Raw genomic sequence first — 144,179 nt, forward strand, 5'->3', positions numbered from 1 at the left:
TTGGTTGTGCTTTAGTGGGCCAGAGCTTAAAAAAAAAAAAAACAAAACAAAAAAAAACAAAAAACAGCAGGTCTGCCAGGCAGAGAAGAAAACGTCCTTCCTAGCTATTTTTTTCCAAAAGCCTTGCCTCTCTGAGAAATGTTACAGTAGGTTATACTATACAGACAGAAGGGAAAGTTAGATGCTTGGGCTTTTTCAGGAAACTTGATTTGAAGACAGGTAAATATTTATTCAGCAAGACAACAAGCACAAAGTCCTTTGCAGTTCCCACATGAGCTGGTCCACGCCTGGTGGCTGTTGGTGGCTGGGGTCGTGACTGAACAGTGGAAGCTTTAGTCCCAAGAACCTCAGAGCCATGCCCAAGCTTGGCATGGAAACCTCAGGGTTTTCCCTTCAAGTGAACTTCAAGGCTGGAAAAATGAACCTGTAAGTGGTGACCCGTGTAGGCCAAGGCAAGTGGACCCTTCCTTGGAAATGCTGCCCTGCAAAGACTTTCTGAGCCTCTGCTGGACTGTATGAGGTAGGAAGTAGAAGAATCTCAGGTAAGGACAAAGATTGAATTTTCTGCTACTGCAGATTAAACTTGATTTACACAACTACGGGAATGTGCCATGTCTTGCCCCATGGTGTTGGGGAATAAAATGCATCCTTGCCACATAGATAAGGAGCAAATTCCTGAGAGAGGGGACTAGAGTTGACCTTTGTAAGAAAGCAGTGGAGTGAAGGTCTTGGGGAGGTGAAGGAGGTGATGAAACAAATTAGGCCTCCACACAGATAACATTCCTGAACAAGGCAAGATAAGGGAACAAAGGCATATCCTTGGCTGACTAGAGATAGGGAAACAAAGAAGAGACCACTGTGGGTGGCCAGAGACACTGTCCAGAGACAGTGATGGGCAGGGAGAGAGGAGGAGAGCTGAATGATGGGAAGGAGGGAAGGGGAAACTTGGAGGAAAAGTGCTTAAGCTTGTATAATCAGTGTGCTGCTTTAAATCGGCCTGCTTGATGTGGCTTTTTCCCCCCAGCTGGTGGACTGATGGAAGAGACAGGACTGAATGCAAATGGGGAGTTTAGTTTCATGAGTGTGTTCAATGCTAAGGTGGCCTTATCTCTCAGGGGACTACTATAGTAGTGTCTATGAGATATAATTGGTGTCATAATATGTATGATGCATGAGGGGACAGGAGGACAACAGAGAGATTGATAGAGAGGGTGAGTGAGGGAGAGCTGGTTGGCCAGGTAGCCAATAGGTTCAAGGGAACCAGCACCCCAAGGACAGATACAAAACTCAATAAGCACAGCACATCCTGCCGTGGTTTGATCAGGATTCAGCAGGGGATGCCAGTTTTGAGGTCAGAGGAGCATGGAGACACTAGGCTGAGTCCCAGTCCTCAGGTTAACTGGAAGGAGAAATAAGCAAACCACACTGGATGGAAGAGGTGAGAGGGGAACAGAGCTCAGAGCTTCCATGAAATCAATAAAGAAGGAAACAAAAAAAGATCTGGACCTCAGAAGGCTCCCAGGGCCCAGCGCTGATGCAGGGTCTACTGAAAACTGGGTCTTGTAGGTAACATCATCTAATTCTAACCTTCCCAAGGTGTGTTGACAGTAGTGATGGTGACAAGTGCCAATCAGCCTGGGCTCAGGAGCAGTGTTCTTGGGTTCAAATCCCTGCTACACCACTTACAACTTGCCTGTGGAATCTGAGTTAACATCTACCCACCTCACGTTACCTCATGGGTGGATGAAGCTAACTGCTATCACCTATTCCAAAGAGTTACTGTTTAAACTAATTGAATTAATTCAGGTTAGGTACTTTATACATACAGAGTAACCACACATCCCAGTTTGTCTGAGACAGTCCAGTTTATGCCTACTACCAGATATATTTGTTAGTATAGCTTCCTTTAACTGAATAGTATCTTGGTTTGATTTCTGTTTCTGGCCAAGATGGAGTACCATGGGAGGCATATGGGTGGCTCAGTCGGTTAAGCATCTGACTCTGGATATTGGCTCAGGTCATGATCTCACAGTTAGTGTGTTCGAGCCCTGTGTGGGGCTCAGCATTGATGGTGGGGAGCGTGCTTGGGATTCTGATTCACCCTGTCTCTGCCCCTCCCCCCACTTGTGCTCTCTCTTTCTCAAAATAAATAAATAAACTTAAAAAAAAAATGGATGGGCTCATGACATTTGAGAAAACATGGATGGGCCTAGAGGGTATTACACTAAGTGAAACGAATGAGTGTGGGAAAGACAAATACTATATTATGTCACCTATATAAGGAATCTAAAAAAAAAAATGAATAGACAAATAAAAATGAGAATCACATCTGTAAATACAGAGAACAAACTGATAACTGCCAGAGGGAAGGGGGTTACGAGGATGGGCAAAATGAGTAAAGAGGAGAAGGAGATACAGGCTTCCAGCTATGGGATGAATCAGTCACAGATATAAAAGGCACAGCATAAGAAATATCGTCAATGATATGATAATAGCATTGTATGGTAACAGATGGTGGCTACACTTGTGGTGAGCATAGCATCGTGTATAAACCTGATGAATCACTATGTTGTACATATGAAACTAATGTAACATTGTGTGACAACCACAATCAAATAAAAAAAAAAATTTAAGCCAAATACTTTTTCAGACACACCACAACGTGAAAGAATTTATAACGGCAGACTTGTAACTCAAAAATTATTAAAAGGTCATTTATGAAGAAAAAAAATTATTCCAGATATAAACCTGGATTCAGAAATTTTAACTGCCTCTATAAATACAATAATTTTTTTCTCACCACTTAATTTTATCACTTAAATATTTATTAAAACAACTGCTTAAAGTATTCACACACATACATATACATACATATATAAGCACATATATGTAAAGTTTTAAACCCTGAAGCAACCACTAAAATAACACAATGAAAAGTTATAGCTAATAAACCAACAAAGGACAAAAAATGGAATCAGGAAAATTAATCCAAAAACAAAGTGGAAAAATAGTAAAAAAGGATTTAAAAGGAGACAACAGAAAACAAAGAAAAGGATGTAGCCCAAATATATGTATGTAAGCCCAAGCACAATACTCAAATTAAATGTAAATAACCTAAATCCCTCAATTAAAAATCAAATTGTCAAGTTGGATACAAAAAAAGTAATACCCTTACATGCTGCCTGTAAGAAACTCATATTAAATATAAAAATTAAAGGTAAATTGATGAAAAGATATATATCATGCTAATACTGTTTGAGATTAAAAGGAAGAGGCTAGGGGCACCTGGCTCTCAGTCAGAAAAGCATGTGACTCTTGATCTCAAGGTTTTGAATCTAAGCCCCATGTTGGGTGTAGAGATTACTTAAAAATAAAATCTTTTTTAAAAATGAGGAGGCTATATTAATATCAGACAAAGTTTAAAAAAAACTTCACCAAAATTAAATATAGCCACTTCAGATGATAGAAGTCAATTCATCAGGAATATATAACAATTTTAAATATTCACGTACCTAAACCAAGTAAATCCAGAAGTGATGGAAACTTCCATGAGAAATATATAAAGTGTCATTTTTCTCAAAGATTTCAATACTCCTCTTTTAATTATCGATAAACCACAGAAAATCAGTAAAAAGAAAAAAGAAAAAAAGCTTAGACAACACTCAACCAACTTAATAATAAATTTTTTTTTAAACGTTTATTTATTTTTGGGACAGAGAGAGACAGAGCATGAACGGGGGAGGGGCAGAGAGAGAGGGAGACACAGAATCGGAAACAGGCTCCAGGCTCTGAGCCATCAGCCCAGAGCCTGACGCGGGGCTCGAACTCACGGACCGCGAGATCGTGACCTGGCTGAAGTCGGACGCTTAACCGACTGCGCCACCCAGGCGCCCCTCAACCAACTTAATCTAAGTGACATTACTTTAACACTTATCAACAGTAAACATTCTTTTCAGATGTACATGTAATATATATCAAAACAGCTCATATTAAAGGCCAAAAAATAAGTCTCAACAAATTTACAAGGATTCAAGTCATATAATGTGTGCTCTCTGCCCACAGTGGGATTATATTACAAATTAAGAATGGAAAGAGATGTCGAAAATCTTCTAGATATTTGGAAACTAAGTAACATACTGCTAAATAACCCAAGAGTCAGGGCGCCCGGGTGGGTCCATCAGTTAAGGGTTCATCTCTTGATTTCAGCTCTAGTCATGATCTCACAGTTCATGGGTTTTAGCCCCCCGTTGCTTGGGATTTTCTCTCTCCCTTTCTGCCCCTCCCCGCCTCAAAATAAAAAAACTTAAAAAAAAATCTAAATAATGAGTCAAGAAGAAACCAAGAGTATTTTCAATTCAATGAAAATGAAAACACAATTTATTCAAAATTTGCTAAATGTAGCTAGAGCAGTACTTATAGGAAAATTTATAACACTAAAATGCTTATATGAGAAAAACAGAAAGGTCTCAAATCAACGACTTCAACTTCCACCACAAAAACTAGAAAAAGAGGAGCAAATAAAACCCAAAGTAAGCAAAAGGAAGGAAATAAACATCAGCATGGAAATCAGTGAATTAGAAAACAACACAGAAAACCAATAAGACCAAAACTTGGTTCCTTGAAAAGCTCAATAACATTGAAAAAAAAAAAATTCTAGCCATCAGGAAAAAAAGAAAGACACAAATTTCCAATATTAGAAATAAAACAGGTGACATCACTAAAGATTCTACATATAGCCAAAGGATAATAAGAAAATATTGTAAACAATTTATGCCAATAGATTTGACAACTTAGACGAAATGGACCAATGACTCAAAAGGTACAAACTTTCCAAGTTTACTCAAGAAGAGCTAGATTACCTAAATAGCAAAACAACAAACAGATTAGTTGTTAAAAACTCCCACAAAGAAAACTCCAGGTTCAGGTGGTTGCAAAGGAACTGCTACCAAACATTTAAGGGAATAATAATCCCAATTCTAGGCAAACTTTTCCAGAGAATTGAAGAGAAGGGAATACTTCTGAACGAATTCTATGAGGCCCTTTACTCTGCTTCAAAAGAGAAAGAGAAGCATTACAAAAGAAAAAGGAAAAAAAAAAAAAGAAAACCACAGGCCAGTGTCACTCATGAATATAGATGAAAAAAATAGTAACAACATATGAGCACATTGAATCCAACAATGTATAAAATAATAATACATCATTACCAAGTGAGATTATCCCAGGAATAGAAGTTTGATTTAACATTTGAAAATCAAAGTAATTAATGACAGAAAATTTTAAAACTTAGCCATTTAATAATTTCAATTGATTCACAAAAAGCGTTCAACAAAATCCACCATTTAATTCTGATTTTTTTTTTAATTTTTTTTTTCAACGTTTATTTATTTTTGGGACAGAGAGAGACAGAGCATGAACGGGGGAGGGGCAGAGAGAGAGGGAGACACAGAATCGGAAACAGGCTCCAGGCTCCGAGCCATCAGCCCAGAGCCCGACGCGGGGCTCGAACTCACGGACCGCGAGATCGTGACCTGGCTGAAGTCGGACGCTTAACCGACTGCGCCACCCAGGAGCCCCTTAATTCTGATTTTTAAAAAAATCTCAACAAACTAAGAACAGAACTCCTCAATCAGATAAGGATATCTACAAAAATAATGTAGCTAACATAATTCTTAATGGTGAAGAGCTAAATATTTTACCTCTAAAATCAGGAATAAGCAAGAATATACAATCTCACCATTTCTATTAAACATTGTCCTGGGGTTACAGCCAGTGAAATAAGGCCAAAAAAATAATAATAATAATAATAAATAAATAAAAACATTGAGACTGAAGTAATGCTACCCTTATTCACCAGTGACACGATCAACTATGTAAAAAGAAAAATTCTCATATGATATACAAAAAAATTTCTGAAACTAATCCAAGAGTTTGGGAATGATTAAGGATATAAGATCAATATATTTAAAAACTATATTACATACTAGTAACAAATAATCAGAATTTAAAATTAAACAACAATACTATTTACAATACCATCAAAATTATGAAATACATAGAGATAAACTGACCAAAACGTGCAGGACATGTATGCTGAAAACTACAAAACATTGTTCAGAAATATTAAAAGCCTACGTAAATGGAGAGATACCATGCTTATGTATCAAAAGACGCAACATTGTTAATATGTAAAATCTTCTTCTCAAATGGATATGTAGATTCAAACCATTCTTAATAAAAATCCCAGCAGATATTTTTTTTTAGAAATTCACCATCTGGTTCTAAAATTTATTTAGAAATGCAGAAGACTCAGAATAACCAAAATAACTGTGAATGGGAAGAAAAACTTGGGAAGATTCACACTACAACTGTGAGACTACTTGTAGAAAACAATCAAGACAGTATGGTACCAGTGAACAGGTAGACAAAAAGACAAATGTAAAAGAATAGAGAGCCCAGAAATTCAAAGGTGATTTAATGGAGAATAGTCTTCGTGTTTGTTTGTTGAGAAAGAATTGTCTTTTCAACAAACTGATGCTAGAAAAATCATACAAATATACATGTATTTGTATATACATACACATGTACATATATATACACACACATTGTACACACACACACACACACACACCTCAACCCCTACCTAGCTCCATACACAAAAATTAAAGCAAAATGAAAAGAAAGCATCAAGCCCAAATGGGTTTACTAGTGACTTCTAACAAAATCTAAAGAAGAAATTATACAAAGTGTCTATAATCTCTTTCAGAATATATATGCAGAAGGATTATCTCCTAACACATTCTATGAGGCCAGCTTTACCCTGATACTAAAACCAGGCAAAGGAATAAATTATAAGAAAAAATAAACAGACCATTATGTCTCATAAACACAGATGCAAAAATCCTCAACAAAATGTGAGTAAATCAAATCCAACAACGTATAAAAAGGATAATGCATCATGACCAAGTGGTATTTATCTCAGGTATGCAAGGCTGATTCAACATTTGGAAGTCAATTAATGTAATCTATTACACCAAGAGACTAAAAAAGAAAAATCACATCATCATATCAATACACAGAAAAAAGCATTTAACTAAATTTGATACTCTTTCATGATAAAAACTCTCCGCACACTAGAAAGAGGGGAACTTCCTCAACTTGATAAAGGATAGTTATAAAAATATAACTAATGTCATATCCAATGGTGAGAAACTCAAAGCTTTGCCACTAAGATCAGTTACAAAGCAAGTATGTCCTCTCTCAACATTCCTTTTCAACATTATTGTGGAAGTTCTACCTAGTCCAATAGGACAAGAAAAAGAAATTAAAAGTATATGGATTGAGAAGGAAGAAATAAAACTGTCTTTGTTCTCAGATGACATGATCACCTTTATGGGAAATCCAAAATAATTCACAAGAAAAGTTAAAACTAATCAGTGATTACAGTGAGGTTGTGTGACACAAGGTTAATATACAAATGTCAACTCCTTTCCTATACACTAACAATGAACAAGTAGAATCTGAAACTAAAAACAGTATCATTTACATTAGCACCCAGAAATGAAATACTTAGGTATAAATTGAATGAAATATGTATAAGGTCTATATGAGGAAAACTACAAACCCCTGATGAAAGAAGTCAAAAAAGAACTAAATAAATAAGGAGATATCCCATATTCATGGATAGGAAGCATCAAAATTGGCAAGATGACCGTTCCTCCCAACTTGATCCATATTCAATGCAATCCAAGTTGAAATCTTAGCAGGTAATTTTGCAGATGTTTATATGCAGAGGCAAGAGACTCAGAATAGCCAACATGATATTGTAGAAGAACATGTTGCAGGACTGACACTATCTGGCTTCAAGACTTATTTTAAAGCTACAGTCATCAAGACAGTGTGGCACTGGTAAAAGAACAGACAAATAGATCAGTGGAACAGAATACAGGAGCCAAGGAGCAAAAGCAATTCAATGGAAAAAAGATAGTCTCTTCAACAAATCATGCTGGAACAACTGAGCATCCACAGGTAGAAAAATGAATCTAGACACAGACCTTATACCCTTCACAAACATTAGCCCAAAATGGACCACAGACCTAAATGTAATAGAAAAAAATAAACTCCTAGAAGATAACATAGGAGAAAATATAGAGGACTTTAGTATAGTGATGACTTTTTATGTATAACATCAAATGCTCAATCCATAAAATAAATAATAAGGTGGACTTCACTAAAATTAAAAACTTCTGCTCTGTAAAAAAAAACAAAACCAAAAACCAGTGTCAAGGGAATGAGAAGATAAGATACAGACTGGGGAAAAAAATATTTTAAAAACACACATCTGGGGCCATCTGGGTGGCTCAGTCAGTTAAGTGTCCAACTGTTTCATGGGATGGAGCCCTTCATCGAACTCTGCACTGGCAGCATGGAGCTGCTTGGGATTCTCTCTCTCCCTCTCCCTCTGCCCCTCACTTCTCAAAATAAATAAATAAATAAATAAACATTTTAAAAATATAAATAAATAAAAAGAAAAACACCTATCTGGTAAATGACTCATCCAAAGTATACAAAGAACTCTGAAAGTTACACAGTAAAAAAAGAAACAACCCAATCTAAAAATGGACGAAGGACCTTAACAGACACCACTCCAAAGAAGATATGTAGATGCTAATAATTACATGAAAAGATGCTCCATGTGATATGCCATCAGGGAAACACAAGTTAAAACAACAACAAGATATCCCTATAGACCTATTAGGATGGCTCAAATCCAGAACACTGACAACACCAAATGCTGGCAAGATGGGAAGCAACAGGAATTCTCATTCACTGCTGGTGGGAACATAACATGGCACAGCCACTTCAGAAGACAGTCTGGTGGATTCTTACAAAACTAAACACACTCTTACCGTGCAATCCAGCCAGTGTAGTCCTTGGTATTTACCCAAAGAAGTTGAAAACTTATGCCCACACAAAAACCTGCACATGGATATTTGCAGTAGCTATCTTCCTATTTCCCAAAATTTGGAAGCAAGCAAAATGTCCTTTAGTAGGTGAATGGATAAATAAACTGTGGTACATCCAAACAATGGAATATTATTCATCACTAAAAAGAAACTCAGGGCCATCTGTCTGGCTCAGTTGGAAGAGTGTGCACTCCTGATCTCAGAGTCGTGGGTCCAAGCCCCACACGGGGTGCAGACATTACTTCCATAAACAAAACATAAAAACAAAAAAAGAAATGCATTATTAAGCCATAAGAAGACAGAGAAGAACCTTAAATACATATTACTAAGTGAAAGAAGCCAATCTGATAAGGCTACATGCTTATGATTCCAACTATATCACATTATGAAAAAGATAAAATTGTGGAGACAGTAAAAATATCAGTAGTTTCCAGAGATTAGAGGAGAGGGAGGGATGATTAGGGCAGTAAAACTACTCTTGTATGATATCATAATGATAGATACATGTCATTATACATTTGTCCAGACCCACAAAATGTACAACACTGAGAGTGAACTATGATGTAACTATGGACTTTGGGTGATTATGATGGATCACTGTAGGTTCATCAATTGTAATCAGTCCAATCTGGTGGGTGATATTGATAATAGGAAATGCTATGCATGTTTGGGGGCAGGGAGTATATGAAAAACCTCTGTAATTTTCCTTTGATTTTGCTGTGAACCTAAAACTATAAAAAAAACAACAACTAAAGTATTGATTTTTAAAAAAGAAAAAGAAGAAATAAATTTTAGTATTAGCATAATCTTATCTGTCATCATCATAAAGGCCCAAGAATGAAACTAGGTCTGATCTAAGGACATGCCCAGGCAGCTGATCTAGGAGAGGGAAGTTGGGGAGACCATACAATACAGACTAAGGGCTTGAGTTTTGGGGGTAGACAGAACTAGATCAAAACCCTAGCTCTACCATTTACTGGCCATGTGACCTTGAGCAAGTTACTAGCCTTTTCTGAATTCTCAGATCTCTCTCTTATAAACAGTGGTAGACAGCAGCAGGTGCAAGGTAGTGGTAACACAAACAGTGGTAGCCTCGTAGGGTAGCTGGGACGGCTGTGGCAGGGGGGAATCAAATGAGATGCTGCGGGGAAAGAGTGGAGAAGCACATCCTGTATTCAGTAACCACAAAACAGCTTATTAAAAAGGGGAAAAAAAAAACATGGCAAAGCTCTGGGCAAGAAGGGGATGTTGAGCATAGATGCTTGGTCACTGGAGGTGACAGTGAACCCCTAAGGCAGTATGCTGCAGTGTAACCCTTGAATACAAGGCTCTCTGCCAAACCCTAAGGGTATTAACAGGCTTGGTTCTGTTTTCAGGATGAAATTGGAACAGGAAAAAGTGTGAAGACTTTTTTTTTAATAATCTAGCTAAATGTGTTACTCTTCCTAAGCGAGTTGCTAATGGAACTATCCCACCAGCCACAGCATGTACTTAGCAGAACTGTCACAAATGTTTAGAAACAAGACTATCCCTCTGTCGATGAGGATGACCTGTCCTCAAAAAGTGGAGCTTCTTAGGGACAAAAGGTGAGGCCACAGGGACAGTAAGTAATCTGGTCACAGCAAGGGAGAGACAAACAGAAAGCCAGACAGATCTGTTGGCAGAAAACAGCAGATGCAAGGTTGAGCTGACCTTTGAAGGTCGTGCTGCTTACAAAGTCCTTTTTCTTAAGGGCTGTCAGGCTGTCGAAGTACAATTTTCAAAAAGTTAATAACATGATTCCCATATAAACAATGGGCATATGCCAAAGTTTTATTTAACTTATCAGTGAGAGAACCAGCAGGATGACAAAGCTGGATACAGAAATCGATGCACAGAGGAGGGGGACTGCTGGGTGAAGTTTGCTAAATCAGATTCTAAACTAGCTAGTGTCCTACAAGGCAATAAAAGCATAACCACTGGGGTTATTTCTTTCTATTGCACATAAATCGTTTGCATCTCTACCAGACAAAAACAGTTTGTACCTTGTCAGTTATTAGTAAATAGTAAGTCAAACAAAATTACATTCCCCAGGAGCAGGGACACATCAAACTAAGGCATATGGTGGGGCGCCTGGGTGGCGCAGTCGGTTAAGCGTCCGACTTCAGCCAGGTCACGATCTCGCGGTCCGGGAGTTCGAGCCCCGCGTCAGGCTCTGGGCTGATGGCTCGGAGCCTGGAGCCTGTTTCCGATTCTGTGTCTCCCTCTCTCTCTGCCCCTCCCCTGTTCATGCTCTGTCTCTCTCTGTCCCAAAAATAAATAAACGTTGAAAAAAAAAAATTAAAAAAAATAATAATAAATAAATAAATAAATAAACGTTGGAAAAAAAATTAAAAAAAAAAAAAAAACTAAGGCATATGGGCCATTCTGGTCTGTCTCATGTTTTTGTAAATAAAGTTTTATTGAAATATAGTCACATTTGCTTATGTACTGTCTGTGACTGCTTCCAATACAACAGCAAAATTGATTAATTGTGACAAAGACCATATGGCTTGCAGAGCCTAAAATATTTGTCACCTGGTTTTCTATAGAAAAAGTTTGCCGACCCCTGCCTTAAATAGTCAAATAAACTTTAGGTGGGCTTGCTACTGAGTATTCTAGCATGACATTGAAAGGATATGCAAATGTCAAATCATCACAGTGATTTAAATATCTTACAGTATGAGGGCGCCTGGGTGGCTCAGTCGGTTAAGCGTCAGACCTCGGCTCAGGTCATGATCTCGCGGTTCCTGAGTTTGAGCCCCACATCAGTCTCTGTGCTGACAGCTGAGAGCCCGGAGCCTGCTTCAGATTCTAACTCCCTCTCTCTCTGCCCCTCCCCTACTCACGCTCTGTCTCTCTCAGTCTCAAAAATAAAAATAAACATGTAAAATAAATAAACATCTTATAATTTTATATGTCAATTATATCTCAATAAAGCTGAAAAAAATAAAATTCTGCACCAAGAAAAAGAAGAAAGGACATGGTGGGTTCTTTTGGCTTTATTTACAAATTTCAGCTAGACAGACATACAGATAGATTGATAAAATAGGTGATAGATAGTTGGATGATAGATAGATAGATAGATAGATAGATAGATAGATAGTTTTGTTTTTTAACAAGGTCAACTGCCCTTCAGGGTAAATGTAATGTCCACTCCAATAACTATGGCTGAGGAAATCCATGACTTTCTTAGGGAAAGGATTATGTAGATGGCCACCATTATTAATACAGAATTAACAGAAGGAGAAGATGTTCAGCAGAAAGAGTAAAATAGGATGAAGACTCTCCTTGGCCCACAGCTTCATCCTTCTGGTTCACTTTTTCCTTTGGTCAGACCCTGCCCACACAGCACTAAGAATTGGATTTGACTCTATTTCTGTCTGGGATGGCAGTTACTCCCTGACAGACCTGGATGTCTGAGAGTGTCTTAAATGAATGCAGAGGGGGGAATGGGAAGAACTATAAGGATGTCCATCACAGAATTCTTTAATGGCAACAGAGTAGAAATTTTCTGAATTTTCAATGATAGGGCATGCTTAAAGAACAATGGCTTAAATAGTCATTAGAAACAGAGATAAAGCTGCGTGTTTGTCAATAAGGGAAGACATCCATTATATAGTGTTGAAAGAACAAAGCTTGTCCCAAAGAGCTTGTACAGTATGATTCACTGTTTTAAAAGATGTAAGTGCATGAAAAAATTTTAGAAGGCCAAACACAACTTGATAATAGTTATTATCACTGGATAGTGAATTTTCATTTTCTTCTTTGTGATCATCTGGTTTTCTTTATCCTAACTGTTCTATGGTGAGTATGAATGACCTCTATCATAAGCAAACATTAAAGAGTATTTTTAAAGGCTTTCCTCATAGAGAGCTGTGTTATATCAATTGTTAAAGAGGGTAACATGGGGTGCCTGGGTGGCTCAGCTGGTTAAGCGTCCAACTTCAGCTCAGGTCATGATCTCACAGTTTGTGGGTTCGAGCCCCGTGTTGGGCTCTGGGACAGCTCAGAACCTGGAGCCTGCTTTGCATTCTGTGTCTCCCTCTCTCTCTGCCCCCTCCCCTGCTCGTGCTCTGTCTCTCTCTGTCTCAAAAATAAATAAAACATTAAAAAAAATTTTTTAAAGAGGGTAACATAATTTTTATCTCAAAATATATGCATCTATACAATGGAGTATTACTCAGCAATCAAAAAGAATGAAATCTTGCCATTTGCAACTACATGGATGGAACTGGAGGGTATTATGCTAAGCGAAATCAGTCAGTCAGAGAAAGACAAATATCATACGACTTCACTCATATAAGGACTTTAGGATACAAAACTGATGAACAGAAAGGAAGAGAAGCAAAAATAATATAAAAACAGGGAGGGGAACAAAACATAAGAGGCTCTTAAATATGCAGAACAGAGGGTTGCTGGAGAGGTTGTGGGAGGGGGGATAGGCTAAATGGGTAAGGGGCATTAAGGAATCTACTCCCGAAATCTTTGTTGCACTATATGCTAACCAATTTGGATGTAAATCAAAAAAATATATGTGTATATGCATCTCTGTCAATAGAGGACTTTTTATAAAAAGGCGGTAGTATAAAGTCTTATCCCCAAGTAATCTAATGCATCCACATCATTATAAACCATTATATGAAAAGTAACTTTCCCAAAGAGTACAGGTTATCATGGAAGAGACAAAGGGAACAGGAAAGAGTAAGAGCATATGTGCAGGTTATGGTACATACTGAGGAGTCAAATTAGCTCTCTTTTTCAAAAGAATATTAACCCAATTAAGCTTCTAATAATTTGATACAAATAAAACTAATCTAAACCAGTATTTCACAAGATAGCATGTAAACTAACCCATATGACCTTCTACCTAAAGAATATGCCCTGGGGCGCCTGGGTGGCTCAGCCGGTTGAGTGTCTGACTTCAGCTCAGGTCATGATCTCACGGTCTGTGGGTTCGAGCCTTGCGTCAGGCTCTGCGCTGACAGCCCAGAGCCTGGAGCCTGCTTCTGATTCTGTGTCTCCCTCTCTCTCTGCCCCTCTCCTGTTCATGCTCTCTCTGTCTCTCAAAAATAAATAAACATTAAAAAAAAATTTTTTTTAAAGAATATGTCCTATAAAATGGTGACTTTTTGAGCCAACAAATATTAAGAATGCAGTAGTATTCTTTCTTTTCTCCCTCCCTCATTTTCCATGTGACATCCTTGGCCGTCTCCCGACATTTGTTGTCTCCTGGCAATATGCCAGGTACTCTAAGGGTAAAAAAAAGATCATGGACATCAATGCAACAACTCATTCCAGTATGTTTGGATCTGTTGGCCACATGCACTCTGTTCCTGAGGTCAAACTGTTCCGCTGATATCCTAACAACTATTTTTACTAAGAGTTTTCTGCTTTTACAAAACAACAAAACATAAAGTGACATGACTACCACAAGATATGTGTCTTAGCGTCTAGGTTCTAAGTGAATGGTACTCAAATTCCCTTCTATGTCTAGAATAATAAAGAAGCACAGAGTGACAGTGTCCACTCTGTCTTTTTTCTTCTCAGGGTAAATGTACATGCAATGAAGAAGAAAGGATTGTAGAAAGAAGAGGCGTGGAAGAGGACTTACAAATTTTATTAAGAAATTAATACTAACACTCTTCTCATTTTTCATATGAGATGTGGCACTGGATAGGACAGATAGAACAAAAAAGGCTTGGGTTGGACAAAAGTTCACAGGGAAGAATTTTACTAGATTCTGATATCTTAGATTTGTATGGAGTTGCATCTAAATCAAGAGATTGTAGTATTTAGATAGACAAAGAAGAAAAAGCTAAATGCGTGCACAATTAAAGGAAGTTTAGACAATTTATATTTTTAAATGCTAGTTGATTTATTCATGTTGCTATGTTAATGCATTTAAAATAAGCCTTGACAAGGAAATTGGGAATATGCCCTAAGGAATCATTCCACAGTGGAAATTTGTGACCAAAGAGGCCTTTTTTTCAAACTGACATTAGTTTTTCAATGAATTAATTGCAAATTTCAAGAATTATGAGATTTCCTAAGTTATTTGTATTAGGAAATGAACAGGAAAATGTAATTATTTTTCCCCTCAAATAATATTTGAGGTCTGAAAAGAAGCTATGAACTATGTCATATTTCTTGTATCTTTCTGACAGTTTGTAATTACTTTTAATGCTGCTGTTCTCTAAATTATTAATGCTAATCTGTCATGACAGGGGCTGAAGAGAACCAGTGATTATATGCCTTTTTACTAGCAAGCCTGGTTTTAAATAAATGTCTTAATCACAAGAAAATAGAAGAGTAGTTACTTTAAAGGAAATAGACTTGTACCTTCTACCAGGTTCCTCCCATCCCTTAAAATAAAGTAAATGCACAGTGACAACAGTTCAAGCAGGATGACAATCTATGCAATGATTTCTGAAAGTGACATCGTGCGATGACACCCAGTGATTCACAGACCCACAGAGTTGTAAGGTGTCTTAAAAGCTCATCAACTGCAACTTGCCTTCTAACACTCAAACTATCTCTATTAATCATGGCCAATGGCTACCTGTTCTCTGTTTGAATATCTTCAGAATGACAGGCGACTCCCTCCTTCCAACGGCACCCATTACTCACTTATTTTGAGTCAAGATCTTGCTTCCTATAAATTGTACCTACTGGTCTTAGATCTGTTTTGGTAACACATAGAACAGGCAGGACTTCTTCCCAATACATGCTTGGCACCTCTGCAAACATATGGATATATCTTTGGCATTCTCTCTGGTCTTTGCATTTTCAGGCTAAACATACCAGTTTCCTTTAACAAGCTCCATGAGATCAGGGACCCTCTGTTTTATTCACGGCTTTATCTCTAGCTCCCAGCATAACATAAATAATAAATAATAGTTAGAAGAATAAATTTAAGACTCTATTCATCATCTCTAGTTTCCCACATTTTTGTTTCTTTGTTTGTTTCCAATGACTAACAAACTTGGCTGCCCTTTTCCAATCCTTGGCCAATCACATCCAAATTCTCACCTCAATTCATCCAGGAATGGGACATCCATTCCCCAATTTCCTCCTTCTGCACGTTTACACCATCCTTACTTTCTCTACTTTTGTTTCAAAGAAGAAAAGCCTCTTATTTCTCTTCAAGGCTAATGCCACCATCTCACTTGTTCTCGCTTCCACTCTTCCATCAATCCTATTTCTAGCCTATCCTTAATCTCTTTCTTGAGAGACACTCCTTCAGGTATCCGCATACTCGGTTGCCGCCTTCCTAAAAACTAAGCTTTCTCTCTTCAAAAACTGCCACCTTTTTCATCACTGCCAACATGTGTAATCATTTTCTACAGACATATTTTAGTCTCCATTCTAAAGCTATCAATACTTCATTGCTAATATAAAAACATACACGGGTGAGAAGTGGTTAAGTGCCACCCAAAGCCTGCAGATTCTTTATGTGGTGAAAATGATTTCTGACAGTGGATTACTAATAATGAGGTGTCAATCAACTGAATTCAGAGACAAACTGAAGGACAGGACCAAGTTCTGTTGTTTAATAAACAAATGTTAGCCCTTTGTAGAAACCTTTTATTGTTCAACATCAACTCATATTTATGCAGACATTGGAATAAAGCTTATCTATCCATAAATATATTTTTTACAAAGGCACACACAGGCAGAATTTTGATAGTCTAAATTCCGTTTCAAAAACAATTTGAAAGTATGCCTTTGAAACGTCTCCCTATTTTAAAATCCACTGTCAAAATCAAATAATGTCACATCCATATCTACCTTTAATTTCCAGAGTGGGTTAATAAGATCAAAAATTAAACCTCTAAAATACACTCTTCTGTTTGCTTATTATTAACTTCTCTTAACACCGCTTTATGCTTCACATTTTTCCACAGCTCACTATTTCTTCATGGTCAATAAATCAAGATCATGATGTGTGTGTGTGTGTGTGTGTGTGTGTGTGTGTGTGTGTGTGTGTGTAAAGCAAGTGGCTGTATTAGGGAATCAGAGCCATGTAAAACATTTGACAATAATTAAAACCAAGAGGCTTTTAGCAAGCACTAGGCTAATTACTTGATGTGCATTGTTCCTCTGAGTGCTAGAAAGCGTAATATTGCCTCCATTTTATACATGAGGAAACTGAGGTTCACAAGGGTTATGTAACATGCCTAAGGCTACACAGCCAGTCAGGGGTGAGGCTGTGATTCAAATACTGTAAAATTGATGCTCTGACCCAGGGCGACATGCCACCCCTTGATTCCACTCTTTTCCTTGAGTTAAGAATTAGGGCATGGAAGTGCAGAGAGGTGAGGGGCTTATACAAGCTCACACACTGTTAATTCCAAGAACCTGTATCACCCATCAGGTCACACAACACTGGGAGGGGGAAGATGATTTCCCATGATCTCAGCTCCTTTCTCAGGATTCACTTTTCCCTGGACACCATTGGAGTTCTGACTTGGAACGCTGTGGTCAGGTAGGTGACGATCAAAAACCAGAGTTTGACAGGCAGGAGAGAGAAGGAATGAGAGCTTGAATCCCCAGTTCTTTATTTGCTAGACCCTTCAGCTCTATCCCCCACAGTGTGACCCCATATTTAAGGAGCAGAGAAGAACTAAACAAAAACCTCTGTGGCCTCAGCATTTTTTTCTACAAATAGAGCTTTAAGAGCAGCCTCTGTACTTGAGGAATACAGCAATGGCAGACACAGCCCAAAACCCTCTTAGTAATGGAGAAGAATTATCCAGGCAGCCCCTAGTCTGACAACACTGAATCCTTTCCCCACTTGGAGCAAAAAATAAAATTAAATTAAAAATAAAATCCTCAAAACCCACACCACCACCAAAGTCACAGAGAACTTTTGCTGAGTTGTACAAGCAAAGGACATTTTTGTAGAACACATTTGCATTTGAAAGTACCAACACATTCTAAATGTGCAGTGTATGCACAGATCTGTGCAGTAGCAATTAGGAACAGAAATAACCAGCGCAACTGAATTAGAGTTGATGAGATTCTGGTGTTCAAGGCAGCCGCTTCCTTTATATGACTAATCCCTATGCATTCTTGGGGTTTCAGATTAGATGTTGCTTTTTCTACAAAGTTTCCCAGACTCCCAAAGTCTAGGCTATGTGCCCATCTGATGAGTTTCACCTTGTATTTCTCCTTCTGGTCGAACCTGTTGCCTGAGATCAGTATTGCCAGTTTACTTCTCAGTTTCTCCCCCTAGACTATAGGCTTTGTGAGAGCTGCCTTATATATTGTATCACTAGTATGTCTCACAGTGCCTGGCACAAAGTAGTTGCTCAGTAAATGTTTTTGAGTGGATCACAATAAATAAGCAGTGGGGCGCCTGGGTGGCTCAGTCGGTTAAGCATCCAACTCTTGATTTTGGCTCAGGTTATGATCTCACAGTTTATGAGTTCGAGTCCCACACTGGGCTCTATGCTGACAGTGTGGAACCTGCTTGGGATTCTCTGTCTCCCTCTCTCTCTCTGCCCCTCCCAAACTCATGCTCTCTTTCTGTGTTTGTCTCAAAAAATAAGTAAGCAAACATTTTTTAAAAAAGAATAAATAAGCAGAGATGGAAAATAGGATAATTACTTACAAACACTAAAAAATCTATCCAACTCTGATATCAGCTTCAATTATAAAGTGTCACAAGACCAGGATGTGGAAAGTGGTGGCCATATAAGTAAGTCGTAAATATAGGATCATGAAAAAGGAAATATCAGATCCAGACCTTGATGGCATCATCATGCTCACTCCTGGATAAGAACTCTACCCAAACTCTATTTGTGGAAGCATTGGTAATTATATAACAGACATGAACTGGTATTTACCTAACTTATCAATGTTATACTTCCATCTGTTCACATATCTACCTATCCATTTTCTAGCTAGCTACCCATCCATTTATTACCTATCAATAGCCTGCTTATCTAGCTATGTATTTATCCATGCAGTCACGCATCCATCCAACTGTCATAGGCAAAATTATAAAGATGTCCCCCAAGATTCCTACAGCCTAGTTATAGGACAAACACAAACCTAGTTACTGCTGTAAAGGGAATTTGAAGATATAATTAAGGTTCTAATCAGCTGCCTTTAAAATAGGGAGGTTATTCTGGATCATCCTGGTGGGCCTGACGTAATCAGGTGTGCCTTTAAAGCAGAAGAGGAAGTAGAAGAAATGAGACAGAAGTGGGAAGCAGGAGACATTCCAAGAGTAAGAGAGACTTGCTCTCTTACTTGTTCCCTTGCTCCCTGGGAACCTTGGTCTCATAACTAGGAGGAACTGAATTCGAGCAACAATCTGAATGAGCTTGGAAGGAGATTCATCTCAGAGCCTCCAGAAAGGGACAACAGGCCTGGCTGATGCCTTGACTTTGGACACATGAAACTGAGATCAGAGAAACCAATCTAGCTGCCCAGATTTCTGACCTATAGAACTATGAGATGAAAAACTGTGCTGTTTTAAGCCACTAGGTTTGTGGTAACATGTTACAGCAACAACAGAAAACCCATGCACCATCCATCACTCTATTACCTGTCACTTACATATCATTGCTTATTGTATCACCTTACCTATTTTACTTACCTATTGCCTAAATAGTATATATTTATTATGTGTATTTCCATCTATTCATCTGTCTATCTTTGCTGCCTGAAGTGACTCAGTTCCCTTAACAGCAGCCTTCTCTCCCTGACTTCCCACCTCTACCCCCAAACACACATGCTTTCCTCCTGGGAAGGGCCAACAACAACAACCAAACAGTGACAACTTGGATAGCAACCCCACAGGCCATAGGAAGCTCTGTGACCTGCACCTTCCCTGGAATCCCTGTCTCTTCCCAAAGCCTCACATCTGGCTTCTGCTTTCTCCTTGGCCCTCATTCAAATAGCCTGCTCAGCTCTGGATCCTGACTCCACCCTGGGATGCTCAGCTCCTCCCAACAGGTAAGTAATTACCTAACTGCCCCATCCTTAACAAGCCTAGGCTCAGTCCCTCCCACCACTAGGACCAATATGGCCACGGCTGTCCAAGAAAGACCCCAGATAGTCATCAGGACATAGTTCATTTTCTTCTATGAATAGTATCTGTTTTGTTCCATTTCTGTTTAACATTTACTTATTATTGAGAGACAGAGAGAGACAGAGCATGAGCATGGGAGGGGCCAAGAGACAGGACACAGAATCGGAAGCAGGCTCCAGGCTCCGAGCTGTCAGCACAGAGCCCGACGCGGGGCTCGAACTCACGGACCGCGAGATCATGACCCGAGCCGAAGTCAGACACTTAACCAACTGAGCCACCCAGGCACCCCATATCTGTTTTGTTCTAAATGAAGCTTTCTTTTCTCTTTATAAAGACCTGATTTCAAATACCTTTCAACTATTATTAAAAGATACCCAGGGGCGCCTGGGTGGCGCAGTCGGTTAAGCGTCCGACTTCAGCCAGGTCACGATCTCGCGGTCCGTGAGTTCGAGCCCCGCGTCGGGCTCTGGGCTGATGGCTCGGAGCCTGGAGCCTGTTTCCGATTCTGTGTCTCCCTCTCTCTCTGCCCCTCCCCCGTTCATGCTCTGTCTCTCTCTGTCCCAAAAATAAATAAACGTTGAAAAAAAAAAATTTAAAAGATACCCAATGCAGGAAAACTGTCACTTATATTCGCCATTCTGATACTAAGAAGCATTATGTCTTAGACAACGGTGCCAGCACAGGGCCAAGGGGCCTCTCACAGCAACACTTACACAATATTTCCTTATAAAAGATACAGTGCTGTCCTTCTACGATCACATGCCAGAACTGAAATGGCCATATAAATCCAACCTCATAAAGTAAGAGTCAATTTTAACTATTGAAGCCCTTAGAAATACAGGTCTTACAGCATATTACCTGCCAGAATATTAGATGTGAGGGTTTTATGTAAATATATAAATGTGTATACATGTGTATATCCTTTGATATCCTTTGAGTCCTTGCTTCACACCAGGCATCACACATACATACTTTCACCTGCATTTCTTCCTATAATCCCTACAGCTCTATAAAATATGTCCTGCTATTATGTGCATCTTATAGACGACAGGTTAAGAAACCAAAGTCACACAGCTAGAATGTAACAGAGTCAGGATGTAAACTCAAGACTAGTTCTCTTAACGACTGCTCTCCATTTTGTTCTTATCATGGCGAGAGTGGCCAGGCGTGAAGGAAAGAGCATCCTTGCTCCTTGGATGAATCACATTACACCCCTGGCCCTCATTTGTGAAATGAGGGTGGTGGGCCATGTGTTCCCTCAGGCTCCACCAGAACCCAGTGGTCTGCAGTTTCTCGGAGCAGCCCCTGTGGTTGGGTCAGTCTCTAACCAGGATACAGGAGATGGATGTATCATTATCACCTTTCTCCTTTCCGCACTAACCTGATGTCACGTACATCATTGTCCTTCCCTTTTTCTAAAGATCATTTAACACCCCATTTAGTCACCTTTGATAATGCTCTTCTTTCAAAGTACAGTGAGAGGAGCAGATTTCAAGGTGATTTCTCTGCACTGAGGACATGTCAGTCTCTGGAGAGCCCATAGCCAGCATCCTGGTTCTGGAGCAGATGCGATGGGACCAATGTCAACAGCAGGAAAAATAATCCAGGTCCGTGAGAGAGCAACAGGTTGACCAGTTCTTTATTGAAGAACCAGGCTGAAACAGACATTACTTGAGCTAACAGCACCATTTAGGAACTGTCCATCCTGACCCTGAATCACAGGAGAAGTAGTCCGTGATGTCCGAAGAGTAAATGCATCTCATCTAAGTCACCAAGTCCAATCAATTATGAATGGGTTCCTGGAGTGCTGGGGTGAAGCACACAGGAGACGGGCCTCCACATAGCAGGAAAGAGCACTGATGGGTTAATGACGTCTGCCAGAGCAGAGGGCTAGAAAAAGGCACCAGGTTTGCGGCCTACTCACAGCCCCTGCAAAGTCAGTAAAAGGCACAGGCTGTGCCATCAAATCAGCCTAGGTTCAAATATTGGCCCTCCCACTTACTAGCTGTCTAATACTGTGAAAAATTCTTAAACTCTCTGAATGCCAGCTAAAATAGAATAGCTGCAAGTAGAAAGACTGACATGTTTGGGAAGTGCTTAGTTAGGACCCACTAGTGCCTTAGCAATTATCATAAAGTTCCTCAGATAAAAATCAGTGCAAACAAAGCTGATAAATACAGCCAGGTAAAAATGTTCTCCTTCCCTCCATCTTTGACTTTTGAGACAAAAGTCATAAACTGGCAGTCATGGGCTCAGTCTTGCCTTTAGACCTATTTTATCTGGTCCACATTGTCGGCTTACATGATGTCTAAATAATTTTGGAATTAGTTACAAGTTTATTTCACATTTTCTAAAAAAATTCATGTATCTTACTTCTTTGAAAAGTTTGATCTGACACCACTGACCCCATTGTCACATGGCCGTGTGTTGGAACTAACCAGCGGTGGCTGCCTTTGGAGGGTTCCTGAACTCTTTTTTCTTTCCTTTTTTCATTGTAGAATACGTCATATATTCAGGAAAGTGCATAAAATGCACCACAGTTTAAACAGCAATTAGAAAGCCAACACCTATGTAATCAAGTCCCAGGTCAAGGAGTGGAACATAGCACCCCAGAAGACCCATCTGTCCTTCCAATCACAATCTCGACCTCCCTCCAAGGTCACCCCCATGCTGACCTTTGGGATAATCATTTTCTTACTTTTCACTTTATTTTTACTGTGTATGTATGTACCTCTAAGCACATAGTTTGGAGAGCTGTATAGACATGAACTCTTACCGAATGTCTTCTTTTGGGTCCAGCTAACTTTACTCAACATCATGGTTGGGAGACTCACTGAGGTTGACAAATTACATTTATTTTCATTGCTGCATGGGTCAAACATTCTTTCTGTCATCTCTCCACCTGGCCCTATTATAGGCATTTGGATTTGCGCTTTTACATCTGGACACAGATGACATCTGATACAGAGACACAATCATCATCATAATCATGGTCCACACTCTGACCACTCCAGCCAAGATCCCCAGCTTCTTCTGCAGCCCCACCGTGAGCTCGGCTTGCTGACATTCCCCATGAAGCTTCAACCTAAGTAGGCTCAGTCTGTCCAATTCCTCCTACACGTCACTCAATTCCTAGTGACCTTCCCTGCCCATCCAGTAAGTGACCCCGTCAGCTAAGGCTGACCATTCTGTATTTACACCTTCTTCTCAAAAGATCCCTTCTTCTCAATAGGGAATTAAGAGATTCAGTGAAGCCAGAGCGAGATCACCCTTCCAGGAGCACATCAGGCAGCTCATAGTATCTCCATCCATGACTGTTTGTCATTACCTCGCTTTCTGAATCTTCGTCCAGCTCTCAATCTGTGCAGACAGCTCCCCGCCAACCCAATTTGAATTAATTTGTCAAGCAAAATTTTGTGAAATAATATATCAGCTGCATTACTGAAGTAAGATCTATGACTTCTACTGCAACCCTTTCATCTTCTACTCTAGCCATTCCATCAATAAAACCAATCAAGTTTTCTCGGCAAATTTTTCTTAATAAATCAGCTTTATGGGTCATGGATCCATACTCTTCTTGATGTTTATGGATTTTCATTCCTAATACCAGTTCCATTATTTTACTACAATGGAAGTGAAACATCTAAGACAATGAGAATGGGGGTGCTTTCCAATACCTTCTGGCTATAAAAGCCAAACTCAGAGTTTCAGGAATGCTGAATGGCTTTATTCTACCAACCCTCTGCGGTGTTGGTTCCAATCTCTCAGGATGGCATACAAGGCCCTTTGACCACCTGACCCCAACCAGCCTCCCATGCATGAAGGACATGACAAGGCCCTGTTGTGTCCTAATTATTAATCCTTTTTACTCTCTCTGCAATGCCCCCTTGTGTCAAGTAGGACTCTTTAGGTATGAGTGACAGAAAGCCAAAGTAATGGCATAAATTGGCTTAAGTTTTATATATATATATATATACACACACACATACATATATACATACATACATACATACATATTATATATAATATAATCTAATAATCTAATAAACTGATATAATATAATATAATCTTATATTATAAGATTATAATATATATGATATATATATAAGATATAAAATATAATATAATATAATCTTATATTATATTATATATATATAATGTATATATACATTGGCTTATATATATAATGTATATATTTATTGGCTCATGTAATTTAAAAGCTCAGGAATAGCACTGACTACCACCACTGACGTCCAGTATTCAGATGCCACTTGATCAGGACTTCAGCAAAGAGATCACTCTCTCTCTCTGTGTCTCACTCTCTCATACATTCTGCCCTACAGTCACATAACTGCTTGTGGTTTCTCCAATATTTACATTCCTCACTTCCAGTCCTAAAAGACAGAAAGCTTCCATGGGATATTAGAGGGATTTCCTATGTTCTAGAATTTATACATCTATGGCCATTCTCTACTGAGAATGATTTTGCCCCCGATGGGATATTTTACCATGTCTGGAAACATCTTTGGTTGTCACAATTTAGGGGGCATGCTACTGAGGTCAGAGGTGTTGCTAACATCCTACAATGCACAGGACAGCCCCTACCACAAAGGACTGTCCGGCTCCAAAGGTCAATGGTGCTGAGGTAAGAAGCTCTTCTCTATGCCCTTTGCTCTTTGCTGTGTAAATTGATAGTGTTTATAGTTCTCCCTCTCTAGATGCAACAAAATTCTGTGTCTACTGCCCAGACCCACACAGGCCCAGGCCCAGGCCCACTTGTATTGGACCCAGAGTCTACACAGGGACACTGCACATGACTGTGCACAAGGTGCCTGGTTGAGGGGTGAGTGGGACTGTCCCAGATCTGATAGCCAACTGACCAGGCAGTGCCCACAAAACTGCATCCAAATAAATGACATCTTTTCCCAATTTTCATGGATTCCCAGTGGTGGCACAAGAGGAGGCCAGCCTCTTTCCTGCATCCCCAGCTAGGTTCATGTATTCACTTATCAAGATTTCTAGATAGTTCATGTTATTCTTTGAGGTCTTAAGAAGGACATAATAAGGTGCCTGCTACATTAGGAAGCAGACCCGATAAAAGGCACATGTGGTTTCTAGGTAACCCCCACCCCCGCCTGAATCATTATTCCTTTGTCCCCTTCCTTCCAACAGACTCATCAGAAGTTCAGTCTTCTAAGAGGCAGTGCCTCTGGTTGCAGGGTGTGGGTCTCAACAAACACCACGGTGGTAGAAAGAGTCTGAGATGCCCCTCAAGGTCCTATCCCCTGGTATGCATACCCTGTATAACCTAGGACTGTGAATATGATATCACTGCCATAATTATTTATGTTATAAAGAGATTTTACAGATATAATTACATCCCAAACCAATTAACTTTAAGACAGGGAGATTACCTGAGTGGGCCTGACCTAATCACAGGAGCCCTTTAAATCTGGGTCTAGGGGCGCCTGGGTGGCTCAGTCGGTTGAGTGTCTGACTTCGGCCCAGGTCATGATCTCGCGGTCTGTGGGTTCGAGCCCCGCATCGGGCTCTGTGCTGACAGCTCGGAGCCCGAAGCCTGTTTCGGATTCTGTGTCTCCCTCTCTCTCTGACCCTCCCCTGTTCATGTTCTGTCTCTGTCTCAAAAATAAATAAACATTAAAAAACATTTTTTTTAAATAATAAATCTGGGTCTAAAGGTCAACAACAGAGGAGATCAACATTTCAAAGCACAAGAAGAGGGGTGCCTGGGTGGCTCAGGTGGTTAAGTGTCCAACTTTGGCTCATGTCATCATCTTGTGGTTCATGGGTTTAAGGCCCACGTCAGGCTGACAGCTCAGAACCTGGACCCTGCTTCGAATTCTGTGTCTCCTTCTTTCTCTCTGCCCCTCCCCCAATTGTGCTCTGTCTTTCCCTCTCAAAAATAAATAAACATTAACAAAATAAAATAAAATAAAATAAAATAAAATAAAATAAAATAAAGCACAAGAAGAATTTGACGTGCCATTGCTGACTTGAAGATGGAGGGGCCCATGGGTCTAGGAATGTGGGCCCAAGATGACAGTCAGCAACAAAATGGGAACCTCAACCCTGCAACCACAAGGAACTGAATTCTGCCAACAACAACAGTGATGCGACTGGAAGTGGATTCATCCCTAGAGCCTTCAGGTGAGAACTCAGTCCAGCGATCACCCTGACTTCAGCTAAGTGAGGCCCTGAGCAGAGAAGTTAGGCATGATGTACTGGACATCTAACCTACAGAACTGTGGGCTAACAAACGGGAATTGTTTAAGCTGCTAAACTTGTGGTCATTTGTTACACAGCCATAGAAAGCTAAGACATCCAACAGACCTCTAGTCACACCATACCTCAAGCCCTTTGAGAACCTCAAAACACTGGCTTTCTACTTGTTTCCGCTTTCTTTCCACACCGCTGTCAAGTGTGGATGATTTACCTGAGCTTGCAAGCTCAGTCGCACCTAAATAAATTTTTTCAGTATAAGACCAATGGAATTTACCTTAAACCGGTTTCTTTTAACACTCCATTAACACTCAAGGTTGTGCCTGACCTTGAGCACCCAGTAATGCTCATTTTAAGAGCTTAAAGCATATTATTTCTGAAACAAAATGCAAACATAATATTTTTTTAAAAAGCAGTCACCCTGATGCCGAGCTTCACTCAAGAGCTGCAAGATTTCATGGCAGGCCCTCTCGATTATTTAATATTCTCTTCGTCTCCACCGGAGGCTGTGAGGCTGAATAGAGATGATGTCTCGGGATTGTTAAACATAACTCCAAAATGCGTGCCTGAAACACATTCTGGTTGCTAGAAGATGTAAGATATAAGAGGCAGGGCTGGTCTGTGCTGATGTAACTCTTCCGACTGAATCCCCAAGCTTAGCCAGAGTAAGAATTTTAAAGTATTTGGGCCAAATGTTCATCTACTTGCAATTTGAGGGATATTTAAAAAGTTATCCACCGGGTCCCACTATAATTTGAAAGATATATTGGAAAGAAGTATTGGGACTTGCGAGAAAATTTTTTGATCATGAATTAAAATTTCATAACACCACTACAGCATTTTTGATGGTACTTTTGTCTGCTTATGAAGCATTTCCCTTGAGTTCAGCTGTTCCATTTGCATTTTTAATATTCAGTTGTTTCTAACTCATGCCCAGACTTTTTGACCATGTTTATATTAGAATCTAAAGAGTACCAGCAGTTCCCAATTGTTTGCTACAGAATGCTCTTGAATGTTGTTTTTAAGTAGATCATTGCATAAAAGTACTCTTTTTCCCTTGGACTCACTTTTGTAAAGGGATAAGGGTTCCTGACCAATGATGAGCATCAGAAATTAACAAATATCTTTAAAAGAAAAGATCAATCATAAACTCCTCTGGATAACTAAAAACAGACAAATAATACTTATAGAATGAACATAAATATACCAAATATACAGATTATTATTGCATCCACTGTAAACCAATATATTATTGGCTATTAGTTAACAATTGGGCTTGTTTCTTCAGATTTAGAAAGACTTGTAAAGAAAGTTGCAAACACTCTTATTTTGTTTTTAAAATCTCTCAGGAATTGTTGACCAAGTGCCAAATTACCCCCCTTGTGAGTTTCCTGGAACAAGGGATGGTGTTCAGAGTCCTATCAGTCATCACAAAACTATCCTCAACTTCAGAGTTTGTTTTTTTTTAAATAAAGCGTTGATCAGCTAATCCACATGAATGTGCCTGTGCGTGCAGGTGTGTTTGTGTGTGTGTGGGTGCGCGCACGCACGCTCACACACAAGGGAGAACCAGAAGTCTGCTTTCTCCTCTTCTGACTTCTCTCTACTCCTTCACACACACGCATCCCACCAGCCCACCTCCTCACTCCTCTCTGTCCTGATGACACTATTACAAATCCTACATGGAGAAATGGGGACAGGTACAGAGGAGAGGGATGCAAGGTGATACTTACCCCGACGTGGGGATGGTTTGTGCAACTAAGGATGAAGAAACGGGCTGGTATTCGCTGATTCCATGAAGAAAACCATTTTTCCGTCAGTTGACTACAGTACTTTCTCTACCTGCTTCTTCCTTTGTATTAGAGAGAGACTCAATAAATAAATCAATATGGTGGGAAATGAGGTAGTCACACTAAATAAAACTGAATAAGCTAAACTATAAAGTTCAAAATTTGCAAGTGGGAACAGTATCTATCCATACTTCCTTTTCATCAATCTTGGAGGCTTTAACTTGGGAGTTCAACTCATGTCAGTGGAGGAGTGAGGGAACGTGTGATATAGAGTGTGATAGATATTGTAGTTTATTAGTGAGTTTGTTTTTCCTGCCCTAGATATTCCCCTCTTTTTCCCTTCTCCTCTGGCCACAGGGTGGGTGCCTGATATGAGCTTACCTACTGGAGTATCCTGTTTTACTGAACACAGTAACTGAGGGCATGTGATTCCAAAAAGGCCAGTGGCATTTCTTCACTGGAATTGACATACAGATGATGTAAGAGAGAAATTCCCTTTGTGTTAGTATGAATAATCTAGGGCTATCAACAGCCATTGTCCCTAGCCACATGGAAAGAACTTGTCTGCTTATTGAGGAGAACCACAAAGTAGAGAGAACAGAAAGGGGATGGATGGATAACTAGATGGATAAATGAACAGAAGGATAAATAGGTGAGTTCTCCCCTACCTTCCTTTAAAGGAGACAGGGATGCCAATAATTGTATCCCCAAATAATCAGATACTCCACTCATAGACCATGGGCTTTAATCAAATTCATCAGCTACTTTGCCTTGCTTTCACAGTGTCAGCAACTTGAATTCTCAAAGTCCCATGGAGATCTTAGTGAGCCCCTGACCTTGGGTAAGGAAAGGACCTGACTAGTAGGTACCTATTATCACCAGCCTTCAAACCCAGAGCCATCATACTGCATTCTTCCAGAATGTGAACTGGGTCACACACACTGCATGCTTCCAGGAGGTAAGTAGGATCTACTGGCATTGGATGACAGCCAAGGATAGCCAGCCCCACCCTGGGACCTATTCTTTGGAGCAACTCTTTCATCCTTCATCTCAGCCTTTGCCCAAGTGAATCCTTAGCTTCTCATCAGGTAGACTCCATAGTGGCCTTTCCCCACCAGTGCTGAAATCATGTCCAGATTTTACAATGAACACAGCTTAAACCCAAGCTGGGATCCTGGCAACCTACGTTCATGTGATTTTTCTACCACCTGCCCCTCTGGCTTCTGCTGCCAGAATTTGGCAGACGATGTGCTTGCTGGGCCAATCACTGGGCTACAGAGGGATGACACAACAGCCTCGGCCCCTCAGAATTTATTTAGGATTTCTGAGCCCAAACAGAAGACGAAGGATGCTAAGTATTGTATCCTTATTCATGCAAATCAACAATAAAAATACCACTTATGATGCAATCAGGGAAGTAAACACTGGATATTTGATGCTAATAAGTAGATACTGTCATTTTTTTACATGTGATAATGGTATTGTGATTATGCTTTTTTAAAGAATTCTTGTCTTTTAGAAATACATACTGACATATATGTGGATGAAATGACATGATAGTTGAGATTTGCTTCAAAATAAATCAGTCATGGTGAGAGAACTGGAGAGAAGTGGATGGGGGTACAGAAAACACACTTCTGTTGAAGACTGTTGAAGGTGGGTGATGATTACATGGGGCTTCATTGCACTATTCTGTCATTTTCTGTCTGAACTTGAACATTTTCATAACAGAAAGTTAAAAAATAATTCCAGGCATCTCCAGAGGCTGTGGTTCTGCAGTCTCCTCACTGCAGGGAGGTGGTTATATCTACGTTAGAATTTCCCGGGTGCAGGAAATTCAGTTGCACAGTAGAGACTGTTTTCACATGTCTAGTTCCCACCAAAAATATACAAGAAAGTCAAACTCTGTACACCATGTCAAGGTGAGTTAAAGAAAGTAATGTTCCATCAAGCCACAAAGATCTAGAAATATGTCTGCTTACACTCAAACTAAACAAAAATTTTAGTAACATCCTGGCTTAAGCCAAAACGCCTATCTCCACCTTCTGGAGGCGAAGACAAGGATGTGGTTTCAATTGGAGGCAGCCCCTTTGAATATATCCAATAACCACAGACAGCTTAAGAACTACTTATTTCCTTCTCAAGTGGTCAGTTTGGACCATGTCTCTATAATGGGGGCTTTCAATGCCAATAACTACTGCTCAAACATTACTACTTCAAGTATATCCATTATCATTGTATTGGGGTTCTCCAGAGAAATAGAACCAATACAATATACATAGATGTACATAAAAGAGATTAATAATACGAACTGGCTCACATGGTCATGGAGGCTGTGAGGACCCACAATCTGCCATCCGCAAGCTGGAGAACCAGGAAAATCTGCGGTGTAGGTAAGCCTGAGTCCAAAGGCCTGATCATTGGAGGGCCATGGTATAAGTCCCAGTCTGAGTTCAAATGTCCAAGAGTCGGGAGTGCCAATGTCCTAAGGCAGAAGAAGATAAATATCTCAGCTTCAAGAGAGAGAGTTAATTCAGCTTTTCTCCACCTTTTTGTTCTACTCAAGCCCTCAACTAACTGGATGATGCCCTTCCACATTTGTGAGGGCAATCTTTATTACTTAGTCTACTGATTCAAATGCTAAGCTCTTCCAGAAACACCCTGACAGATACACCCAGAAATAATGTTTTACCAGCTTTCTGGGCATCCCTTAGCTCAGTCAAGTTGACACATAAAAGTAGCCGTCGCAATCATATTAGAAAAAAGCAGTGAAGGTTTCTTCCATGTGGTGTTCACAGACATGAGGTTGTACCTGTTTTAAGCCTGTTCACTTATGGGGTTTTTTATGCAGCAAAATAATTCACATGAATGGAGGACCCACTGTGCCTGATACAACATGTCCATCATTTATTTCTACCAAATCAGTGTATCATTGCTGCCCTCTCAGAAAAAAAAGGAGTCTCTGCATGCTTTTATACACAGGCAATAAAAGAGATCTTTGAAAACTGTGTTGAATAACTCCACAGTCTGCTGTGCATCACTTTTATTGACCGTGAGGAAGATGTTATCTGTGTGGCCTAAGTATCATCTGAATATGGCTGGACACAGAACTTTTCAAAAATATTTGACTTTATTCTCACTTGGACCCAGCAGCACTCAGCAAGGGAAGCAGACGGTGTGGTGAGCAGAATTCAGCCCTAGCGCTGAGGGAGGAGGTACCACCTGAGTATCTCCAGGTGTATCCATGGACATTGGCATCTCCTCCCCTGTCTCTAGTAGTCCCTGATGTGCCCAGTTCTGGTCAGCTGGGGGCCCTGATAACCCTCATCATAGCAATAGAGGCCCATATCCAACAAGGGGATGCAAGTTTCCTCCTGTGTCTCTAAGTCAGTGATTAGTTATGACAGGCCCATTGTACCATATGTTCCCCCAAGACATTTGCTTTGCCTTTGCTCCTTACAAAAACTCTACACCAGTGGGCCTCAGCCTTCAGTGTACATCAGAATCATCTGGAGGGCTCTTTGCATCACACGCTGCAGGATCCACCCCTCAGAGCTTCTGATTCAGTAGAACTTGCATGTATAATGATTCACCAGGTGATTCTGACGCTGCTGATCTGAGGCTCACCCTATAAGAAGTACTGTTCTAGAGCTCTCCTGGAGTTGGCAGCCTCTTCCTGAATCCCAGTTTCCTTGGTTGAGGCCCTCCTCTTTCTTGGCCTAGACCTTGGCCTTCACCCTAGCTGGAAAAACTAGAAAGATCATGACACAGGGATTATCCTGATTCATCTTCAAGCCTCCTGCTGGTTCACTGTGAGACCCCTACTTAGACACCACAAGGATGGTCACCAACCTTGAAGACTGAATTCTCCATACTTTCCAGGACACTGTGATTTGAGTTGTGGCTACTACCTCAGTGCGTGTCCTAGAATTGGGTTAAATTCCCTTAGTTCCTCTTCCACCCATCCACAGATTTCTTCATGCCCTGTGGCCCCAATGCTGAGATCCCAATCCTATGTAACCAAACCAACAGGATAGTGTTCCAACCCTCTGTTACGTCTCTCTACTGGAAGCCCAGATCTGAGGCTGCCAACTTGACCTGCACTGAAGATTCATCTTTTATTGTTGGTGATGACGATGTGCTCTTCCAGGGCATAGGAAAGCCTCAATTCAAGCCCAACTGTATAAATAATTATTTAGGAAGAATTTGGCCAAATGCCTTTACTTCTCTGAGCCTCAGGCTGGAATAAATCTATAGATGCCCAGCTTCCACCTGAAGGTAGATGTTCAAATTCACAGAGCTTGGAGGGGACCCAGTCTTTTCCATTTCCTCAGAGCTTCCTTGGTGATTCCAACGTGCAACCAGGGTTGTGAGCCACAGGTCCATACCCTGACTTCACAAATAAATGGACCAAGACTTGGAACAGTGGCATGTCAAAGTTCCACAAACAAATATTGGAATCCAGCACTACGATTCTGGCCTCCCAATTCCTAGTTCAGCGATCCATGCAGACATGGGAATAGATGCTACCTTCCCAGCCCTGGGCAGGCCCAAACCCAACCAGGGGCTGTCCAGCTTGAGTGTGCCACAGAATCGCCTGAGGGGTTTGAGGTTTATTAAAATGGAGATCTGGAATCTCACCTCAGTGACGTAGAGACTCCCATATAGAGAGCCTGGGATGGGGGATGGGGAGGACAAGGAAGGGAAGGTGACTAGAGTGTCCCCTAGCCATCAGCATCTGCCAAGCCTCTTCCAAACCTGAGTTAGTATCTTGGCACTGGACTGGCCCTCCGTTCTCTGGCTGTGATGCTCTGAGTAAACCTGAGAGCTGATCCTGACTTGGGCCCCAGATGTGAAGCCCTATATTGGCATCTTGTCCTATGACCCTCACCTTTTCTCCCTCTCTTCAGCTTCCCCGGCTGAGGAGGTTGTGTGCCTCCCTTACAAAAGACCAAATTTTGCCACTGCTGAAATTTCAGAGGCCTTCCCTGCGCATACGAAAGCAACACAGCCTCTCCTCTCAGGGGCTGGAAAACTGGACTCATTATACACACTATTAGCCAGAAAGCCTTCAGGGGCTATTAGAGAGAAACAAAAGTCCCCCCAGTGACTTCCATAGATGGTCTGAAATGTTTGTCATTGTCCTCAAACAATAGTTTGTCACAGGGACATATAATTCAGCAGAGTCTGAGCAGGCCCCTGGCTCCTCACTGGTTTATTTATGTCATTTATTGGGAGCTTTTAAAGAATTGTTTTTCCCAGGCAGCCAAATGCACTGATGGAAGCACATTGTCAGCCTTCAAAAACCAGAATCACATCGTTGTCTAGTAAATATGTTCCTGCTCTTTAACGGAGTTTTTTAAATTGTACTGCATTGAGGAAAGAAAAATGGCATGTGTGTGAGTAGGATCAAAACCCCCCGTGCTTGGGGGACGGTCAGCTGGGTGCTAGTATCTATCTTTCAACAAAATGCAGCAATTTATTTGTGGAAATCCCATTATAGCTAATAGGAGTTAAAAACCATTAAAAAAGATAAGGATGTCTAGCCATTTCAAGATTATCTTGTGAAATGTGCCCTGCTAAAAAAGGAATGAATTTTGCAAAGAACATCACAAATCTAGTCATACCAATTCAACTCACATAAAACAATTAAAACTAAATAAATCTGATACCAGTGCTAAATGCTTTTTTACATCTATCTTTAACTACATCAAGCTTAGAAATTCTCACTACTAGAAAAACATAGGCTGCACACTTAGGCATCAAAGGCTATTCTCAGGCAACTCCCTTTAAGCAAGATAATTAGACAAAATTTTAAATTAACATGAAGGAAGACAGTATTATAATTCACAGAATTGGAATTTTCAAACATAAAGAACTTTCAAACTGGAGTAAATCATACCCTTGAACCTGTTGTGCTCAATGTGTTTAGTAGCATCTTGGATAAAGATGGAAAGAAAGCTTTTCCAATTTACAGGAGAAACAAAACTCAGCAAAAGAAGTGATCCAATAGAGAATAAAATAAAGATGATTCACATTGATTTTGACAGCCCTGAAGAAATTGTACCCTTTACTAAAGTAATTCTATTCTATGCCTAGAAATTGATTCCAGGAAAATAATCCTAAGAATGTTGGAAGAGGAAATAAAAAAGAAAAAGAAAAATTCATGTACAAAGATGTTCTACACAGTCTTATTTATAATATGAGAAACATGAGTAGCAGGCTAATACTGGATGAATGCATCAATAGATTATGAAACATAATGTTACAGTATTTATGGAAAGTTTATAATAACAAAAAGAAGTGCTTGTTTTATTTTTGAGATTAAAAAAATCAGGATATTAAATACAGATAAAAAGTTTTTAAAAAAGATAACAGATAGGGAAAAATAGTAGAAACATACCAGCATGGTAGCAGTTCATTCTTTCTTTCAATGTTGCAATTCTCATTCAACAGTCACTCTTTCCACCGTCTAACGTTTATTAAAACACCAACCTGGGCCAGTACCTGGGGGTGACTTTTATTTTCTTTTACTTCATACTTCTCTATGATTTATAGTTTGTACATAAGGCTGTGATTTCCTCCAGAGGACTCAATTATAAGAGGATTCTCACTGAGCTTATGAAATTATACAGACTCTCCTCTTTCTTTTATTTTTTAAAAATTTTTAGGGGTGCCTGGGTGGCGCAGTCGGTTAAACGTCCGACTTCAGCCAGGTCACGATCTCGCGGTCCGTGAGTTTGAGCCCCGCGTCAGGCTCTGGGCTGATGGCTCAGAGCCTGGAGCCTGTTTCCGATTCTGTGTCTCCCTCTCTCTCTGCCCCTCCCCCGTTCATGCTCTGTCTCTCTCTGTCCCAAAAATAAATAAACGTTGAAAAAAAAATTAAAAAAAAAATTTTTATATATTTATTTTGATAGAGGCGAGGAGGAGCAGAGAGAGGAAAGAGAGAGAATCCCAAGCAGGTTCCGCGCTGTCAGCACGGAGCCCAACATGGGGCTCAATCGCAGGAACCATGAGATCATGACCTGAGCCAAAATGGAGAGAGTTGGGAGGCTTAACCAACTGAGCCACCCAGGTGCCCCTCACTCTTTCTTTTAACATTCAAATCCCATCTCTGTTATAGGCTCCCCAGGTCACCTGGACCATCTGCTCTTTTGCTTCTCGGGCCCTGAGAGATGCTATTTACCACCCGATTGTAGGAGTTGCATGCCTCAAAGAGGAAGTCTACTAACTGCTACGGACCGTCTCAGCTTGTTCCACTCCTCTGAATCCCCTCCCCCAACAAACAATAAGATAGTCTCTCTAAACCAATCCTCTGTATCAGGTCTCAGTACCATCCTTGATAATGACCATATGGGTTAACACATACTATAAAGAAAGGTGTTTATCACACACCTGCCAAAATGCTCAACACCCTCCAGACAATCTAAATCAGGGCTTTATGGGTTACAAGTACCTGAAACTTTCTCTGGGCCCCAGGGACTTGGCACGTGCTAGTCTCTGTTTGCAGAACACTCTTCTCCCAGATGTCTACCTGGCTTGCTCATTTTTACTTCCTGTCTTTGCCCTAATTTCCCTTTCTCAGGAAGGCTCGTACAACCACACTATTTTAAAACTCTTGACCACTCCAATACCAGCCCTCCCTATCCCTTTCTCTGATTTTATTTTCTACATCACATTCATCCTTTTCTTGTTTACCATGTGTTGTACTTGTGTTGTCCATTGTTTCTTACTCTCCCACCAGTAACCACCTGTAATGCAAAGTTCCAGGAAGTCAGAGATATTTTTGTCTTTATTTTCTGCACCTGTAACGTCAGCCATGAGAACAGTGTCTGGCACATTATAGGCACTCAATATTTACAGAATGAGTGATGAGTAAATGATGCAATCTTGAGGAAAACTGTCAATCATAGCCAATAATTTCTTCAACACTTCCCATCTACAGAGAATATTTGATACATTATTTCATCAGGTGCTCTCAGATGAGTGACTCATTTTACAGATGGAAAAACTGAAGCCCAGAGAAGTGAAACAACTTATCCATGCTCATTTAAGTAATTTATTTGTTTGCTACGGCTACCATAACGAAGTACCACAGGGCATCAACAACAGAAACTTACTTTCTCACAGTTCTGGAGCCTAGAAGTTCAAGATCAAGATGTTGGTGGAGTTGGTTCTTTCTGAGGGCTGGGGGGGAAGGATCTCTTCCAGGCTTCTCTCCTTGGATTACAGATGGCCTTCTTCTCCCTACATCTTCACATAATCTTCCCTCCATGCATGTCTGGGTCCCAGTCTCCTCTTCTCATTAGGACACCAGTTAGATTGGATGAGAGCCCCCCATAGGACCCCATTTTACCTTAATTACATCTTTAAAGGCCCTATCTCCAAATACAGTCATGTTCTGAGATATTGGGGATCTTCAAAATATGCATGTTCCCATAACAGGTAGCAAGTAGGTGGCAGTGGCAGAATTTGAACATGAATCTCTTGACTACAACCCACTCCCTTCCAACATCACTGCTACCTACCCTGGGATAGCCGCTGACCTACAGACATGACAATCACCTCCCTATGTGGCCCATCCACACATCCGCTGTGCCTGAGCCAGACAGTTTGATTTCCGACTTCCTAGGAAAGCATGTGACCCAATTTCTCTCCAGCCTTGAATCTTGCTAATCCAATTCCTCCAGTGCTTCAGATTCCATTGTGAGTCACATGGGGACCATCCTCTGTGCTGTGTCATGTACACAGAGCATCTTTCTTCCAAATGGCTCCCGAGGCAATGCACAGACACTGCAGAAACCCACAGCCCAAATGATCCCACAGGAGTCCCAGATGCCACTTGGGAAGGGCCAGTGAGAATTTGCCAGAGTTACAGCCTGAGATGACCAAAGCTGTACCTGCCACCAGACCATTTCATCACCCTGCCTCCCCAAGGTCATTATGTTTCCTCTCCTAAATCTATGATAAATAAACGCCTTTTTTTTGCACTTCCTCTTTAGGGACGTTTATCTAGCTCTCCCATAGCGTTTATTTGGTCCTGAGCATTAGACAGTCTCCCCATCTACCAGACACTATCATCTAAGGCCCAGACCAGGCCTAGGCAATGACCATCTTCTGTTTCACTGCCACTCAGCTCAGATCCAATGTCGCTATTAAGAAAGCCCAATTGGGGCGCCTGGGTGGCGCAGTCGGTTAAGCGTCCGACTTCAGCCAGGTCACGATCTCGCGCTCCGTGAGTTCGAGCCCCGCGTCAGGCTCTGGGCTGATGGCTCGGAGCCTGGAGCCTGTTTCCGATGCTGTGTCTCCCTCTCTCTCTGCCCCTCCCCCGTTCATGCTCTGTCTCTCTCTGTCCCAAAAATAAATAAAAAACGTTGAAAAAAAAATTAAAAAAAAAAAAAGAAAGCCCAATTACTGGCCCACAAAGCAGTCTCTTTCCACCATCTAAATTTACAATCAACTCAGACTGACCAGGCAAATTGATAAGAACAACTGGTTAGTGATTGATCATGAAGAAAGCTTTAAAGAAAAATCTATTTGGTGGGAACAATAAAGCTTTGGGCCATGGAAGACACACTTCTGATGGGAATATTCATAAAAAGAAGAAAGACCCCCATTAGTCTTATTAATACTGAGAGCTCCTGCCAAGTCTCAGGCACTGGCTGAGCACCTGAGTTCCAAAATGGACAAGGCGTGGCTGAGCCCCTCTAGAAGTCCACCATATCATAGATGTGACAGGAACACCTCATTACAGTTCAAGATGGTCCAAAACAGGAAGCTCACCATGAGATACAGCCAAGGTAAACCATGAGAGAATGACCCACACCCCTCACTCGGGGGAATCAGAGAGTTGACCTGGAAGCAGATGCAGTCAGATGGAGAAGGAGGCTGGGACAACCACCAGAAAACAGAGCTCAGGCTGAGCTGGCTCACGATTCCCTGTGTCATGCAGTCCCTCCACTGACCTCCACCACCCGTTTACAGCACTTGGCCAGAGTGGGCTGCCACATACGTGATCCTGTCCTGGGCAGCAAGTTTGCACTCCCCCGTTTCCCTAAACACCCACTTCACACTCACACACATACACACTCACACAATCATACTCTCACACATTCATTCATGAGTGTGTGTGCACATACACACACACACACACACACACACACACACACACTTTCATTTTTCCCTTCAACCTCACATTCAGTTTCAAACTGAGGTAGGTTCAAATTATGGAAAGAGCCTAAGTGTCCATCAACTGATGAATGGATAAAGAAATTGTGGTTTATATACACAATGGAGTACTACGTGGCAATGAGAAAGAATGAAACATGGCCTTTTGTAGCAACGTGGATGAAACTGGAGAGTGTTATGCTAAGTGAAATAAGTCATACAGAGAAAGACAGATACCGTATGTTTTCACTCTTATGTGGATCCTAAGAAACTTAAGAGAAGACCATGAGAGAGGGGAAGGGGGAAAAAAGGTACAGAGAGGGAAGGAGGCAAACCATAAGAGACTCTTAAAAAACTGAGAATAAACTGAGGGTTGATGGGGGGTGGGAGGGAGGGGAAAGTGGGTGATGGGCATCGAGGAGGGCACATGTTGCGATGAGCACTGGGTGTTGTATGGAAACCAATTTGACAATAAATTTCATATTAAAAAAAAAAAAACTGAGGTAGGCTCCAAAGATAGCAGGGATGTCGAAAGCGGTCTGACATAAGGTGCTACATGCCCCCAAGACATCCTCAAGGGAAGTCTGACTTTTGCCAGGACTGATTCTATACCAACTTCAGCCTGTCCTCCACACAGATAAGGGAAACACCCTGTGAGATGTGAGCCACATTGGGCCTCCTTCCAAGTCCAAACTCTCCAATGGCTCCTTACCTCACTTGGGACCCTCAATGGCCCACGCAGTCTTTCACACCTGCCCTGTTACCTCGCTTGCCTGCCCTTCCACTCTGCTCCCCATCCCACTGGGATTCAGGCCTCTTGGCTCCTTCCTCAACACCTCACCTCACTGGCCACCCCCCTTGCTCGTCCCACAGATGGGTACTGCCCTTCCCAGATAGCCTACCCCCTTCGCTCAAATGTCATCTTTCCAATGTGGCCTTTACTGGTCATCTTGTTGAAAACTGTTCCACTGACACTCCCACAGGCCTCATCTCCCAGTCCTGTTTGGCTTTAAGTCCACAGTGCTTATGCCATCTAATGTAGAGTACACTGTTTTCACTCACTTTGTTTTTGTCTCCATTTGCTCAGGGAAAAGGCAAGCTCCAAGGAACAGGGAGTGTTATCAATTTGGGCCACAGCTATTTCCTCTGAACATAAGGGAGTGCTGGGACCAAGGATGGGCTCCACAAACAAACAACCAGCAGGAGACGGACTCATTTGTCTCCCGGCCCTCCAGGAGAGAGGACAGTCATCATTACACTCAGAGGTTCCAGACAAGCACCTGGGAAAAACCAGAGCAAATGATGGGAAGGGGCACTGCCTGCAAGGCTCTGCACCCCCACCCCCCGCTTCATCCTAGGCAGCTCCATCTACATTCATTTCATCTCCAAACTTTCACGTAAGATTATACACCTGAAACTGATACTACACTGTATGTTAACTAACTGGAACTTAAATTAAAACTTAAAAAAAGAAAAAAGATTGCTTTTAAAAAAAGATTTCCAGTGCTTTACATTTATTTATTTATTTATTTTTTTTTTTTTTTTTTTTTATTTTTTGAGAGACAGAGCACAAGTTGGGGAGGGGCAGAGAGAGAAGGAGACACAGAATCTGAAGCAGGCTCCAGGCTCCGAGCTGTCAGCACAGAGCCCGACGTGGGGCTCAAACTCACAAACTGTGAGATCATGACCTGAGCCAAAGTCGGATGCTTAACCGACTGACCACCCAGGCGCCCCATCCAGTGCTTTAGATAGAAGTTTGAAAAACACTGGGGAAACATCACAGAGACAAAAAGAAATGGACAAAAAGAAATCCAGCTCTGCTGCTTATAACAGTGAGATACTGGCCAAGTAACATGTTTTCAGAGCTTCAGTTTCTGTATGTGAGAAATGAGGATGATGCATACCTCCAGGTGTGGTATTGACAATATTTAACAAACGGTGAAGCACAGGCAGCAGCCAATCAGAGAGCACCAGTGTCAACATTTCAGGAGACAGGATGGCTGTGCCTGGCATAGGCAGAGGGTTGTTAAAGCATAGGTTCCCAAGTCAATCTCCGGGTCTTCCCAGGAAATTTGAGGGCTCTTGGTGGTCCCTCCTAGAGACTTGGGAGTGTGGGAAAAGGACAAGGCTAATTTAGTGTGAGCAATAAAAACCCAAATCTTTTTGCAGCCACATTTGGAGAGCAGACCTAGAATGCCCCAGGAATGAAAATCCAAAACAAAAGGTCTGACCCATCTTCTTCCTAAAAGCCCTTGCCAGGGATTAAACAGCACACCCCGAAGCCACAGACAAGTCATAATACGCCCATATTTTATCTGGGTCATATTATGTGCAGCATAATTAATGTTTAAAAAGCATTTCTGCAATAAAATGTCTCTGGAATAACCGGCATGAATCACAAGGAAGCTGTGGCCGTGTTTAATTTGATTGCAGAAGAGATTTCTAGTTAGTGGAGCATTGCCGCCAATGGCCCCTTACTGGACACAGCTAAACACAGCCAAGTGATTACATTTCCAATCAGAGGCAGAGTCTGGGACCAACAAGTCCCCTGTGAGAGCGCTTCCTGGCCAAGAAAGCCCTTTGTTCCCTGTCTTGTTCTGGGAGCGTGCTTTCTCCAATGTCTCCCGATTACTGGGCCATTTACCCACATCTCCAAGGAAGATCTTCGCGTGACTCTGATGAAAGAATTCTCGGCTGAGACTGCCTGATGGCAGACCTCTGTTGAGTCGTTCTCTCAATTTGGTGAGCTGATGAAATGCATCAATTATCTCAAAGCACTAAAGTTTGACAATTTCTTCATGAAATGAATATTTTAGTCCCCGCATAACAATGGAGGCAAAATGAGTTGGGAGGAGCAGAAAATTGACAGGCCAGAGTTTTTCAAAGAGAACCAATTTATCCTTGGTACAAAAGACTTTTCTTCATCCATTCCTTCCTACTTCCTACCTTCTTCACCCCTTGGCTGCTACTTCCCTGAGATCCTCAAATGGGTTGGGGCAGGAGGGCAGCAGGGATGTTTGTTTCACCTATGAACTGGCAGATGCATGACAGGATCTGATAGAAATAGGGATGATTTCTGGACATGGGAGGCATGATGCACTAGGTCTAAAGAAAATACTCCCCTGTCCCTGGCTTGGCTATGGACAAACAGACAGGTGGTCCAGTCTAGTCTTCTAGATTTCACTGCAGTTCCCCTCCTCATTGCTTTCAGCCTGATTCATAAATAATCAAAACATAGCAATCTGCTACTAAAAATGAATTATCAGATGCTGTATATCATCTACTCTTCTATAAAAGTATAAGTTGGATCAAGTTAATGGTTATCCCTACAATAATGTGTTTTATACTTGCATTTGAACTTGCTTTCTAAACGGGTAATGTTGCTTTGTACTTAAGAACTTGGGCTCATGAGTCTGAATGCCTGGATTCAACCCATGACTGCCATTTCTTCCACATCCACAAGGCTGATTCTGTCTGGTGGTAGCCATTATACTGACATTTCTGCTCAAAGTGCTAATTAGTAAGTAACCCTTCCAAGCACGTATAATACTTAAAGGTTTGCAAAATACTTTAAACATATATTATATCATGGAAACTTCCCAACACCCTGGGAAGATATTCTCCCATTTTTCAGGCCTTCACAAAGGCAATTGTTCTGCTTTGAAGATTCTACTTGCTGGTTAACATTCAGTTGTCCTTCAGATTTCAGCTAAGATAACACTTCCTCCAGAAGACACTATCCTTAATCCAGATATGGTACTTGGAGCAGTAAATTACTATTGTACCCTCAGTTTCCCCTGCTGGGGCATCACTGCACTTTATTGTCAGTGCTTGCACATCTGACCTCCCCTCAAAACAGAGGTTCTGTGAAGGCAGAGATTATGTGCATCTTGCCCACCACATCAGCCAGAGTTTAGCACAATGACTAAACCTAAAAGGCATGTACTATTTCTTTAAAGCATTCATTATTTAATAGATTAGTTTGAAGATACAAAAACTGAGACCTAGTTATGGCCCGACATTTCCTAGCCTCCTTTCAGCAGGCAAGGCCATGAAATTAGTTCTGGCCAATGGATTGTGAGCAGAAAAAAACATGTATCCCTTCAGGGTCAAAGCTTAAAAGAATGGATGGAGGTTCTCCCAGCTTCCTTTTCCCCTGGTGCAATGATGCGAGCATCCACATGTCAAGAAAAAAGAGCCCTAGGACAGAACCACTTGGACCCCTGAATCATAAATTGAAAGAGAACTAGTATGAAGAGAACTTAGATAAGCACAGTACTTCCTGTAAGTGACTATAAACCCATGGATATTTGAGGGGCTTGTTACCACATCATAGCCTCGTATGACCCAATTTGAGTGGTATGTTTGTTACTACAGCATAGCCTAGCCTAATCTGATGAATTCAAAAGATTTTCCAGGATGACACAACACAGTGGTCCCCAAACTCAGATCCCTTGAATTTATAAGTTAACATTAAGTGAATAATGTGTTGCCTTTAATTCCTTATCATCCTAATATCTTTTTTTTTTTTGCCCTTATATCCAAAATGCCAAAAGAGAAATAACTCATAAACCACCTACACCAAAAATCTCTGGAGAAAATGACTAGCCATTTGTTATCAATTTGCAAACATTCCTTGTGTATATTAGGTGGATGCCTCTAGACCCTACAATCACACTATATACCCACAGAAAAAGCTGTGTGGTAGAAGGAGAATCTCTCTTTGTGAATGAGGCTACTGTTCCTTTGTTCTGATTTGACTAATGTGAGTCTCTTCCCTGTGGGTAGGTGAACAGTCATCAGTTAATTTTCTAGATAGTTTCCTCAGATGGGATTATAGTACAATTACAGTGATAATCAACTCAGTGTGTGGTCAAAATGTTTTCAAACAACAACAGCAAAAAGAATCCTAGTACATGGAAATAGGAGTCTTTATGGAGTAGTTACTTTATAGGCTAATGTCTCCTTATACCAACTATGATTGCAAAGAAGGATCCTTTCTATGAAGTTAGGCTATTGAAAAGGAGATAGACCAGGTAAGTAGGGATAAAGAGGCTGACTCTTCGAGTTGGGGCAAGGGTAGAAACCGGTCCCCTAGTGTGTTTCATCACAGGGTAGTACAAACCATGATTCTCTGTACACTGCCTTCTTTTTTCCTCCAGCTCTGCAGGGCTAGCCCTAACCCTTTAGAAAAAGAACACCAGCATTTAATAAGAACCTATCCTTCATGGTTACTTACATACATTCTCATTTAAGCCATCAACTCTTTGCAATAAGTGTTTTCCCAATTCAGCATGTAGCACCTGGCTGGTCTTTGGAAAGTCACTGAAGTGCACCAAACCTCCACTTTATCATGTATGAAATGGAGGATCTATCTACTGTCCGTGCAAGGCTGGAAAGGAGTCAAGCACTGGGGGATTTCCTGGGAAATAGATTCTGAGACAAAGAATTGCATTCAGGAAGCTTATTAGGGAGCACCCTCAGGAACAACCCCTATGAGGGAGTAGAAGGAGCTAGATTAAACACAGAATTTGCACCATGATGCAGTTCCAGAATGACCTTAGTCAATCACATGGGAGCTGTAGGACTGGCAGGTCCTTCAGAGTTGTCTTAGATTGAGGCAAGGCAAGCAGGCCTTCGCATACCTCTCCCCCACCACCACCACCACAGTCTAAAACTCATTGAACATCGGCTGGTCACAGAGAAGGGGCATAATCTAGAACAAAGCAGTTCTCTATAGCAGGGCAATGCCGAGGGGAGAGCTCTGCCGTGAGCCATCAGAAGGCAACAAACACATCAGTAGCCAGGAAATGAATACTTAATTCTTGAAGGGGGAAATAGATGGTAGACCACAGTATTCACTGCATTGGTAAATAAAACAGACAAGAGGTTTGCCCACACAGAGCTTATAATCCAGTGGTAAGAGGGAGTGAGAAGAGTAAACAAAGAACTGATTCTTTAAAATGCACTTGGTGCCATTATAGATGCACACTGGTATCCATTTAGCATGGAGGAATATATTCCTGAAATGGAAGTGGCCCCTACATTGGCACCATCTTGAGTCCTTATACCGAAGTTTATTTGGATGTGTGGCCTGTCATTGTACATGGCAAGTGGTCTTCAAATTTTCTACATTATGACTTGCCACCCACCCATAATTTCTTCCAACAGCTGCTCTCAAGCTATCGTTAGACAATCCTCCCAAGTTTTTACCATGATACCATAATGTCAGAGGCCTTTCTGCCTTCCCACAGCATCTTCTGAGTCTCTGCCCTCTGTTTACCTTATCATGAACTCCAGGTATTGTCAATGCCTCCAATGAAATACTCTTCCTTGGGTTATCTGGACCAAGTGCAGCATCATCACTGTCATACTTGGCCTCAGTCACTGGAGTCAGAACTGTTTTCCAGGACTCAAAGTATACATGGCAGGAAGAAAGTCTCTTGCAGAGGAAATAGCATATGTTGCCAAACACACTCACTTCAGGACCATACTGCAGGTGCTCAACGGAGGAGAACACTCCAAAAGCGTACACTGATATTCACTGGTCAAGGGTATATAGACGAGTCTGCCCAGCCCCAGCTCTCAGGGGCTGAAAGAAAGACATTAAGACACAGGACACAATAGGGGCACCTGGGTGGCTCAGGTGGTTGAGCATCCGACTCCTGATATCATGCTTTGGTCATGATATCATGGTTGTGCGACTGAGCCTTACATTGGGCTCTGTGCTGAGTGGAGAGCCTGCTTGTAATTCTCTGTCTCCCTCCTTCTCTGCCCCTCCCCAACATGTGTGTGCATGCACATTCATTCTCTCTCTCTCTCTCTCTCTCTCTCTCTCAAAATTAATAAACTTTAAAAAGAAAGTTGCAGGACATGATGAAGAAGAAACACAGACACACACACACATGCAGTAATGTAATGAGTTTTTCATATTGAAATATTTTATAATTTATATAAATGGCTTTAGAACGTATTTCATAGACAAACAGCACTTAGCAGTACTGCACAAGGGTGGTATTAAACAGAATACGTTTACACAGGATGTGTAGGCACTCATAAAAGGGTGACTGACTTAGATGCAGGGAACAGGGAACATTTGCTGGCAGAGCTGAGATCTGAAAGGTGAGTGGGATTGAGCAATGCTTGGGGGTGGGGGAGCATATTTCAGGCAGAAGCAGCAGCATATGCCCAGCCTGAGAGATGAGACCGAGCATGTGGCATATTTGAGGAAAGAAGCTCATGTGGGTAAAGCACAGAGGGTGAGAAGGGGACCGAGGAAAGGTGACGTGAGGATAGAAAGGGAGGTGGAAGTTTCCCTGAGGAGAAAGGGAAACCAAGGCGCCTGTTAAGTAAGGGGTGGTGAAATGAAAGGCTGTGATTTTATAAAAAGAGGATTGAAAGCTCTGAGGCTCCTCCCTTAAACCATCAGAACCTCAGAGCGTTGCTGTTCTCAGAGCTGAAAATGTCTCCCCATCAACCCTGTCACCAGTTAGCATCAGAATAGCAATTCCCTAGAGTTTGCAGCCTTTCCTAGTTACAGCTCTTTATGATTTCATATATGCTGTCATTTCACATGTATCATATAGATGCATCCATATATTTCATAGACACCATCACAAAGTCCTGTTAGGTGGGCAGAGCAAAGTATTCATGAAGAATTTTTACATTTTACAGATAAAATTACATAAAGTGATTCCCATTACACAGCTAACGAATGGAACCAGAACACAAACCCAGGTGTCCTTATTTTCTCCGGGCTCTTTCCAGGCATTTTCCAATGAGAACAGCCTTTCCTCAGACACAAAGGTGTTATTTTTTCCTATCCTTTCTACTGTCACTGAAAAGTAGTTTTCTGGAGGCACCTGAGTGGTTCAGCTGGTTAACTGTCCAACTCTTGATTTCAGCTCAGGTCATGATCTCATAGTTTGTGGGATTGAGCCCCACATCAGGCTCTGTGCAGACAGCACAGAACCTGCTTAGGTCTCTCTCTCTCTCTCTCTCTCTCTCTCTCTCTCTCTCTCCCCCCTCCCCCTTTTCTCTCTCTCCCTCTGGCCCTCTCCTGCACACACACTCTCTCTCTCAAAATAAATAAACATAAAAAAAAAAAAAGAAAAGTAGTTTTCTGGAGCCCATTGAGAATGATGTATAAACACAGATGAGAAGTAAAGTTAATGTTGGACCAAGAATCTCTTGACCAGCAATAGAAAATAAGCTAGCTTGTGAACAACTAACAAATTCTAGTCATTCATTCAACAAAAATGTATTAAGCACTTATGATGATGCAGGCATTTTATGCTATTCAAATGGATACAAAGAGACATAAGGCAGTCTCCCAGCCCTTGAAGTACTCATAGGTTGTCTACCACATGCAGTTTGACTGTTCCCTCATTTAAGAGATGTGATGATGGAATTACTGACCCCAGTTATTTGCTACCCTGGAATCACATTATTCATCCACCTCTCTACCATAGTCTCATAGTGGGAAAAGAATGCATCTCTCCACTTGACCTAAGGCTTGGTCATATGACTTGCTTTGGCTAATGGGATGTTAAAAGACATAATATCAGCAGAGGTTTGAAACATACTTCACAGCAGGGCTTTCCCTCTTCCTCTCTTGCACTACACAAGAGAAAACCCTGCCCTTGGCAGACACAGTCCAAGGAGGATGAGAAACATGTAGCATAAACTTAACCCAGCACACAGCCTGGAGCCTAACTCAGCCTAGAGCAGCTAAGCTCCAACTAACCCACAGATATGGAGCAAAAACTAAATGTCTATTGATGTGTATGCCACTGAGCTATCGTGGTTATTTGTTATACAGCATTATTATGAGGAAAGCTAACTGATACAGGCTATATACATGCACAGTATCATCCCTTTGAAAAGGTAAGAACCAATCACATGAGCCTGGCTGCTGCTATATAAAATTGAAATCAGATGATATCAGATCCTGTTTAAAACACTTTAGTTTCCCCCTAAATTAGGAACAAGGCAAAGATGTCCACTCTTACCACTCCATTCAATATTATATTTGATGTCCTAGACAGTACAATATGGAAAAATAAAAAATAAAAAGCATACATATTGGAAAAAAAGAAAACTGTAATTATTTATACATGTCATGATGAAGTAGAAAATCACAAAGAATCTACAAAAAATGCCAGTAGCATGTATTTGTGAGTTTAGCAAGGTCACAGGAAACAAGATCAATGTGTAAAACTCAATTGTATTTCTATACACCAGCAATGAACAATTGGGAAATTGAATTTTTTAATGCACCATTTTCAATAACAACCAAAAATATGAAATACTTAGGGAGAAAGCTAACATAATAAGCATTAGACTTGTATCCTGAACACTACAAAACATTAATGAGAGACATAAAAAATAATAATAATAAATGGAAAGATATACTATGTGTAGTACAGAAGATTTGCTATTTTTATTTCTCTCCAAATTGATCTAAAGATTCAATGCAATCTTAATCAAATTCCCACCAGGTTTTTGTTAAAAATTGGCAAGTTAGTTCTAAAAGTTATATGAAAGGAGAAAGCAAGAACATAGAAAAACCAAAATAATTTGGAAAAAGAACAAAGTTGGATAACTCACACTACCTGATTTTCAGAATTACTATACATTTAGAGTAAGTAAGACATTATAGCAGAGATTAACAGACATTTTCTGTAAAAGGCCACATAGAAATATTTTAGGCTTTGCAGGCCACATAGTTTCTGTCACAACTACAATAGAGAAAAAGCAGCCATAGAGGATATATAAATATATGATTGTGACTGTGCTCTAATAAAACTTTATTTACAAAAACAGGTAGAAGCATAGATTTGGCCAATAGGCCATAGTTGGCCAACCCTGACATTATGGCATTGGTGAAAATATGGGCATATGGGTTAATGAAATAGAACATCATTCCCAAAATAGACCCAAATATATGTGGTCAATTGATTTTTTTAATAAAGGTACACTGGTAAGAATCACGACCCATACCACACCTCAAGTTAGATCATAGGTGTAAATGTAAATGGATCATTGACCTAAATTTAGAACCCAAAACCATAAAACTCATAAAAGAAAAATTTCTACAACCTTGGGTTAGGCAAAGATTTCTTAGATAAAACAAAAAACCATGAACCATAAAAGAAAAAAAATGACAAATTGGACTTTATAAAGTTTAAAACTTCTGCTCTCTGAAAGATGTTATTAATAAAATGAAGAGATAAGTCATAGACTGGGAGAAAATATTTGCAAACTATACCACTGATAAAGGACTTGTAGCTAGAATACTTAAAGAACTCTCAAAATTCAGTAAGAATAAAACAACACAGTCTTTTTGAAATGGTCAAAATGCATTAACAAACACTTCACCAAAGAAGAACTATGAATGCGTGATAAATAAATACATGAAAAGGTGCTCAATGTCATTAGCAACTGGGAAACTCCAAATTCAAATCACAATAAATAGCTACAAAAGATGTGGGTTTTTTTTTCATTTTTTTTTTTTTTTGAAGTTTATTTTTGAGAGACAGAGACAGAACGTGAACAGGGGAGGGGCAGAGAGAGAGGTAGACACAGAATCTGAAGCAGGCTGCAGGCTCTGAGCTGTCAGCACAGAGCCCAACATGGGTCTAAACCCACGTACTGTGAGATCATGACCTGAGCCAAAATCCAACGCTCAACCAACTACCCGGGCGTGCCATTACAAAAGATGTTTTTAACTGATAATACCATGTGCTGATAAAGATATAAACTAATAGCATTTCTCACTCATCACTAGTGGGAATGCAAAGCCACTGTGGAAGACAGCTTGGCAATTTCTTAAAAATTAAACATGTGCTTCCTATATGATACAACAATTCCACTATTAGATATTTGTGCAAGAGAAATAAAAACATGTCTACACAAATACCTGTATAAGAATGTTTATATCAGATGTATTCACAATTTCTAAAAACTACAAATAACTAAATGTCCATCAACTGTTGAATGGGTAAACAAACTGTGATACACACAATTTCATATTGATAAATAAAAAGAAATACACTATGACACATGCGATAACATGGATTGATGGCAAAAGCATCATGCTAAGTGAAAGAGGCCAGACACAAAAGGCTACAAGCTGTATGATTTCATTCATATGACACTCAGGGCAAAGTCTATGGAAAAAAACTGATGAGTGGCTGCCAGGGACTGGGAGAGGAAGAAGGGCTTGACTATAAAAAGGGCACAAGGGTACTTTGGGGCTGATGTAAATATTCTGTATCTTGACTGTGACAGGCTGATGGTTATATAACTATTATTTAGCTATTGCTAAAGCCTACAGAATCTCAAAATGTGGAGGTGACCCAGATGGAAATTACGCCACAATTATATCAAAGAACTTCTTGGTGGACCTGGGGGGCTCAGTCTGTTAAGCGTCCGACTTCAGCTCAGGTCATGATCTCACAGCCCATGACTCAGAGCCCTGCATCAGGCTCTGTACTGACAGCTCAGAGCCTGGAGCCTGCTTCAGATTCTTGTGTCTCCCTCTCTCTCTGCCCCTTCCCCACTCATGTTCGGTCTCTCTTTCCCCAAAAATAAATAAACATTAAAAATAAATTTTTTTTAAAGAACTTCTTCAGTGGTTCCCCAATTCAATACAGATTAAGATAGGAACACATATCTTTAACATGGTCTCACTGTGTCTATGAATCTGCTATGTCAACCACTCCAAGATTCTTGTTAAAATGAAGACCTCCACCCCAGATCATCTGAATCAGAACCTTCAGAGGTTCTGCATTTTTAAGCAGCTTCTCCAGGCAATTCTGAAATTCACTGAAAGTTGAGAATTCCTAAGGAAGAATTTCTATCTGATGATCTACCTGCCTTCTCAGCTCTGGGCCTTCCCCACCCCACTCTGTCTGCACTCCAGGCACACTGGCTTACTTCCACCCTCTTGAGGCTGTCCCCTAGCCTCCTAAAGCCCAGCACAAATGTCACCTCCCAGGGACAACTTCCAGGACATGTGCCAAGTGGGCCAGAGCAACTGAATTCACTCTCACTGCACCCTGCATGTCTGTTTCCTTGCACTTCTTGTAAATATTGCACTGGGACAGCTCATCTCCAAAAGGGAGGCACACTCTGTGAGGGAAGGGCCCTGCCCTATGTTGCTACCTAGCCATGTGCCCAATTTACAGTATTAACACATCAGCAAATACTTAAACTGCACCCACAGGTGCCAGAAATGACTCAGTTAACATACGGAAATATTAATTCACTTAACCCTCAGAAAAAATCCCTATGAGACAGATCCTTTTATTAACCCCATTTTATAAATGAGGAAACCAAGGCACAGGGAGATCAAATAACTTTTCAGAGGCCTCATAGCTGCTAAATGAAAAGCCAGGATACAAACCCAAGAAGTATGGCCCCAGAGAACTCACCCAGAGCCCACTATGCTGTGAGTTTAATATCTATCAGCTGAATGAGGAAGAAGTGAATAGAAAAATCAACTTGACAAATCAACAACCCTGTTAGTAACAAACTGACGCCACAGGACAGCTCTGCTGATCCCCAATCCCAGTCATTACCACCTCTCCTCAGACACTTCAACTTCCACACAGGCCACCTCTTCAAGGGGAGCAGAGAGGAGAAACCTTCACCATGTTTCTCAAACATAAACTTAGAGGTTCTGTGTCTCGGAAAACTTGCTGTCATCAAGACTGAGAAGAGAACCGCAGAGAAGGATTTGCTGTCAGACAGCAGACTCTCCAACAACCAACAACCCCCACCGTTTAACCACGTGTTTGCTTGAAGGATAATCAAGTCCATTTATCAGACGTTTGAAAGAGCAGAGATGCTTTCTCTAGACAGATAAGCAAGACAAAAACAAACTAATTTGTGCTTCCTTTCTTGATACTTGGATTTCTCTAACTGAATCAGCCAACTCTTAAGGAGGCTTTTGGGGCATCAGAAGAGATAACAATGACCACAGCTATGGTGATTGGTATCCAGTGGGACCACAGACCTACAGAGATGAGGGAAATGGGGTCAGGCCAAAGGGATATGACACCAGACAAACAAGTGAAGCGTCCACAGATGTAGAGGTCTTATCTGGCCCCAGTGGGTGGTCTTCTAAAAAATAGCAGGCCCTTATCCTGTTGCCTTCCAGACACATGAATTCCTCTAACTGGGTAGTCAGTCAACCAGTGCTTACTGGACATTTTCTGAGCAATGGGAGGCCCATGGTTTAAAATCAATCAACTGCTACGATTACTATGGCCCAATGCACTGTGTGTGGAAAACCTAGAGCTTAACGGAATGGGGACACCACCAAACAACAGGACAATGTATATGCAGAGCAGCTCAGGCCCAGCACAGAACCTGCACAGAGCTGTCCATCCCAGTAGGCCTCCTCCATGGTCCTCAGGACAAAACTGATAAAAAGTCCAGTGGACAAGGCAGAAAAACTTTTTAAACAAATTTCTCTACAGCTAGTAAAAAAAAAAAAAAAAAAGTATTTAGAAAAAATTTGGATAAGAGACATGAGATATAATTAAATAGATGTATAGGTTAAGTTATATAGATATAAGTAAATCACAAATGAAATGGAGAAGAAGGGGGGTTGAGGGGACATTTGAATTTCTGCCATATTTTCTGCAAGTGATTCCATATCTACCACCTTCAAAGACACGAAATCATCCTGTAGGTGGGCTTGCTGCTACCCTATTCCCCAAATGAGGAAACTGAGTCTTTGAAAAGTTAAGTGATCACTCGCTGTCACTCCAACCAATGTCCACAGCAGTCCTGTTCTATCACACTGTGTCCAAGAGAAACTAATGCACAAAGAAAAGTCTCTGAATGCGCAAGTACATCAATAAAGCCTTTATGGTTTTCCAAGTATCTTCAAACAATGATGTTTTGTTTAAGATACAAGACAAAAAATTAGAAGTTCATTTCTCAAAATAGACTTCACGTGAAGACAGATGCATCGTGAGGGACCCAGTGGTGAACTCTAAAGGTAAAAAGTAGAAAGAGATTTGGCATCATAACATCATAAGAGGGACACAGATATCAATAATAACATTGTGGGAACTAACAGTGACTAAATGCCTAGGAATGTCAAACATTCTTAACAGTTACTGGAATGTCAAAAAGTGTCCCAAGGGCTCGATGCACAACACCTCACTTGATCCTCAGAACAAACCCAGAAGTTAGGTACAATAACCAGTCCTATTATCCAAATGAGGAACTGAGGCCCAGCTGGCTAAGTACATTGTCTAAGATCACACGGTTAGGAAAAGATAGAAATAAGATTAAAACCCAGGTTTCTGGGGGTGCCTGGGTGGCTCAGTTGGTTAAGCGACCGACTCTTGATTTTGGCTCAGGTCATGATCTCACAGTTAGTGAGTTCAAGCCCCACACTGGGCTCCGTGCTGACAGCGCGGAGCTTGCTTGGGATTCTCTCTCTCCTTCTCTGCCCCTCTGCTCATGCTCTCTCTCTCTCTCTCTCAAAATAAATAAATAAACTTAAAAAAAAAAACAGGTTTTTGGACCTCAAAGCTGGTATTCTTACTCACTGCATTCACTGTGGATGAAGATGAGTTTCGGGGGAATGACCCATTGGCCAAGACATTTTATTATTTGGCAACTGACCTGGGTGCCATGGATGCTCTAAGCTCAGTCCTTGATGAAAAGGTTCACATAAGAGACCAGTGGACTGAGAGGCAACTAGAGGAAAGGAACAAGGCTCTGAGTCACGAAGTCAGGATTGCAGGTCGGATGGGGACAGAAGGTTCCAAGAGGAAAGAAGAGATCTGCTGGAAGCTAAAGCCTGTCTCAGACCCTTATAACTTAAAGTGCCAGATGAGTGAGATGGCCTGCTCCCAGTTTCTGTTATACCTTCTAGTTGCTTAAGGTATCCAACAAGTTACTCATGCATTCATTCAACAATGATTGGTTTCCTCCTACAATGCCAGCCACTTGGCTAAGCACTGGGTATAAAACAGGACACTAGATTGAGCCTCTAGCCTCATGTAATTTACACATGGTGTGGGAATGACAGACAATGCAAACAAGGACTTAAGACAATGTCAGGCATTGATAAGGACCATGAAGAAAAATAAAGCAAAAGTAAGAAGAATGAGATGGGCGTGAGGGGATTTATGTTTCTGTTGAAGCATAACACACACACACACACACAGAAGTGTATTAGTTTATGGTTGACTGAATGTTAACATGCTGAACACAAAAATGTTACAAGCATTCATATCAAGAAATGGAAGACCATACTTTAGAAGCCCCCCAAGACCCTCTTCCAGGCACAATCCTGGATGATGCGGGAGAGTTCTCTTGAAGAAAGTGACATTAGAAGTGAGAGCCAGATAAAGGAAGAGAACAAGTGAGCTGTGTGAGCATGAGGAAAAGAGTATTCCGACAGAAGGAACAGCAATGCAGAGAAGGAATGAACTAAAGGCACTTAAGGCATAGCAAGAAAGCAACTGTGTCTGAGTCAAAGCAGATGGATGGATGGATGCATGCATGGATGAGTGAGTGGAAGGAAGGACAGATACATGGACAAATGAAGTGGTGGACAGCAGATGATATCAAAAGAGAAGCAAGGACCAGATCAGACAGCATTTTGAAAGAAGGAGCTATGATTTGATTCTAATAGGACTGGGAAACCAACAAACCATCAGATGGTCCTCTCTGGGCACTGTGTGATCTCATTTGCATTTTCAGAGCTCAAGTGCAAGACAGATTTAAAATTGTTTTTTTAACATTTTTATTTATTTTTGAGAGACAGAAAGAGAGAGTGAGCGGGGGAGGGGCAGAGAGAGAGAGAGGGAGTCGCAGAATCTGAAGGAGGTTCCAGGCTCTGAGCTATCAGCACAGAGCCCCACGCAGGGCTCGAACTCACCAACTGTCAGATCATGACCTGAGCCAAAGTTGGATGCTCAACTGACTAAGGCACCCAAGTGCCCCTAAAGTGGAAGACAGATCTAAAGGATAGACGGGAGCAATGTTCCAGTGCGGGTTGCTTCTTACCTCTGAGGTAGAGGAATCATACCACCTACTCCCACTGACTCCACCCCAAACCTTTTCACTACTCATGGCAGACGGAAGGGGCCAGAACTGCTTTCCAGAAAGACACTATAGCCTGGGAGAGCCGTACAGGCAGCCCAAGGGCCTGGCCTCAGTTATAGTTGCTCAGTGGTCAAGCTGGACAAGGCAAACACAGCACATTGGCATCCTTGCGGGATAAAATCTGCAGACTTCAGCATTCTGTCTTCACTACCTCCAGGCCTCTTCCTTCTGACTCACTCCTCCACTCAGCATCCCCCACCCTAACTCCCCCTACCCCTTCAGACACTCAGTACTCCTCTGCTCTCTAGCCCTCACCATGACTCAAAAGCACAAGGAGCTGATGTGGCAATCAGCCTGGAGCCTAAAACTCTTCACATCAGCATGTGGACAATCTCAGTTTTCAGAACATAAGTCTGAGTTCCCTGAGCATTCAATGTAATGCCTGTCTCCAGTTGGGATTTCCAGGCTGTACGAAATAAGAAGTGGAGAGGCTTGCAGACAGAGGGATATAGGGCTGTTAGCTGATGCTGCATCCCTAACTGGCCTGGACCGTGAATGGCATGGTGAAGAGACTATGCACTTGATGTTTTCTTTTTTTTTTTTTTTTTTTTTTACATTTATTTATTTTTGAGACAGAGAGAGACAGAGCATGAACGGGGGAAGGTCAGAGAGAGAGGGAGACACAGAATCTGAAACAGGCTCCAGGCTCTGAGCTGTCAGCACAGAGCCCGATGCGGGGCTCGAACTCACAGACTGCGAGATCATGACCTGAGCCAAAGTCGGTCGCCCAACCGACTGAGCCACCCAGGCGCCCCGCACTTGATGTTTTCTGCAGGAAGCCCCTCAACTGATGGCTGCTGCTCTTCCTCCCCTAATCTAACCTCTCCTCCCCCAGACTTGGTCTCAGGACACCTCTCACCCCTCACCAACACCAGGATCACTGGCTGCCTTCCCCTGGAAGTCTTCCCTGCTCTATCTGCCACCCAGAGCTACAAGGGGCAGAGAGGAGAACTTAAAGCATTCTAGAAGTAGGAAACCAAGGAGGGGTCTGGCCAGATGGGCATCAAAAGTAATATTCTGATCCTCAATCTAGAGCCACTGGTGGGGAGTGACAGGACAAGGGAACCTGGGCATGGAATTAGAACTAGAATCTGTGTTTCAGAGCAAAGGAGAAGGCAAAACTCATGCTAATTAGTGAGAAGGAAGAAGCAACAAGGTGCTAGTAGAAAAGCTCAGGTCGTCTGCATAATCAATGCTAATCACAATCTTTTATGGGAATTGTTTCTCATTTTATTCCTAATTACCACTCACTACAACAATGCTAAAGCGTATCACTAAATATAATCTCAAATTAACTTTGTAGTAAGTTCCATTTGATTATAACGGTAAATTCTAGATGTGTCCAAGGAGTGATTACAAAGTACTGAGTGGTCCCAAAATTAACTCTTAAAAAGCATACTCTTTGCTGGTAGCCCAAACATCAGATAGACAGGCTCTGAGCGCTCACTTCTACATGTGGTCATGGGTCCTGGATTTTCTCAAGAGGCCTCCATTTTAAAATACCCCATCCCAGGGGCACCTGGGTGGCTCAGTCCATTGAAAATTTGACTTCTGATTTTGGTTCAGGTCATGATCCCAGGGTCATGGGATCAAGCTCCACATCGGGCTCAATGCTGGAGCCTGCTTAAGATTCTCTCTCTCCCTCTACCCTCCTCTCCCCTGCTCACACTCTTTCTCATAAATGAATGAATGAATGAATGAATGACCCATCCCTGTTATCCTCATGAGTATCCAAATATTAGCTAAATTACAATTCTCACTTTTAGTTTAGAAGGATGACCACCAGCCTCTGGCAATGAGGGTTGATTCCCAAACTTCAGGAGGTCTGAGAATTCACAAGTCAGGGTAGCCCTGTTGTCTTTGGAACAGTTGTTTTTTCCAGCCTGGCTCAGGACAGACTCTGGCCATTGCATAAGAACAAGGAGGTGCTTTTATGTTCTCCTAGGTCTGTGATAAGACACTGACTCCTCCTTTAGGGTCAGTATTTGGAGATTTGGATATTCTAACTCAGCAAAATCCAAGAAGGTTAAGTCCCTTCTCCTCAAAAAGGCATGCGCACACTCACTAATGGCAAAAGCATAGGATTACTAGTTCAGGTAAGGAGAAGGCTATTTTATAGCAAGGCCAATACCTGAAATGTGGCTGGAAGTCCCTGAGGGAGCTGCCCTGTTGCCAAGGCAACAGCTGAAAGACTCTCACCCTGACCCCATCTAGCCCCCCGGCCATTTTGTAGGCAGCAGGAATTTCCTGACCCCAAACCATCCCACCCTCTAGAGCACAAACTGAATCTGGTCTGTGGGTCAACCTGTATCACTCAGTACAAAAAAATTCCACAGCCACACATGTGGGTCCCATTCGGGGCACCGAAGCTCTCAGCAGCAGCCAAAAGCTAGAGCCTGCCCCACCCAGCTTCCCCCAGCACAGCCCGCTGGGCCACTCCAAAGTGCTTTAAAGCTGAGAAAGACTCACCTGAATTATAGGCAGATGGAGACAAAACATTGTTCATAATCTCAAGGGATAGATGTAATATCATTGTATCATGCCATCATGACTATCATTTATTAAGGGCCTACTTTATTAATGTACATGGGGGGGTTGCACATTTGGCCCAGACCCCATCTCTTTAAGAGCATGGATTTACACTTTTGAGGTCACCCTGAATGAGGCTATTTACATGGTCCTTCTATTCTTGTATGTTTATTAAAGGCATTCATCTGTTCAAAGTAAACATTTAAAATGTAGCACTTTTGTAACAACTTTGAAATTTCTTCATTTTATTAGAATGTGTGTGTGAGTTCAAGCCCTGCATCCAGCTCCAGGCTGACAGCGCAGAGCCTGCTTGGGAATCTCCCTCTCTCCCTCTCTCTTTGCCCCTCCCCTCCTTGTGCTCACTCTCTCTCTTTCTCTCTCAAAATAAATAAACATTTAAAAATTTTTAATAAATAAATGGACTGCTTGGCACTTTAGGTGTATTATTTCTAATTCTCACAACAAAATTGGGTATTTAGGGTATTATTATTTCTATTATACAGCTGATATTGAGAGGTGGGTACATGGTTTCTATCAAACAGATGAGATTGTGAGGTGGGTAATATGACTTCTATTCTGTAGATGAGGTTGTGAGATAGATTATATTGTTTCTTTATAGAGATGAGGAGACAGAAACCCAAAAAAGCTGAGAAGCTTGCCTAAGAGCATATAGCGTGGACAGATGAAGAATCAGATCTGAAGAAGCTGGTCCTTGTGGGGGGTCTGCAGGTAGGGGCCAAGCAGCCCTGGAGAAGCATGACGCCCTCCTCTGGGAAAGAAGAAACTGCCTGCAAACCTCCGTTGAGGCTTTACCCCAGCGCCAGCCTGTGCCTTTCTGCACATGTCTCCTGGGAACCAGCAGGGCACATGCAGTTCTCCACCACCTTCCTCACCCCTAGCAGCTGTCACAGAGGAGTTCCCCTAATGGATGGGACGGGCCCTGGGCTTTCAAACCAATTTTGAAAAATGAATCTGAAACGGTGCATGTCAAGGTTGCAGACAGCGATGCTTCAGTGACAAGCATCTGTAATAACGTGACAGTACAGCTGCTGGGCTGAGCTGAGGAAGCTCAGAAACCTCCCTCTCGTTGCTGGCAATACTCAGGGCACTTCCTGTAGAGTGCAGCCAAAGCTCCAGTCGCAGAGTTCTATGTACCAACATCTCTCCAGGCAAAGGAGAGCCAGCCTCTGCTTCAAAGCTGCAGCAGGACAGTGACTGCTTTTCCATACTGCATGCCACAGAAAGTCACACACTTCACACACTCCTGAGGAGGGTGCGGTTCCAGGTCCCCTGCAAGTCACAAAGTCACAAAGCAGACCTTGCACCTTGCAGCGGTGACTCTAATATTCACCAGCTGCTACCTGAGCTGTCTGGAAATCCCTGCTGTGGGGGGTCTGGGTCTGGGGAAGATAGGTGAATAGAGATCGAGATTTGCCTTTTACATGTCGTCCAATTTCAGGCTGGCTCCAAATTACAAGCTGAGGAACCAACAGTACCTTTGTCTTGTATTTTTTTTTTTATCTCTATGCCCTGGTTTTCCAACAGGCAGCAGCCTCTCCCTCAGCATTTAAGTAGGGGTTCTCAACTGTATTCTGGGGAAGCCTGGGTGTCCCTAGAGATGCCCCAGAGCTACCCTGGGGAGGAGACTGAGAGAAAGTCAAGCAGCCAGCGTTCCAGGGTAGACACACCAAGTTCAGTTTGAGCAAACTTGCTTTGATCTGTATCTTAGGCTGGGGTTTTGCATAAGATACTCTTTTTAAAAAATTTTTTTAATGTTTATTTATTTTTGAGAAAGATAGAGTGAGAGCAGGGGAGGGGCAGAGAGAGAGGGAGACACAGAATCTGAAGCAGGCTCCAGGCTCTGAGTTGTCAGCACAGAGCCCAACGCGGGGTTCGAACTCATGAACAGTGAGATCATGACCTGAGCCGAAGTCGGATGCTTAACCGACTGAGCCACCCAGGCACCCCATTGCATAAGATACTCTTTGCCAAAAGGGTTCCGTTGCTATTTTTTAAAGATATGGAAAGGAGAAAGAGGTAGAATAAAGGAAAGCCACTTAACAGCCATCCAGGTGTCTCCCATTTGAAGAGAATCCTTCCATGGAGAGATTCCCAGGAAGGAAGGTAAAAATTGGGTGTCAGGACATTAATTTGAAACAATCTCCTCGGAAGAACCAACAAGGTATGTTACTGTTGGTCCCGTTTGACCATCTTCAACAGAGCAGAGATCAGGGGTCTCAAACTCGAGCACCTGCAAGGGCCAGGAAAGAAGTGTCCAAAGAGAAGGGGCCTATGGGGTGTTTGTATTTCGCATTCAAAAGCTGCTACACAGCAACTCTTGGGCGTTGTCATGAAGAGACGAAAGCCAGTATTGCCAGACCTTCTGGTTTCCCAAGAGAAATTAGGACTCCAAAATTCTATGTGACTTTCCCAAAGATATATGGTGGCAACACTTCCGAAAACAAAACAAAACAAAAGCATCAAAACACTTTGTGGACCAACATACACATGTCTGTGGCCTCATGCTCCACAGAACTGGAGCAGACAGACTGGTTATCTTTTGGGGGGCTGGGGAGGAGGCAACCCCCCTGCCATGGACATGGAGGAACAGTACCGCACACTCAGAGATGAGGGCACACACCTCAGATCAGCCCACGCACTCCTGCACATCTGCCTCCACTCCACCGCATCCCAATCTGATCAACTCCTTCTCCTCCTTTAGCTCTCCATTCAAATGCCCCTTGTTCGGCACACGCCTTCCTTGGCCTCCACTTCCTCCCAACTAGCTCAGAGGCCCCATTATAGCTGGCCCCTCATAGCTACTCCCAGCCCTGTTCTTTCCCAGCAATTAACACAATTTATTTTTGTATCTTCGTTAGGTTTTTGGAAGAACATCTCTACAACATCTCCCCCTCTAAACTGTAAGCTCCAGGAGAATACAGGCTGTACTTCTGGCTCTCCACTATGAATTTCCCACACTTAGCACAGCACCTGGCCCAAAGCGGGGGCACAGATCTGCATGGACTTGTAAATGAATTAGCCTAGAACACCTTGAGCCACTGGTCACCATCCCAAGCATCTGCTGGAAACACACAAATCCCCCTGCCCACCTTCAGCTTGCCTTCCTTATAAACTCTGCCCATGTCCTTGCCCTTAGAGGCATGAGTTTAGAACTGAGGATACTGAGGCTCAGGTTAGGTGAGGTGATTTGCATGAGTATATAACCAACAAATTGTTCAGTCAGCTTTGAAGCTGGGTGGTCACTCTCGACTTCCTATAGCTACTGGAGGCCTCCCTGGCCTCCCCCGACTGGAGCAGAGTCCCACAGTACACTCTAACTGCCAGTCCCTGTGTTGTGACTAACACGGTTTACAAGGGGAATTTCTTTTCAGAAAAATCTTATCTTTGGGCTTCTGTCCCTCCTGAATGGCCCCGCTCATGCCACGGAGATTTACCACACTGAGCTATGAGCTGGCTTGACATTACTCCTTGGTACCCCAAATAGAATGTTTCAATAACTCAGTCACAGCCTGCCTACCCTCAAAAGAAATTTAGAGCACATCTGTTGCTTATAATCAAGCGTCTTCCTTCTCCTCCAACCACTGAAAACCCTTTGGACGGAGGGGGTGGGGCAGAAAACAGCAGGATCTCAGATAAATGGAAAAGTATATAGCACGTGCCCCTTTCGGTCCCAGCTCAGAACATCAGCCGCCCGAAACAGGCCTTCTTCCGGCTTCCAGCCCAGAGGTCAGGAGGGGCAAAGTGAACATGGTAATTTTTCTAAGTGTCTTATTAAATCTCTGTCAAGTGGCTGAACATCTGTTCTCTTTTCTGCTTGTGTTTTGAGGAACAGATCTAGCCTGAAATCACAGGCCTTCGAGGGACCCCGGTTCATGTATAATCATACCAGAGCTTTCTCTCAGGCTCTTGCCAAAGCAATTAGCAAAGCTGCTTTTAACCAATTAGGCCCATCTTTTCAGCTCCCTGAGGCAGAGGCTGCTGCCTCCCTCCCCACCGCTTGGCCTCCATGGAGGCCATTTCAAAAGGCACAATTTGAACCAATTACGCCTGTCTTGTTATTATAATCATTAATCATCATCACCCTAATGACAGCTAATAGGCTACTTCACATCCCTTTCTGGAACATGATGGGGCCTACACAAATAAAAAAACAACAAATATTTTGAAGAGTGCGTTCAAGTTCTGCATAGTCTTTTCACACACGATCTTGTTGGGTCTTCAGTGCTATGAGATGGGTTCTTAATGGCAAAATAAAAAGCAGCCTTCCTCTGGCTCTCAAGTTCCTTAGGCCACAGTCAATTATTAAATTACAAACAGTACTGCGTAAAACAAAAGAGGGAGCCCACCGTGTGGTAGGGTGCAGAGACAAAAGATAAACCCCATAGGTCTACATCTGTATCATGATTCCCTACTTCCAAAGCCCAGTTTTCTCATCTGTGAAGCGGGCCTCACGGTGCCCGTCCCACTGAACCCTGGCAAAGGCTCCAGGGCGTGGCGCTCAGAAAGTGCCCAGGACGCGATGCTGATGGAAGTGCAGCCGCAATGATGAGGAACAGTTCTTGAGCTCATATGCTGTGTCAGGCCGTGTGCTCTCCCCCTACCTGCTCCGCGTCCTTTAATCCTGCAGGCAACCCTACAGGTAGATGCTTTTGTTCTAGCACTTTCTAGCTGGGATACATAAGGCCAGGGGAGTTCAGTGTATTGCCTAAAACCATTCCATTAAAAACACAAAAAATAAACTTTGAATGGATCTCTACCGGTGCATGACTTTGTTACATCATACATTGGGCATTTGGAACATACTGGATCAAGGAGTTAATGCATCACCACTGCTTTTACTCCAACAGTACAAATATCAAGACAAATTATGAATTGATATTAATATGAAAAAATTTTGACTTCATGGGCTGCTTCTGAAAGCATCTCAAGGGAACCCCCCTCCCCCCAAACCCCAGTTCCATGCACCACAACTTGAGAACAGCTGGAATCTAGTGACTAAAGACAGTCAGCTTTGGAGTCAAGCACAGTCAGCCTCTGCCACATGCTAAGTGCATGACCCTGGACAAGTGCATGATCCTTCTCTCTGAGCCTCATCTGTAAAATAGGACTAACGGTAGTTCCTACTTCATAGGACTGCAGTTAGGGTCACCTGAAATATGTTCTGTGAAGAGCTTAATACAGTGCCGGACACAGAGTAAGGTACCTGATAAATAATTCATCAATTTTAAGAAAGTATATTACTACAATGCGATGTGAGTGTGAATAGAGGAGGACACACAATATGAGCTATAAAGGGGGAAATGGCATTTTATTCTACTTTGTATAATACACACGTAGATGCATGCCGGTCTTCCCCATTCTATTTCAGGATCTGAAGGAGAGAAAAGGACTAAGCACTCCTCTGAATTTACATGCATTTTCAGGGAGACATATGCCTTATTTAACCTACAGAGCCTCTCGGTGCCCATATGTAGTTAATGCTCATTATCAAATAAAAAATAAGTAGCAAAAAGGCAGTAGTTTAGCTCAAACATGGGTTTTCATTTGGATATGGATCTTTTTCAGATTTTTTTTGTCTCTTGTTACATTAACTATTCATCCATTACACCTAACTGACACTAATATTGCTTTCACATGCTGAGGGGAGACTTCAAATTTAAATACTCAAAGTTCTTAGAAGTCTCCTTTGCTGTAAAAAATAATATGCCTTATTCTTTCAGAAGTCAGATCAAAGTAAAGACCAAACCTTTCCTCTAAAAACCAGCAGCAGCTTCCTCCAGAAAAGACAGCCGTGTACATCTCTGCACAGTTGAAAAGCAAACTAACAGTGTCTGGCTCAATACAAGACAAGAGAGAGTTACGAGCCTGCCTGTGTGTTGAAATATGGAAGTGCTGCCTCGCAATGACTCTACAGGGGTACCTGTTAGCCCCTTCCTGCTCACGCAGACTGCTGGTCCTCACACACCCAACCTGCTGCTTACCCTCTCCAAGGCTCTATGGCTCCCTATGGTCACATCTGTGGATCTGAACCTCCCTCTTTATTTGCCTCTTCAACTGTCCTGCATTCCCCTCCCCCAACAAAGGAAAACCTGTACCTCACAGATGAGTTGTGAGAGAGTTGGCACACAGGGCAAAAGAAGAAAACCGGAATTACTTTTAGAAAATGCTTCAGCCTCAAGCTGACCCAGACAGAGATGTCCCACATGGGACCATCGGTGGGAGAGGAATGCAATTCCGTTTTTCTCATAAACAAAGTGGTAAGAGTAAAATGTTTGGGCAGGAATAAATGAGGTACTTCTCCTCATTTTACCACCCACAGGCAGGCTTTTCCAAGAGGCAGAAGGCTCAGGGTTTCTCCAACATCAGGGTGCTCAGAATCACCTGGAAAGCTTGCTAAAATGCAGATTGTCTGACCCCACCCCTCAAGTGACACAGAGAGAGCATTCAGGTTGCCCTTGAGAAGTATTCTCTACCAATATGGATTTCCAAGCTACTAATGCCAAACACAATTAGTCATGTCATTATATATATATTATATATATATATATATATTCATTGTACACATATATACTAATTGTATATATATTGATATATTGTTATATATGATATAGAACAAACTTGGCTTTCACAGAGCTTAAATTCTCATGACACAAGTCAAGTAATCAACAAATAGCCTATGTGATATATGTAGCTGTTCATAGCAGCATTAGTCATAATAACCAAAAAAATGGAAACAATTGAAATGCTCAACCACAGGAGATGGAAACATAAAATGTGATATATCCATACCATGGAATATTATTCGGTAATAAAAAGGAATGAAGTACTGATGACATGTTACAACATAAATAGATCTCGAAAACATGCTAAGTGAAAGAAGACAGACACAAAAGGCCATGTATTGTTTAATTCCATTTATATGAAATGTCCAAAAAGGAAAATCTACAGATACAGAAACTCGATCTGTGCCTGCCAGGGCACTGGGGAGTTGGGGGAAAGAGGAAGTGACTTCAAACAGGCATGAGGGATATCTTTGGATAATGGAAAGTTTCTAAAACTAGAAAGTGGGGATGGTTGTCCAACCACACACCCTTCAGCTTTGCGTGACTGAACAAACACCACTACAAACAGGTTATGCTCCCCATGTCTGTGTTTAGACCTCTGGAGTTGAGCCATGACACAGGGCTCAAGAGAACCCTGGAAGGAGGCTATAGTCGAGCACAGTGTGAGAAGGAGACTGGTGAGCTCAGAAGTGGCACTAGCTAACCCACCCATCAACCCACACCACACCTCAGAGGGGAAGAACACGTAACGGTCAGAAACATGATAGAAGGGACACCTGGGTGGCTCAGTTAAGAGTCACTTAAGGACTCTTGATTTCAGCTCAGGTCATGATCTCACAGTTCGTGGATTCAGACCCCATGAGGGGCTCTCAGCTGACAGTCTGGAGCCTCCTTGGGATTCTCTCTCTGCCTCTCCCCCATTTACTCTCTCTCTCTCAAAATAAGTAAACTTTGAAAAACAAAAAACAAAAACACATGATAGAATAGCCAAATGGCCATGAAATCAAGCGCCCATGATGTGACATGCTTCTGTTACTCAGAGATAGCATAACAACATAAGAAGAATTAAGACTCATGCAGCAGCTAAAATTTAACAAGCCCACCCTATGCACTGGGCACCATTTTAAGCTTTTCACATATGAACTCATTTAGTTATCGTGGCCACTCTAGAAAATGTTATCATCATAAGATGTTCCTGTAGGGTCCTGGCAGGACGCAGACGGCACATTCAAACGAGGTGATTGAGGAGAGCTTCATAAAAGGCCATTTACAAAGGTGTAGGCAGTGTCCCAGGGACCAGCAGGCACTGGTGTGGTACCCCAAAGCTGGCATCAGCAGGAAGCTATCACTTCCCTGGGTCTGAAAGAACTTGCAAGGGGAGGAGTAGGTACCAGCCCCTGGAGGAAGCCACCCTAAGTAGGAAAGAGGATGAGACCAACTCACAGGGACCCATAAAGCAGGGAGGTTGGGGAATAAATTCCCTTTCTCCAGTTTCCTGCTGACAAGTCCCATTAACCATTCAGACTCCACAGAACAAGGAAGCCCATTGATGCAGCCCACATAAGTCAACCTCTTCTGCACAAAGAAGGATGGAGAAGGGAAATGTCCAGGGTATGACCATTATCATTTGCTCTTGACAGATAAGGAAACTGAGCTATCAAGCAGCTGAGGAACATGTCCAAGCTTCTACAGCTTGAAAGCCAGAGCTAGACTGGGAATCCAGGTGTTCTGGTGACCATTAACCACCAACTCTAGGCTGCAAGTGTTTCCCTCCAACCCCAATCAAGGTAGAAAATGGTCAACAAACATGTGGAAAGGATGATCAGGGCTCCAGGGTTCCAGGATCAGGGGAAGCAATTGTGCCCTAGCATATCATGGTAATCCAGAACTAAGAACAGATCTGGTGACCCCATACTCACATGCACCCTCACCCAGATATTTTAGTCATGTTGCTCCCAGGGCCCCAGTCTCATGGGACAAGAGCAGCCCAGGTGTGTGTATCAACTCTTTGGCCACGTCATTGAATGTGTCTTGAACACCTAACTCCAGGCACAAGGTTTTCAGTGAAAAATATTTTAGACTCTTCCAAGTGGGTGCTGGTTTTCTGCCACCTCCTGTACTTCTGAACTGTTGGGGAAGCAAAGTTCCTACAATTCCTGCATGTCCTTCAGCCCCAGAGAAAGTACCACCTGGGGAGATGCTTCAATTTATGCAGTAAAATCCTCTCCAACCCTTAAAGAAAAAAAATAAAAGTGCTTCTCCCTATTCTGATTTGCAGCAATTTGCAGAATCGGTAGGTGATGAAATGGGCCATGGGGTTCCTGAGTCCCCAAATAGACCTGGTTATGAGGAACCTCCTTCATGTGACCTCTCAGACCCCACAGACTGGGCCTGCAGGGTACCAGAGCTGTCCAAAGAAGACCCTGATCCCAGAGACAGATGCTACCCAGGAGTCACCCAGCTGGAGGGTTCTGCCCTTTGAGGCCCCTGTAGCCCCACAGGAGAAGCAGGCAAGGTGGGCCTCTTGGCAGCGGCTAAGCTGACAGCTATAGCTGAGCAGTGGGGCTGACGTGGAAAGAAAAGCCTGTCTGCCCTTCCAAGCCTTTGTTATCAAACAGCTCCTACAGAGTAGCTGCAGAGAACACATCAATACAAATGCAGGCAGCCTATCACAAGGTAGACGCTAGGCCTGCCATTAGCCAAGGTCCTAGGGGCTCTAAGCCCATCTATTTCATCTTTGACTTCCAGCTTTATTGTTCTGTGATGAGGAGGAAGGGACCACTCTCCCTGTGTCCACCTCGTCTGCCTTCTCTACCATGCACTGTGATGGTCTCTGCCCCCGGCAGGTTGCAAAACCGAGCCAGCTTTATGATTGCTCTCTCCCTGTTTCCCCAGTCTGTGGATCTTTCTGTCCCAAATAAATCAATGTTACTATTTCTCTTTTTCCTCCTCACTCTCCACAGGCCACCACTCAGGCCATTTCTTTCAGATAATGAGCCAGGCATGCTCTTGAGCTGGGCCTGTGTGGGGCTCGGGCTAGGATGGAAACAAGACTGCATGGTCCAAACCAGAGGGTTTCTGAGCTGCCAGTCACATTTCCCCCTGGCTGGGTCCATCACGGCCATTTCTCTTCTGCATGATGTATGAGGAGGACGGTGGGACAGGGCAAGGGCAGTGAGGGTGGAAAGAGCAGGTGCAAAGGCCTCATCCTAAGCCATCTAAGTGGACTCTCCAGTCAGCCCACGATACACACTCCAACTTTAGGTCAGCAGGCTTCTAATACCATTTCCACTTCAAGTTCAAAAGGAGGATTCTAGGAGCCATTTAGCTGGATGGTTACCAAAACAGAGACTTAAAAAGAAAAGTAAACAAACTCCTACATGGAACCCCAATACATAAAAGAGGTAACTGTAGCTTTGTATCAGATGACATTGAGAGGAGGACCCAGGACCCTCCCCTGCTTTCTCTCCCCATCAATACCACAGGCTACCCAGGTGTCTCCTAAAAGCCCAGATTTCTGCCAGATGTCATTTGGAAATTGTGAGTCAGCCCTTTAATAGAGCTGAAATCCCCTCTTGAGAATTTCTAGCATGTTCTCAACTCTAGTCTTTCATGGCCACATCTGTGAGTCTGTCCCTGCCTGGCATCCACTGTTCTTATAGTAGCTGGTACCAAGCCACCCTGGAGGCTCTGCCCTCCCTCTCAGCAACCCTTGCCATACCACTCCCAGTAAGGAGGAGCCTGAGTATGGCAGGGCCCCTAACCCAGTGCTCCCCAGTCCCCTGCTTGGCCTTTAACACCTAAAAGGGCTCCCTTGACCAGCACATTGACTAGCTCCTCCCCAAGGTGAGAATTTCCTTGAGCCCTAAGACCTAACTGCCTTCTGGACAATTTGGCCTGATGGTTAGGAGTAGAGACTCCCTAGTCAGGCTGCCTACATTCAAATCCTGACTCTGCTCCTTTCTAGCTACATGATCTTTGATTAAGTTAACCACTCTGTGAATCAGTATCCTCATCTACAATATACAGACAGCAACCCATCCAACTGCATGTGGTTCTTGGGAGAATTAACAGGGTCAATATAGCACAGTTTTATGTATGGCCCCAGCACATGGTAAACACCCAGTAATTATTACTCTCTTGCACTCACCCCGTTTCCACCCCAGACCTGGCACCCAAGATGGGGCAGGAGCTGGGCCACCTGGCAGTTCTCTTACCTCCCTGCTTCTGTGTGCACACTTCAAACCACACTGCCACCTGCTGGTGGCCTGCACACACTCCAGGGGCACCCAGCCAAGATAAAACTTCAACTCAAAAATTCATTTTAGAAAAATCCATTCGATAAATATTTATTGAGCACCCATGCAATGCCAGAAACTATGCTATGTACTAGTAATGTAACATGGGGTAAAGGGAGACAAGATTTTTACTCCGGTGAAATTTACTGTGCAGTAAAACTTCCCCCTCAAGGAACCCAGAGGCAAAGGCTGACAGTGAAAGCTGACAAAAGACTCAAGAAAATGTTCAGCACCCCTGCCCTGTGTTGCACATGTGCCCAGTGGAAGCCCTAAGGCTAAGAAAAGAAGGAAAGAAGCATCACCATGATGGTGGCCTGGGTTCCCTTTTTCTCTTGGGCCTCCTCTGCAGCTATGTGGCCATGGGACGGAGTCTGGCCCACAGAACCTGGGCAAAAGTGATGTGAGCTGCTTCTAAGCTTGGTCCATGAGAACTTCCAACAGGAGATGCTCTCCATGCTTTTGTCCCTTCTGGGTGGTCTTGAATAGAAAGGACTCCCATGGCAACTTAAGAGTCACCTGTTGAAGACAGCAGAATCATAAGACAGAAGTCTGAGCTCCCGAATCACCACTTGGGAGAAAGTTGTTCAACCAGAAAACTTGCACTGGAGTTTGACAGGAGTGAGAAATAAACTTGGAAACTTGGGGGTTATGTTTTATCACAGCTGATACAATATTAATGTACAGAAGTGGTAAGGGATTGTGGGGAGCAACAGAGAAGCTAAATGAGAAAACAAGATGGATGATGAATAGGATGGGAATTCAATAATATTCTGTTGCTCTTGTAAGTTTTTCTGTTCTTTAACATCAAAAAGTAAATGTGGTTTATTTTTCCACTGAGCTTAGTAATAAAACATGAGCCACAAAAGGGGATTATATGCCCACTGCTTTAGGAAAAGAAAAACATAACTTTGGCTTGACATGATTTCTTTCACAGAGAACAGGAGAAAAAAAAAGAGAGAGAGAGAAAATACAAAGGAAATCCTCAGGCTGGCTGGAGAATTTAGAAGCAGAGTCACAGAGAGAGCTCAAGAAACTTGAAGGACATAAGACCAATTTCAAAGGCTGAGAAACATCTTAGACTGGAGAGCCTCAGGCCCAGGGAAAGGTCTGATGAGATCACCTAAATCACAGATGAGTTAACAGAAGACAAAAGCTATTATCTTCTCAATTTGTGATCAGGGTTTAAGAATCCAAACTACCCTAAACATGTTACACAAGAATGATAAAATGAGAGATACCAGAAGGGACTCTCTTTCAAAATAACATTAAAATTATTCTCACTGGGGTCCTTCACACCGTCAACATCAGAATCATAGGGGAATTCTAGTTGAAATGTAGTTATATTTATTTGTAGTAACCAAAATCTAGAAACAACCCAAATGTCCATTAACTGGTGAATGGATAATCTAAATTGGTATCTCCACACATTGGAATTTTATTCAGCAATCAATACAGTGAGCGACTGATAAGTATAACATGTATGAATCTCAAAAATGTTACGGTAAGGCAAAGAAACCAGACACAAAAGTACATACTGTATGTTTCCACTTACATGAAACTCTAGAAAAGACAAATCTACTCTACAGTGACAAGGCAGGGAGAGAGGGGAGTGGAGAGTGAAGGGGAAATGGCACAAAAATGTGGGAATGTTCTCAACCTTGATTGGAGGGGTGGCAATTCTACTTGTAGGAGCTTATGGGTATATAAATTTGTCCAAACTTATCAAAGTGTACACTTAAAGTGGGAGCATTTTATTTTATGTAAAGTATACCTCAGTAAAATTGATTTACAACTTTTTTAAAAGGTTGATTTATTTATTTTGAGAGAGACAGAGATGGTGCAAGTGAGGGAGGGACAGAGAGAGAGGGAGAGAGAGAATCCCAAGCAGATGCCCTGCTGCAGCACAGAGCCTCATGCAGAGCTCAATCCCACAAACTGTGAGATCATGACCTGAGCCAAAACCAAGAGCCTGATGCTTAGCCTACTGAGCCACCCAGGTGCTCCAATAAAATTGATTTAACCATTAAAATTTACAAAATTCAGGCTTATTAGAAGCAAAACACCCCAGGAGCAATGAGCAAAAAAACTAGTACTCAAATGTTGGTTTCTAATATCATTGTCCAATTCAAGGAACCAGGGCTGATTCTAGAACATAGGCATATACAGATGAGCCCTGAGCTACAGAGGGTGCAAGAAAGTAAGGAAGTACTGGAGGGGGGGTAGCCCACAATGATGTAGATGTGTCAAATAGAGAATCAACCAAAGGCACTCCCAATGGCCAAAACTGAAACAATTTGAGCAAGAAAATAAAGTAGTATTGGATAGAACCCAAAGGTATAACGTATATAACCATGTGTCCATATCGAGGGAAGGAAGGAAGGAAGGAAGGAAGGGAGGGAGGAAGGAAGGAAGGAAGGAAGGAAGGAAGGAAGGAAGGAAGGAAGGAGAAAAGGAAGGAATAAAGAAAAGAAGGAAAGAGGGAGAAGGAGAGGGAGGGAGGAAGGAAGGAAGGAAATAGAAAACACTCTCATAAAGAAAAATTCCAAATAATTTATGTAGATATTCTACCCTCAAGGAGAGGGAACTTAATTCTTCACTCTTTCAGTGTGGGCTGTGCACAGTGACTTCTTTCTAAAGTGTACAAATATGACATCAGCCACATGATCAAGGCCATCATCAAAGTGATAAGTCATGTTGATAGTATACCTACTGATACTACGTGATGAGAACGGCACCTACCCCTGTGGTTTAAAAAAAAAAAAAAAACCTATAACCACAGTCCATGAGAAACATCAGACAAATCTTAAGTGTGGGATAGTCCATAAAATACCTTACTGGTACTCTTAAAAACTGTGAAGTTATCAAAAACAAGAGAAATCTGAGAAATTGCAGCAGCCAAGGGGACATGACAAGTAAATGTAATATAATATCCTGGATGGAATCCTAAGACAGAAAAAGGCCATTAGCTAAAAAATAAGGTAATTGGAATAAAGTATGGACTTTAGTTAATAAGAATATATTAATATTGGTTAATTAATTTGACAAATGTAAAATATTAGTAATAGGGGAAACTGGGCTTAGGGTATATGGGAAATCTCTGCACTATCTTTGCAATGTTTCTGTAAATCTAAAACTATTCTAAAATTAAGTTTATTTATTTATTTTTATTACAGCCCTACTCGGGCACCTGGCCATTTCAGTCACTAGAGCATGTGACTCTTGATCTCAGGGTTGTAAGTTCAAGCCCCAAGTTGTGTGTAGTGATTATTTACAAATAAAATCTTAAAGGAGCCCCTGCGTGGCTCAGTAGGTTACGTGTCCGACTCTTGATTTCGATTCAGGTCATGAACTCACAGTTTGTAGGATTGAGCCCCACATCAGGCTCTGGGCTGGCAGTGTGGAGCCTGCTTAGGATTCTCTCTCCCTCTCTCTCTGCCTCCACCTCACTCGTACTCACAATCACTCTCAAAATAAATAAATAAACTTAGATAGATAGATAGATAGATAGGTAAAAATCTTTTAAAAATGTTTCTAGATGGGTAATGGGGATTAAGGAGGGCACTTATCAGGATGAGCACTGAGTGTTGTATGTAAGTGATGTATCACTGAATTCTGCTCCTGAAACCAATATCGCACTGTATTTTAACTAAACTAGAATTTAAATAAAAATTTAAAAAGTAAAAATAAAAAGTAGATTACAGACCTATTCAATCACAATCTCTGGCCTGTGTTGCCTTCCTTATACTCTGTGCTCAACATACTTGAGTGTATCCAAGAAACCCTAAAGCGGTAGTTCTCAAACCTGGGCTGCTCATTAGAATCAGTTTGGAGGGGCCTCTGGGCTCAGTTGGTTAAGTGTCCAACTCTTTTTTTTTTTTTAATGTTTATTTTTGAGAGAGAGAGAGAGACAGCAAGCCAGGGAGGGGCAGAGACAGGGAGACTCAGAATCCCAAGCAGGATCCAGGCTCTGAGCTATCAGCACAGAGCCTGATGAGGAGCTTGAACCCACGAACTGTGAGATCATGACCTGAGCTGAAGTCAGACGCTTAATCGACGGAGCCACCCAGGCCCCGCAAGTATTCAACTCTTGATTTTGGCTCAGCTCATGATCTCACGGTCAGTCATGACATTGAGTCCCATGTGTGGCTCACCCTGAGTGTGGAGCCTGCTTAAGATTCTCTCTCTCTCTCTCTCTCTCTCTCTCTCTCTCTCTCTCTCTCCTGCTTCCCCTCTCATGTCCTCAAGCTCGCTCTCTCTCTCTCTCTCTCTCTCTCTCGCTCGCGCGCGCAAAAAAAAAAAAGATCTATATATACATATGTTATATTATATATATAATTTCTTTTGTATATATATATTTTATATAATTATATATATTATATATTTATATATATAATTTTATATATTTTTTAATGTATATAATCATATAATCACTTAGGAAACTTAAGAAAACAAAACCAAAACAAACAAAAAAGATACTTAGACCCCACCCCCAGAAACTGATTCAATTGGCAACAAGAGGGATCAGACATGGGTCTTTTTTAAAGGTCCCCTGGTGATTTAATGTGCAGCCTGAGTTGGGATTCACTGCTTTTCGAATAGTGGATTCCTTCCTTTATTCTCTTTTACTTGGACATCCAATATTTCCTCTTTCCTTTCCCTTAAAACATTTAATCACACCACTTGCCTGCTTGGGAGAAAACAAAAAACAAAAACAAAAACAAAAACCTGTCACGGGCCTGCAAAAGGTAGGAACCACTCCTAAGCAGCCATGCCACAGCCCCTGGCCACCAGCGCCTGGCCATCTCCCAACTGTGCCTGTGTACATCCCCACATCACCACAAGCACCCAGCCCAGCAAGACTCTGCTCCTTCACAGGACCACAATCCACAGAGAAGCCTCCTCTTTCCCAGTGGAAATTTCCTGCCTCTTCTGCCTGGCAAACTCTTCCTCATCTTTCAAAACCTAGATCAAATGTCCCCTCCTCTCTGAAGCCTTCCCACACATCACCCTAGAACTTAGTCGCTTTCCTCTTCTGTCTTCACACCATACTTTCCTAACACCTGTCTTATCGCCCACTGCGTTGGGTTGCAATTATTTGTTTGGGTGTCTCTGTCCCATCACTGGGACATGAGCCCCCTGAGGGTAGGAATCTGGCACTGCTTGCACTCACACCCCCCATCTTCTCAGCCCAGGGCTGGGCACAGAGTTGTTCCTCAATATTCACACAAATGAGTGAGTGAATAAGTGCACTAGTGAACAAACTCGTTCTGGAGGACTTAGCCTTGTGTTAGGGGACATAAAATCCACCAGCTAAGAGAAGATCTCTCTCTGTATCAGATGGCCCATCTATTTTTGTTCATTTGCTCTGCAAGCGACATTCTGAATGTTTCCTTTATGTGTTTGTTAAGAAGAACTATATACAGTAACTTAATGAACAGGCTCTCATGTACACAAGCCAGTCCAGGATATCAGTGATGCTACTGGGAACATGGAATGCAAGCAGGCAGGCACCCCAGACTAGAAGCTGCAACCAGCCTGAAAGCAGCAAACACCTTGCATGGAAGAATGCAAGCAGAGGCGGGGCCAGGAGACCAGTACTGTCCTGCCCTCAGCTTATCGCCCCGTAAAGCACACAGGGCAACACTTTTAAACGTCTCTTTTTTTGTGGGAGGAAACTGAGTCTCAAAGAAGTTGGGAATGGGAGCTGGTATCAGGGGCAAACCCCAAAGCAGCCACCAAAAAGGAGAAACAGACTTAAAGCACCTTCTTCTACATTTGTAAAAGTTTCATGAGAACCATAAATCCAGTTCCATAGATCCTCACGCTGCATTTCAAGAAGTAGCAAGTCAATATCCCCAAACGCATTCAGTGGAGGAATAAGGACTGGAATCCAATCTTCCCATGACAAAAGGAAAGATTCTGTGTGATGTAAAGAAGAGGATCTAGGACCACAAACTATGTGAGGATTGGATAAGAGTTATAGACCCTCTTGCCAGGAAAAAATTCAGTGCTCAAGATTCTGCATAAAAGCCAGAGCCTAAAAAGCTCTCTGAAATAAGCAGGGACTCTCCGTGAGTCAACGGATCCTGGGTAAGAACCCCTCGGCTAGATGGTCCTAGAGCTCCTCCATGTTATGACATTCCCTAAATTACCCTTTCTTAAACAAAAGCGCTTAGTGCAGGCTGCAACATAGTAACTTCTCAATAAATGAAAGCTATTAATTATAATGATGTGAAAATAAATGCGAAATTAGTCTCTTCCGATTGCAAGGAATAGAAACTCAACTGAAACTAGTTTAAACAACATGGGGGTTATTGGGAACATCAGCTTTAGGCGCAGCTGGATCTAGGTGCACAGACGAACTCCTCTAGATTCTCTAACTTCTTGGTTCATCTTTCCAGGATCTTGTTGTATTCTCCGCCATGCTCTCTCCGTGTTGGGGCAAGATGGCTGCCAGCCGCTCCAGATTCACAGCCTATACTTTCAGTAACTCCTGCGCAAGTTTCCCAATAGTTACAGAGGAAACTCAGGATGGTCTTAGGTGGATCACTTCAAGTCACCTGCCCATCCTTGAACCGTTCTCTAGGCCTGAGGGACAGCATATCCTAATGGCCTTGTTTCAGTTTCAAGCCCACAGTGAGATCTAGAGGTGGTGAGGCCAACCACCCAAACCGCACACACTGGGAGTGGGGAAGGGTTGGCTCCCCAAGAAAAATCAATGTGCCATTACCAAAGGAAATAGACAAGGGACCCCGAATGGGCAGAATCAATCTGTGTCCAACACAGTCATAATAAACAGCAATCATAGCTAGTGGGTTGTTGCTGTCTGGTCTGGAAGCTGATGCTTATTCAATGCTGCTCTTAAAGCCTTGTACATCAGACAAAGCAAAATAAGATGGAGAAGCTAGAAGGCACGGGAAGCCCATGGACCCCTTCATCCCAGTGACAGCCCTGTTTGCTCATTTCAACTGCTCTCCTTTGGAGATAGCAGCTCCCAGTAATAGACACTCTCTATCTCCCGCAGTCTTGTTTCTGCCAGTCAACAGCCACTGTTAAAGGGAGAAGAGAAAAACTTCCTGTCTCCTGACAGGCCTCCTGCTCAGGTGTATTTTTGTTCCTTTACCTAACCCTGAAGGCTATCTTTATTTTCTCCCTTACTGAGTGGTTTGGTGACTGTCTGCTTTAATCATTATAGAGATTTAGAAATTTGCTGCAGGGAATACTGCAATCCTTACAGAACCAGGATATCTGAAGTGTTTTTTCTATTAATGACCTCGGCCCTGAAAAGGAATCTGAGCACCAGTGATAGATTGCTACCCTTCAGGCCTTGGGAACAGGGACTAGCCTCTCTACCCCCTTGTCCTCCATCAGCAGCTGGCCCCAAGACATCACTGGGTCTGGTTGAGACGAAGTAAAGGGCTTTCAACTCTGTTTCCTGCGTCTAGTCTGCTCTGAGCCACAGCCCAGCTCAAGTGAGGCCCCTTTTCCTGCAGTAACCAAACACCCCCTGAGAAGCCCCAGAAGAAACGATCAGCCTGCAGCCTTGAAGATATGGTTGTGTAGTTTCATCTGAGGAGAGGGCTCAGCTCTTTCCAGGGTAGTTTGGGATGGGAGGGAAGAACGTTGAGTGTAATGAGAATAAAACGGTAAGAAAACTAAGTTGTTATCTAGGCAACCAAAGTCCACTTCTTTTCTAAGAACAAGGAAGAGAGTCAAGTGGTGATCTCAACACTAAAATCTGCTTGTCCCCTACTCAAAAGCCTTCTCTGGCTCCCTATTTTCTTCTATATAAAAAACAACCTCCAGAATGTGCCTTGCAGGTCCTGTATGATCTGTCCCCTACTTAACTTTTCCAGTCTCAATTCTCTGTGCTGATTCATCCCTCCACTTTTCTCCAACATGTCTTAGAGAGTGGATCTTGCTCTCTTGCCAGAAAGCTTACAAGCTGTTCTCTCTTCCTAATGTGTTTCTCTACTCGGTTACTGCATTAGTTTCCTTTTGCCACTAACAAATAAATACAAACTTTGTGGCTAAAAACAAGACACTGTCTTTTCTTACAGTTCTGGAGGCCAGAAGCCCCAGCTGGTTTCACTGGACTGAATCGGCAGGGCCATGCTCCCTCCAGAGGCTATAAGGGAGAATCTATTTGGTTGCCTTTCCCAGCTTCTAGAGCTATATTCCTCGCATTCCTTGGCCCCTGGTCACTTCTTCCATCTCCGAAATAGCATAGCATTTTGCCTTGTTGCTCCAATAGCCTTCTTCTTCTGTCTGATCTCCCCGTGCCTCCTTCTTATAAGGACACTTGTGGTTGCATCTAGGGCCCATCTAGATAATCCAGGAAAATCTCCTCAATTCAAAATCCTTATCTTAATCACATCCGCAAGCCCCTTTTGCCACATAAGGTAACATCCTCAGGTTCCAGGAGGTTAGGACCTGGATATCTCATGTGGGTTCATTACCAGCCTTCCACATTCACTTCCTACACATCTATCAGGAGTCACCTGGGATGTCAGCTGGTTGCTCCGGGATGCCCTCACTGCTCTCTTCTCCCCTCAGCTCAAGGTTATATGTCCTCGCCTCCCCTGCACACTGAGCACACTACGGTATGTGACACTGTCACTGGTCTGCTCCCTAATTAAACTCATCTCTTTGGAGGCAGGGAGCAGATCTGAGGCATAGAAAGATCTGTCACTTATGGAAGGGCATGTGAATCAAGAAGTGGGGGGAAATGAAGCTATAGAACAATAGGTACAATGCGGGCACTGGTTAAAGAGTACCTCTTGCGCGCCTGGGGAGATGCAACCCAACTTGTATCGGTGGTTACCTCTTGAGAGAGGGGCAGGATTGAAGACGGAGACTTCACCAATCCTGGGTTGCCTGCGCTTTTGTTGTGAGAAGGTGTTCATGAAACACCTGAGAACTTGAACAGTGACATATTTGAGATCCTGTCACATTTCCCAGCTTTCTGCTTGAACAAACAGTTGTTTTGTGTGTGCGCGCAGTGCCAAACAGGCCCCAGTTTGAAAATGTTTGCAAGAAGACCACTAAGTCTTAAGGCCTCATTATTCAGTCTTCTGCCAAAAGCCAAAACGCCATCCCAAGATTTCAAGTCCTGCCAGGCACTTTCTGCTGAGAGGGTCCATTTAGGGTAGGGCATGCTCCAAAAAACCCAGTTTCTAGTGAGTGAGGGAGCCAAGTGGCCCACACCATGCAGCCAGGAGCGATCACTATTGCTTCAGGATGCCTCGCGGGGCTGAGATGACACTCATCCATCCCTGCCAGAGCAGGGAAGGGGGTCCGCAGCCACCTTATTCAATAGCAGATGTTACCACTCCGCCAGCAAACAGCAGAGGTCACCAGGACTGAGCCAAGCTAATTGTTCTGATTAAAATATTACGTTCTGGGGCGCCTGGGTGGCTCAGCTGGTTTAACATCCAACTTCAGCTAAGGTGATGATCTCACAGTTTGTTGGTTCGAGCCCTGCATCAGGGCTCTGTGCTGGCAGTGGGAGGCCTGCTTGGGAGTCTCTCTCTGTCCCTCTCTCTCTGCCCCTGCCCAACTTGTATACACTCTCTCCCAAAATAAATACATAAACTTAAAAATAAAAATAAAAATAAAATATCACTTACTACAGAAATGCTGACTCAAGTCAGCCAAAATTTGCCCCTAGCACACCATCCAAAGAAGCAAGGAGATGCCCAAAGAAACCCACATGTGGACACAAGAAATATCTGTAAGCAGTCATGGAAAGAGAAAGGTAAAAGACACAAGGTAATAAAGATACCACTAAAAACAATTTCTGATAAGCAAGGGCAAGAGACAGGCAAGGAGAAAATATTTGCCACACATGTAACAAAGGATTATTATGTAAATATACGTATTTTAAAATTTTCTCACAAATGAATAAGAAAAAGGCAAGCAGACCAAATAAAAACTGGGCAAAAGATAGGACAAGTAATTCCTAGATGGAAAACGGTGTTCACATGATCCATCAATTCATGAAAGAATGTTCAAATTCAGTAAATGATCAGGAAAATGCAAATGTTATTCTTATGTTCTATTTGTAGAAGGGCAAACTGTTAACAGTTTTGTGAAAATTTTGGGTGTATGTAAGAAACTTTAAAATGCATATATCCCTCCATGTTGCTGAGTATTAACCCTAGGGAAAAACTCACATACCTGGGAAAAATGAGAAATGGATTTTTGTTGCAACACTGTTTGTTATTGTGAAAATCTGGAAATAGCCTAATGGTGCAGTCACAGATGAATTGCTAAATAGAGTATAAAACATTCATACTGGGAAACACTAGGTAAGAGTTTAAAAGAATAACACACATCTTTATATACTGACATTAAAAGACCTCTAAGATACCCTATAAAATTTTAAAACGATATTAAGGAATTATGCTTACAAATTATTTCTAGATATCTGTATTATAATAGTTAGGAAAAGTATAATCCAAATTGCTAATAGTAATGATAACACTGGCTGTCTCCAAACTATCTTCCCCAATATAATTTATGTAAATATGCACATAGGAAAAGAAATTAGAACTATTAGTTGATTGTATTAGTTTAAAATCAATATGTAGCTATAACAATAGCAAAAAAAAAAAAAAAGAAAAGAGAAGAGAGAAAAGAGAAGAAAAGAGAAGAAAAGAGAAGAAAAGAAAAGAGAAGAAAAGAAAAGAGAAGAAAAGAAAAGAAAAGAAAAGAAAAGAAAAGAAAAGAAAAGAAAAGAAACCTTTATTCATAGTAACAGAATAGGTCCTTGGAATTTTTTAGGGATATTGGCTGATGACTTTTGAGAATATCCTAATTTGCAAATTCCATCCTTATTCATTCTACATCACTTCTATTACCACATGTATGCATTTAATTTACTCTATTTTTCTACGAATTACTAAAAGAACAGTAATAAAATATCCCAGTATGATTGTGGATTTTTCCGTTTATCACTTCAGTTATGTCATTTTTTGTTTTCTATATATTAAAGCTTTTTTAATAGAGGCATACACATATTAGACTGTTGAGTATTCCTGAAAAACTGACAATTTAATTAATGTAAAATATCCTTCTTTATCTCTGTTAACACTCTTCTGTCTTGACATCTACTTTGTCTAATATTTACATAGCCACATCTGCTTTCTTAAACTTAATGTTAACCTGGTGTATCTTCGCCCATCCTTTTGCCTTCAATCTGTCTTTATACTTAAAATCTTTCACAAACGGCATATAGTTAGGTCTTACATATTTATCTAATCTGACAACTCTGCTGTGGACATGACGCATCTTGTTCGTTTACACTTAATGCGATTGTTGGTAAGGTTATGCTTAAGTCCATCATTTTGCTAGTTGTTTTCCATTTACTCCATTTATTTCATCTGTTCCTTTTTTCCTCTTTTCTTTGATTAATTTGGGTAAATGGGTACTTTTTGGTATTGCAAAGAGTCTTTTATTTGACTTTTGAGCTGTATCACTCTCATATATTTTTAGTAATTTCTACAGAATAGCACTGTTTAATAGAAATACAATGTAGGGGCACCTGGGTGGCTCAGTTGGTTAAGTGTCTGACTCTTGATTTCAGCTCAGCTTCATGATTTCATGATTCATGGGATAGAGCCCCATGTGGGGCTCTGCACTGACAGCACAGAGCCTGCTTGAGATTCTCTCTCTCCCTCTCTCTCTCTCTGCCCCTCCCCTACTCATGCAGGCACACACACTCTCTCTCAAAAAAAATAATAAACTTGAAAAATATAATGTAAGCCATACATGTAATACTTACAGAATATCTCAATTTTCTAGTTGTCACATTAAAAAAAAATTTTAAAGCTGAAATTAACAATATATTTTATTTAATCCAATGTCCCCAAAATATTGTCACTTAAACATGTAATAACTAAAAATATTGAGGGGCACCTGGATGGTTCAGTCGGTTAGGCAGCCAACTTCAGCTCAGGTCATGATCTCACTGTTTGTGGGTTGGAGCCCCACAATGGGCTCTGTGCTGACAGCTCATAGCCTGGAGTCTGCTTCTGATTCTGTGTCTCCCTCTCTCTGCTCCTCCCCCACTTGTGCTCTGTCTCTGTCTCTGTCTCTCTCTCAAAAATAAATGAACATTTAAAAAATTTAAAAAAATATTCATACAGTTTTCGTTCTAAAATTACATTCACATTAAGTCTTTGAAATCTGATGTGAATTTTATCCCTATACCATATCACAACAGTGAAAGTGAAAGGTAGTTCTACAAGAGCAATAAAATGGTATTTCATAGAAGAATATGTATGCCACTTCAGCTTTTCGTTCAAATTTTATTTTTATTTTTTTAATTTTTTTTAATGTTTTTTATTTATTTTTGAGACAGAGAGAGACAGAGCATGAACAGGGGAGGGGCAGAGAGAGAGGGAGACACAGAATCAGAAGCAGGCTCCAGGCTCTGAGCCATCAGCCCAGAGCCCGACGCGGGGCTCGAACTCATGGACTGCGAGATCGTGACCTGGCTGAAGTCGGACGCTTAACCGACTGAGCCACCCAGGCGCCCCTCGTTCAAATTTTAATAATTAAAATTACAAATTCATTTCCTCAGCTTCACTAACCATATTTCAAGTGCTTAGTAGCCACATGTAGCTGGTAGGTACTGTATTGAACAGAACAGCTCTAGAGTTTATTCCATGTATTAATGTATTACAGTCTAGCCTAAAATAATACTCTAGAACTTCATTAACAATGGAGTACTACTGATAGCCTAATTCCGCTTATCCCTGCCCACGCTTTGTGCCAATATTCACCTATCTTTTTCTCTCACCTGTATTATAGACCTCACGACACATGGCTGTAACATTCACTTCAGTCGGTAGTCTTTTAAAGCTCAGCTACATATTTAGTATGCATTAAAAATTTTTCCTAAAAATTGGATTTTCAGTTTCCCTTCATATCTATTCATATTTATTTACCCTTTCCCACACTCTTCAGTATTTACTGTAGACCTGAGTTCCCATCTTGTATCATTTCCCTTCAGCTTGAAGAACTTTCTTTAGCATTTCTTACAGTGAGGTTCTGCTGGCAACAAATTCATCCAGCTTTCCCTCACTTGAAAATGTCTTCATTTTGCCTTCATTTTTAAAGTATATTTACTCAGGATACAAGATTCTATATTGAGAGTTGTTGTTTTTATTTCAGCCCTTTAAAGATACCATTCCAGCATCTTCTGGTCTCCACTGCTTCTGAGAAGGAATCAGCTTTAATTCTTGCACTGTTCCCATGTGTCTAATGCACATGTATTTTTTCTTTGATCTCAATATTTCCTCTTTAACATTCATTTTTGTCAATTTGACTATAATGTCTTAGGAAAATGTTGTTGTTGTTTTAATTTATCCTACATGTTCTCTGAGTAGTTCTGTTAAATTATTATTATTATTTTTTTTTTGGTAATTCTCTTGTTGCCTCAGTTTACATGAAGATTTTATTACCAATATAGCGTTTTTTCAATTCAAGGGTTTCCATCATGTTCTTTTTTTATAGGTCCCATTTTATTCATTTGTTAAAATGATTCATTTCTACAGATTTTTAATAGACTCATTTTTTAAACATTTGTACTAGATCGTTATTTTTAAGTTGTTACCTGAAAATTATATCTGAGTTGCCTCCCTTTGAGTAATTAACCACACTTTTCTATCTTTTGCAGGTCCTCTAATTTTCTATTGTATGTTAAACACTGTTTCTAGGAATGGCTCCTCCCTCTAAAGTTAAGTCCCTTTACATTTCTTTGCCTCCAGGGCTCTTTGATAGTTTGAAAGAAAAGTATGACTGTGGCACCTGGGTGGCTTAGTTAGTTAAGCATCTGACTTCAGCTCAGATCTCACTATTCATGGGTTCAAGCTCCATGATTGGCTCTGTTCATGGGGTAGAGCCCTGCATCCGGCTCTGTGCTGACAGCTCAGAGCCTGGAGCCTGCTTCCGATTCTGTGTCGTTCTCTCTCTCTGCCCCTTCCCCATTCATGCTGTCTCTCTCTCAAAAATAAATACACATTAAAAAGAAAAGAAAAGTATGACTGTATTGCTCTTGTTTGCCTAGTGACTTGTGGTTGTGTTGTTGGGTTGAGGGTCTCTCACATTTTCCTATATCCCAGCCAAGGATGCAACACCTCATTTAGGTTTTGTTACGTAACAAACCTTCCCCAAAACTAGTAGATTAAAACAACACCCGTGCTTAGTTCACATGTCTATGGGTTGGCAATTAGGTCTGAGCTCAGCTGGGTGGTTTTTCTGGACTCGGCTAGGTTCTCAAGCATCTGTAGCCAGGTACTGGGCAGATTGGAGGATTCACTTCAGAGTGCTGAGTATAAGCTGCACAATGTGGGCACCTCGGTGACCCATATCTCATCCCCAGCAGGCAAGCTCGAGTTCTCATGACAGCAAAACAGCAAACCTAGCCAAAGCATGAAGGTCTTAAGGATATGCTCAACACTGGCACACTGTCATATTTGCCACATACTACTGGCCAAACAAGTTGTTAAGACCAACCCAAATTCAAGAGATGGTAATAGAAACTTTACCTCCTGATGGAAGGAGCTGCAAAGCCACAGCAATGGCATGGGTCATGAAAGAGTTGAGGATTGCAGCTTTTTTTTTTTTTTTTTTGCAATCTACAAAAAATGTAACAATTTGTTCTTTTTAAAAAATGTTTTTCAGTTTTAATTAAGCACTCAAATTACCTTTTCCAAAAGAACAACAGAATCTACTTTTTAATGTTTCTCAGAAAAGAAAATAATGAATCATGGACTGCAATCAATCAAAATTGAGAATGTTCAACCCATGAATACCAACAATGTGGGGTAATCATATAATGACTTCAGGGAGGGAGAGGCAGGTTTTATTCTACTGTAACCCCATGAGTCTCCACTTGAAACAGTGTTTTGATTTGGAAAGGGATATCATAAAAATAGCACTGTCAACCTGGGGTATTTAGCGAAGAAATCAGTTCAAACCAGGAATCAAAATAAGACAGATGGCTAAAGAAATCAGAGCTCTTTTTCTTGGAGAAGAAAATCTTCAATAAATACAAACTGGTCGGCTTCAAATATCTATAGATTTGTTTGGTTTAATCATTATTTTTTGAATCAGAAAGAAAAAACTATTTTCTTTCCTAAATAATTGTGTTATAACTCATATACCATAAAATTGACCATTTTAAAGTATACAATTGAATGGTTTTTATGATATTCAAAAGGTTGTATGACTATCACCACTATCTAAACCCAGAACATTTTAACCACCCCAAAAAGAAACCCTGTGCCCACTAGCAGTCACACCCCATTCCTCCCGCATCACAACCCTTGGAAATCACTAATCTACTTTCTGTCTCCATGACTTGCCTATTATGGGCATTTCATATAAATGGAATCATATAGGGGTGCCTGGGTGGCTCAGTCAGTTAAGCGTCTGACTTCAGCTGAGGTCATGACCTCACAGTGTATGGGTTCAAGCCCCTTATTGGGCTCTGTGCTGACAGCATGGAGCCTGCCTGGGATTCTGTGTCTCCTGGCCTCTCTCTTTGCCCCTCCCCTGCTCGCACTCTGTCTCTCAAAAATAAATAATCATTAAAAAAAAATTAAATGGAATCATATAATATATGGTCTTTCGTGCTAGCTTCTGTCACTCAGCATGATCTCTTCAGTATTCATCCATTCTGTGGTGTGTACCACTATTTCGTTCTTTTATATGGCTGAATAAAATTCCATTGTATGAACAGATCATATTTTTTAACCATTTATCAGTTGGTGAATACTTGCAATATTTCCAGATTCTGGCTATTATGAATAATGCTGCCATGAACACTCACTAACATATATTTTTTTTTTAGACATAAGATTTCAATTTTCCTGGGTATATACCTAGGATTGTTGGGTCATTTTGGTTTACCTTTGAAGGCAATGCCAGTTCAAAGAGCAAAGAATTCTCCACCAAAGTAACTATGTTCACAATGGAATGAGTTTCACTGAACACAATAAGCCACCTATCCCTGTGGTGGTTGAAGGCGAAACCAGATGAGATTCTTGGTAGGCTATATGGAATGTTAGACTAGCAAGAAACAGAAGTATAGGGGCTAGGAGCAAATATTCCAGAGCTTAACTACTTGAGGTCAAATGTCACTTCTGCTCCTTGCCAGCTGTGTGACTTTAGGCAAACCACATAATCTGGTTTAGCTTCTGAATTTCCTCATATTTAAAATAAAAGCATATGACTCCTTGGGATTACATTACATGCTATACACAAAGCTCCTGACACAAGGCCTGGCAGAGAGTTAAGTGCTCAAACAACACAAGCTACTATTATTACTGTGATCATCATGAGACTTGAGTTTTAGAAATCTTGTTTTAAAATACAAACTCAGGGACGCCTGGGTGGCTCAGTCGGTTAAGCGTCTGACTTTGGCTCAAGTCATGATCTTACGGTTTCTGAATTCAAGCCCCGCGCTGGGCTCTGCGCTGACAGCTCAGAGCCTAGAGCCTGCTTCTGATTCTGGGTCGCCCTCTCTCTCTACCCCTCCTACACTTGCACTCTATCTCTCTCTCTTAAAAATAAACATTAGAAATAATTTAAAAATTGGGGCGCCTGGGTGGCGCAGTCTGTTAAGCGTCCGACTTCAGCCAGGTCACGATCTCGCGGTCCGTGAGTTCGAGCCCCGCGTCAGGCTCTGGGCTGATGGCTCGGAGCCTGGAGCCTGTTTCCGATTCTGTGTCTCCCTCTCTCTCTGCCCCTCCCCCGTTCATGCTCTGTCTCTCTCTGTCCCAAAAATAAATAAACGTTGAAAAAAAAAATTAAAAAAAAAAAAGAAATAATTTAAAAATAAAATAAAATACAAACAATATCCCTTTATCATTTTACTCTTCCACTTACAATCTTTCCATTTATCAGTTCCTCAATGTTTTTCTCTCCAAATAGTTTTGCCAGAAATAAATACATTAAAAATAACCTGGAAAATAACACAAACTCTATACCATTCCATAGAGAATTTGTTTGTTTCATATTTAAAGAAGGGAATTAAAAGATAAAGTTATAGGAGCACCTGGGTGGCTCAGTCAGTTAAGCATCCGACCCTTGATTTCAGCTCAGGTCATGATCTCACAGTTTGTGGGATGGAGCCCCACTCTGGGCTCTGCACTGACAGTGTGGAGCCTGCTTGGGATTCTCTCTCTCTTTCTCTCTCTGTCTCTCTCTCAAAATAAATAAATAAACTTTAAATAAAAGATGAGTTTATAGCCAGAGTCTAACTCCTTCAGAGGAATCCAGTCTCCTTTAGGTCAATGAGGCCATCATTGGGCCAGATGACCTTCTACATGTTCCTTCCGGCTTTTCCAAGAAGGAGCTCAGAAAGCTCAAGACTGCCCAAGGATTCAAAAGCAGTAAAGCCAGAGTCAAACACAGTTAACAAAATAGGGTGGAGCAGGGACCTCAAACCTGGGTCCAGAACTCTGCTGAGTGTGTTAACAAATCAATAGTTCATCAAATGAATTAATGAGGTTGTGAAATAATGCCAACATTCCTTCTTTAACAAAACATATATGTATGTATGCACACATACATATTAGTGTATACCGCTTACAATACAGCAGGCACCAATCCTGAGCACTTTACGTGTGTCACTGGGCTCAAACCTCCTAACAGTCCTATGAAGAGGTACTCTTGTTATTATCATGTCCATTGTACACATGGGTAAATGGAGGCACAGAAAGATGAGTACCTAAGATGATCTAGCTGATAAGTGGCATAGAGCCCATGCTGTCACCCACTGTGCTATGCTGCTACTGGCATCGAGAGAGGAAAACTGACAGTAGGGTAATTTCCCTACCTATTAAACACCTACTTCCCCCCAGATGCTCTCCTTGCCAGGTGCAAAATCTCCTGTGACCAGAAGAGAGGTCCCACGTCCTAGACATCACTGATGGAGTCTGAGTCCAAAGCAGGAAGTTCCACGGTATTCTCAGACCTAAAGCCACAGGAGTGAGGAAAGCATCCTTTTGTAAGAAGCCCAGGATGCTCTCCCCATTATGGGTGTATCAGCTGCCCCTGTTCTTGGCCAATACTCCACTTCACAGAGAGGGCTCCTCCTCTCTCCACTTCCTGCTGCTAGTTCACCTCGGCAGACTTCTGGTGTCTTCAGCCCAATAACTCTGAGCTCATTCTGTCTACCCAGAGGCTGGCTGCCCTTGACCTGCATTCTGCCTCCAGCCACAAGCAGCAAGGCCCTGCACCCCACAGATGAGTAATAATGGCTCAGCCTCTTCTTTCCGGATGCTCTGGGGCTGCAACTGCGTCCTCCTGTGCCCCTTTCAGCTCATACGACACATCAACCTTTGCTTTGGCCTCCAGTCGACATGCAAATGAGCCAGGTCCTCACTCTAGTGGGCAGCGGGCTTGAGAATTCTCTCAGAAAAATATGTGCTTTGCAGCATCACACAATTCAATTCGCCTCCACCCATTGCAGAGATACTCTTAAGCTCAAAGAACCAAATGTCATCTTGGAAGAAAGCATTTGAAACTGCCCACATTCAGCATCATTAGGTTATTTCTAAACATTTCCAAAGCTATGTTTGCATATTTTACTTCTATGTGACTGAGTTAACTCATACTCCAAATCCACTGTATGGTTTAAAAGAACCAGGGTGCCTGGGTGGCTCAGTCAGTTAAGTGTGCAACTCTTGATTTTGGCTCAGGTCATGATCCCATGGTTCCTGGGATCAAGTCCAACATTAGGCTCTACACTCGCAGCTTGGGAGTCTCTCTGTCCTTCTCTCTCTGCCCCTCCTCCACTTTCTCGCTTGCTCTCTCACTCTCTCTCTCTCTCTCTCTATCTCTCAAAATAAGTGAATACACTTCGAGGAAAAAAAAAGAATGACAGTAAGACATTTTGAATTATTTACATCAGTGGCTCTCAAAATTTAGTGTAAGATACACAATCAGGACAGCAACAAAAATGAGGCTGTTATTACAGTTTTTCAAAACCTGAATCTTCAAGAAGGAACATTTACTGATGTCCACCACCCCACCTGTCACCTGCCCCCCATTTATTCTGATGCAGGTGGCCTAGTGCTTTGAGAAATACTGCAACAGAGCAAGCAAAGGAGTCTGTGAACAGGATTCAGGGGTCTACAGACTTGGGATAGGAAAAAAGCTTTACATCCTTGTTTTCAGTATCTTCTCACTAAAATTTAGCGTCTCCCTCAATAAGGAACACGGGCAACAGACCAGAGCTGTATTAACAGTGCCTGTGAGTTTGTCACCAGAACAAGTCACAGATATTTTTATATCACCAGGCTTTGCAGGCATGTCAAAATATCTTTTACGGTTCTTCAAAATTATAGTTGTTATGAGACTTGCTGCTATATCTCATCAGTATATATTTTTAAAAGCACATTGCAAATTTTGTTTTATTTAGTATTTTGATCATTGTAATTTAATAGAATTGGCTGCCTTGGTAATCCAACATATTTTTATGCATTTAAAAACGTTATTCAGAGGAGAGGTCTACAGGTTTCACCAAGGCTTTCTTGCTTTAAAAAAAAAATTATGGGGTGGGGGGTGTGGGGGGGAGTGGGGAGGGCAGGGCGGGGGCGGGGGGCGGGTGGCTCAGTCAGTTAAGCGTCAAACTTCAGCTCAGGTAATGATCTTGCAGTTGGTGAATTCAAGCCCCATGTCGGGCTCTGTGCTGACAGCTCAGAACATGGAACCTGCCATGAATTCTGTATCTCTCTCTCTCTCTCTCTCTCTCTCTCTCTCTCTCTCTGCTCCTCCTCTGCCCCCCACCCCCCTGCTCATGCTCACTCTCTCTCTTTCTCAAAAATACAGAAACATTTAGGAAAAAAAATTTTTAGTGAAAAGTTTAGGAACCTCTACTCTCAGACCTCCCCCTCACCATCTAGATGTTTATAGAAGTTGGAGGATGATGGTCACCTGACTCAAGAGAAGCCAGTGCATTGGCTGGGTTGAGCCAATCAGGTTCTCCCTCTTGACTTAACTGGCAGCCCCGTTGTCAGTGGAGGAGACTCTGGGGCTAAGAGGTGTGTAGAACCAGACCTGCAGTGAGCTCCACTGAAAGCCACAGGGAGAAGTGAAGAGGCTGAGAGAGCTGGCCCCCAGAAAGAATCCAGCAGGCACAGAAAGGGAGGCAGACATCTGCTCCACAAGCTCCAACCTGTGACCCAAGAGGGGCAAAAGAGGAAAACCATTCCAACTGCCCCATGGCTCAGCTGCTTTCCCTGCCCTAGACATTCATGAGAGTCTCACCTTATAATCTATTTCCCTCCCCTTTCCTAGTCAGGGTTTCTGCTCCTCATAACTGAGGCCTTGACTACAACTGCCTGTGTGCCCCTTACTGCTCATTTCAATGTGTGTCCATATTTGCCACATCATCACTTAACCACATGGTAGCAAAGAGTCTGTGTGTTCTGGTCAGAATTCCTGAGGGCATCCTCAGCCAATTTCTCATCCTAAGAACACAGGCAAGTGGCCTTGCCTCTCTGTGCCTTCCTTCCTCACCTGGAAAATGAGGACATTAACAGTACTGACCTAAGATGAGCAACAAATGAATTAGTACATGTAAAATATGCCTGGTAGGGAGCAAGTGCTCAGTAAGTACATGCAATTATGATGTTCATTGTCCCCAAGTCACAGGCCTTGGACTGTACACAGTTTGCACCTGCTCACCTCATTTTTCAGCACAGCCCTAATCAGAGCTAACAGTGATGTACAGGCCTAGTTTGGGGCCAGGCGTATTCACAAATTGGCATTCTCCATCAGCAACCTTAGACTTGCTCTTTGTAAAAAGTTTCCTTAGTAGGATCGTGAAGGTTCCCTCTTGGAGTCCTGTTCAATTATTAGGATGGATTTACTTACTTATGAGATAATTATTTCTCTTATGCTGAAGTTACTCTGCTTGTCTGGGCCAAATTACACCACATCTCCACTAACTATTGGGCAAATGGCTCAGACCCGTGCTAAAGCTAGGACCCCCTGCCACAAGGGCTGGGCTGGATACAGGTGAGTAGTTGCCTACCTCCTGGGGAGCATGGTCACAAATGTATCTCTGAACTGAATGCAGAAGCTCTGAAAAAGGACAGCCACCTCTTTAGGCTAACCACCTGACCATGCACATCTCCATGCTGTGACCCTGGGTGCTTCCTCTCCTATTTACAAATGCTGTCTAGCACCAGCCTCTCAGCACAAATACACAGTGCAGAAACTGCTGCTGCTTCCCAGATGCACATCTACCCTGGGGGCTGTCAGAGACGCAGATGTACAGAAAGCTTGTTCCAAGGGTCCAATTTCAGATCTCAAATCTATTTGGCTTAAATTCTGTACCTCCATCATTGACATACTCATCAGGGAAGTCACCTGGGGTTGATGTGGCATGCTTGAAAAACTTGTCTGTGATTTTTTTTCTCGAACCATCAGGCAATTTCATTACTGCCCTGGGGTTTAGATTTTTTTAAGTGATTGATGGGGCAGGGGTGGGGGTGGGGACAGAGGGCACTTCTAAAGTTCAATTAGACTAAGACCCTCAATTCAAAGAAGATGAATAATATAATCAACCAGGATAAAAACTAGTCTAATGCTTAAAGTCTGCAAAGATTGTGAAACCCCCCATTCCCTTGTTGTACCCTTTAATCATGCTAACTTATGAAAGGTTATTAGAATAACAATAATAATATTAATAACAGTGAGTGTTTAATAAATAGTAATGTGCCACATACTTTATAGGTGTGTACTAGCACAATAGATGAGGCAGGTGCTGACATCACTTGCTATGTTCGTTTCTCCACGCCATGGCCACAGGTGATGCTCCAGACTGTGAGCCCCATCAGCATGAGCGGGCAGGAAACGCAGAGCAGAGCCCTCAGCCAACCCACCACAGACATGAAAGATCAACAAGTCACCCTGCATTGTGTTAGGTCAGAGAGACTTAAACAACAGTTACTGTAGCACAGCGCAGCCCATCCAGAATGCTACACGGTAGGATTCTCATGTTAGAGGTTCTCGGACTGGCTGCGTGACAGAATCATATGCACGGATTCTAAACAATAATGCCTGGACCCATCCCAAGACAAAGTGGTTAGTAAGACACGATCACTCTCTAGATACACAATATAACCATCAATATATGGACTGGGTACATGGGGAGTTTTTTCAGACTAAGGTTTGGAGGGAGAAAGAAACAGCAATGAGTTGATGCATATATAAAATAATTTAATGATTTTAATGGCAATTTAAGACAACAGTGGCTTATAGGTACCTCTAAGTACCAAGTGGTGTATTTATTAAGCAACAACAAGGAGTACTGAGGTGTCTAAGTTGGTTGTGATTATTCAGAGAAATGTGACAGCTTTCCTGATCTACCAGCAGATACTCCTATCCCAGCCAGTTTAATTAACTTTTGTCATGTGGTTCACTGAGTCTAGAAATGCAAAATTATCTGACTGTGTCCAGAGATTTGTCAAACATAACCTGAAAAAAAAAAACTACTTTTCATTTACGATACAGAGAGAAAGGGAAGAGGAAGGAGGAATTCAAAAACAACATAAATGTATCACCAAAATTCCATTTTCCTAGAGCCACCCTTTGTTTCAAAAACAAAGAGAAATTAGTCAGACATGTGACAAACAGACAAAAACCCAAAATAATGAAAACTTGCTCTGGAAAAAAAATCCCCATTATTAGTATGCCTGGGGAGATCGCATCTATGAGGCAGCTGGGCTCGGCTAGTCTCCAAAGATAAGCAGAGAGGAGGGAAGCAAAGGCTGTTACAGAGATGGTGCCGTTGATACCCAGAAGAAAGCCACCTTCTTGATAATTGGCTAAGATTTTAAAATTAAAATACTCCTCATTTGGCTGACCCAGAATTGCAGAATTACAAGTGCATACAAATTTGCCTTTAGTGGGAAAGACGTCTCTGCACAAGATGGGCTTCAGGTACCTCTTTTGAAGTTGAACACTCTGAGCTGTTCCTGTCACATCTTCCACCTCTGCATCACCAGCCTTGCACTGATGTCATGAACAACGCAGGGCAGCTTCCCTAGATTTTCAGCTTGCTACTAAATCCTGCCTGAATTCAATGAAGAGGAAGCCAGGGACCTGCGGCCCCTTCTCAGGAGCTCTGAGAAAGGGCTGACGGGAGTCAGAGAGACAAAGATCCTGTTTATAAATGGCCCATCAATTTCTGCAACACATTTGCCTGTGAAATATATAAACACAGTTTCTAAAAACTAGAATCACAAGGAGTCCTCGGGGAAGTACAACAGTCTAGGAAGACAAAGCCTAGGGCTTAAAAACAATTTTTTTTAAAGGAAGAAACTTTTCCTGCTAAGTACCTACCCCGACAGACACACACCCCTGGCAGACATTGTTAATCAATCATGGCTGTCTTTCTCACTGAGTCCAGATGTGGGCAGAATCCTCAACATCGTATTCCAAGTATTCGCTACTGGTCAATTCAAGTTAGCGCTTACGGTGAGTGCTGTGATTTCCATCTCTGAATTTGAGATTAGGCAGAACTTCTGATGCATAAGGGGAAATCCAAGCACATGCCAAGAATCGCATGAGTCAAACACTGTTGGCTGCCTACCCAACAGCCATTCACCCTTCCTGAAAAAACTCCAATTTTGCTCAGGTAGCTGCTCCCTCTTTACTTGGCCATGTGCCTCAAGAGAGGAGGACCCCAGTTCTCCTCCCAGGAAGGAAATTATGCATGGTCTAAGCCAATCACAGTGTTCCAATTCCTCTGCCAGTGACACAACGCTGGTCAATGAGACTTGACAGGAGGGCTTGGGAGAGCATCTGGGAAAGGTTTTCTTTTACCCAGAAAGAAAAGAAGAGACCGAAGGAGAGGAAGGAAAGGAAGAAAGGAGGGGAAGGAAGAGAGGGAGGGAGAAATAAAGGCAGGAAAGAAGGAAAGAAAGGGAGGAGGGAAGGAAGGAGGAAAGGAAGGGAGAGCAAGCCTCTCTTCTACAGGACATTCATATTTGGATGTGGTACTTGGATCATTTTGCTACCAAGGGAAAGGCAAGGCTGAAAGGTAAGTCATTATGCAAAGATTGTCAGAGAAAAATGATAGGAAAAAACCTGGGTTTTTCACCCATCCAGGATTTCTAATTATGGAAAATAAGAACTCTTATCTACTTTTCAAACTAGCGAGTTAGAGCTTTTGTTTCTTGCTGCTAAAAATTCCCAATTAATACATAGGAGAGGCTCTGGGCGGATGGGCAGAGGAGAATTCCAGAAAGGACCCCAACAGCCACAAAAGGTAGAGAAAGCAGCACCATGCATTGCTGATGTCAGCAAGCAAGGGGTCTGCTCATGACCTGAATGTGAGTTCCAGACCAAGCAAGGCAGGCTACCTATCTAGGAAAAACCCAATTAAGGAGTAGAGTCAGGAGTCAGGGCTGCAACCCAGAAGGCCAAAGATAGGTCCCCAGGTTCCATAACAGGAGACAAAGTAAATATAGAGAAGAGGAAGGCACTACCTTCCCCCAATTAATCATGTGCCAAATGCCCCTCTCTCTTTGTGTTTCTTAAAATCTCACATGGTAGGCTGGTTATTCTTATCTTGTAGCTGAGGAAGTGAAGGCATAGAGATATTAAATGACTTACCCCAGGCCACCAGGCAATCAACAGCAGGGCAGGGATTTGATCCCAGGTCCAACTCTGAAGATCAAGTCCCTTCTATTGCATCACGCTACCTTCCCAAGAAACAAGGTAGGAGCTAGAAACCAACATTGAGGGTCACCTGGTCCATAGCTCTAAACCTGAACTTCTGTAGTACCCCATCTGGTTACAATACTAGCCTGGTTTAAGACAGAGGCTGCTGGTGAGGGCCATGGCTTCCTGGGGAGGAAGAAGAAAAATTTGGGACCAGCAGCCAGATCCATTAATGGTGCTTAGAGATGCAGACCCCTCTGTGGGCTCTGCCACCAGTAGCGAAAAACACTGACCCCTCAGACTGTCACTTGTAGTGACACTGAAGGAGCAGCCCAGGTGGTCCCCGCCTGAAATCTACATGCCAGCTGTCAATTCCAGTGGCCACTAATGCAGACACATCAAAGCCAGGAGTTTACTAAGGACCAATGTTGAATGGAGGTGTAGAAGTTAACAAACAGATCTAGAGTCAGAAAGGTACATAAGGTATGCATTTCGCCTTGTTGCTGTAACAAATTACAGTAAACCTAGTGGCCCAAAAGAACACAGCTATCTCCTACAGTTCTGGGGGCCAGAAATCCAAAATAAGTCCCGCCAGGCCAAAACCAAGCTGTTGGGCCACAGTCCTTACAGAGGGTCTAAAGAAACTTCATTTCCTTGCAGTGTGCAGCTTTGAGAGCTGCCTCCTTGCATTTCTCAGCTCAGAGTCTCTTGCTCTATCTTCAAAGCCAACAGCACACAACAACTTCAAATCTCGCTGCCTCTGTTGTCATCACACCATTTCTCTCCTGCAGTCAAATCTCCCTCTTCTAAAGACGCTAATGGGGTGCCTGGGTGGCTTAGTAGGTTAAGCCTGCGACTTTGGCTCAGGTCGTGATCTCACAGTTTGTGAGTTTGAACCCCACGTCCGGCTCTGTGCTAACAGCTCAGAACCTGGAACCTACTTCGGATTCTGTATCTCCTTCTTTCTCTGCCCCTCCCACCATGCATGCACGCGTGCGCTCTCTCTCTCTCTCTCTCTCTCTCTCTCTCAAAAATAAATAAACATTAAAAAAAAATTTTAAGACACTATTGATTACATTTATGGTCCCCTTCCAGAGACCCAAGGAAACCTTTCCAGCTCAAGATCCTTAATCACATCTGCAAAGTCCCTTTTGCCATATAAATTAACATTCTCAGATTCCAGGGATTAGGCCCTGGCTATCTGTGGGTCCATAATTTGGCCTATCACAGGTAACAATACTGACTATACCACTTGTTACCCATGTGATTTGGGGACACTTCCTAAATCCCTCTGAGTCTCTGTCCTTTTATCTGTCAAATGGGATAATAATGAAACCTACCTGATAGGATTACTGTAAATATTTAGAAGGAATGCATGTTAAGTCTTAGTACAGTGCTTGCTTTGCACATGGATGTCACTGTTAGTAGAAAGAACTCTACATTTGAACTCATAGCATTCTGAGTTCTAAGCCCAACTCTCCCACAGGTCAGCTGTGTGTCCCTGGAAAATAAAATCATCTCCCTGAGCCATTCTGCACCTGTAGAATGAGGATAATATTAGACCACACTGCTCTGAGGGCAGTTTAGAAAAAGAAATTATACTGTTATGTGTAATGAGCTAACAGAGGTGGAATCACTAAATGATAAAGGAAAGAGGGGCACCTGGATGGCTCATTTGGTTGAGTGTCTGACTTGATTTCGGCTTAGGTCATGACCTCACGGTTGTGAGATCAAGCCCCGAGACAAGCTCTACTTAAGATTTTTCTCTCTCGGGAGGCTGGGTTGTTCAGTCGGTTAAACGTCTGATTCAGGTCATGATCTCATGGTTCATGAATTTGAGCCCCACAGTGGGCTCTGGGCTGACAGTGCAGAGTCTGCTTAGGACTCTCTCTCTCTCTCTGCCCCTCCCTTGCTCGTGTTCTCTGTCTCTCAAAATAAAATAAATTTCAAAAAAGAAGGAAAGAAAAAGATTCCCTCTTTCTTCCCCTCTCCCTCCTCTGCTCTCTAGCTCTCTGTTTCTCTCTCAATAAATAATAATAACAATAATAATAATAATAATAATAATAATGGAAAGAGAATGGCAGGAACAATAACAAAATTTAATGGGTATTTATTATATGGCAGGCACAGTTCTGCGTTCCCCACATGGATTTCCTCACTTAATCTTCACAATGCCCTATGAAACAGGAACTATAGCCATCCCATTTTGCAGATGAAGAAACAGGCATACAAAGTTTCCGTAACTTGGCCAAGGTCATACAGCTAAAGTGTTTCTATTAGTCTCCTAAGGCTAGTATAACAAATTGCCACAAACTGGATGGTTTAAAACAACAGAAATTGTTCCTTTCACATCTCTGGATATCAGAAGCCTAAAATTAGGTGCTGGCATAGCCCCAACCCCTCTGCAGGCTCTAGGGAAGGATCCTCCCTTGCCTCTCCCAGCTTCTGGTATTGCCAGCAGTCTGTGGTTGGCTTGCAGACGCATCCCTCCAGTTTCTGCCTCCAACATTTCATGGAGTGATGTCTCCGGGCAGGGCAAGCATTTCCCCTGGTCTCCTGCCTCTGAGCAGCCCCAAATGCAGGGGTGGCTAACGCCTCATGGTTATGAAAGGCCCCAGGGCAAAAACGACCCTGGGAACAGCACCTCCCCACCAGCACAGGCTCTGTGAGCTCATGTTTCACTCAAAACTGATTTTACTTCAAACTAAGGCTGAGCCCCATTATCATTACTTAATGTCAGTGTAACGGCAGCGTGATACCCAGGCTTTTACACGATATATCATCCCTACAGACTGGGATGCTAGCAGGACACAGCAGAAATACAGCATCCCAACTTCCCAATGTGCTCGTGGCCATCAATATTGATGGTGTATCATCAATCAAACCCGGCAAGCTTTTACACGCTCTCATTTTTAACCGAGCCTTACCATGCATTACAATGGAATATTTAAAACCATGTACACATTTTATCAAGCCTTCGTGACCACTAAATGCTCTCTGGTTTGCAGCTCCAAATATTATTCATTGCATCTAGAGAGGTGGTGTGCAAAAGTAAAGAAACTGCACGGGAACACAGTGTGATTAAGGACAGGACGGAAGAGGGGCGCCTGGGTGGCGCAGTCGGTTAAGCGTCCGACTTCAGCCAGGTCACGATCTCGCGGTCCGTGAGTTCGAGCCCCGCGTCGGGCTCTGGGCTGATGGCTCAGAGCCTGGAGCCTGTTTCTGATTCTGTGTCTCCCTCTCTCTCTGCCCCTCCCCCGTTCATGCTCTATCTCTCTCTGTCCCAAAAATAAATAAATGTTGAAAGGACAGGACGGAAGAAAGATACCATTGGAATCCGCTGCCTGATCCAGCCCTACACTCCAGACCAGGCCACCAACCATGGACTCACACCCCCTTCCACCTGCTTCCTTCTCAGCCTGAACGGATGCCTGGTTTGAATCCCAGCCCTCAGCTGAGCTTGGCCAGGCTGCTTTGCCTCTACTAGCCTCACTGCCCTCATCTGCAAAATGGGGATGATTCGATCTACCTTGGGAGATTCTGAGGACACAATCAAGTCCTGCAAATATACAGGAATCAGCTCCAGTGTCACCTTAGCAGTGGAGCCTTCTCTGACCCTCCCCCCTTTTTAAAATTTATTTAATTGCCACCACTCCCCATGCTAGTCATGCCCAACCCTTCTTACCAGGTGCCATTTTCCTAGCACCCACCACCTGCTCACGGCCTCTCTGACTCACTTATGTATCATATGAATGATCTGTTTCCCCACACCAGAGTGCAAGTTTAGCAAAGGTGGGATTTGTGTCTGTTTGGGGCACTGATTTACTCCCAGTTCCCAGAACAGTGCCTGGCACACAGTAGCTATGCACAGTAACTGTCTGTTGAGAAGTGAATAAAGCACATAGGAGGCTCTTGAACAGTTCACATTTGCTGGGTGCAGACAGACTGAATCTCGTGACCAAGCATAGCAACAGCAGCACATGTGTGCCTAGTGCTGACACTGTGACGGATGCTACAGTGAGCTGTGTGTGCGTTACTCCCACCAATCTGGGGAGGCAGCTGGCTGTCTCCCGTGTTGTAGATAAGGACTCCTGGAGTTCTTGTCCTGCACCTGCTGCACAGTCACAGTATGACCCTGAGCAGGTCTCTGACTCCTGGACAGTCTTCTCCTCCTTGGTCCCTTCCTCTGTGTTCCCACAGGACTCTGTCCTCATCCCTTTGCCCCAGAGACCACACTCCTCATAAATTCTCTCTCCTGAGCCACCTAGCCTCTACGCAGGTGGATCCCATGACTTACCCATCTCTGTGTCCCCAACACCTGGCTATAATGTCCCATATATGTAGGATAAATACATTAATGAGATAAAATGAGGACCTCAAACTAGAATCAGGGACAGCCCTTCTCCCGTCCTCAAACCTGGTACACAAAACCAATGAACTCTCATACCCTTTCTTTCTAAGCATTGATTCGGCCTCAGAATCCCTCTCTACACCTCACTGCAAACGAGTCCCAACCCACAGGAGTTAGCAGAACACATGTATTAGGCAGACCTGACACAAAGACGGTTGCAAAAAGATCAGCAAACCTCGTCCCTGGTTCATGAAGACACATTCCACCTTCCCCACCCTCTCGGAGGGAGCCGTGCCATATGGGAGTCCCAGCCATGGGATGCGTGTGGCCATGATGGGCACCGTGTCCGGGGCTGGCCCGTCCAACAGCGCCCACGTGAAAGTTTCCATCCTCCTTTCTCCCCTCTGTGGATTGATGTAGACAAACACCATAATCTTCAAGAACTCCTGTGGAAATAGTGGAGCCACAAGATAAAAGAAGCCTGGAGCCCCAGGTCACCTCTTGGAGGAGAGCCATCTGCCAGCCAGGAAGGCTCACTGACAAGAGACAAAAATAAATACTAACTGCGTATTTGGCACCGTCCAATCTGAAGTTGTGTTGTGTGTTACAAAAGCTAGCTTTACCTCAGCTGATACACTTGGGCAGTTTTTTTGTTTGTTTGTTGTTTTCCAAAATCTCTCTTCTAGTTCCACATTCCTATAATTCAAAATGTTTCCATTTGTTATCTAAGTATCCAAATGATATTTTCCAGTAGCTTAATGAGGCACGTGGACTTCTGGGTGTTTTATATCATGTTAGGGGGCACTGTGTGCTCAGCAAATACACTTTTAACTCTGGGAAACACATGCAGAATTATAAGATGTAATGCCTATCCTCAAAACACACATCATCTTCTTCGGAAATAAGACATATCCACGTGAAACAGTTGGCTGTCTCAAAAGCACTATCTCAAGAAATGTAGCAACAGAAGACATGATCACTGAAAAGTCACACAACCACCTCACCACCCATGTTCCTTCAGTAGGTTACTCCCCCCAACAACACACCAGACCTCACTTCCCTCCTTCAGTAATACACACACAACAGCTGCACCCTTCTCCTCAGATTGGGGAAACTTTAAGTAAATATGAGTGATGGGCTTATCATAGTAACTGGTACAAAGCAAGTGTTCTACAAATGTCAGCCTCCATTTGTGACAGGAATGACAAATCACCGTGAGCTAGAATACCAGAAGATGGGTGTGGTGATGGCCAAGAAAGAATATGATGGGGGAAGGAGGGAGGAGTAAGACTATTCAGGAAACAACGAGGAAATCGGTCTGGATATGTTATAGAGATTTTGAAGCAAAGGATAATTCTCACCAGGACTAGATTCAGAAGGTCCCTAAGTTGTAGAATGAGAAATCGGTACTTCAGCTTCTTTGTTGTTGTTGTTTTTAATTTTATTTTGAGAGAGAGAGAGAGAGAACATGGGGGAGGGGTAGAGAGAGGGAGAGAGAGAATCCCAAGCAGGCTCCACTCTGTCACCACAGAGCCTGATGCAGAGCTCAAACTCATGAACCATGAGATCATGACCTGAGCCGAAATCAAGAGTCAGGAGCTTAACCGACTGAGGCACCCAGGCGCCCCTTCAGCGTCTTTTTTGGAAAAGTGCATGATGAAGGAAGGAAGGAAGGAAGGAAGGAAGGAAGGAAGGAAGGAAGGAAGGAAGGAAGGAAGGAGGGAGGGAGGGAGGGAAGGATGGGCAGATATATGGCTGAATGGATGGAGGGATGAAAGGAAGAGAGAAGGTGGCAGAAAGGAAGTCAAGAGGCAAGAAAGGAGGGAGAGAGGGGGAAAGAAGGAAAAAAGATCTGCTATTTGGGATCTGACAATGGAGCACAGTTGAAAGAACTCATGATATAGAAGGGCAAAGGCCTGGGTGGACACTTCAACTCTGCTTTCTCTCATTACATGATTTTGAATTAACTTCCTTCTCTTGGTAAGCCTCAGCTTCCTGCTACAAAACAGGGGTCATAATCCTCATGTGACATGGTTGCCCCCAGAGAATGAACTGAGGTGAGCCACACAGGGCCTGACACAGGATCACAGGGCAAGTTCAGCCAGTCCTGCATCGATTCAGCATTTATGCAGCACCCAGGAAGGCCCTGCAGCCGGGATGAAGTTGTGTTCCACAAATATTAGCCTTCTCTTCCACATACTATTTAACTAGTAAAAGCCGTGCTTGCCAATACAATAGCACTGAAAGCCCGATTCCCAGCCAGGGCTTGGCAAGGACCCAAACTGGAACCAGTCAATGGGAACAAGAACAAAAGCCAGAAAACACCACCGATTCACCGAGTCCTGAGCAGTGTTTTGAGTCGTCACACATCTCTATCAGGGGGAAGGCCTGGGAGGCTGTCCAGTGTAGCCACCACCTCCCCTCACCCCGTGGAATGGAAGTGTGCCCTGGTCCGAGAACGCTCCTTTCCAAGCACACGTGTCTACACCTGACTCCCCCCCCCCCCATCATCTGCACTCCGAAAAGAACAGCCTACCCTTCACAATTTCTCAATCATGCTGAAATTGCTGCCCAGAGCTTTCAGCATTTGAAGAGCTGGGGAGGGAAGAGCCTGTCTGGTGGGATGACGAACAATAGTTACAGAACTAGCTGGGGTCACAGCCAGCTCTCCGGTGGGCAGTGTGTGGCGTTCTCATCAGTTGGCTTGGCTGAAGAAACAATCCTCTTTTCAGAAAGCGAGGGTGAGATTGCCCACTGCTGCCCTACCGACGGAGAGGTTCTGGAGGCTGAGAGCTATTTTGACAACTTCCCCTCAAATTTGGAGAAAATGCATCCTGCTGAGAGGTGGCAGTCCCTACCTGTGGTTGTACAAAGGTAACACTCACTGCAGGACACCAGAGGCCAGCCGTTGTGGGGAGTTTCTTGATGGTTTGCTTGTATTCCTGAAATGCCAGAGGTGTTGGGAGAAGTGTGGGGGAAGGGAACAGGACAGAAGTGGGGGAAGAGCAGAACCTTCTTTAAAATCATCAGAACAGCAGAGACAGGAGTGGGAAAGAAAACAGGAAGCAAGCACTGATCTTCAGTGAAGCTGGAGACAGAACAGTCACAGCCTAGCAGAGCGAGGGCTCCAGAGGCAATAGACTTCAGGGACTTGTAGGGTTCTGCCCAACAATTGTCATTGCAGGGCCAGACACATAATTTGCAGGACCCAGTGCAAAATGAAATGAAAGGTGGGCCTCTTGCTCAAAAAGCAGAAAACCAGGTTGCTAATGGCACTAAAATATAAAGCTCTTTCCTTTCTTCCATGATCTTTCTCTCAATTTGTCATGGTGCTTTTTATATGCTATTTAACATCATTCTAAGTAAAGAAAAATTAAAATTTTAAATTATTAGCATGAATTTTACCATTCATCTTTGTATTGTGCGGTGCCAAATGTGGGAGCGTTTAAACTCATATGTAGATTTGCAAAAATTATACAATTCGTATTCCATAGCTTGTGCATGGAATTTCATTTCAATTTCATTCTCACCATAACTGTGGAAATACTGCACCAAACCAACTCAACTGGTTTTATTTCACTTCACGATAAGCATACTTTCTACCAACACTCTACCTCTGGCTTACTGTGAATATGCAGGGACTGGAAGGAGAAAGAACTATGGGTTGCACAAGCCTTTCCTCTCCTTTCTATACCATCATTTTCAGTGTAGTGGTTGCCTGATATAGGGAAGTAACATGAGTCAGAAAGAAAGGATGTGACAGGGCTCCTTGGTCACTCATGATCCTTAGAACACCTCTGCACTCCTTCTGTGTTCAAAGCAAGTTCTGGAATGGAAAGCGTGGCCTCCTGGGACTTCAGGACAGAGACAGCAGAGCGCCAACCCAAGTGTGCAGCCTCTGAGTGCAGCACACCACATGACTGCTTGCCCATTAGTTAATGAGCTTCCCCAGGGAGCCCTGGTTGACCCATCACCCTGTCCTCCCAGGTGACTGGATTCAGCATCCCATGTACTCCATGATGTTCTTTCTATACTCAAGGTGTCTACTCACTACAGTGGGGTGAACAGTGTTCCCTCAAAAGGTATGCCCAAGTCCTAACCCCCAGTACCTGTGAATGTGATCCTGTTTGGAAACAGTATCTTCACAGATTCGTTAAGAATCTCTAGACGAGATCATGTTGGGTTTAAGGTGGGCCCTAAATTCAATGACTAGTGTCTTCATTGAAGAAAAGAGAGACACACACAAAGGAAAGACACAGGGGGAAAGGCTAGACACAGAGAATGGAGTGATGTTACCACCAGCCAAGGAACATCAAGATCCACCAGAAGGTGGAAGCTGGCAGGAGAATTCTGCCCTAGAGTCTCAGGAGGAAGGATGGCCCTGCCGACACCTTGACTTTGGACTTCTAGTCAGTCTCCAGATCTGTGAGAGAGTACATTTCTACTGTTCTAAGTCATTACATTTGTAGTAGTTTGTTCTGGCAGCCCTAGAGAACTAATACACTCATGCTTTTCCTTCTGCCTGGGCTGCTTTCTCCACCCCACCGACCCCCACCACATACATCATGCTATTATATAGAAAGCACTTGGCAAAGCTCGTGGCACATTGTTTTTGTTTAATCAAGAGTAGCTAAGATATAATCTCCAAAAGCACAAGGACTTGGATCTCCTGATTCTGTAACCTCAGTGCCAACACATAGAAGGGCCTTGACACATAGTTGTTAAATCAGTGAGTGAGTGAGTGAATGAATGAGTGAATTTTCCTTTCAGATTCAACATAGGTCTGACCTTTACTCAACAAGTTTTCATAACACCCTGCAAATGAATTAAACCTATCTCTATATTTCACTACAGTGCTATCAGAATTGATTGACTGATCCATTCCTTAACTGAGGGCCTACTATGAGCTTGGCCATATTCAAGATGCTGTAGCTGCAGTAGCAGACAAGACAGGTGGAGCCCCTGATTTCATGGAGTTTATGTTTGAGTGGGGGAGATAGGCGATATACAAGGAAACAGAAAATAATGTAATAGGATTCCAAGCAGTGATGAGTACTATGGGGAGGAAAGGATTTATATGAGGACAATAGTAGGAAGGCAAGAGTTATTTTGGATATAATGAAGATGAAAGAGGTCTCTGAAGAGAAGACACACTACCCAAGATCTGAATGAAGTGTGGAGACATGCCACACTAAAGGCTGAGGAAAAGAGTATCCCAGACAGAGGGCACAGCAAGCAGTGCAAAGGTGCTGCAGCTTGGCAGGTTGAAAGACCAGTAAGAATACCAGGTGGTTACAACATAGGGGCTGATGGGAAGCTGAGAAAATATGGTCAAAAGGAGAAATAGGAGCCAGGTCATGTAGGGTCTCATAAGGAGTTTGTATTTATTCTGACATTGGAAGTTTTGGAGCAGGGGGCAATATTTTCTGATCTAAGTCTCCAGAAGCTATGTAGAGAATAGACTGAAGGCAGTGCAGGGTGGGAATAAAATCAGAGACCTGCTGGGGTGCCTGGGTGGCTCAGTAGATTAAGCGTCCAGTTCTTGATCTCAGCTCAGGTCATGATCTTGCAGTTCGTGAGTTGGAGTCCTACTTAGGATCCTCCCTCTCTCTCTCTCTCTCCCTCTCTCTCTCTCTCTCTCTCTCTCTCTCTCTGCCCCTTTCCTGCTTGCACCTGCTCTCTCTCTCAAAATAAATACATTAACTTTTTTAAAAAAAGAATCAGAGACCTGTTAAAAATCCTTTGCAACTATTCAGTCAAGAGGGTATGAGAGCATGAATGGGTCTTTTTTGAATAAATTTTAAAGGGAGAGTTTTGCACACAGTTATTCCCATGAGAGAAAGGTCTTAAACAAAATCGTGCTTATTTAACCTGCCCTTGCTGTGTTGGACGATCCTCATGCCCTGCCCATCAGCACTCAGGCTGGCTCAAGGCTGGTGCTCCAAGGTGCACTAAATCCTCCAATAAGATGCGGTCTTCATCTGCCTCCTGGTTTGCAGTGCAGTAAAATATAAAAGAGCACCTAAGCTCCTAGAAGCATCCACCCCATTATTTACCTGGTAGACAATCCAAGTCGTTTTGGCCTGGCTATTGCCAACCACGAATGGCAGAAAAGATAAGTGCCACAAAAGTTTCTTGTGGATAACGTATGAAACATCTCAGATACCCTTTCTGGGTTGTGATCCCAGCTACTGTGGGACAGGTTGTAATAGGGTGTAGCTTCATGGTGCAGTTACTCATGAGATAAGTAACCCAACACATGTGTCCACAGAACTAGCTCAGAGCTGAATGACTAGAGAGATGTTTTGTACTGGGTTTCAGATTCAGAAGTTCATCAGGCATGATTTAATCTGCCTGAAAGATTCCTCTCGAACAGGTCAGGCAGGATAAACACTCAGAGAAGCCACTGTGAGTGGGATATGATGAGACCATGAGCTGGTGCCTCCCTCTCTTTTATTTTTTAGGATGTCTTTTCCCAGAGTTTGTATCACAATCTTCAGGCAAGTTAGAAACCTGCCTGGAATTAAGCAATACTTTATCCTAACACCCTACCCTGTCAGCTAAGAGGGTCATGATGCAAAAGCAAGTCAACAAGATCCAATTTAACAACTCATGGAGGAAATAGAGTTTTAGAGGTAATGTGGCACCCAATACTTTGGTTAATACATAGTAGAAACCTGAAGAATGAACAAGTAATGAAAAACTGATGTTAGCTCACAGTGTCTGAGACTAAAAGCAGAACCTATGGGCCTCTTAACCATGTATGTTCCCAGCATGTGCATATCTGCATTACGGGTAAATGACTGCAAAATGGTAAGCTCATGGGATTAACATAACTCATCCATGATTCAGATTTCCATATAGCATCAAGAAGTCAGAGAAGGGGGGCATCTGGGTGGCTCAGTCGGTTGAGTGTCTCACTTTGGCTCAGGTCATGATCTCACGGTTTGTGAGTTCAAGCCCTGAGTCGGGCTCTGTGCTGACAGCTCAGAGCTTGGAGCCTGCTTCGGATTCTGCATCTCCCTCTCTCTCTGCCCCTCCCCTGCTCATGCTATGTCTCTCTCTCTGTCACAAATAAATAAACATTAAAAAAACTGTTTGTTTTTTTTTTTAAAGAAGTCAGAGAAGGGAACTGAGTCTGTGGCAAGCTAGCAGCTTGTCTGGTGACCAGCAGGCCTGGGGATGGCCTCATTCACGTTATCTGGTAGTTCACTAGCCATTGGAAGGATTTCAGAGTGACTGAGCCACACATCTCTTATCTATTTGGCCATGCTGGCCATCCTTCTCGCCACGGGGCCATGACAAGTTTTCAAGAATGCAAGGCCCAGGCTTACAACTGGCATGCTATCACTCCCACAACACTATATAGGCCAAAGCAAGTCACAGACCAGCCCAAATTCCCAGAATTCCCACAGATGGGAAATTCCTGGTATCACTTCTTGATGGAAAGAATCACAAAGTCATATCACAAGGGATATATTGTGGTCATTTTTGCAATCTACCTCACGGGTATATTTCAAAGACTATGGCTAAAAATACAGGTTATATATCATATAGACAATGCATTGTTGGAGCTTCCTTGAGGACAGTTCTGGGAGATGGACTATTAACTCTAGAAACTAACACAAGTCTTAACTGGTCATCATGCTGCCTGTCAGGTTCCAAGAGCATCAGTAATAAAGATTCAATTATTTCATCCCTCCTACTGGGGGAAAGGAGTCAAAATAATTAGAATTATGATGATCATAATTTTTAAATAATATAAAAGGAGGAAGAAGAACAATACCCACAGTACAAGCCCCAACTATGTGCCAAGAATGGGACAGGGTCTTTCCTTGTTCTCAGTCCTTAAAAATCCCAAGGAGGCTTTTTCAACCATTTCTCTGATAGGGAGATGAACTCAGAAAAGGTAACCAACTTGACCAAACAAAATGTAAGCTCAGGCCTGCTGACTTCTGCTTTTTTTTCTGACTTCTGGATTTTTCTACGAGGCCAATCTCACATCTGAAGATTCCAGGAAGACAACACAAAGTAGGGAAGTAATTCACTTTACATGGCTTGACCCCTGGAACTTAAAAAAACTCCCATCCCTGCCATGCCATCTTGCCTCTGCTAGAAATGCCTTCTGGTCAACGGGGGTCAGAGTTTTAGCAGCCACCAGGGCAGCAGTGTTATTGAAGTTTCTATTGTCTGATGACTTAGGGAAACAGTACAGCTTAATTTTATTAATTCACATTGATTTATATACCTTGGCTCTTTCCACAAAAGATTTGAGGAAACTTACAACAAAAACAATACAGCTGAATATAGAATCTCGGAAATCAAATGCTCTTAGAAATATATTCCCAGAACCTTTTTTTCCATGGCATTTTTTGCTGTCCTGTGCAAACAAAATGAAAAATCAGCATCATAGAATCTCAGCCCTAGAAGAGGCCATAATGGGTTTCAAAGAAGAGAATATGAAAATCACTGGAGAATGTATTTAAAATACAGATTACCTGACCCCACACCCAGAGACTGATTCAGGTGGTCTGCATGAAGCCTTAAAATACGTTTAAAACAAGTTCTAAATTTCCCAGGCAATTCTGTTGCAAAAGAACCCTGTGAAAGAACCCTGATAAAATCCAAACCACTTAACAATAAAGAAATACTCTTGCCAGCATCCACTTCTATGCTAACTAAACACAGTGCTAGGCCCCAAAGGTAGAAAGATAAATAAGGGGAAAATCCCTGCCCTTAAAAAGCTCAAAGTCTGGGGGCGCCTGGGTGGTTCAGTTGGGTAAACGTCCCACTTCGTCTCAGGTGATGATTTCATAGTTCATGAGTTTGAGCCCCACATAAGGCTCTGTGCTGATGGCTCAGAGCATGGAGCCTGCTTTGGATTCCTTGCTTCCCTCTCTCTCTGCCCCTCCCCTCTCCCTGCCCCTCCCTTGCTCATGCTCTGTTACTCTCTGTCAATCAAAAATAAATAAACACTGAGAAAAAAAAAGCTCAAAGTCTAGTCACAGAAACAATGAATTACACAACCAATGGTGACACAATGTATTTAGAGCCACAAAATTTAAAAATCCTTTGGGGAATTAGTAAAGTTTCATCTATGAGCTGTTTCTGTGGGGAGGGATGGTTAAGAATAAGGGCTCTGCAGGTAAACTGTCTGAAGATGATATGAATCCTGGCTCTGAATTTGTTAGCTGTATGATCTCAGGCTGGAGACGTAACTTCTCTGTGACAAGACTTTCTCAAATGGGAAGTGGTAATAAGGGTAGTCCCTACCTTATTAGGTTGTGGGGATTCCATGGCAGAAAACATTGGTAATGTGTTATGTCTCCATTTTAATCTGTGTGTTCTCTAGGTATGAAAAAACCTGTTTCAATGTTGTCAGTGGTGATGGTGTTGAAGTCAGTGATGGCAGCAGTGGTGATGGTGGTGTGGAGGTGACGATGGTGTTGGAGGTGGAGGTGGTCGAGGTGGTGGGGGACGTGGTGGTAGTGGAGGAAAGGGTGATGTTAGTGGTGATGGTGACAGGGGTGGTGATGACAATGGTGGTGTCTAACCTCTCCTCGTTCTACTTGGAAACAAAAATAAAAACTAAAAGAAGCTACGGCCCAAAGATAAGAAAGATCCCAATGCCTGATTGCAGAGTAAATTCTTCATTCCCCAGTTCCTAATAAATAAAATATAGGACTGAAATTTGGAGTGAGGAGTAAGAGAGATAATGAGTTCCATTTTGGCTAATAAGTTTGAAATAAACAGGATTTCCAGCTGGGAAGGTTGGTTCGGTAGCTTTGGAGAAAAATGGTTAGGAGACACAGAGCTGAGAATCAGTCACACACAGAGAGAAGGTACTGGGGAGAGAATGTGCAAGGGAAATCTGTAGAGAGAGAAGGGAGAGAGGAAGATACAGGAACAAATTTAGAAGTCAGTGCAATGCTAGGATGTCTCCTTCCACAGTGAGGTACTCTTTGGTACAGTAATTTAGTCAATTACAAATTCAACTAATTTCTACCTTACCTGAAAAAAGATGTCAGAGGAAACATTTACCTAATGCCTCACTGAAATCAAAATATGACACATATATATTTTCAACATGATCTTTCCATCTAATAACCTTACCATAAGCTGAATTAATGTCACTTCAACAAGACTGGGTCTCAGCAAACCTATGCTAGTCTGGTGCTTAATGCTTTCTTTTCTAATGATCATAACCTGCACTTAAATCCTTCTGTAATTTTTCCAGATCTCTTCTGCAAGGTCTTAATTGCAATGTCAAGATTCTACCATGTTTCCCTTTTTGGAAAATCAAAAGACTTTTCCTCTACAGATATCTAGCTGCTCTCCTACCCCTTGTTATGTCCCAAAGATCACATACTACAGTATCACAATTTCAGCTGAAAATTGTCTCCTCTGGCATGTGATTCGTGTGGACTTGTGACCTCTGAATTCATCCAAAGATTCTCCACATTCTCTTAATATATCCTCACCCATCTTTAAGTGTTGATTCCTCCTAAACCACATTTGTTCTCATCTGTCCAGTTTGAATGCCTGTTTCCTTTCCAGAGATAGTACAAGCATACTGTTGTGGGTAAGAATATTGAATTTACTAGACACCTGCTTCATGGGCTGTTCATGGAAAGGCATGTCTTTACAGCCAGAACATTCCTGCCATGTGTACCTGCTTCACCTCTCCCTCTGCCCTATAGGATCTGACCATCATACCAGCCCACTCACTTGTACTCCATATCACTTCGCACTTTCCGAGCCACCCTATCCCTGTTACTGTTCTTGGTCACTAAAAAGACTGGTTGGGATTCTCACAACTAACCACAGAAGTCCCTGGCCAGAAGCAATATCAAACACCTACTTGATAGTCCTAAAACCTAAATAGGATTACATGGGACACCCTAAAGATTTTGGAAGTGCCCTAAAATTCATTCATTTATTTTACCATTATTTATCAACCTCCTATCAGGCATTAGTCACTATTGACAGCACTGGATTTACAATAGTGAGCAAAATAATAGATAACCATAACCCACATGAAGCTTAAAGTCCACCGAGAGAGATATTAATCCAATTATCCCACAAATAAGTGTAAAATTCAGACTCTTAAGTACCATGAAGGAGGGTAGGTAAATCATTCTTCAGTAGTGTAAAACAGGAATATTCTGACCTAATCAGGGATATCAGGGAAGGCTTCCTTGAAGAAAGAACCACGGAGCAGAGACCCCAATGGCTGCACAGCAATTAACCAAGCCAGGGTTGGGGGCATATTAGAATCGCCTATGGCATCTTGGGGGCATATTAGAATCACCTGTGGCATCTTACAATGCTGATTACCAGGCTTCTCTCCAGACCAAGGAAAATTCGTGTCTTTGGTGGTGGTCCCAAGCATTGCTATTTTAAGAAACCCTCTCCCGGCACCCCAGGCAATTCTAATGTGCAGCCAAGGTTGGGAGCCACTGAACCAGGAGGAAGAGACTGGGTGGGGGTAAAGGAATAGGCATGTGCAAGGCCCCTTAAAAGACACAGGCATGGTCCTTACTGGAACCTAAAGAAGGCTGGTGTGGCCTGAGTATGGAGAGCACACAGAAGCTTCACTGTAGATGAGGCAGGAAAGGAGGGCAGGGAGCAGGCAGGACCCTGGAGGCCATGTTAAAAATTTTGGTTTTGGGGCGCCTAGGTGGCTCAGTCAGTTGAGCGTCCGACTTCAGCTCAGGTCATGACCTCACAGTTCATGAGTTCCAGCCCCGCGTCAGGCTCTGTGCTGACAGCGCAGAGCCTGGAGCCTGCTTCAGAGTCTGTGTCTCCCTCTCTCTCTCTGCCCCTCCCCCTCTCACACTCTGTCTTTCTCAAAAATGAATAAACTTCAAAAACATTTTTAAAACAAAAGAATTTTAGTATTTTCAGTTAGCATCAATGAGAATCTCGAGAAGTTTTATTACCATTATTACTATTATTACTATTACTGCTGCTGCTACTACTCTTATAATTGTGGCCACGATCAGCTTTGTATTCTGAAAACATCATTCTGACTTCTTGGTGGAGAATGGATTGGAGGGAGCAAGAGGGAGCAGAGTTGCAAGGGGAAGGGAGTGTCTCCGGAAGACCAGCAGTGACTGCCATCCCGAGGCAGTGGGAGAGGGCAGGGAAAGGTCTGTCCACGAAAGGGGCCAGCCTCCCCAAGCAGGCAGAGCACTTTTGGCAGCCTCAGTGAGCACTAATCAACAAGTTTGGCCAAAACTCTTTTCGAGAGCACCAGGCACAGCAGCTTCAACAGCACTGCTTGGCACAGGGCGGGGTGACACTTGGGCGATCCAGGCAACCCGCCGGAAGCCATATGCCCCGCTTAATTCCTCCACAAACCTATTGCTTACAGCCATGCAGACATATGCAGCCTTAATATGGTTACAGTGTAAAGTCCTGAGGAAGGGGGGGGTGATGGGATGTTCCCACCCAAGCACAGCGATGGAGAGGAAAATTGTCAGAAGTGATTCTTGGCTGAGATTGGCAACATACACTGTCACTTGAACCTATCAATAGACCAGGCTGATGATGTTTTTCACTTAACACCTAGCGACAAGGCTGTCAGAAACTGGCAGGAGATCCCTGCATTTCCTGCCAAGAGAGAGGAACATGAAAATCTGTCGAAATTCATGCTTGCTAATAAATATACCCCTGGAATTCTTTTTTAAGGAACCCAGGGTTTTAGATGTCTAGGCAACATTTGGCAGGGATTCAAAAATCCTGATCGAGTCCGGAGGTTTCTTTCCAGCTCCAGTCTTCAGATGGTTTGGGCTTGCTGGCAAAGGAAAGGGGTGAGGCAGAGGCTTAGTAAAGGAGAAGCCCCAAAGATACTAATCATTATAAATTCTAGCATGGGGTCTGCTGTCTATGGGCAAAGTAAGCAGACACATGACATTGCCAGTAGGCTCTAGAGACACCCTCTAGGGTCACTGGGACCAGATTTCCAGTAGTACCTACATCAGGAGAGGGCATGGGAGCTCAGCAGAGGGTTCCGAGGAAAGGAAGGTGCAATAACCAGAAGCTGATGTTTTCTGGCTACTGTGCAGTCCTTGGTGCTGTTCAATGAATATTCCTATTAGGATCGCACTTCCCCACCCCCTCAAGAAGCGAGGTAAGACCATGTGGCTGGTGTTGGCCAATGAACGTGACACACATCACACTTGAGGATGGAAGTTTTAAGAGCCAGAGCACAGTCTGTACCTGGCCTTTCCTCCTATCCCAATGACTGGCAGCAGCGGCTGCTCCAATAGCTGGGTCCCAGAGTGAGGACAATACAGAACGACACCCCAGGCTGAATGGCAATAGACTTGAGGCTTGAGTAGAAACTAAAATGAGTTCTTACAAGTCATTGAGATATGGGGATTGCTATGGCATAACTAAGCCTACATGCTCTCTGTTAGAGTCACTCAGAACAACTTCTCTCCTCCCTAATGCCCCTTTCTGTAAAGTGAATGGCTTGTTGCACAGTGGTTACCTTCCAATGTGCCTGTGCTCCGATCTACTAGTGATGATTTGGGGTGAGGTCCTTAAACTCCTGAAACCTCAGGTGCTTCATCTCTAAATTATGAATAATAATGCCCTCCATCCTGTAAGATATTAAATAACATAATGCCTAGAAACAATGAACTTTTACTGTACGCTATGTGGAAAACAAACATGGCAGGCTTGAGACCACTCTTCTCAGAAAGCTCTGCTTGCAAGGTTGGCCCTTTGTTGGCATGTGGGAACTTGGATCTCAGGTTTCCCCCCGCCCCCCATTCCAAAACTTACAGAGGTGCCTACTATACCTAAACGATTTGTACAAACAATGTGGTTCACGCTCAATATCTGTCTTTTTTTTTTTCTGGGAGTCTGGAATTTGGGTACATGCTAGGCAGAAGGTCCCTACGTGACCAGCCCCCAGTGAAACCCAGGGACACTGGTTCTCTAACAATCTTTCAGAGTACACAGCCTTGCAAAGGGCCATGTTGTCAAAACTCATTGTCGGGGGAATCAAGCACATCATGTGTGACTCCACTGGGAGCTTCTTAGAAGCTTATGTCTGTTTTCCTCCAGACTTTTCCCCATGCACTTTTTTTCCTTTGCTGATTTTCTTTGTGCCTTTTCACTCTGTAAGTCTTAGCCATGGGTCCAACTATATCCTGAGTCCTATGAGTCCTCCATATGAATCACCAGACTTGGGAGTGCTCTTGGGAGGTTGAAGTATGGTTTACTCTAAGTTAATAATAAGTATAAAAAGGTAAGTTAACAATAAGTATTGTTAGTAAGGAGAATAAAACAAAGGGAGATGCACAGAAAGCATGAAAATAGCCAATTCATAAGTAACCACAAAACAAAATACCAGCAGACAGATTTATGTCCCAAGGGTATTTATTCAACTACCAAATATCCAGAACAGTGACTTATCTAGCCAAAGATTCCCAAGCATACCCTGACTAAGGGACCAGCATTGGCCATAAGCAGAGTCTGTCCCTGACTGAGGTTTGCACACAAATAGCCATTCCTAGGGTGACCTCATAAAAACAACGATGCTAGGAACAACAAGAGCCAGTATCTGGTGAGCCCTGTTCTCTACCTATGATATACATCATGTCACTTATTCCTCACAATAGCACAAGCACTGTCCCCAATTACAGGTTAGGAAACAAACACAGAGAGATTCAGCCACAAGCCCACCAGACAGCATCACAGCTGAGGGGGCAGACTTGGAATCCAACCTGCCGTGGTCCCATCTCAACACTGTATGAGTTTCCTGTGGCTGCTGTAACAAACTGTCACAAACTGGGTGTGGGGGTGGGGAGGTGCTTAAAACAACAGAAAATTATCTTCTCACCATTCTGGATGTTACAAGTCCACGATCAAGGTGTCAGCAAGACCATGTTCCCTCTGAAATCCCTCGGGGAGGATTCTTCCTTATCTCTTCCATCTTCTGGTGGCTCCAGATGTTCCTTGGCTTGTGGCTACATCTCTCCTACCTCTGCCTCTGTCTTTGTATGGCCTTCTTTTCGTTTGTGTCTATATGTTTCTTACAAGGACACTTGTGATTGTATTTAAGGTTCATCTACATATTCCAGGGTAATCTCATCTCGAGATCCTTAACTTGATTATATCTGAAAAGATTCTTTTTCCACATAAGGTCACATTCGCAAGTTCTGGGGATGAGGACGCCAACATATCTTTCAGGGGTCACCATCCAGCTCACTACAAACATCAACAGTTAGTTCCATGTACTACTGGCCAGTTACTTAACCTTTTGGCATGTCACGGAATTGCTCTGAGGGCCAAGTGAGACAGTGCTTGAAAAATGTTTGGCATATAGTCTAGCATACGTAAGAGCCCAGTAAACAGCAGTTACCATTATTGCCCATAACCACACAGTTGTTGACGAGGCACTAGGACGTGAACCAGGCACACATAACTGCTGTTCGTTCTTACTTCACTCTGAGAACAGTTAGAGGAGGAGGCTTGGAGAAATTGTTGTTGTCGACCCAATGATCGTCCACCCATCAATCTGCAGTCATTCTGACTAGGACCCTTTTATATACTCTTTTGGTCCAGAGCTTGTGGAGGGGCTGAACTCCCCCCACTCAAGGAACCCTCCTGAGGCCCTCAAAGAATAATTCTGGAGAATCTTGGCTCTTCTGTTTCACCATCTCAAAAACCCCGACAGTAATTACAGCTGCCACACTAGAGTGCTTTGAGGGTTATCGAGTTAATGACTATAAAGTCTGTGGAGCTCTTCAGAGGAAAGAAGCCATAAAAATCAGATAAATAAAACAGTCAATCAGCACATGTTTATTGTGTCCACAGGGTGCATAGCACTGTACTCGGAAATAAAGATTAAAGGGGAGAAAAGCAAAGGAAAAGAAAGAGGAAAGTTAGTTCCAAGCAAAGTCTTTCCAGGCGAGCGTACAAGGCCAGCTATAAACTAAAGAGCTAGAGCCCTCCAAGGCTTTAAGAAAAGAAGGAGGTACCTACAAATCACTAAGAAAAAGATAAAGAACTCAACTGGGGGGAAAAAAAGGACAAAGCATTCAAGGAACCAGTTCACAGAAAAACAAATATAGCTAGCCAATAAGCAATGAAGAGATGCTTAGCAGTGCTCATAATTAATCAAAACAACAATAAGATAGCATTCCTCACTTATCACATAGATGTGTGCTTTCTGATATACAACCCTGGCAAGGGTGTGAAGAAACAGGTATTTTCCATCCACTTTGGGGGACAATATGGATTAGAGGAGCAACCTGTCTGAAGAGCAATGAGGCAGGAGCCATCACTATTAAAACCGTGCATGTCCTTCATCCCAGCAATCCTGCAGCTAGGAATCTGCCCAAAGAATAAACTTACAAAACCAAACCTGGCTACATACAGATATTCATCACATCTATGCTCTTACTGACAGAAAACTGTGAACAATCTAATATCTGGGAACAGCACTCTGGTTAAATTATGGATAGTGTACATGGTAAACACCAGGCAAATGTAAGCAAGAAAGAGGTTAACTCCAAGTTGACATATTAAAAGAAAGAAGCTAGAGCAGAATAGTATGCATAATATGACCCTTGTGTGAATAAGAATATGGCGGGGTGGGGGGGGCGCTTCATATTCAAGGATGACCCTTGGGATATGCTGTGAACACACCTCGATCTGCACTCCTGGCCCTTCTGTGACCAAAGGCCTGCCCTACCATGAGGCTGTCACGAGATGGGATATATGGGAGATTTGCTTTTGCCTTCTTTATGAAAACCAAACTCTGACCAGATTTGGTACAACAAGGAAAAACACAATGTATTAAGATCCTGAACTTGGAGCCAGACTACCCAGGTTCAAATTCCAATTCTGGTGCTTACTAGCTGTGTGACTGAGCAAATCACTTCACCTCTCTGTTCCTTAGTTTCTCTAATATAGCAATAATATCAGTACTTACCTCATCGAGTCATTATGAGAAATAAATGTGTCTCTATCTGAGGAGCGCTTCAACAATGCTTGGCAGAAAGCCACTCCCTCTGTAAGTGCTATCAAGCAGGTAAGTGAGACTCAAACACTGAGCGCCTCTCTCCTGAATCCCAGTATGACCCCTCTGTTAGTGTGGCCCCAAACACCCCAAGGGAAAAGAAGAAAGGAAAAGAAAGGTGTCTTTTATGTATTCAGTGGGCCACTCTACAGGATGAAGTCATTTTGAAAAGGATAATTAGACCTCCAATTGGTTTTCATTTTATTTCATTTTCTTGCCTGCAGTTGACAGGCAGGGAGACTGTGTTACTTCCACAGTAACTAACAGTAAAGTCGCCGGGTTCCTCCTATTTCTATAGCAAACCCATGAAAGAGAGAAGCCTGCTGGTGCAAACTGCTTTGATGGGAGGAAGCATCTAAAATTCATTTTAATTTCAATTTGTGTGAAGCTTTTGTATCAAATTACAGATCTGGGGCACGATGCGGCTCAGTGAAGAATCCCATTTTCCATCAGTTTGGATGCATTCCTTGTGCCATCAAGGGGTAAAATAATTAAGGCTGAAATCCTATCTCCACTGGAGACTGTCTACTGGTGTCCCGCTTCCTGTGTTGATCAAATCATGTGACAGACCAACAATTAGTATTCAAGGACCAGCGCTGCCCCCTTGGAGGTCCCAGACCAGCCAAAAATTCCCAGGCAAGTCAATTAGTTCAAGAGGCTTCTCACTCAGATATGATCATGCCAGTGGCCTAATGCTAACTGCAAGACCACCAATCAACCAGGGCAAGCCAAGGTTGCTTGGATAAATTAAAACAGAAGTTGGAAGAATTCAGTAAAATAGCTGAATTCTGCAAACCCACCAAGTAACTGGTTACTAGGCAGCTGAATTCACATTGCTGCTTTTATGAAAGATTGAGTCCACATTTGGAGACCAAAGCAATCAGGCTAGGAAAGCCACCAATGATTACGTACTTTTTCCCCCCTCTGGTCTGGCATATCAGATGGTCTCACTGGAGTGTTCAAGTTCTGCTCGGTACAAGGGTCTCCATGATGGGGACCGTGCACCCAGTCCCCAGCTACTATGAATGTTGGCTGCCAACAGGTCACAGGTGTCTCTCTTCTCAGAGAAAGGCTCTGCTGACAGGAGTCATGTCATCTAGGAGGGTACATGCTGCCCCCCAACCCCACCACCATCACCAACCCAGGGGCTGCCAATGACTGCCTGAAACCAGAATCAAAGGGCAGCCTCCTTGCCTCAAGAGAGAATAATGCTTCAGTGTACCTTATGCCCACAGCACCAACATGAATCAGGCCAAGGCTAGATTTTAATCAGGGCCACACCCTTGCTTAGCAATCCTTTTCATCTTGTCTTCTCGCTCTCTTACAGGAATCTCCTGAGAGCATTCTCTCAATAAATCATGTGTACCCAAATCCCTGACTCTGGCTCTGCTTCTAGGGAACTCAACTATATCCATTTCCTATCACTGTTATAACAAATTACCACAAAGCTGGCAGCTAAAGCAATGCAAATGTATTATCTTACAGTTCTAGAGGTCAGAAATCTGACCCAGACCTTACTGAGCTAAATCAAGATGTTGGTAGGGCTATGTCCCCCTGCAGACTCTCGGGGACAACCCATTCCTTGCCTTTTCCAATATCCAGAAGTCACCTGTATTCTCTGACTCCTGGCCCCACATCACTGCAAACTTTTCTTCCACTGTCACATCACCTTCTCTGACTCTGACCCCTCCTGCATCCCTCTTATAATGACTCTTATAAATGCATTGGACCCACCTGGGATAACCCTGGCTAATCTCCCCATGTTAAGACCCTTCACTTCATCACATTGGCAAAATCCCCTTTCCCGTGTCAGGTAACATACTTGCAGATTTGGGGGATTAGGACATGGACATCTTTGGGGCTATTATTCTGCCTCCTACACTGACCTAAGAGAGTTGGTATGAGGAGAACTCTTGAGAACCAGACTCAAAGGAAGGGATTCTAGAGTTGGGTCGCTGATTGGCAATAAGGAGTCGATCCCTGGTGAGAGGTGAAGCATCATCTACCCCTGACATATGGCCACAGTGCAATTGCTAAGACTTTCACCTAAGACAAGCTATAGGTGGAAGTGAAAGCACTGTTTCCTGCAACATTTCTACTGTTAGAGAGGTATAAGATATACAGTAATAATCAGGATTGTGAATTTAGGTGGTTTTTTGCTAAATACCATGAATGCATTGAAGAGAAAAAATGACAGCCTCAGGGCAGTCATTCAACAATTTAGAGCTAATTGTGTCAGATAGCTTCCCTTGGCAGTATTTAAAGAAACCGTGATCTTCTTCAGCATGAAATAAAAGAGCTGAAGAAGATACACAGGACTTAACTATCTCCAGAACTTCAGAGAAGGCTGGATTCCTACACCAAAGTCAGGACCCTGACAGGAAGGGGTGGGACTCGGAGACTTGGGGTGGGGATATCTGGGAAGATGCACTTGATTACCCTTAACCCTCTGGTCCTGCTGAAGTGTCTTCCTCCCTCTTGTTGGAAGACAGTCCCCTTCCCTTGTTTGAAGAATAAGCAAAACCTCTAATGGGACAGGTGCCTGACAAAACGATGCTCCCACCTTCTCTGCTGGCTATCAGACCAACACCAAGGGTTGACTCTCAACCTAACCCGATGAGCAAGTGTTGGGCCTGCTAGAGAGAGAGAAACACATGCCATCATAGTCACAGGAACCTGGTTAATATGACTGGGCAAAAACCATGAAAGGATGACTAGGATGCTTAGTGAATAGGGGCAAAATAGAAAGCTTTGGGTATAAAAGGGAGTTGATTTGAAGGGAAACCCTCCTGTGACATAGGATTTAACCCCTGGAAAAACTTTGAGAGATGAGTCTTACATGAAGTAGTGATGGCCCTTGGGAACTTGGACTTAAGCCCCTCAGGATGGGATGCAAAGGAGAAGGGGGCTGTGGGTAGCAACTTAATCAAAGCCAACTGTTAGCAGTGCCTTTGAGGCTTAGAAATGTGGAAAAAGAAATCTGAACTGATATTCCAGGAAGTTCCAATTCTTCATCGGATCTAAGGAGAAGGAAAATGTACTTGCTGGGGAACTCCAAAGATGACTACTTTAACCAGGGGTAATCCACGTGACATCACGTGGGGGGGGGGGGGAAGCAAACAGCAGAATTGAGGACTACTATCCGTAGAAAGACCTGCCTGCAAGGCTGGCCCTTGGCTGGCATCTGCAAACTTGGATTTGGAGAGGGCTCCTACCATTCCCAGCATTGAGAAGAGGGCTCACTGTGCCTAAACTGTGAAAACAATATCAGTTATAATGAATACCCATTTTCCTTCTGCAAGTCTGGAATCTGGGCATATGCCAGGCAGAGGGTGCCAATGCGACAACCCCCAATAAAAATCCTGGGCACTGAGTCTCTGATGAACTTCCCTGTCAGACAAGATTTCACAGGCTCTCACAATTCAGAGCTGGGGGGATTAAGCACACCCTGTATGATTCCACTGCAGAGGACTCTGGGAAGCTAATGCCTGGTTTCTTTGGCCCATGCACCTTTACCCTATGCTGATTTTGCTTTGTAACCTTTTCCTGTAGTAAATCAGTATGATTATATGCTGAGTTCATGAATCCTCCTAGCAAATCACGAAGCCTGGGAGTGCTCTTGAGGATTTCCAACATACACCACGACAAACAGATCTATGTAGTTCTCTTCACACATATTTATCTGGGCCCTCCTAGGGCAAGAAGCTTAGTGAACCATGATGAAAATGCCCTCTTACCCTAAGACTTCTTCCCCTCAATCTTAAGGGATTTTGCTTCCCTTTGAACCCACTGTTGATGTATTCCATCTTATTTAATGTATAAGGAGTCTGGTTTCATACTTAGAAGTGTCTTCACCTTCTGAAATAAATTTTTCGGAACTGCTGGGGGCCCCTTTCCCAATCTCAAAGTATCAGTAGACTTTTTTTTAGTCCCACTATTCCCAAAGATCTCCAAAATGTTTGAATTTTTAATGTTCTTTCCGCTAATCACAATTACTAAACTACTTCTTGCACAAGTAAGTGGAACCAAAATCCTATTGGACAGATTTCATGTCCCAGCAGTGGGGGAATGTGGGAGAAGACTAGGATGATGCTGTGGGGGCCCAGAAGGGTATCTCCATCAGACTTCCCAAGCTTTCAGACCATCTAGAGAACGACTAACAATTATCATAGTTGACTGGGTCTTAAAGAAAGACTAAGAATTACCATGGTAGAAAAGCTATCAAATGGGGACTATTTGAGAAAGGACAGAAGCAAGAAATGATCTGGGTCATTCCAGGAACCTGCAAGGAGCTCAAATCCTGGAAAGAAGAGGTGGGAAATGGAAGGTGCCCCTTCTCGAGGTATGCTAAGGAAAGGGAAAAGTTCCTCTAGCAACAGGGCATGTATTAAAGTGAACTGAGTGTGCTTAGCTGAAACCCACAGACCGTCTCACCCAATGGCCCAAGTCACTACACAGTAATAACTCTGGTCAGAATGTTACTTTTATTTCTTCTATTCTGCATGCAACTTCTAGGCAACTTCTCTTCCAGTTTCCTCTGCTGATTCCATTTCCTGACCAAGTTCTTCAGCCTTCTGTTCTCCTGTTCTCAGATCTCCTATTCTCTGGTCCAGTCCCATTAGGCAAAGATAATGGTGCCATAGGTTGATGCTTAATTGACCTGTATTCTGTTTTCCAGCCTTGGAATTCTTACCTCATCCTGTCAACTATCAGATACTTGCCATAGGGACAGGAAATACTGGGTATTGAGTCCTGGAAAATGTCATGGCAGGAAACAGATGGGATGCTGAAGAGGGTGAGAGAGAGTTTATATGGACTCTTTATAGAGCTGTGGGCTAGCTGAAGAAAACCCACAAGGAACACAGACCCTCCAGAGCTAGCAAAAAGTGGGAAGCTGAAACCACCCCCTAATACTGAAGGGACAACAAGTGGAGGAAGGGTAACCAGAACTCAATAATATCTATAGATTTGTGAGAGGGCCACTTGATAGGAGCTGCAGGCCACCACAGAGAAACATAACTACTACTGACCTGTGTCCCATCAGGACATGAATTAGGAATTCAAATGTGCTCAATTCCATTTTGTCCTTCCTTCCCTCCAGTCTCCTGCAGGCACCTCCCATTGGCCAAAGCCAGTGAGAAACTAGAGGGCAAAAGAATTCACTGGTGGGTCTAGAGGACCAAATGAAAGCTGCCCAACTTAATGGCTAAGTACAAATCAAGACACACACACAGAAACATAAATCAAGGTACATTCCAAAGGCTTTTATTTATGAGATATACAACAGATTTCAGTATACCAAAAGGGTTTAAGGAGTTATTTAGAAATGTAATTTTGTGCTTCAGTATCACACACCTTGGTTGGCAGCCAGCTATTAACATACTCAGGTGTCTGAAGTGACTCTCCCCTCGGGTAGGCTGAAAAAAGATGCCACTTTAGAGCAAGATGGGAGCACCTGAGGATATAGCTAGGCTGTTAAGCACTTCTAGGGTAGGAGATACAACAGAAATTTTGCTGCCTGTCTGCCCCCACAGTGATGCTGGCACTTTCTAGCAATCGTGTGTCTCAGAAGATCAATTTCACTTTTCAGCATTTACCAGGTCTCAGTTGTGATGAGCCCAGTAGAGCCTCTGTTTGCTCCTGTCTTACTTCTCAGTCACCCTAGGGTCTCGTTTCAAAAAGGGCTATGTGTGGGCCACATGGGTGGCTCAGTTGGTTAAGCGTCCAACGCCTGATTTTGGTCAGGTCCTAATCTCATAGTTCATGAATTTGATCCCTGCATCAGGCTCTGTGCTTGGGATTCTCTGTCTCTCCCTCTCTCTCTCCCTCCACTACTCACTCACACACTCTCTCGCTGTCTCTCAAAATAAATAAACTTTAAAAAAAAAAAAAAGGCCTATCTGTGGAGCGCCTGGGTGGCTCCGCTGGTTGAGTGTCCAACTTCGGCTCAGGTCATGATCTCATGATTCATGGGTCTGAGCCCCACATCAGGCTCTGTGATGATAGCTCAGAGCCTGGAGCCTGCTTTGGATTCTGTGGCTCCCTCTCTTTCTGTCCCCCGCCCCTGCTTGTGCACTCGCTCACTCTCTCTCTCTCTCTCTCTCTCTCTCTCTCTCAAAAATAAATATATACACATTAAAAACAGGGCTATCTGTGATCAAATTTACATTTCCATTCAATGGGTATTAATCCTAACGAACACCACTTATCCTGCGTTCTCCCTGGCAAACAGTAGGATGGTCCTGCATGAAACGAAAACTCAGACATTTGTGCGACTTCCCACTCAGACACGCTGTTTGAGAGTTCCACTGTAATTGAAATCACCAGTCCTCAAGGGGCAAAAGGCTTGGAGGTGATTAGAGACTAAAGGCATGGCCACAAGGGCACTGAAAGGGGGAAAGGCTGGGAGAGTAAGTGTCTCTTCTCCCTCCAGGTGGCAACAATGTCTGCCTGCACAAGTGAGCAGAAAAGCGCCCACAGAGACTGTGTTCATTTTCCCTTTGATGGTAAAACTCTTGTTCAGTTTAAGTGACAGTAGGTGGCTTTGTAGCTTTGACAATAGGTAAATTCCTGCAGCAAGAATAAAATTTTTCTTTCAATTAACAGTTCTCTGACCGAGAAAACAAATCCATTTCTTGATGCATGATACCACCCTCCTTAGGTGCTGTAGGAGAGTCAGGGCTGCATATGGATAAGGGCTTGCATTCTGAAATCAGACCCGGTCCTGGGCTTAAATCCCAACCCTGCCACTTACCAGCTATGCAACCTTAGGAGAGCCACTTAACTTCTCTGGGTCTCAGTCTTCTTGCCTCCAATTTCTTATCTCTAAGGGGTAATGATAGCCCTTCCTCACTGGTTGGTGAGAAGATTAAGAAGGAGAAAAGATACAGATCAGCAAAGCCTCAAAAAATTAAAAGTAAAATTACTATATGAATCAGAAATGCTACTTCTAAACAAAAGAATTAAAAACAAGTACTCAGATACTCATACATGAATGTTCGTAGCAGCTCCATTCACAATAACCAAAGGGTGCAGAAAGCCCAAATGGCCATCAATGGATGACAGGGATTAATGGATAAACAAAATGTGGCACATCTATACAATGGAATATTGCATCAGGCATAAAAAGGAATGAAGTGCTGATGCATGCTACAATATGGAGGAACCTCAAAAGAGTCACACTGAGTAACAGAAGCCAGGCACACAAGTCTATAAACTGTATGATTCCATTTATATGAAATATCCAGGACTGATAAATCTATAGAAACAGAAGAAGACTAGTGGGGCTGGGGGGAGGAGGGAATAGGGAGTGACTGCTTAATGGTTATGGGGTTTCCTTGTAGGCTGATGAAAACTCTTGGGACTAGACTGAGGTGGTGGGTGTACTAAATGCCACAGAATTGTACATTTATTTTCGTGTTTATTCATTTTTGAGAGACAGAGTGTGAGTGGGGGAGGGGCAGAGAGAGAGGGAGACACAGAATCCAAAGCTAGCTCCAGGATCTGAGCTGTCAGCGCAGAGCCTGACATGGGGCTTGAACCCACGAACCATGAGATCATGACCTTCGGACGCTCAACCGACTGAGTCACCCAGGTGCCCCCAGAATTGTATGTTTTAAAATGACTAATTTGATCCTATGTGAATTTCAACTCAATTAAAAAAAAAAAAAAAAGCTCAGCATAGTGTGAGGAACATAAAAAGTAGTAATAAGTGGTCACTATTCTGAACCCCGTGTGTCACTGAAATCATCTAAGTAACATTCATAGACTCCCGGTCACCTACAGGATCAAGACTCTTTACTGGGAAGCCAAAGCCCTCTACAGACTGTCCCCAAATCACATTCCTAACATTATCCCTCTATATCTCCCTGTACAAGTCATTCTTGCCATATGGGGGCTCATGAGGTCTGTTAAGAATCTGCTGGAAACATTGGATCCTATTTCCAGGGGAGAAAATGCCAACAAAATTTCCCATTCAACTTTGCAGGCTTCAAGGCCATCCTGAACAATAGGAATGCTCCTGGTCTTTGTGAATTTCAGGCCAAGGAAATGCACACACTCTCTACAACAGCCTCCTCAGTATTACTTGAACTTCCACTAACACTGCTACCCCTCACCTTCCTTCACTTTTACCCTCTCCTGACCCAGCAAGGTCTGCCCACCCTTCAAGGCCCAGTTAATTCACAATATATCTGTTGTGACTACCCCAGCCTTCCAGGCCCTTTCTTCTTCCAGAATTCTCTGGAAAGTCTATATAGCATCACCTAGCTGGTACTCATCCCACACTGCTTTGTAGTTTGGGTTTTCTGTCCTTTAAAAAAAAAAAAAAAAAAAAAAAAACAGGTTACTTTTATTTCTAACTGTATTGTATACCAGATTCAAATGTCTTCACGTTTTTTAATTTTTTTAATGTTTTATTTATTCTTAAGAGGGAGAAATGCAGAGCACGAGTGGGTGAGGGGCAAAGAGAGAGAGGGACACAGAATCCGAAGCAGGCTCCAGGCTCTGAGCTGTCAGAACAGAGCCCAAAGCAGGGCTTGAACTCATAAGCCGTGAGATCATGACCTGAGCTGAAGTCAGATGCTTAACCGACTGAGCCACCCAGGCACCCCAAGATTCAAATGTCTTCAGAAGCCAAAGAGTCAGGAAGTATGGTAAACTGGAGAGGACTCCCTCTTCTAAAATTCCCACTGTCCCTGTGTCTACCGTTTTTCAAGGAAATCCAGGATTCTGGACATGTACTTCAAGTATTTTAGTTTCCAAATGTTAGTAACCACCTCTCAAAAAAGTACATAGTTAGGGGACACATTTTGTTGATGTATGGGTAGTCTTGATCAGACAAAAGTGATGGTCAGAATAAGTACTCTGCAGGGCCATCTTAGTCCCACACGAGCTTGAATGAATTCTAAGGTGCCTAGAGGTCTTTTGACTTCATGTTCTAGAGCAACTGTCTATTAGCAAAAGTGACTGGGGTCTGATTTTTCTATAAAAGGTCTAATACTCTGCTTTAATGCTCTCTCCTGAGAAGGAGATTTCAGACTGTGTTTTTGAAAAACAGGACAAAGTTATGATGCTTAGGTTAAAGGTTATGATGACTTACTTGGATCATGTCAACAAGTATTTGGGCAGTCATTTCATGACACACTATGCTGGGCATGGGAGACAAAACAAGGGACAAGAGAGACCATTCCTACCCTCAGGAGTCTACAAGTGAAATACACTAGGATACTGATGAGGAAGAATAGGAATAGAGCGTACACAAAAGAGAAAATACAAGTAGCCAACAAATACACAAAAAGATGTTGATCATTTCCAGTGTTCAGGGACTTGCAAATTAAAAAGCACTTCGCATGGGCAAAAATTAAGAAGTTAGCTAATGTCATTGATGCGAGGAAATGGTTCTCTCAAAACTGCAAGTGGGAGCATAATTTCATACAGGAGCTTTCGAGGGCAATTTGCCAGGATCTATTAACATTTAAAGGTGCATCCCCCGTGACTCAGCAATTTCACTTTTCATAGCCACCCTGGAGAAGCACAGAGTCCACTAAGAGACGCGTTCAAGGATGTTCACCAGAACATGGATGGTGAAAGCAAAACACCACAGATGTCCTAGATATACATCAATAGGGGACTGTCAGAGTGAGCTGCCGTATGCGATCATATAATGAAATACAACGCAGTACACAAACCACGAGATAAATCTGTATGTCCCAAGATGGAGAAGTCTCTAAGACACGGTGCTGAAGGAAACACACACAATAATCAATACTACCCACTGTCCAAGATAAGAAGCTTAGGGTAAAGACACATACACAAAGGTTTAAAAGGATCTACACCAAGAAGAGTGATGGCTCCTCATATGGACGAATTCCTTAGGGGTTGCTGGCAATGGTCAAGGCAACTTAAGACTTACTCATAATGTTTAAGTTTTGTTTTTTGTTTTTTGTTTTTTAACGTTCATGCATTACCTGTGTGGTCGAAAAAATCAAAAACATTGAAGTGGTTACTTCATGGATCTGTTTTCAGCAAGGATGCCCTGTGACCCTCCACTTTGTCACAAGCCCAAAACCCTCACAGTCCCCCCGCCCCAGCCAATATTATTTGCCCTTTTTTATTGTTAGCTATAGTACAGTGGCTCTCTAACAATTCATAGCATAATAACCTTGAACTTCCCCAAGTTTCTGAATTAGCTTATGAGACCGAGTTTTTTTTTCCATTTATAAATGTTATTTTCCTTTCAAAAAAAAAAAAAAAGCCTCCAATCCCACTCACACACGCAAACCTGGAAACAGAAGCAGGTCTGCCAAAGAAACAGGGCCTGAGACAGCCATTCTAATGAAGGCAGTAGCCTCAACTTTCAGCTTCATGTTTCTTACTGAGACCACGGTGACCAAGGCTCTCTCCATCCCTGCTACTCTGCGAGCAGGACACATCTCTGGGTTTGGGCCTTGGGTAGCAGGAGTGGGTCTTTGGTAGTGTCATTCCTGGCTGCATGGTCCCTAGACCCGTATCCCCAGCCGTCCAGGAGCTGCTGTGAACTGCCCAATACAACTTTGATATTTTATTTTCTGCTGAAATTAATCAGGATTGGTTTCTATTATTTGCATCTAAGAACCCTTACTGACACCGTGATCTTGGGAAAGTTACCCAATTTCTTCTGTTTCTTCATTTATAAAAATGAGGATAATGATATCTATCTCATAGGGCTGCAAGAAAATAAAATATATGCCTTAAATATATATTGCATATACACAGTATATTTTTAAATGCATCTATATTAATACATCCCTGAATATATTTTATGCACTTATATGAATCTATGAATATTATATATCTACATGTAAAGTCTATATTAAGGTAAAAAATATGAAAATACCTGACTGTATACCTTTCTTCTCAGGTTGCGGGCAATGAGGCATGATGGGTGCTTAGAATTTATAGTAGATAAATTGCAGTGGATTTTCACTCCTAATATCTCATAGATAAATGCAAAGGCAAATGATGAACAGCTTTTCAAGGAAGCAGGAAAAATAAATAAAAAGATGGCATTTGTGGCCCTAAGCTTGAGTACAAATAATCACGCCAGATCTCCCGTGGCTCACTTATTTTGTGTATAATCTGCAGTGACCTTTCCAAGGAAGGCCAATTTTCTGATACCAAATAATTTCCAACCACAGGCCAGCTGGCTGGACAGCACTTACAGAACTCACTCATTCTAATATCAGTCATGATAAACATCATTAGGATTGAATAGTTTCTGCAAAATGACTCTGGAGCCCTAGAGTGAAGTCTACAGTCAAAACAGGTGACATCAAGATAAACGACTTTGTGGGGTGCCCACACAGTGCTCCCTTATCAGCCCAGGTAATCAAGAGGCAGAGGATGTGACGGCTTGGAAGGGCCCCAGAGACCCTGGTGTGCAAATTACTGTGAGCATCAGATTCTCTACAGCCAGAAACCCACACTCCCTTCCGTTCACAGGGAGTACATAACCCCACAACAGGCCCTCTGGCTTGTCTGTTAGCCATGGAAAAGTGAGGCACAGGAGCCTACAAAATGATCGGTCATGGTGCACAGAGACAGAAACAGAGCTGAGCTGAACGTGAGGGTGCCGTCTCCCACTTCTCTCTGGACCACGTGCATAACAGACCCAGGACTTCCTCACAAATTACCAGAGCATGGTTACTGGGTTCCTCGTGAGGATTTTTCACCTGAGGATGTCCGGCCTCCCCAGGACGTTCCCTCACATATCCAAACAACAGGAAAAGAGAGGTGGAGAGTACAAACCCCCAACTCGAGCAAGGAAAAAGCTGCAGAAAATCTCAGCCTGAATCCAAAGCCGTCTCAGCTATAGTCTTAAAATAAAGCTTGATCAGGGGAGCTTGGGTGGCTCAGTCAGTTAAACGTCCGACTTTAGCTCAGGTCATGATCTCAGGGTTTGTGAGTTTGAGCCCCACTTTGGTCCCCATGTCATCAGGCTCTCTGCTGTCAGCACAGAGCCTGCTTAGGATCCTCTACCCACCTCTCTTTCTCCCTGCTCCTCCCCCCACTGGCTCTCACGCACTTTCTCTCTGTTGCTCTCTCTCAAAAATAAACATGAAAAAATATACAATGCTTGATCTAAAGGAACCACAGCCATTTTCCCCCCTTTAATTCAGGAGCTGATTAGCACATTTCAAGATGAAGGGACCATCATTTTTCTTCCTCTTCCTCCCCATACCCTAGTCATCTCCTCAGGAAGAATTATGGACATATTTGTCTTCCTGGAATACTTTCCCCATTTCTCTGGATATAGAACCTCTGCTCTTTCCTGTGCAAAATTCCACGTGGTTTACATGGAACCAAACATACTTGTCAAAGAACCTGCCACACTAACACACACACACCTTACCACCTTTATAGGGGTGAACACTCAGAAGTGGCCAGTTTCAGAGTGACCATAGGACCTAAGTCAGGCTAATCAGTTTTCTCTGACATGTATAAGACCAGGAGGTCTCTCTCTTGCTTTAAAACTATGAGCTGTAAGAATAAGGTAATCTTGAGCTCCTTCTAACCATTTCCCACAAAATATGGAACAAGCTCTCTACATTAGGAGAGTGACACCAACATCCAAGGAGAAAAGAGACAAAAGGATAAACAGGAACAGACACAGAGCCCTCATGTTATCAAATGAGCCATTAAAAGAAGGCTGACTAATTTTTAAAAAAAGCAAATCAAAACAAGTTAAGTCCATTTACTTGTAAGATGGGCTTTGGGATTAGAAATGGTGAAAGAATAAAAGGGCAGTTGACCTCACAAGCTATAAATAAGGGCTTGGGCAATATTGTGAACCCTGGCATTTGTATGGTGCCTGCTGAGTGCCCAGCTGGCACTTTCTGATAACTTTTCTGCCAGGAGGTAGGAATTCCTTGTAACTCACACCAATTTATTTAACAAGTGCCCAGCTAAGACCTTGATATAGGGAGGTACTTAAATGTTTTATTGAATGGCTGTGGTCTGATAAATTCAGGAGACGGGGGACTATAATCTCCCTTGATCTGAATTCTATGTTTCTATTAATTCAGCTTAGGCATAGAGCTTTTTCTCCACCACGTCACAGAATCAACTCTAATTGACTGTGTGCTGCTGTTAAGCTGGGGCTGTGCTATCTTGTACCTCTGCAAATTACTCGTCAAGGTCCAGTCTCGGCTGTAAATTTATTCCTATTCATCTTTTAGTTTCAGCCCATCATGTTGGTCTGTCAACATGATATGGAATCCTTACTCTATTATCCAATATATGTAAGACCTATCCTTCCAGGTTTGAATTATTTGGAAATGTTACAGGTTTTCCCACTATAACTGTATCTCAGCCATTGATAAATTCAAACAAGATAATGAAAAGAGAGCCCTGCAACGTGCTGGTGGAGAAACTTCCTTTTTCCCCCTCCAAAAAAAAAAAAAAATTGACATTAGTAGAAGATCTTCATACACAGTTAAACACTCAGTTATAAATCAACCTGTTAACTAACCCAACCTGCTTCACCCCGTTGCCTCTGGGAGATTCATAAAATATTATGCCAGCTGCCTTGCTGGGTATCAAACACTTCATGCCTCCAGGCTGTTACAAAAGTACAGTAATCTGATCATAAAAGGAATCAGAGTTGGTTCAATGCGACCAGTTCTTGGTGAACCCATTCTGGTTCCCAATGATCCCAGCTTCCTTTTCCAGCATCTCATGAGCCATCTGTCTAATGATTTGATCTGGTCTGGCATTTACCATTCACTAGTGTCAAATTCATTGGCTGGTAGCATATAAAGCAACCTTCCTCCTCCTTTGAAAACTTCAAAATCTGTCTATATCAAGTCTTCAATCACCTCTCCTTTTTCTCTTCAAGAAACAAACATTTAAAGAATGTCTACCATGTTGCTATGTAAGGCATTTGTCATATAGAAAAAAGTAAGCAGACCGGGTTGTGCCAAAGGCCTCTCAAGGAATAGATGCATGTACCCATGTAAGTGTCAAATATCTTGAGAAGGAGCAGATACCAGACCAAAGGGAAGGGAAAGATTAAAAAGTAGCATCTCTGTATCCTACGTAGCAAGCAGCCGCATAGATTTTATGCTTCCAAGTTCCAACAGACTTGCACGTTGAATTTCATCTAAGCCTGCAGACTTGAGCTCATGTCTATGAACCTTGCTGGCTTCCTGCCTTCACACCTACACGGAGCCCTGACTCTTTCCCCTTTATTCTGCTTTTTTCCCACAGCAAGATCATTCTCCCTGGTAGATAAATCAGAATTCAAACAACAATCAAGTACCTCTGCTTTATCTCTCATCTTTTAAAATGTCCCCCAAGCAGTCTTTCCTCTTTCCCCCATATGGTAGTGAAAGGCTCCTTTCGGTTGTCTTCAGGATGTTTCTGAAGCTTTGGCTCTTCTAGGTTTTAGATGAAGTAAGACAGGAGGAGAGCCTCTAGATCAGACCAACATGGGTTTGCATCCCAGATCTGCCATGTAGTAACCACACGACCTTGGGGAAGTTTCTTAGCCTCTCAGGACTTCAGTTTCCCTTTCTCTATACGGAAGAAATCATCACACCTACCTCAGACGGTTGTTGTGAATATTAAATGGGAAAGGGTAACCAAACTGCTTAGCAGAGTTTCTGGTGCAGGGCAAGTACTCCACACCCAGCAGCCCACATGAAACTTTAAGTTCAGGTCCACTCTCCTGAGTTGGAGAATAAAAGTTTTTTCGTTTCTCACTTTTTCAGCTGTTTATATGTCCTTCGGATATCTGGGCTTTTCAGAGAGCTTCACCCACAAATAAAAGGTTACCTGTCAACACTCTCCCTTTTAATCTTTACTAGAACACTCTATACCAATCCCTAAGGCAGGGCAAAGATCAAGATGGGACTTACGATCCCTGGATAAGAGAGAACCAGGCCAACATCACCCTAGCCTAACAGGACCATTAATATAACCAATGGAATTATGAATAAAGAAGGAGAATCCTAGGATTACAGTTGTCAATCCCTGCCTGCTTCCCTGCTGGCCGTGGTCATCCACTCATCCCTGGGCTGCCAGCCATTAACAGGAAGCTCCACTTAGTTCTGGACCACCCAGGTCCGCCAATACTCTGCCCAAGACACCCTACTCACATGTTCCACTTTCCTTCTAACCTGCCCCCCCCCTTCACAAAACACCAGTCTCCACCCAGAATGTGGTCCTTGCAAGTTCCCTTATGATGGTTGGTTTTATGTGTCAACTTGGCCAGGCTCTAGTTATTCAATTAAACCCTAGTCTAGATGTTGCTGCAAAGGTATTTTGTACATATGCTTAAAATGTGCAATTGGTTAGACTTTGGGTAAAAGAGATGATCCTCAGTAATCAGGGCACAGACATAATCCAATCAGTTGAACAGCTTTAAGAGCAAAACTGAAGTTTATCAGAGGAAAAAGAAATCCCACCTAGGGAGCCCACCATAGCTGCTGCCCAAGAGTATGCAGTCTGACAACCCTGCAGAGATTTCAGATTTGCCAGCCTCCACTGTGTGTGTGTGTGTGTGTGTGTGTGTATGTATGTATGTATATATGTGTATACATATGTATACATACATACATACATATGCATGTGTATATGTATATACACATGTATATGTATACATATACGTATGTATGTATGTACATGTACATATATATACATACACATATACATACATATATATGAAACTACCCACTTCCCAGGCTTCAGAAACTGTTGTTAGGATGGCCCTCAGCAGTGGGTGATGTATTTCAGCTGGTATCGTGACCCAGAAATGGCTGCCCCCACTGGTTCTTCCCTGGGCTTGGCTGCAAAGCCAAAAGATGTATCAGACCCCACCAAGGGTCCAGCAAAATTCTCAGAACCAAGGAAACTGAGGACCCTCGGGGATCCTAGAGTCCCCCAGAGAGTATCTGAGACTGTCCGTGGGCCCTGAGAGCCAGAGCTATCCATGAGCCTCTAGAACTAAGATCTCCGACCTGCCAATCATAAGGATTGCCTGAGGCACCTGCTGAAGTCACGAGCTTCCTGGTGGTCTGGCCACACACTGAATCAGAACCTCTGGAGAATAATGGGCAGGTTGATAAACCATTTGGATGAATCTCAGAATTAGGCAATTTGGGGGAGCAGAAGGATTCAGTCTTGCCTCCCAAGCCATCCCCCAATTCAATAATCCCAACCTGAACGTCTGAAATGTCAGTGACTACCTGGAAAGAGAGACCATGTTTTGCTGAGCTCAGGCAAGATGGTGTCCTGGAGGCCTAAGCCACTGGACAGTAGTCACCAGAATTTCAAAGTGATTTAAAGACCATCCAAGTTAGAAATGATGGGGAGGGGATGTGTAGAGCCTATTAAGAAATGTAGATTCCCAGAGCACCTGGGTGGCTCAGTCCGTTAAGCATCTAACTTCAGCTCAGGTCATGATCTCACGGTTTGTGAGGTCAAGCCCCACATCGGGCTCCGTGTTGACAGCTCAGAGCCTGGAGCCTGCTTGGAATCTTTATCTCCCTCTCTCCCTGCCCCTTCCTTGTTCTCTCTCTTTCTCTCTCTGTCAAAAATAAATAACATATTTTTCTAATTTTTAAATAAAAAAAATAAATGCATATTCCGAAGCCACAGACAAGAAACAGAATACCTGGAAGTAAGGTCCAAGAACCTGCCTTTTGAGGAAGCTTCTCCCCGCCCCCCCCCCAAAGGATTCCTTTGCCCACTGACATTTGAGAACTTCCAGCTGCTGTCTGATAAGAGGGGCCACGAAGATAAACATTTAAATATTTAAATACTCCCCTGAAGATTGGGGATTGTATCAGGAAGATCCTCCTTATCAAACCCACATAAAGAGACCATCATCCTGATCCCAGTTCTAAGTCAGAGCCCTTGAGGAAAGCCCTCTCTCTAAAGCCTGCATGGTGGACATGTAGGCAGGCTGTCGGTGATGCGTGCATCTGTGCCTGCCTTAGGGAAGCCAGGACCACCCCGGGGTGGAGCTGGGGGCTGAAATGAGACGAGGCAGTCTGCTGATTGTTCTTAGACTGCATCTCTCCTCCCTTCTATGACTGGGTTAAACCCCCAACCCTCACTACGAGTTCTCCTACAGGTTGTGCTTGATGAAAACAACCACTGAGCACCACCTCTTATATCCTGGACAGAGGCTCTGGGCTCCTGACAGGTCCTCCTGATTCCTTCCTTATCTCCTCCAATCCATTCCCCACAATGGAGACAAAATTCTCAGAAAGGTACTTCTGAGTGTGTCACTTCCCTGCCTGGAACTGTTAATAATTTCTCCATTGCTCCAAGGATCCAATTCAAAACTCTTAGTCCACAAGAACTGTCACCATGGTGCCCACATTTATTGTACAGGCTTATCGTCTCCCACTCTCTGGGATCTTTCTCTCTTCAGAACCTTTGCACATTTTGTTCTGACCTGCAACGCACTGTCCCTGGTTCATTCTAAAGCACCCTTGAAGCTCAGTTTAACTATCAACTCCCCGGCCACCTCCCTCCCTCCCCAAACCAGCTCAGGCTTCATCAGCCTCCCACTTTGGCCTCTTGGTAGCACCTCTCAAAAGTGCAGTGAAATAATTATTTGCTCACTATCTGTCTCCCTCAACAGGCTGTGGGCAGCAGCACAAACAGAAATGCCATGTGTGTCTTCCTCACCATTATATCTCCAGTGCCTGGCATGGGGCCTAGCACACAGTAAGTGTTCAATCAATATTTTTTAACAAGAGAAGAAAACAATATCAATTTGTTAATAGAAAGGTTTAATAAGATGCTCTTTACCACCCTGAATACTTGTGAGGATGGGTGGGGAGCTAAACCTCTAGACTGACATGTCCCAATTCAAGCAAACTTCTTGAACTGCCTTTGAACAGTCCACAAGTTCAAAAGGGTAACATTTGCCAAATGTATGTGATGTGGGGTTTTTTTGCTTGACAAAGGGATTCTTCACTTTACTGAAAAAAAAAAAAAAATCCCTGAAAGGCGTCTTTAAATACTGCGTTCCCTCTGGTGCCCATAAGCCGTATTAAGAGCTCATTAATTATCTGCCAGGGAGGCTAGAACTAAGAGGCAAGTCGTAAGGATGGTTGCCAGGGGAAGAAATGATGATAAATCAGCACTTAAATGAAAGTGTAAATCATGGGGGAAGTAGGACCTGATTTACAGAAGTCGGTGATTTGTACATAGCTTATTGGAAACTTTATTATCACAAAGCACACTTGGAGGAGGTGAAAACACTGTAGACATGGAACCAGATTTCTACCTTTGAATGGCATCCCTTTCCCCTCCTTGGTCTTCTCTGTGCAGCTCTCGAAGGTGTCTTTGAGCTGTCGTGCATGGAACTGGAGCGTGGTCCTGTCCCTGCCAATGCTGTTCACCTGCTGTCCCATCAAACTTTCTGGGGCCCTCAGGGCTGCCCTTTCTGGGCCCCTCAGGTGGAAAAAAGGTCCGTTCCACCTCCATCCAGAGTGGTTGACAACTTGGAAGAGGAGAGGGAGCTTTTTAGGCGTATCGCTGGGAAGGTGGGGGTGCCCCATCAGGAGAGAACATTTACTGAGTGCTTACTGGGTGTCAGCACTTGAGTATGGGCTTTGATATGCCCTTTATCAAAAACTGTACAAATAAACAAAGAGCACTCAGACCAGAACCAGGCAGCGCTTCCTATAGCCGGGGAGTCAGCCACCATCACTTGCATTTGGCAGAGACTCAAAGGCAGGGGAGCAGAAAACCTTTATAGTGAAAAATGGGAAGACTTTGGCCATGCTCTGATTGGAGGCTGATGGCCTGGGAATGCTATTGGGTGTGTAAATGAAGCAGGGGCATCCTATGTGGGTAGGAGAGCAGATTTGACTTTGTGTGGTCCTCAATTGAAAACAGGGGCAAAATTAGGGAAGCTGGAGTCATTAATCAAGTACTGGCTGTTTGGGACCAACTGCTACAGAGGTTGTAGTAGGATTCTATTTGTATATGTGGTCTGGCCATTACCACTGTCCATTTGTATATTCTGTCTCTCCCTAGAATTGCACTACCTCTTTAAGTCACATGATTTCACCAGAACTTTCTACAAGCAAATGTACTGGTTCTCTCCCAGGCAACAGCCAGAACTATGTTTCTGCCCATGGGACATTACCAGGTGCCTCTAGAAGTCAGCTGGCCCTGCTATTCCCTCCTTTTCCAGGGCTGGGGTCTGCACCCACTAGACAGTCACCTCTCACCCTCTTCCATTTGACCCCCTCCTCTATGTTTGCATAGCCCTTGGTTTTTCCCCCCTGATGGTCTAGGCTTACTGTCCTTGAGTATTGATGTATCCACGCCCACCCCCAACTCTAACTTCCTCAGGGAATTGAAGACAAGGTCAGGTCTGGGTTATCACCACAGCCTCAGAGCCCAGCACAGTACCTGGCTCACAGAAAGTGTATGAAAAATGTCTCATGAACAATTCAGTTAATGCATTGGTTTTACTGCCAGCCACTCATGACAAGGAAAGGAAAAGAAAATAATGAAAACAACAAACACAGGGCAATTACAAAAGTTCAAGAAATCTGGGAATATTCTGCAGAAGTATCCCTCATCTTCATGACACATTAATGGGCTCAATATTGGGTTTTCCCTTTTCTTGCTCCTTCTCTGACTCCCATTTCTAAGTGGTTCTAGATAAGACTTCTTCTCTTTTCCTCTTCATATTTTCCCCAAATGCAGGGGTCTTACATTTCTCTTGCATCCCCATATATGTCTATCTTAATACAGGAGATGTGGCAGGATCTCAAAAATGCATCAATAATGCGGTTTCAAAAAGGCTGGTAGTGCAAAGGAAGGGTATTGTGAACAGCTACAGTCAAATTTGGCAATGGACAAGTTCAGAGAAGAGTCCATTAAGGAAAACCCCACCTTAGCCACCCTAGGCCTAGGGAAATATATTGTTTCCCTATATGATGTAAAATAACAATGAAAATGGCAACTCAAATATAACCATTGTGTGATATAGGAAGCAATGTGTGTGTTAGAGCACGGCTACCCTGAGGCTTCTGTTAGAGACATGGTGAGAAACTGCTAAGCAAAATCCCATTTCCCCACATCACAGAGTCTGTGCCTTTATAGTTGAGATTATCTAATTAAGTCAGGTAAGAGTCCCCGTCTTGGCCCATCTCAGCCAAATAATTAAAGGAAAATCAAAGCTTTGGGCCCAAAAAATTGTCAGCACTCCAACGTTTATCCATTTGTAAATACAGTGACAGCCAGCACCTCTCCCATAATAAAACAGAGAAGAGATGCCATTTCCCCGCTCCCCTACCCAGTCTGTTAACTGCAGTTGTGTCTGTCTACTGTGCAATGATAATCACGACCCTGAGGCCTTACAAGATTGGGAAATGCCTTCTGAAGCATCAAACAGAGATTAAATTGTCTTGCCTGTAGTTGTAGTGTTAATTTAAATTACAATTCTTTGAAAACTGGCATTGGATTACCAGTTCTCAAAGGACGTGAAATTTTATCTAAGGGCGACGCTTTATGAACCAGAATGTGCGATTAACATGAACATCCTTTTTCTGGGTCTTCTGGATACATGAGACTCTTTTTTTTTTTTTTTAACAATTTATTGAATATAAAAACCACCATTTACTTTGGAATGGAACATTACTGTTTCCAAGCATTTCCACATATTTTCTCATCTGATACCAATGTGTCAGAAATGCAGATGAGGTAGATATGATATAGCCATAATGTCAGCACCCCACCCTTCTTCTCTTACTCTCTTACACAAAGACTTCACAGCTGTTTTGGAGAACTTCCCTCAAGCCATTGGAGATGGCTTTGCCCAGGTGAGTAGAGAGCTAGAACTATCTGCTAATTTATATTCCCCCTTCCTACCCCAGTCCTCAGCCAGTCACAGAGGTGCAGGAATATGAAGGTCCAGCCCCTCTGTCTCAGACAGGACTAGAATAAACCTACACCTCAGAGTTTCCTTGCGGGATCAGCCTGGAGCTGCAAGACTTTGCCTATGATCACACCTTTGCTCTGCTTCCTCCCCTTCCTCTACTGCTCCGCACCCCCCTCCTAGGCAGGGGCACTTCCTTAATAAGTCACTGGAATCTGCATGTCAGAGGCTCCTCCTGGAGAGTTTGATCTAAAACTCAGGGATAATTGTCAACCATCTACAAAATGGACCCAGAAAATTGAGTGACTTGACCAAAACCACAGAAGCCAAGGCCAGAATCCAGGTCTTTACATTAATTGGCCATTCATTTGGTGTTTCTTAAGCACCTGCCACTAAGGACAAGGAACAGTAGGACAAATGCACTAAGGTGACTGCCTCCACTCAAATGCACAGGCTGATAAGAAAAACAGCAAGACCCAACATGGTGTTTTCAACTTGCAGGGCTTTCCAACTGAAAGGATCTTGGAATAAATGTATATTCTTTTTTTTTTAATTTTTTTTTAATGTTTATTTATTTTTGAGACAGAGAGAGACACAGCATGAGCAGGGAAGGGGCAGAGAGAGACGGAGACAAAGAATGTGAAGCAGGTTCCAGGCTCTGAGCTGTTAGCACAGAGCCCAATGCGGGGCTCGAACTCACGAACTGTGAGATCATGACCTGAGCCGAAGTCGGACGCTTAATCGACTGAGCCACCCAGGCGCCCTGCAATAAATGCATATTCTTTACGTGTTTTCAGGTTGATTCTGTTAGGACCCAACTTGAAGGACCAAAAGATCAAGCATTTTTACGGAGCACAGCACAACACATGAGCTGTATGGAGTCTAACCAGCTACTTTCCCTGTCCATTGGGGTCCCAAGTCCAAGAACTTCTGAAGAAAGAGATAGATGGAGAGGGGTGGGAGGAGTGGGAGGGGACTTAACAGGATCCGTGCTGAAGAACTAGAGAGGAAGGAAATGGCTGGGCCACGAACAGCCTCACCCTGGGGGCGGCAGTATGCCTGAGCTTGGTTACCATCACTTCCGATGCACCCCAGAGAAAACGGCCTGGGCCCCGCAGAGCCAGCATCCTGGGAACAATGTGAGCCTGTCCTTCCTGTCTTGCCCACACAACTCCTGGCAGCAACTCTGAAGCATCACCAGGACCTGATGGCCCAGTGGTCTGAACCTGTATTCCTGAGCCGGCTCAATTCTGGTGAGACTCAGACGGGTCTGAAGCTCCTCACCTAAGTTCGCACAAACCAGTAAGAAGCAAAGCAGAGATTCAAAACAGGAATGCGTGACTCCAAAGCCCACACTTAAAGAATAACTAATGAGAAAAAGGCAAAGAGAACAATGTTCTCAGGAGCACTGAGTTCTCCCAGCAGAATAAACCACACTGATAAGTTAGGCTGAGTGGGTGCCTAAACATAAAGGGAAATGAAATTCTTGCTCAAAAATGAAAAAGCAGAATTAAGTCTTGTATCACAAAGAAATAGCATAGAAAGAAGGAGGAAAACCTAAAAATGAGATGAAGGATAAAACAACATAAATGTTCTCAAACTCTACGAGATGTGTCTTCTAGGGAGGAAACGCTAACGGCAGTAGAGGCTGGAAGGGATTAGCGTGCCTTTACCTTTACCTCCATGACTTCATCGCAACCCCTCTGCAGCTCCCTATTGTAAGAAACTAGAAAGTAGACCTTGAAAAGGCAAGACAAGGGTTAAGTAGTAGTTGCTTACTGCACACCAAATCATTGCTTGGATCTGGCTTTTCCTAAGAACTACAGTAGCAAAAATAGATAAAGCAAGCATTCTTCCCCTGTATACAAACAAAGGAAAATAGGAGAACAGTAGAAATTGCAAAGAAGCCAGTCTAACCTTGTCCGGCAGAGGATATCTTTGATTAACCTAGCCTGAGGTTAAACCCAGAAGAACACATGGCAAAGAGGAGGGAGCAGCCCTGAACATATCTGGAAAATGACACCATGAAGCAACGGCGGAAGCTACAGAATATTCCTCTCCGTGGGAGACCCAACCAGGATCTAACCATTTTTCAAGCACAGAAAGTGGGTTGTCTTCCGGAAGAGCACCGTGTAGGACATCACAGGGGCTCTCTTCTTTTATGTCTCCTACCCCCTAGAAATCTCTGTCCTCAGATCCAGGTAGTGTTATCTGGAATTCGCGCTTGGCTCCCTTCTGGGGCTTGAAGACCCATTTAAAATGCAAAGAGAGACTGGGAGGGAAATAAAGCTCCATTAACTTGAAGCAGAGCCACTGAAATCTTTCCTGTGTACACACTTCCTCACTAGTGTGACCTTGGACATTTCTTGCCTATAAAAAATATGGCATTGGTCAAACTGTCCTCTCCAGGATTTCTCATGAAAACCCCAAGAAGATGTGGAAGCGCCTGGCACACAAATGCTCCATATCACTAACCTCTCTCTCCTAGAATTGAGAAAGAAAAGTGAGACACCAATGAAAATACTAAGAGCTTTGTAAAACAAATCATATATACACCCCCAAGATTTGAATGTTTGGGCAAAAATTTGCTTAGGGGTAGAGAATTTCAAAATCCTACACTGATCGTTGTTATTCAGATTAATTTTTTCATGATAATACATTTAACTCTCAGGGATTATGTAGATGAGGTCAAGTTCCAACTAGAAGCTGATAATTGACTGCCCTCACAGTTCAGCACCCAAGGAGATGGTTGTAGCACAAGAAAGTGGGAACTAGAGTCCCCCTATTCCTGTTGACAGTAGATCTTATGCTTCAGTCGAATCAGGATCCTATGGAGGACTTGTCAAGAAAAAAACATTGCTTGAGCCCTAACCTAAGCTTTCTGACTCAATAGATCAGGGGTAGAATCAAGAATCTGCTTTTCTTTTTTTTAATTTTTTTAATGTTTATTTATTTTTGAGAGACAGAGCACAAGCAAGGGAGAGGCCGAGAGTGAGGGAAACACAGAATGTGAAGCAGGCTCCAGGCTCCAAGCTGTTGGCACAGAACCTGATGCAGGGCTCAAACTCATGAACCGTGAGATCGTGACCTGAGCGGAAGCCAGATGTCTAACCAACCAAGCCACCCAGGCACCCAAGAATCTGCTTTTTTGACAAGTCCCCACCTCTTAGTAATACTACTGGCCCAGATACCACACTTTTGAAAACCAATGTCCTATACCTTCATTTGCCTTTTGAGAGATTCTCAATTTAGAGTTAACTGTGACCTTGGGTGATTCATTCCTCTCTTGGTGTCCCTCCACTTGAATTGAGACATTTGCTAGATGACCCTTAAGAGCCCTTCATGCTCTGACATTCTGTGACTTTGCAAGTCTAACCAGTTCAGTGCATTTATTGCCTAGTTCTGGGCTGGGAATGGGGGGAGACCAGGCATGCAAAAGTGATTGAATGACAAGGACAATCTCCAGAATACAGAAGAGCAAATATTGTGTTTATTTTCCCACTCCCCTAATTTTCTTCCATACTTTTAAGTACTCTCCTGAATTCAGTTAAGTTTGCCCTGGACTCCTGATCTTGAAAGATATTTTTTAAAAATAAATAAGTAAAAAGAATGAGCTGTTTGGCCAGATAAAGTTTTCCTAAAAGTCTTCCCCTGGAAGGATGCTCAGCCCCTCTGGCTGTGCTTCTGTGACTCAACAGTGACATCTGGTGGCCATCAAGGTGAGTCCTGGACCCTGGTAACACCCACACATGCTCCTGTGTACATAATGGGCAAGCCTAAATTCCCATAAATAAGCCCATTTCTCAATCATCTACAGCTTACCCGTACTACCGATGAGCTAAGTTTTCTCCTGGTTGAATGCCAAAAACATTAAAGCCCCTGACTCCTATTCTAAATCTCTATTCACTGAACCATCTGAAAAGATACAATCCTTAGGAGGTTGATAACCCCACTGTGGTTGATGCAACTTAACTAATATTCATATTTAAACCATTGGTTAAAGGGATGCATCAAAGCATTTGGCAGGAAAAAAAAATACAGCCTAACGTTGCTTCCAACGATTTGATCTAAGCAAATAAATAAGTTATTTTCATTTCCAGTTTAACATAACAAGAATATTTTTACATGATAATTTGCTTTCAAAAATTCTAGCTGTGAAGTTTAATAACAGCACATGAAGCTGCCTGTCATTTCATATTTATGTTCCAATCCCAGTTTTGACAGTTCCCATGGGCTCCAGACCTCTTGGCTACAGATATTCCAGGCCATGTTTTCATAATAACAGGCAGAAAACCTAGCCCGGGAGCCAGGAAAAAATAAAGTACCTTTAACAGGGCTCTAGACATGGAATTGGCTCACCTTTCCCCCCTTCTTGCTACAGGGCAACTTTACAACTTAAGAGAAATAGTCAACCAAACCCTCCATTCCAATCTCATTAATATATGGTCCTAGGTGCCCTTTCAAAAGCAAACAGTGTCAAGAAAGGCCCTTCTCTCACAAGGACTAGTTCATAGCAACAGCAGCTGGTATTAATTGAGTGCTTACTCTATGCTGGGCCCTGTCTCCACTGAGTCTCCACAGCATCAGTAGGGAGGTGGAGCATTTCATATCCCAGCTCACCAAGGAAGAAACTGGGGCTCAGGCAGGTGAGCGAGGGCCTTTGCCCAAGATCTCATGCTAGCGTGCGTTGGGGCAAACCAAGAATCAGATCAGGTGAGCACCACCCACCTCCACCTACTCAAACCCTTCAAAGTGCATCTCTGGTGTTTTCTCCTCCTGCCCTGCTTTTCCCAACACCGCCAAACCAGCCAAAGCCCCTTCCAAGGGACAGCAATGCCTTTTGCCAGTGAAATGTCACCCACCCTGCCTTATCACTACCCCTCCACAGACTATCCTTGCTTTGAGTGGCTGATAGGAATGTCAGCATCTTCAAGGCCGGACTCCTATAGAATTTGGATGTGTAGTATCCTCACTACCTGGCACAGAGCATCACAAGCAGTTAGTAGCCAGTATGTTTTTGCTGAAAGAACAAATGAATGAATGGACCTTGAGAAATGCACTGCCACTCTGCAAGAGACCTCTCGGGCTGGGGGAGTGGACAGTAGGAGAGGATGTGGAGGTAGAGCACTGAGAGAACACCTAAGGAATCACCAGAAAAGGAGCTCTGAACCCAGGGCTGCCACTAAGAACTGGTGCATTCTCACCACTGAATGAGATAACCAGCTCCGTTGAGCACTGTAGCATGGAGCTGAGATGGAGAGGGCCTTTGCACACCTCTTTTTTTTTTTTTTTTTTTGCCCCTACTGTGGGATGTTTAGGTGATATATAGCACCCCCACTTTCCACCAGCACAGAATTTACCAACCCCCAGTGCCTCAACATTGTCTGCTTGTCTGTTCCTCTCTAGACCATGAGCTCCCTAGAGCCCAGGCTGTTGACTTCCCTCCCTGCTACATTCTGGACATCTCACACAGTACTTGATACCCAGAAGGAGCTCAGTAAATATTCTTAAGTCACTCAGACTTTAGTTCAGCAGCAACTACAAAGCAATGATAAGGGAGAATTTTGTGGCAAATTCAGAGCAAGAGCCAGAGTTCCTCATTCTTTTACCGAAAGGGTGATGTATGTGTGTTCATATTTTGTAGATGCTAATTGTTGACAACATGATTCAGTGGCTCAACAAATTGGAACTGACACCATCAACCTGCTCAATCTATTTACCATCTTTCATCATCAATGCAAAGGACTTTGCTAACTGAGCCGAGCCAGCTTCCCTTGTGAGGCCAGCATCTTGTTTCCTATTAGCGATGAGCATTACAAGTAAATAGATTGGCTTAGCATGTTAAATTGCATCCAACAGCCCAGCAAAAATCACGAGTTAATGTAGGAAAATAAAAGTAAGGCAAGGGCAGATTCAAGAAAAAGTGCATTTACTAAGCAGAAGTTTTACTAACTAGTTTCTCTGCCACCAGCCTCACTGCATCCCACCCTCCACAGAACCCAGGGTGGTCTTTCTAAAATTCCAATCAGCTCATATCACCTCCCTGTTTAAAGTTCTTTAGTAGTTTCTGTATTCTCTCCTTATCATGTCATCCCACACCCCCTAAGACCTGGACCTTGCCTACTTCTGTTGCCCAAAATTTTACTCCCTTCTCCTCACTCCACAGTGTGCCCACACATACACCAACTACACTCCAAGTGTATCACAGTACCTGTGAATGACCATAGAATCTCTTCCAACAGGACCTTTGCACATGCTCACTCCCTCTTCCCCTCTTTCTGAAACTTTCTCTGCCCTTTCACCCATCTAATTCCATCAAGATTTAGCTCAACTGTTTTACTGCATACAGGGAGCCTTCCCTGATGTAGTAAGTTGAATGATGGGACCGCAAAGGATATGTTCACATCCTAATCCCCAGAACCTGTGAATGAGGCCTTATTTGGAAAAAAGGTCTCACAGATGGATGGATTATGTGAATGGGCCCTAAATCCAATGGCAAGTGTCCTTAGAGACAGACAGAGGACAGACACGGGGAGGAGGAGAAGGGTCCAGGTGAAGGCAGAGGCAGAGGTTGGAATGATACAAAATACCACAAGTCAAGGAATGCCTACGGCCACCAGAAACCAGAAGAGGCAATAAAGACCCTCCTCTAGAGCCTTCAGAGGGAGCATAATCCCCGCCAGCACCTTGATTTCAGACTTCTGGCCTCTAGAACTATGAGAAAATGAATTATGTTGCTTGGAGCCCCCCAGTTTGTGGAAATCGGTTACGACAGCCCTAGGAAATTCAGACACCTGACCTCCCCTTCGGGTGCTCCCTACCCTGCATTACTCCCAACCCTGTGCATACCCCTATCTTTTCCTTCTTCATGTGGCTCTGCAATTGCTAGGTGACCTTGTTGCCTTCCACACTAGACCCTAAGGCCCCCAAAAGTAGGGATTTTATCTTCTATGACTTTCTGCCAGGTTCCAACATCTCCTTGAAGGGAGCACGGGGCTATTAGCAGGATAAGGACAAAATGACAAAAAGTCAGACTTGCTCTTTAAAATCCTTAAACCCCCCACCACTGTCTTCTGAGAACAAGCCTATCAGTTCTCTCACGCCGCCTTGCTCAAGATTCTCTTGGCCCTCAACTAATTCCTCCATTTCATTGTCAGCAAAGCCATCAGCACCCACTTAGCTGGCTACCTGAATCATGTATCTACCCTCTTTTGTCAAAGGGTGACAAGCCCTTAAAATTATTCGTAAATAATTTCCATGGGTTTCAAACCTGCATTCACTGTTTCAGGCTTGAGTGCATCTACTGCCTGTGGGTCCACCTTCATTGAGTAAATGGTGGGCCAACTACAGCATTTAAATGACTTTTCTCTTTTTTTCATTGCACACCACTATATAGGCATACACAATAACCCTAGGTGAAGTATTAAATGAACAAATGGAAGAATGATAAATGCACATTTATCCCAACTCCTTGCTAAATCCCATGAAGGAAACATAGAGAAACAAAGCTTAGGCGTTGACGGCAAGGAGTTTATAGTCTAGGTGAGCCTAAGAGTAATCGCTAATGTTTGCTGCCTCTCCACCAAATCTTTCTTTAGTTTTGTTTTATTTTGTTTTGTTTCTTTGATAAAATCCAATTATCTCAATATGTGCCGGGAATTTTTCAAAGAAAACTAGGTTTCACTTTACTTCGCTTTTTAAATAACATATATCAGTAATAGACTATGAGGTCCCTGTTCACAAGTCAGATGGCAGGTAGAGGTAATGATAAATCAAAGAAACAACGGGGGCACTGCTGGTGGGAATGTAAAATGGGGCAGCCACTGTGGAAAACAGTCTGGCAGCTCCTCAAAATATTAAACACAGAGTTACAATATGACCCAGCAATTCCTCTCCCAGGTATCTTCCCAAAGGAGTTGAAAACAGATGTTCAAACAAATACTTGTACACAGACATTCACAGCAGCACTACTCACAATAGCAAAAAGGTGGAAACAACCCAAATGCCCATCAACTGATGAATGGATAAACAGCTGGTGGTAAATCCACAGACGGAATATTATTCAGCAATTAAGAGGAATGAAGTACTGATCCATGCCACAACAGGGATGACACTTAAAAACATCATGCTACGAAACCAGTCACAAAGCCCACACATGATGACCACATTTACATGAAATTGTCCAAAATAGGCAAATCCATAGAGTCAGAAAGTAGATTAACAGATGCCAGGTACTAGGGGTGGAGGACTGGCGGGTGGGGAGTCGGTTGGTTTGGGTGACTATAACAAAAATACCTTATACTGGGTAGCTTAAACAACAGACATCGATTTCTCACAGTTCTAGCGGCTGGAGGTCCAAGATCAGGTGCCAGCATGGTCTAGTTCTTAGTGAGGACCTTCTTCCTGGTTATGTCTTCACATGACCTTCCTTGGTGTCTGCAAACACAGAAAGAGAGTAAGCTCTACTATCTTTCTCTTATAAGGACACTAATCCCATCATGGTGGTTCCACTCTCATGACCTTATCTAAACCTAATAACCTCCCAAAGGCGTCACCTCCAAAAACCATCACACTGGTAATTAGGGCTTCAATGTATGACTATGGAGGGAAAAATAAACATTCAGTCCATAATATGAAGAGCAGATTTCTAATGGGTATGAGACTTCTTTTTAGACAGAATTGTTCCAAAATTATGGTGATGTAATGCAAAACCCTGTCAATACATTTAAATCCACTGGATTGTACCCTTTTTTTTTTTAGTGTAATGGCCACATGTGACATTAGTTTCAGGTGTACAACATAGTGATTCAACAAGTGTAAACATGCTATGCTCACCAGTGCAGCTACCATCTGTCACCATACAACACTATTACTGACTATATTCCTTATGCTGTGCCTTCTATTCCTGTGACTTATTCATTCCATAACTGGAAGCCGGTATCTCCCTCTCCCCTTCACCTCGAGAGAGAAATGAGCACTGGGTGTTATATGTAAGTGATAAATCACTGGGTTCTACTCCTGAAACCAATACTACACTGTATGTTACCTAACCTGAATTTAAATAAATATTTTTTTTTAATTTAAAAAATTTGAAAAAGGAAATAGAAAGCTAGAGGTATCACAGTTCTACATCTCAAGATATACTACAAAGCTAAAGTAATCAAAACAGTATGAATTGTACACTTTGAGTTAATTGTACAGCATGTGATTTATATGCCAAGAAAACTGTTACAAAAAGAGGAAAGAAGGGAGGGAGGGAGGGAGGAAGGAAGGAGAGAAGGAAGGGAGGGAAGGAGGGAGGAAGGAAGGAAGGGGAGGAGGGAAGGAGGGAAGGAAGGAAGGGGAGGAGGTAAGGAGGGAAGGAAAGAAGAGAGGAAAGTAAGGGAGGGAGGGAGGGAAGGAGGGAGGAAGAGAGGGAGGGAGGGAGG

This window comes from Lynx canadensis, chromosome E2 (genome assembly GCF_007474595.2).
Source record: "Lynx canadensis isolate LIC74 chromosome E2, mLynCan4.pri.v2, whole genome shotgun sequence".
Lineage (NCBI taxonomy): Eukaryota > Metazoa > Chordata > Mammalia > Carnivora > Felidae > Lynx > Lynx canadensis.